Raw genomic sequence first — 142000 nt, 5'->3', positions numbered from 1 at the left:
CCATCAGCAAATGGACTTTCAGTTGGCATTAAAACCTCAAAAAGTAAAATTTTCATCTTTTCTGAGAAAATCACGATTTAGTAAAAATTATGTTTTTTTACATAGAATATCGCTAAAACCTCAAATATTCTCACCTAACCCCAACTTTGTGAACCTGTAATAGTGCCAATTTTTGACCGATTTTTTAAATTCATATATCAGTTTATCCATCAGCAAATAGACTTTACGTTGGCATTAAAACCTCAAAAAGTAAAGTTTTCACCTTTTCTGAGAAAATCACGATTTAGTAAAAATTATGTTTTTTTACGAGGAAAATCCCTAAAACCTCAAATATTCTCACCTAACCCCAACTTTGTGAACCTGTAATAGTGTCAATTTTTGACCGATTTTTTAAATTCATATATCAGTTTATCCATCAGCAAATGGACTTTCAGTTGGCATTAAAACCTCAAAAAGTAAAATTTTCATCTTTTCTGAGAAAATCACGATTTAGTAAAAATTATGTTTTTTTACAAGGAAAATCCCTAAAACCTCAAATATTCTCACCTAACCCCAACTTTGTGAACCCGTAATAGTGTCAATTTTTGACCGATTTTTGAAATTCATATATCAGTTTATCCATCAGTAAATTGACTTTCAGTTGGCATTAAAACCTCAAAAAGTAAAATTTTCATCTTTTCTGAGAAAATCACGATTTAGTAAAAATTATGTTTTTTTGCAAGCAAAATCCCTAAAACCTCAAATATTCTCACCTAACCCCAACTTTGTGAACCTGTAATAGTGTCAATTTTGGACCGATTTTTGAAATTCATATATCAGTTTATCCATCAGCAAATTGACTTTCAGTTGGCATTAAAACCTCAAAAAGTAAAATTTTCATCTTTTCTGAGAAAATCACGATTTAGTAAAAATTATGTTTTTTTACATAGAAAATCGCTAAAACCTCAAATATTCTCACCTAACCCCAACTTTGTGAACCTGTAATAGTGTCAATTTTGGACCGATTTTTGAAATTCATAATTCATAAAACTTTGTGAACCTGTAATAGTGTCAATTTTGGACCAATTTTTGAAATTCATATATCAATTTATCCATCAGCAAATTGACTTTCAGTTGGCATTAAAACCTCAAAAAGTAAAATTTTCATCTTTTCTGAGAAAATCACGATTTAGTAAAAATTATGTTTTTTTACATAGAAAATCCCTAAAACTTCAAATATTCTCACCTAACCCCAACTTTGTGAACCTGTAATAGTGCCAATTTTTGACCGATTTTTTAAATTCATATATTAGTTTATTCATCAGCAAATTGACGCTGACGACGGCCATTTTTACTACCAACTTTGACGCTGATGCTGATGTTGGCGCCAACGTCGACGTCAACGCCTGTTCTCTTCACACATTAAAAAAAATGTTAATTTAGCCGAGCAATTAGCACTTTAACCACTAAACGGATATAATTCTCGTTAACAGCAATTGTATGCTAATTAAATTATATTAGTTTGTAATAACTAAATTTATGCATTAATCGTTTTTTAAAAGCATATAAATTAAGTATAACCACAGTTAGATGAAAATATTTTGCTGTCAAAGCAAAAAAGCGAGAGAAGCAAAGGAGAAAGTGATTTCACTCACAAAAAGAGAGAACTCTTTTTAAGATGCACGTCAGAACGCAAAAATGCCAGCAGAAAGAATAAAATTTGGTTAATAAATAAATGTTTTATATTAGCGTTAAAAGCACATAAGTTTAAAACTTTCAGATTTTAACTTGTTTTAGAGATTTAACCGAATCAGGATATCGCATCTTTTTCATAGGTAGTTAGTAATAGACTATCTAGTTAAGCTTCTATTCAAAATCACCTGTTTTAACGTCGTAATATCGATATACTTATCAAGTTTTGACGTATAATTTCCCAACTTAAGCTTCCATTCGTAGACTTCATAGAAATCTATAAAAAAAAGCAGCAAACGATCTTGCTAATAGACAGCATATGTATAGAAGAAGCTAATACTTTTGTTGGAAACCCTTTGAATTATTAATATTACTATAGTAAACTAGGACCTTGGGATATTCAGCTCGTTTTATCTTTTCATGTACATATTCGAAACTTTTAATTAATGTACACAAAAGCATTTTTATGGCTATACCACAGAAATTTTCTAATAAATGCAAAGTACATTCCCACAAACACACACATACATACATAGACACTCACCAACTCCAACTTGTGCCTTTAAACTACTCTTTCACACATACACACACACACACACGTACAGTACCAAAAAACCAAAGCCATTTTGGAGCACATTTTAATAGCATTGTAGAAATTTTTTGCACTTAATTAAGTGTAATTAAATTTGCGCTGCTTACTCGCACATTTTTCGACACTATATAGTACATGTGGGTGCAAAAAGAGAGAGAGAGAGAAAGAAGTGGTGTGTGTTGGTAAAGTGCCTACAAAAATTCTCTACGCCGTGTTTTATGCAACGATTTTTCACTTGAAGTTTCCAAACGGGCCACAAACTCGAGTGCCATTTACATTTTACCCAACAAAAGTTTTTTACTTGTATATGAAATGAGGGAAGAGGAGTGGAAATATCAGATAGATGCCATCGGAGGAAGTGGTTAGCGATGACTCTGCCCTTTGATAGATCCTGAAAAGCCTTTGACTTGGGATAAAATATGTTTGTTCAGGTTAAAATTTGTTCTTTGTTTTGATCTAGTCTTGATCACTTTGAAACAACCAAAAACATCCGATGCACTTGTTTTCTTTTGTATATCCATATATCCAAACGTATAAAAAATTCACTCGTAAAATAGAGTTCAAATTATTGAATAAGCATATGTATAACTACTGTAATTCCTGAAAATAGAAAAATACATATTATTATCCAGCAATTGTAAGTTAATTAAAATGTTTTCCAGTAATATTGATTCATAGCTATTCCACTTTATGATTGGATGTATATACATATTTCCTACTTCTATTTGAAATCTTCACCCTATGTCCATAATTTGCTTAATGTCAATTTCTAAACCGAATCTAGCTGTAAGTCCACAAAAAGATTGCACAAAATTGTTGCACATCGAACGGGGTAATTTTGAAGCCAACGATTTTGATCCCATACCGATACACATATCCCAGGCATTGCCTGGTTTACTGTTTGCCCAAAACTGCAGCGTAGCCAGAGGAGAGAGAAAAGAAACGAAAAGGTTGGTAGGGTTAAGGGAAAGAGGGATAGGAAGGTAGTGAACAATATGACCTAGCGAACAAAAGGCGGCACGTCAATGCCTTGGGGGACTGTTGACTCGAGCGCAATGGCGTTAAGTATACGCCATGTATGGCCTCTGCGTCTGTGTGAAGAGCCTTTATGTGTGTGTGTGAGTGTGTGTGTATATGTCCCCGCCGGATGTCATATGGCAAAATTGAATTTTTCGGTGCACAGCACTTTTCTGCTCCTGCAGCTGTTTGCCTCGTCATCATTGCAATGATTTTGAATTGTTGACATGGAGACCAACATGGCCAATTCTCCATTCCTGACTCTGCCTCCCTCTCTCTCTCTCTCTTTCGCTTTATCCTCTCTATAAGTTTCTCAATATATCTATATGGATTGATATATCAAGAGAGAAAGAGGTATATATATTTATATATAACTTACGCTATCAGCTTTATTTGATGTTTAGCAATTTCCTGATTTATCCCTCATGTTATTTCCGTTTTGCATTTGTATGCGTTTTGACCAGCGAAAAGTTTTCCATTCCCCTCAATCTCTCTCTCTCTCTCTGTCTCTCTTTCTAGCAGAAATGATAAGCATTGAAATGAAATTTTCTATTTTACTGTCCAGGACTGAACAAACCAGCATACACAGAGAAGTCTATGAATTTCTATGGGTTTGTGTCGCTGTGTGTGTGTGTGCGCATTGTGTGTGTTGGTCTATGTGATTACGTGATTTTCAATGGCATTTCCTGCTTAGCCATTGAGCTATGTAGTAAAAACTCTTATCGCTTTTTTTTCGGCTATATATATTTGTGGGGGGAAAAATATTTCTATTCTATTATTGTAGTTGTCCGCTATGATTAGTTTAGAAAAGTAAATTCAATTGGCAGAGCTAATCGAACGAATTTTAAATACTCTCCAAGAAAAGAAGCGAATCAAAGGTATTTTGGGTATACTTTAATTTTAAAAAGAGGCCAACATTTATTGGTTTATCCACAGTAGTTTAATAATAAATTGTATTTAATCTTTATGTTTTTAGACTATATATGGAGTAACATATAAAAGAAGATGTAATCTTCTCCAGAATATCTTAAAGTTTAAATGGAATCAATACTATTTTCCAAAATTGAACTTATAGAACTTTTAGAAGGTAGTAGAGGCTTTTAATATAATGAGTCGAATATTCTTATATATGAAATCGTATTAATTAATCTCTGTTGTGATATATCTGCTATCAAATCTTTCATTTTTACCTTAGTGCCAATAACTTTAGGAGACAATCACACTATCTTTATCAAACAAAATGGGTCTGTTGGATGATGACTGAGATCAATGCAGTGATGTATTTAAAGGAACATGTTGCCAACCGTTGTACATCCTTTATGATATCAATTCATTAACTGTCCCTGATCGCTGTCCATTAAGGTCACCACATCGAACTTGTTTTACAATTATTTAAAGCAAAATATATCAGCCCAATGATAATGTGAACCTTGGTCCTATTTGTTCCTTATTTAAGAAGGTTTGAATGCAATTCATAATTACCATTAGGAAAGTCTTTTAAGTAATTGCCGATTGTATCCTCTTATACCCTTCACTTCTTATAGTTTTTGCCAAATACCTTATGAAGGATCATGATTTTTTAAGTAAATAAATATGGGATAGATTAATTTGATAAACATTACAAAATCCTGGCTTAAGAATTGAAAATATAATTATTCTGCCCTTGAATATATGATACGAGGAACACAAAAAACCGGCAACAAATATAATAAGGTCTTCTTCCCGTCCCAACCCATTGTATTCATTTTTGTGTAATGTTATTTAATTTAAGGCATTTAGCATATATCAATTTGTGGTTTCTAAATTCATGTTGAATACAATTTACACTTGATCAGCATCAGTTAGACCAATTTGAGAGCTAATTGTAATGTTCCTTAACCATCAGCACCACCCATACCAACCACTCACTGACACACCACTCACTTATCACATGGGAAAGACTAGAAAAAAAAAGTAGCTAAACATCATCACATTCTTTTCTACTTCGGTTGGGTTTTTTCCTCTCTCTCTCTCTTTTATTTTTCGAGTATTTTTATGCAAAACATGAACATTTAATAGAACGTTCTACGAATTTTTAATGAGCTTTTGCACCCAGCCATGGCCAACAGCTGCATGTGAGTCTGTGTGTGTGTGTGTGTGTGGGTGAGCCTTTTTTAGAATTTTACATGTTTTATGAGCTTTCCTTCTGCTTGTTTTTTTCGGGTTTTTTTCGTTTTATACATTTTTGTGTGTGTTTTCGGTCCAGGTAAGTTAAGCTTCCTCAGTGCTACAACAAGCTCAATTGGCCTTCTCTTGCTACATCTCCCACAAGGTGAACCAACCTCCTACCACATTCACATACATTTTTCGTTACACACACTCTCTCTCTCTCTCTCTCTCTCTCTCTCTCTTTCTCTGGAGTCCTTGCTACACGTACGGGTAATCAAATCAGTTGCGTGCGTCACATAAATTTGCCAACATTTAACAGATAATGAGCACAATTAGCTGCCAAACCAAAAAATAAATAAAAAAAACACTCACCCAAATGCGAAATGTATAAAGAAAGGCATGCATAAAGATTACTCTTGAAATTTTTTATATTTTTCTTAGCGAATTTAAAGTGGCCAAGTTTTTTAATGTGATGCACTTTAGGGACTTAAAGTGCTATAATTATTTGAGTTTTATTAATCAACTGGTACCTATTTATTAAATGTCGAATTCTTGATTTAAAGGCGATTTTGTTCAAATTGGATAATAGCCTACTTCCCGAACTGGCCTTATACCTTAAAAATAGTATAGTAGTAGTACAGTATTCGATTCCTTGAATCCTGTAGTCGCTCAAGCTGCAGGATGTGTTTTAATGCCGATGTCTTTGGTCGCTCAAGCTGCAGCTGTTTATTCTTGTTTCTTAACTATTCTCTCTAATCGCAGGGTTGAGTCAATAAAATGTAAAGCGTTTTAATAATAGTCAGAAAAAAGGGACATGTTTCAAGTATAGCACAGCTCTAGTTCAGTCAGATTTTCAGGCGACTGTTGTCTATCCAAACTTGGTACTCTAGCTCTACTTTGTTTTTGAGTCCAATTAGGCAATAGAAATCTTCAAAAGATAGTTTTGCCATTTTTGCAGGATGGAGCGAGAATCCACAGGATTAAAATATTCACTATTAATCGAATTAATACCCTCTAAGGGTCACAAGAAATGACTTACGCGATTTAAGTGAGTTTAGTGAAAAATCTTAGTGGGTCATCTACAAAATACATAAACGCATTAATTGTTTTACTTGAGAATTGGACATAGTTTTAGAATCAGTTAAACCTAGTTTAAGCTTTTATGCAAGTTGCTAATCTAAACGCAAATTGGCATATTAATTACAGTTTTGTTATTGATTTAAATAAAGAGTCTAACTCTTCCATCTAGCTATAAATCTTGGAGTTGAGATTGAAATTTTAAGAATTTAAGAGTTAAAAATTCTTTTTGGATTCTCTCATTTATTTCAGAAAATAATTCTTGCTTCAATTTGTAGTAAATTTTGTGGTAGAAATTAATGTAATAAAATTGAATTTCACTTTGTCTGCTACAATTTCTTTCAGGTTAGTAATTTTTTCTTCTCCTATTTACTTCTTTTGCTTTTCATTTAGGCTTGTGTTTTGCTGTGCTTGTTCTTGTTGATTTCGTTTAGACCAAGTTCAAAGTTCAAGTGTGTTGATATATCACTCGAAATTTTCCATTTGCCCTGCCCTTCTTTTGTATCTGTGTGTGTGTGTGTGTGTGTGTGTGTTTGTGTGTGTATGGCTAAAGGATCCTTGAGCAAAGCGACGGACTGTCTGCTTCTGTTCCTTTTTATGTGAGTATCCTTTTTGGCCGTCGTTAAGACAGCTTGTTCAGCGAGCTATATTTAAACTCGAGAGCTGTTTATGGCGTTGAAACAATTTTCGGTTGAATATTTTACAGGTATTCGGGTATTGGGTGCGTATACGTAATGTGCATGTTCATGCCAAATGATAATCGAGTTCCTTATGGCCATATACATGACATAAACCGCTCTCGTTTGCCGTAATTCTTTAGACGCATTATAAATCTTGAGTTGGCCAAGTTAATTGCAACATCAATTACCAAAAAAAAAAAGGAAAATGTTGCCACAAAATTCTCTCACTGTCGAGCATAAATTATGCAGTCAATGCTTCTTTCTGTTTCCCGTATATTTTTTTTTTTTGTCGGCGACTTTATTATAAAATGCGTGTTTATTATGCCATAAAAGTGGTAAGAGGAGATTGCTGGGGTGAAAAGTGTTGAAAAGTGCGCAAGGAGTGTCAGTGTTAAGCGTGAAATTAATTACAAACGTTTACTTAAGTTAAATATTTGAGAGAAGCCAGAAAAAAAAAACATAAAATTAAACATATATAAAAATGTTTGTGTGTGGGTGTATGTGTGTGTGTGTAGGTATACTTGGAGAAGGACTAAGTAAGAAGCTGACAACAAGGAAGTGGCAAAGTCACGCCCGTTGGCAGAGAGTAGCTTCATTTTACATTTCCTTCTCCACCACCCAAAACAAAAAAGAGAGCCAGCGAAGAGCTGCAGTAAGCCCAAGCACTTTGTCAAGTAACTTGGGCACCCAAAAGTATACTACACAATTTTTTGCCAACCGTTCCTTTTTTTTTTTTGTTTGCCCGTTCTTGCTTTTGTTGCCTGCCTTTAAGCGCAAGTTGAACATTTCATTTGTCATGCTTTTTGCCACTGTTCGTTTCGGTACCTGGACCAGGATACCAGAACATTTGCAGCCTCCCCTCCTACCCTCCCACCTGCCCACCTCTTCGGCACCCACGCATATGTTGCTCGACATTTTTTGACTGATTGCATGGGACAGGACAACGCGGAAACTGAAACGAAGTAACGACGTCAATGCAAGGCACAAGTGATGCTAAAAAATGAATGGCAACGCTGGAGCGTAACTGTAATGCTAACGGTAAAGTGTTGCAAATAGCTTTTTTGCGTTTTTGAATAATTTATAAGATGTGTTTACTCATGAAACCAAGTGACTAAGTGTTGTTCTTGGGTGGCAAAAAGAAAGAAACCTAAGCTGGTCAACTGGAGGCTGCTGCTCTTCCACTTGACTAAAGGACTGGGAAATGTGATGGGTGGCTTGAGTTGGGTTGAATGTTTTCTGTGGTGGTAAATGAAACACGATAATTTACTTAGGTGCAATGCGGTAATACGAACTAAGTTGAAAATCCTATAGATGTGGAATTCGCTCTCGTTCCCATTCTCTTTTTTTTCTTTTGGTCCTCTTGATCGTCTGTATTCACATTCGTGAACATGAAATATTAATGCAGACGATTTGACTGTTGCACAACTGTTGGCCATGAACAGAGGCAAAAAAGAAATACAAAAACATATCGAATTTTTGAAAACAAAGGACGAAAAGAAACGTCTTGCTTAACAGTTTTTCATTTCCATTAATGGCCAATTGACGGCTGCTGTAGACAAGCACAAAGTTAGTCGACAAATTTTTGAAATAAAATCTATCTTTTGTGGTGGTTTAATTGTCATTTTAAAAACAAAACTTTAGCCATAATATTTCAATAAATTTTAAAACAAAATTTTGATTGCCAATTGAGTTTCGTATAGAGTCCTAGGTTCATTTTTGTTAGAACTAAAACTTTAACCAATTCGTAGGTGAAAGAAGTAATAAGACAGAAATAATATGAATTCAATAAACAAAAAAAACTTATAAAATGTAGAATGTATGATAATAATGTTTTAAGATTCGTTGAGCAAATGAAATATGATTTTGTCAACTATAAAAATTCTTTTAATTTTTTAAACGATTTCTTAATTTGCATATTTAGCTAAATCTAGCTTTTTATGTCCAAATTAGTGTTGTGAAATCACGCAATAGTGTTGGAAATTCCGTAAATATAAAGTTACTGCTCAATTAAAGCAAAAAGTTTAAGGTTCAAACAAAATAATTGATAGTTGAGCATCGAATAAATAATATGAAATAATTTATTATTTATTTTATTTATGTCAATTTCTTCAATTGTTAACTTTCTTAGAAGGAACAATCAATTTAATAAAAGCCAATTGAAATTTAAACTTGTGTAACCAACGATTATAATATTATATAACTCAAAAAATACAACATCACATACAAATAATTTTACTAAGTAGCCCACTTGGTAGATTTTCACACTCATATTTCTGTACTTTCAATTTGTTTGCGCCTCAAGTTGCTCAAATATTTGCATTTTCTAGAGCCTTTTATCTCTACTCTTGGCTAAGTAACCTTATCATCATTGTCAGCATTAACAAAATGTGTTTAATTTTGAAACGAAATGAAAATACATTTCATTCAAGTTGGCAATTAAATACTAAATACATACGTGTAAATATATATTTATTTACTACAAAATTTGAAATGTTTCTTTTCGGCCAAGGACCAATTACTTGCAGTCACTCGAGGCGTCATATTTCACGGTCTCGCACTGCTACGAAACATTTGTTCGTTTCCATATACTATTTCATACAAGATACAAATTCATAAGCACAAAATGCAGAATGCAGATACAAATTCAATGAATATGTTAACAACATTTTGCCTCAAGAGGCAACAAGGCAGTCAGGCTGGCAAACAGGCAGGCAGAGAACTCAACTCAAATGCATGGCCTGCAGTGGCAAAATCTTTTAGTATATACATACATACATACATATGTATATACATACAAATTTTCAGATATTTGCATAGAGTATACTATATTTCATTATGAGATAAAGCAACCTGCACTAAATACAAAACAACAACAAATAAACAAACACAAATACAAACAACAACATGGCAACTTATTAGTTTAGACAAAAATAAATTGCATAAATATTTTAGGCCAAACTTAGACTCTGGCATGAGGCATTCGGGTAAGTCCATGGGGGTCAAGAGCTGACTGACTGACTGCATAAGATACATTTTACAATTTCACATTTTACAGATTTTAATTTGTCTTGGGTGGGCAGAAAGGTTATGGGGTAAGGGAATGATGATAAGGCAACAGCCTTGCCTGGCCGCACATCTTGCTAATTGTTTCATTTTGCCTTCCAGGCATACATATACTTACATACAAACAAACAACATACATACCTACCTACATAACTACAGACAGATAGATAAAATGGATAGATACATTTTGCATTCTAACAAAATTCAATTTGCTGTTGCTGACACTTGAAGGCTCGCTCTCTGTCTCTCTCTCTCTCTCTCTTTAGCATATCTCTCTCTGTGTATCGATGTATATCTCACTCTATGCTAATTGCCTTGGCCAGCAATTAATTAAACATGACATACTATACACAAAAAAACTAAAAAAGGAAATGAAAAAAATCAGTTAATAAACTCACAAAGACAAGTTAAAAAGAGTGAAACATTTTTTTTTTTTTTTGACTTTATGAGCTTTTTGTGTGGCCAACTCACATATTACTTTTGCCAAAGTTTATTGCAATAGCATTTCACAACCTCAAAGCCTCCACCCTTCCCCGCTACAGTATATATAGTATGTATGTAGATGGATTTTTCTCAATCGCACATCTGCCACGATTTATGCTTATAATACTGATCAATATGCGCTGTAAACATGCGAAGCATGTGAAATATGTGAAAATCATGCGAAATGAGATTGCCCTGTAGTGGTAGTGGGTGAGCAGGGGGGGTTAAGCGGGAGATTTTGGTGGTGGTTGAGAATGAGGTTTTGAAATCGAAAACCAATTGCTATGCGGCAAGAACAAAACAGCTGCCAATATCTATAACCAATACTAAAAAGATAACAAAGGAAAACAATATATGTTACATTGCAAAAAAAAAAAGGAAGAAGAGCTGTTGCCCATCTCTACATTTTGAATTTTAAACTAAACATCATCAAAAGTCTAAACTTTCCATTTCTATTACTACAAAATATTCGTCTCTAAATTTTTACAAATCAAAGTTAAATCTTAAATGCTTTTACATTTAGTCCATGGCTCTATTGGATTCAACAAGTTTCACAACAACAGTTTAAGAAATATTACAGGAAACTTTAAAAATAAATTAGTTATGTCGGATTGCTTCAAGCCAATTTGAATTTATTCAAAAGAGATGGTAAAAACATATGTTTATGTTGAGAATAATAACCTTAAGTTTGTTATTTAATCAGAATCAAAATTTATATGACACTGATAAATAAAGTGCGCTGAAGCAAAAGTGCAATACAATAAATTAAGTGGAGATGAAGGAACCTTTGAACCTTTTAAACCCTTCAGAATATATATATAAAAATGTTTTGACAGATGATAGATTCTAATCTTGATGATCCTCTTTATTTATTTAACTAATTTCCACGCATTTAAAAAATATACTTAAATTAAAGATAAATTTCGTCCATTTACTTCATACACATCGTTTGTTGTTTATCTAAAATCTTAACTTTAACAAATTCACACATTAAATGTCAAGTTTTGTGTGACATTTAATTGGAAATTGGCGTTCAAATATATCCTATTTTCTCTGAAAAAGGTTAAAGTTAAAGGTTAGCCATGCCCATTTTCTGTCACTACCTATCATGCTTTCACTCTCTCTCTCTCTGGTTCTCTTCCTGTTCGCTTGCTCCTTGTCATCTATCTCTGTCTTTGTGTTGGCATAGACTTTCACTTTGGGCCAAGGATTGTTTGTTATTCCCACTGACATTTAGGCTTATTTATGGTCTACATGGATATTTCGTATATTTTTAAGCCCCTTTACGGTAATTTATTGGCTTACTGTGTGCCGATTAGCCAAATATCAAGATTATGTCTGAAACGCAGCACAAAAACCCGAAAAATTCATCCAATTCAATTTCATTTCATAAGCAAAAGGCTTAGGGCGCAAAGCAATTCAATAATTGACACTGACAATTTCTGTCGATGATTGGAGGTCATTCAACTGAGCCACTTGTGTGGGCTCAAAGCCAAAAAGAGGGAAGGAATAAAAAAAACCGAAAAGCAAACAAACAAATTGAAATAACACCAAAGATAACTGTGACGCGGTGTTTGCCAAAAACGCTCTCTGTGTGTCTCTCTTTCTCTCTCTCTTTCGGTGTGTGTGTGGCAAGAGCCAAAAAAGTGTGAAAACCACAGCAAGCAGCAGCAGCAGCAGAGGCAACAGAGGCAACTGTGGCAGCAAATGACTGACTGACTCTTGTCTGCCAGTGTCGGTGTTGCGGTTAGTTGCCAGTTGATTTATTTAAACAAAACATACCAAAAAAAAAAGAAATCATGGAAACCCACTAAAATAAGGTAACTTATGAATCACATCAACGGCAGCAGCAGCAGCCACCACCGAAAAAACAAACAAAATGAAACTAAAATAAAAACTTCTACTGGAACATATAATAAATTGCAGCCATAGAAACCACAGAAAAAAACCCCCTTAAAATGCCAAAGAATAATAATTTAGAAAAAACCTGAACAAGTTTCGAATTTAAAAAATATGAATGATATATAAAGATATAGAATGTGGTGTATATAAACGAAATATTTTAAAATAATATTTTTGCACAAAAAAAAGTTCAAAATACTGAAAAACTTGGCAACCCTGCTTTCCAAAGAAAACTTTCGTATATAAAATTACAATCGAAAAGCGATTGAAAATAGAAAGAACGAAAATTTTGCAAAACTGTTGTATAATTGATTCACAAAAGAGTTTAAAAACGAAAAATTCTCATAATTTGACAATGTATTTAGGGAAGTACATATAAACAAATACGAACAGACGTGGTTAGAAAAGTGTTAGAAATAGATAGAAATCGTGGTAGGAAAGTGTTAGAAATCGCGTATTGAGCACAGTAACGATTAAAAATAAGCAAACATATTCAGAAACTACAAAAATTGTCTTTACTTAAATTTATTGTTTATTTAAATTTATATTTTTGTATTATTTAAAACGTGTAAACCTATCATATACCAAATAATGACTTCTTACGATGAACAATTAGTACTAAGAAATCTTCCATCAACTAATATTAAGTAATTTCTTTAACCATCCAAAGCTTATCTTAAAGTGTTTCTATTAATACACAACATTTTCAAGTAAATTAAGCTAAATTTAGAACACTTCTCATCTTAATTTATTTATTTTTGTTTTTTGACTAATGTTCAGTTCTTTGAATGCCACTCCAACCACCTAATAGTTGCTGCCAGCCCCAGGCTCCCACCTGGGCGTCAATCCAGTTCCGAAAGGCAGTCACATTCGCATAGACACCAGGATATTGAGGATTGGCACAGCCCAGACCCCAGCTAACAATGCCAAAGAGTTTACCTTGCCGTTGGCCTGGCTGATAACCGACAAGCGGACCACCCGAATCCCCCTGGCAGCTGTCATGACCCTCGCGGGCAGCACAAATCATGTGACGAGTGATGGGCAAGACTTGCCTATAGGCCAAGCGACACTCTTCCATGGCCACATGGTCGACATCCACATAGCGGAGCACAGGTGAGACACCTTCTTCACCCTCCTCGCTCTGAAAGCCCCAGCCGCTGACCATGAGACGTGTGTCAATGGTCAATTCATCGCCCAATGGCAAAGCCTGCAGCTCTTCGGTGTAATTGAGCTTGGCATTGAGTAGCAACAGGGCCAGATCATTGTCATGGGTTTGTGAATTGTAGCCACCATGGCGTATGATGCGCTTGAGGCTCAACAATTGTCCGCCATGAGCATGCTCCAAGGTGCCCAAACGCACACTGTAATCGATTTCGGTCCAGGGCTCCTCAAAGCAATGGGCAGCTGTCAATACGAAATGATCACCAATAATGGCTCCACCGCAAATATGTTGACCATTTAATTGCACCGACACCTGATAGGGAAAATCCTCCACAGAACTGACCACTTCTCCGCCCACTATACGCCCATCATAGGGATAAGCAATCGCCAAGGAGCACAAACTCAAAAGAAGACCCAAGCTAATGGAGGCAAGCAAAACCATTTTACCGAATTTTTCAACTATGAATGACTGAGAGTAGTTTCCTTTGATTCATTTTATATATAACTTTCCTCAAGGGCAACAACCAAAAATAAGGTAATGCAATCTGTTGCCAATTTGTGTGTTTGTTGTTATTATTCAAGTTCATCTTATCTTGAAGTCAGTCAACTATTTGCTATCTTTATCAGTTGTAAAATATTTGAATGTAATTTTTTAGTTTATTTGTTATCTGACTTTGACCCCAAAACCTTCATGAATGGCAAAAAAAAATGTGATATGATGAAAATATGGAAAATCATATATACTATCTAGAATAGAATTTGCACTAATCTCTGTCGGTTTCAGCTAAGAGACAATTTCTTTAAGTATTTTGAATAGCAATTTGCATTAAATTATGCAAATTCTTTATTAATAACTTGAAATCAAAAGAAACAGTTGTCATACTGAAGGAAGATTATGAAATGGGAACAAAAGAATTTATTTATTCATTAAATCAATTTCCGATGACTCAACTACCTTATATTGTATGTTCTACACATGATTAATATAATTGAACTATAGTTACAATTCGGAAACATCATCACTTCGCAACTCATTAAAGCAGTTTTTGATCATAAAAATTTAATACATTTGACTTAGAGAGCTGCATGAATAATAGAAAAATTAAGTTGAGCTAACAATATTTAAATGAATAAAAATTAATGAATTCAATGTCTTTGAAAATCGACTTCAAGAGAATAAGTGTGCTGATGTTAAACTCATTCGCACAATATTCAAACGAACCAAAAAAAAAATTGAATGAGTAAGAAAGTAAGACAATGAGTTGCTTTGATTCCAATGCATTCGAAGTTATATTAAAAGGTAGATCCATCGCATATATGGTAGAATGGCGAATAATATATTTTTTTCAGGGACTTCGGCAATTAGGAATTCCTTTTTAATTAGATTTCCCAATATTTGTCCCAAAATGTCCAATCCGAAATCGTGCACTAAAATTGTTGATGGATTAAATATTCCAATTTTAATAGCCTTACATTTTTGATAAAACTTTGTGTTGTTGTTGCTTAATTAGAGTGTTTTGGTACATTTCGATGCTTTGACACTCAATTCATTTTCTTTCATTAAACAGAGTTATTTTTTTATAGAGATTTGACAAGTACATACATTAACTTTCATATATTTCATTGTATAATTGTCACTTATTCATTTCAAATCAATTCGAATGGATTCATTCGACTATCATTTTTCTCTCATTTATGCAGCTCTCTAATTTGAATACATTAACAAGTGCTCAAAGTACAAATTGACTTTTCTAATGCTCTAATGCAGAGTTTTTAATTTGTAATTAAATTATTTTGTCGCTAGAAAATCCATTTGACATTGGTTTAACGCTAGTTATAGACTAGTAAATAATTAATCAGAAATTATATACATATGGTAACCTCTCTACACGGACCTTTGTTAATCGCATTTCTTATATAAAAAATGAGAGAAATTGTTATTTTTTTGCAAACTTGAATTTAATTGGGTTTTTAATATAATGCACCTTTTTTTTTTTTGCTGCAGTTGAATGCTAATTATTTGCAGTTTTTCCTTCACCGCAACAGCAAAAAGAAATAGAATGGGTTCGAGGTGGAGGGGAACTCTAGGAGCTGTCACTAATTTGAAAGCTTTTTCTTTGCCTTCGCCTTCAGCCCAGCCTGGCTCTTGCCTTCCCCACTCTCTTTAGCCCTCCTTCATTACCTGCTATGCGTGTTTGCCAGGACAAATGCAAATGTCAGCGCACTGCAGAATTGCAGGCGTTGCCAACTTTTCTTTCCACTGTTTTTTTTTTTTCTGTGCTTCTTTTGCTGGCGTTGCCCCTTCTCTCATTTTGCATTTTGGCTTGGGTTTGCAGTTGTCATTTTACGTTGTGCAAATGTCAAACTTATCGACGCTAAGCCACGTGCCAGAATCGAGGGAAGCCAGGGATCCAGTAGTTGGGGTGCCAGAGGGTACCCAAGGTAGTGCATGTACTTTGCCATTGTGTGGCCATCTCTCTGCCATCTTGCCCCCTTTTTGGCTTGTCTTCACCTTGTTGGCTTTGCCATTGCCTCCACATTCGGTGGCATGCCAATGTTGCACGTTCAAATTAACTTTAATGAACTCAGTTTAGTTGCAAATGAGTTACAAAACTCGAAAACACATCGAGACGTGTTTAGTAAAAGCAACGAATGCATTGCAGACCATGTGGGTACACACACACACAGACAGTCAGACAGACAGACTCGAGTGAGTGGGCCAGGAAAGGGCACACTGAGGTTGCCGTGTTTCGGTGTCTGCTTTAATTTGTTGTATTTTCGTATTTACACAATTGGTGGTGACTGTACTTGCAGCCAGAAGACGTCTATACACTATCCTTCTCCGTTTCTGTAAAGTTTTTCTTTGGCAGACCTTTTTGGTTTCCCCTTGGTGCTATCTTTCTTAATTATTTATTTATTCTTCACTCTTAACTTTTGTTTTATTACTCGTTTAAAAAGAATAAGGCGAAGCTTCTATAGTGACAAACAGCACGATCTGGCAGTTTGGCTAGACTGTTTAGGAAAAACTTAATCATGTCTATCATGTCTAACATGTTTTTCAATAAAATTGTTCTTTTTTCTGACTTTGGTTATAAAGAAGTAAGTCCTTAAGTTATTAAACATACTTTAAACGTTGCAAAAGTATCTACTAAAGCATCCCCTTATGAACTTTTCCACACTTCTTTCATGTAATTCACAACTAGTTTTTGGGAGGCTTTACTGGAGTCTTAAGCAGAGTCTGCTAATGATTCTTAATTCGACTTTGGTCGCTTGACTTAATTTCAAATCATTTAATATAAACCGATTTATAAGTAAAAACTAAGATCGAAAACGAGATCATGCTTCATGAAATCATCTCCTTCATACTTCTTTCTGGACTCATCTAACTCTATTCATAAATCTTCCTAACTTTGGTTAGTCTTAAACCATATTCATTTCCCCCAACATAAACATCCGTTACACATTTTTGAATTTCATTCATTTTATTTATAAACTATTTGCCTTATGTCATTGCTTTAATGCTGAGTAAGACAATGCAACCTAGTGATAGACATGTGATCGGTTCTTCAAAATTTTTATAGCCACAATCTTTCATATACTCCGATCCATAACTCGACAATAGGGTCAAGTATGCCATTAAAAAATAAGTCCAATTGCCCTCAACTCTTGTGAGATGAAGCAGTGAAATGATATTAATTCCTGTCATTAAATCCAACCAGATATTCTTCTTGGGCACAAGGGCCATGCAGTAAATTAATGGTCCCAGACATAAACCAAATAAGATGGAGCTTCGTTTACAACCACTTTGCTTATATATACCCCAATTGATAAGAGAAATTTGACCCACATGCAATATATTACGATACGTTGGATGTCTGCTTATCGTAACCAATTCTTTATCGCTGTTGTTGTAGGCTCTCACCAAACCAAGTAATCCCTGAGAGCAGGCAACGACACAGGAGGCAAAGCCGAAGGGCTGTGCCATGGGATCAATCTTATAGCAACCATACGAACTAATGCCGCAGAGTAATCCATTATAGAAACCACTGATTAAACGACTAGACATGTTCGAAATATTTAGGGGGAAAATTAATAAGAATTTTGTTAGATATAACTATTTGGATTGAGATTAAAAGTAAAGAATATCTGATTTCTTAAAATTTATTTGTTAACTCTGAACTGCAAAATGTTTTATTTTAGTTTCTTGTCAAGAAAAAAAGGCAAGGCTAAGTATGTGTTTTACAGAAAAGGAAGACCAGGTAACATAGATTCAAGATTCAATAAATTAGACTAGAGTTAAAGAAAACGGTTTTTATGAAAGGATTTGAAATTTCCTTGAATAAAACTAAAGGCAAATAATCATAATATGTATCAATAAACAACAACAGTTTTTGGATAAGAATTTTATGTGTTTTGATTGAAGCTTAAAAAACTTCTGTAGAAGGATAAAGACAGCTTAAAATGTATTTTAATGTATAGAAATGGTAAGGGAACTTAAAGATAACACGTCTTAATTGCATAGTCAGAAGTGTGCTCCCTAAAATATGCAAAAGGCAGCCAAGAAAAACTTTTTGAAAGAAAGAAAACAAATTTCGGAATGTCCCGAAGATAAAAATGATCCTCAAAGGCATACATTGTTTATAGACAACTTTTAAGTTACGAAAAGCATACATAAAGTTATAGTTGCATAATTCAAAGAGCAACAAACTCTAGAACCGCCTAGTACACATTATCAGATCGAATTTTCAAGCTTTCTGAGATAATTGTATAAGCCGAAATAACTAGACGATGACGTTTACTAAAAATGTTGTCTTTCTTAAGACGTAAGCAGGCATTGCTTGGCCATTAAGTATTTATATGCTGAAAATTGGCCAACTATTTGGACAAGGAAATTCTTGTGCAAAACCCAATTTCATGTTGCACACAACTGATGCCCTTAATGCCCCGCAGCTAAGCCATTGGTAGTGACACCAAGTCAGGTCTTGGATAGCCCTTAGCTAAGCCAAAGTTATGGCAATGCATTCAGTCGACAAGTTTCCACACAAACACACACACACACATACACAGGAACAGAGATAGAAAATCAGTTGGAAAATTGAATTCGAATTGCAGCAACTCACTTCGAACTTTCATCGAACTGTCTATCTGTCTCACTCTCTCAGTAACTCTATGTCTCTATCCCTGTCTCTGTCTCTGTCTTTCTGTCTGTTTCTCTGACTGGACACGAAGTGACTTTGTGCTTTGCCATTGACTAAAACAAATGCGACTTCACAACATCTTTTACTGTCAACTGCAACTAGTCCATTTCGCCCCTGCCCATCTCTCTCTCCCAGTCTTTTCCTTTCTCTTAGTGTTTGTGTGTGTGTGTTTAAATAAAATAAATATTTATATTGAAATGCAACGCAATCGAGCGCAACAGAATTGAATTTCAGAGCTTTTGCTCTTGGCTTTTCTTCAAATTCAATTTTCAAACTTTGTTCGGCATTTAATTGCATTGCAAAGAAATTCTAAAAAAAAGCAAATGAAATAAAACAAAAATACAAAAATAAATCAGATAAAATGTCATTGACGAATTTTAGGTACCCTATTGAGTTCCTTATTCCTTTCAGGCAAATCAAAAGTCACTTAGTGAATCAATGATGCTCTGAAAAATTCTCGAATTTATATTACTTACAATAATTTATAAAAGACCACATATAAGCCCCGAGTTTCAAAGACTTTGGACAATGAAAAGGTAGAAACATTGTTACTTTATTTCTCTGATCTCTATTCAAATATTTGATATTCTTAATTCACCTGCCGGCTACAGGGTATCAATAAAAACAAAAAAACGGAACTTGGGCAATTTCAATTGATAGCGAGTGATTTGGTGCACAGGTAAAGGAAATCTACAAAAATGCAACAAATAGCTAAACTTGATGATGACTTCTCTACCACCCTTTCATCCCCCCCTCTCTCTCTCTCTTTCTCTTTTTGTCTATTTCATGTCGATTGAATTGTCTCTGAATTATTTGGCTTGAACTTTATTTAGTCGCGAAATTCAAACAGAAAGAAGTCAAAAAGAAAAAAAAAAGTGGAGAAGTTTTTCCACAAAGAGGAAACGAACTCAAAGCGGAAATACGCATATTATGCATGCATGTTAAAGGATGATATTGCGTGTGTGGGGAGGGAGAGGAAGCGAGGTGGCCGTAGGGCTGCTAGAGGGAACGGTTAGTGCCTTTTGTCTACTTTTGTCTATGGTTTATGCATGCTTTTCTCTTTCTCCTTCTCTCTACTCAGCATAGGAAAATTACATTACTCAACAAACAACGCAACAAATTATCATTTAGATAATACTTTTTAGTGCTTTTCAGCATTCCATTCCCCATTCGCATTACCCCACCGTTTTTCCCTTCTCTCTCCGCTTTTTTTTGCTGTCAGCTTGCCACTTATGTATGTAAATATGCATGTGTGTGGGTATTTGAGTGTGTATGTATGTGTGTAGCACATTTTTCTATCTGAATATATTTTTTAAGATCCCTGCTAAGTGAACACTAGGAAGGGTATATTAGGGACCACATTAGGAAGTTTTCCCTAAGAATAAGATTGTTTAAGTTTGAGTCTCACGAATTTTATATTGGACATCGATGGAAGTCCCTAATCAGCTTTATTTCTCCATGAAGTTCTTATGATCCAAGCAGAAAGAGAGTATTTTTTCCCTAGGATATATTCAAGGTTCATCATTTGCTTGATCTCTTACTGAAATGGCTATAAAAATACGCGTATAAAGTAAAATTTAAGTGGCAGACTTCTCTTCCTACTCTTTCGCCCTCTCCACTGCTTGGTAGGGTAAAGGTAGTAAGGGAGCGGTAGGTGTTCTAAGAAGGAGCATACAAAAAGAGCTAACATAATACGCATAATAACAAAAGCGGAAAGTGTGTGAAAGCTGTCTAGCTGAAGGCAACGAATTTCGAATGGGAGTTGCTCGGTTATCCCCCTTCTCCCCCTCTCCCTTTGTCATCTTTTTGTTTTTTTGCGGCGTTTTTTCTATTCTACTCTCCTCAAAATGGCAATGCAAATGGCCTCATGTTTGGTTTATGTCTTTGTTTTTGCTTAGTTAAGCGGAAATTATATGGCTCATACTACATAAGTGTATACCTACCTACTTGCAGAAATATCGTTAAAATATATATATTTTAAACTTATTTTATAACTAAGATTTAGTAACAAAATTGGCAAAAAGTAAAAAGCGCCTGGATTCAAAAATCTAGTTTCAAGCTGAGTGAAATGTGAAATGGTTGAAGTAAATTCCAAAAGGACAATAGTTTTCTAGACCTGAAAGGCAACAAAAATGCAGATGTAGTTTTTATATTTCTTATTGGATAATACATATGTATATATATATATAGGTAGTTGATCGATCAAGAGCCTTAAAAATGAAATATTGGGTATTAACGTAGAATCGAAATAATCACCGATCCGTATAAGGATTTAGCTTTGTGAGTTATCTAACAATTTTTTGTCCACTAATAATAACTTCTATTCTTCTATAAAATATTGCTGGCCCGTTTTATATTTGTTCATTCTTTACAAAATACAATAAAATGGTGTCAACATTAAAATGAAGTTAAGTGGGAATAAATTATTATATTAAAACCAACATAAAAATCCAAATTTTTTTAGTTTCAAACCCAAAACCTAAAAGTGATTGACAGATAATACATTTTCAAGAATTATTTCATTCGAATTTTATTTATAATTTATTACTTAATCACTGAATCATTTTCCGTGTCCACTTAATTTTTTGGTTTTTTATTTGAATTTTCTTATTATAGATTTTTATAGTTTTTGTCTTTTCTATAAAATCCTGAGTCATATTTTTAAGCTAAGTCGAATAAGGCAAAAACGTTCGATGTGGAAATTAAATATTTTTCTGTCTTTCTATGGACTCTCGAGCATTTTATTACAGAAGTAATTTTTGGTTTATGGACCAAATACAATTTCGGCTGTTTCTGACCCTTTAATTGTTTTAGTTAGAAAACCAAAGTTATATTTCGTATAATTTAAACGCAATCTGAACACGTAGCTTAAGTCGCTTATCTTAAAAATCATTTACTTCTCTGAAAAAATGATGTTACATGAGTTTAATATATGGTAAATTTGTTTTTATTTATTTCATTTTGATAAATTTCGAAAACAACCAAATTTTTCTAGCCTTCCTAGATCAAAACTTGAATCATCATTTCAGTTGTCTAGTCTGAATGCATTTTTATAAATATTGTAAAATATCCATAGAATTCGCATGAGCTAAAACTGATTTCAATATAAATTATTTAAAACCTTATACACGCACCTGACTCCACACACACACACTCACACCAGATACACAGACAAACAGGCAGAAGCTTTTATGTATAGAAATAGGTAAATTCAAGGCGCATTAAGTTGATAATGCCGTGAGAGTGTAAGTGAGTGTGTGAGCACCTTTTATGTGTGTGGGTGTGTGTAATTATTCTTTGTTTAAATATTTTACAAAGATGCACTTAAAATGTCAGCGAGAAAAAGTGACAGAGAGAGAGAGAGGGGAAGTGGAAAGAGACAACTTTTGCCGCGAATATTTGTTTCTGCCCTTTTCACACATCCTTTTTATGATGATTTCTTTCTCTTTCGCGCACCATTTTGCACATTTGCATTTTTATGAACATTTTGCTGCTCATGTTGGCTGAATGTTGTTTTTGTTGTTACCCATCACCATCACCCCACCTCGCCTTTTGCCTAGTCTTGCTCTAGCTCAGCTCTCATAATGCATGTCTTTTATATGCGCATACACTAACTATGCATTATGTATGTATATGTGTGTGTGTGTGTGTGTGTGTGTGTGTGTGTGTGAGAGAGAAGGAAGGGAGCAAAAGAGTGAGGTAAGAATGAGCTGGCATTAAAGTATATTAAATTACTTAACTAAAAAAACAACAACAAGAACAACAAGCAAATGCTACAAAGACATATGCTGAACTTTTTAAAGCATAGTTTCAGTACCATAAATCTTTGTGGCAAAACAAAAATTAGTTGCACTCGCGCAAAATGCACAAGTAAGAGTAAATTATGCTAGGCTATATGTCAGTACACTACCCTACCCCACCCCCTCTCATACCACCCACAACTGAGGAGAACCCCCCTTTCCGGGCACCCCTTGCATTTGTCACACAGCATGAGGTAAAGAGTGGAAAAAGTAGTGGTTAGTAGTGGGAGTAGCAAAAAGAAAGAGCTTAATCAGAAATTATTTGAAAATGTATAGTCAACATGTCGTCGTTGTATTCGCACACACAAACACGCACACACAGCACGGTGAATGCAACGCCCCCTCCTTTTTTTTGCTCCTGCTTTTCTTGCAATTTGCACACACCACGACCCTGTGACCCACATCTACTACAAGAACAGCAGCAGCAACAAACAAAAGAAAACACAACACAACAGAATGAAGGAATAACCAAAGATGTAGCCAACTTTCATAGACTAATACAGAGAGACTTTAGTATACTTTGCTTTGGCTGGCTGACTGGCTTGTAGCCTCATGCTGTGAAGCAGCAGCTAAAGGCTCAGCAATGACGACGAAGACGACGACGACGATGTTGGTGGCAATGTCAGTGCTTGTGCTCCTCCTGTCCCGTTGCTGATGGAATCGTTGTGGCTCATTTGTTTTGCCGACGCTGAAAAGTATGCTAGGAAAAATGAAATGCACACAATGTCAGAAGAAAAAGAGCACCGACCAAATCTATACCCTTAATCAACCTGATATACGCATACACACAATCGAAATCCTTGAATATCGGTTTAACATAACTTTACCTAAGGTAAAGAGTAAGTGTAACATAACTACGATGTGAGAATTGGAAGGTACATAGAGTTTTCCTTAATTCTCTCCACCTTAGGTTATTAAATTAGCTAAACTTAGCTAAGGAGAGACAAAATGCATGAATTGATTAGAAATATATTCAAGATCTCTAAGCTATTCGTTTTTATTCTAAATTCCAGCAACCTTCACTTTACGCCTAATTTGAATGAGTTACAGACTGTTTAGGTCCTTCAAAACTGTTCTAATTGAAACTTACGTTTGCCAGAAAGTGATTAGTATCCTTTTTTAAGTAAATGACAACGATCACAAGCGATTATATCAATGAAAAAAAGGAGATACGAAAAAACCTAGGATTGAATGATCACCGTGAAAGGCTAAACTTATTGGACCATTTAGTCATGAAACGATGAATTGTTTTGTGTGTGAATAGGGTATGATGTTCAATCATTAGCCTAACCAAGATATGTAAGTTAAGCACCCCAAAGATCTTACTAAACCAAATTTGTAGTAAAAAATTTGGTATCCTAGACGCTTTAGGAGATAACGAAAAACAAAGATTATTTAAACTAAAACTTTAATACAAATTATTAGAAATATTTTCAAAATGAAAGTCATTTTCTATTTTTTAGGAATTAAAATACCAACCAAACTAAGCAACCTTTTGTTAAGAGTGTTGTTTGACATCTATCACAGAACCGACCCATGACAAAGGCAACAAAAAGAGTAACACTGGGCCCTACCCCATACCCTCCTTCTGCATTGAAACACACGTCCACCCACCTTACCATTCTCATATACTTATTTTGGCTTCACTTTGAACTACATGAAAAGATGTGGCATAGAGAAAGAGAGCAAGAGAGTGCGAGAGAGTCGGCAGTGGCAGTGTCTTTCTTTTCCAGTCATTCCTTTTCTTTTGCCACACTGTAATAATAACTCATGTTAACCGAAAACCGTGAGCTGTCTTCTTGGTTTCTTCTTTGGGGTTTTTCTTTTCATACAGTTGGAGTTGTGTTTTTTTCCCCCTCACCCTTCCTTACCCCCACTTGTTTCTTTCGACAACAAAAAACTTTTCGCGCACAATCAGTTGCATTTCAACATGATGCTGCTGCATTGTTGGCTTTTGCTTATAATTTACTTTTACTTGTGCGCTTTGGCTTTGTCTGTTGTTGCGCCACAATGTTGTGCGTATGTGTGTGTGTGCTTGGCGTGTAAAATATTTGCACAGCCAAACAAATGACGACGACAATGGCACAAGCATTAACCATAATAATTTCTCTTGAAGTTTTTCAGCATGAAAAACTTACCAAAAGTCATTCCTATGTAGCAATGTCTACAAATATGTATATATGTATGTAGATATAAATCTGCTGTCTGCCATTGTTAATCAGCCAACTAGAATTGCATTCCATAACATAAATAAAGTAATATTCCTTTATTTTTAAAGCTAGCAAAGAAAAAATTCTACTTTTGTTCTTATTTTGTCTTATGTCAATGTAAAATAACAAAAAATCATAAAGCCTTAAATGTGAAAACAAAATTTTAAAAATTTTTTTCTAGCTTTCGACCTTTTTGAAGTTGATCATCTCTTTTGTATCTTTATAAGGTTTGTTGACCTTTAGCCGGCTGTTCAGGCCCTTCCTGAATTATTTTTTTCAGAATTGAATTTAAACACCTTTTTCTTCTTTCGTAATAGAAACATATATTTTGGAATCAAATGGTTTGTATTTTTTAAGTGGATTAAAAAAAGCTATTGATAATTATACGTTAAAAATTAAAAATTATTTTAAAGAATATTTTCCTTCATTTTAAAAGGTAGTTACTGTATAAAAAGGGATTGGCTACACTAATGCTCTTCCAACATATACAAGACAGAAATGTAAATAACTCGACAATATATTACTCATACGCAATGTAATCCCATTGCTCTCGAAACTCAAACCTTCAATATTGTCTCACAATTTCATTTAATTTTAACCATCTGATGGCAAATAAATGTGTCTTAATGACACTTTTAAGGAACTCTGGAATGTATGATGTAAGCTACAAACTAGGATCTAATGCATCAAATATGAAATCATTCTAAAATCAAGATCACTTTCATGATAAAATTAAGCTTAGAACGAGATTTTCCCATACCCTTATAATATGAGCCCTTTTAAACTCGTTGACTTAAACTTTCTTTAAAAAGTTTCGTTTTTTCCCAATTTTTCTTTTATATTTTATAATTTTATATTATTAGAAATTTCCTCTAAGTCTACTTTCCAAATATTTTTTGATAATGTATCCTATCGCTAGTTTCTTTGGCATATATTTAGTATATAGTGTATATAGTTATAGTGGTTTCCCAATTGAGGACGTCAAGCTAACAAGTATAGACAGATGGACATCTCTCACAGTGATTAAGATTATGTATATAGTTTAATGAATAAAAAACGCCTATCAGAGTAGGCTGTGCTTTGTAGCAATTTTATAAAAAGTAAACAATTATTGGACCCCAAATATAAAGATGTTTAAAAAAAAATGTTCAACGAAAAACCCAGAAAAAAAACATTTTCATTTGATATACTTATATACTTATATAATATATAACCTAGCATATGCGTGTACTTATAGTAAGTTAAAGTCCATAAATCAATAGGTAACAGACATAATGGCGCAATCATCAGGTAAATTTGACCCCAGAGATATATTTTTGCGTTCAGAATTTTGTAAAACCGATAGAAAGTTATGCTCATCGTTCCCATACTTCCTGGTATCTGAAGGTAAATATATATATATATATATTTGGATCCGTATACTATATATAATCCCATGTGTGCATCTATGTTTTGCGGCATAGAGCAGCCAAGTCAAGTTTCTTAGCACTTTCCGATCGCTTCATCAGCCAAGAGCGTTTGCGTTGCAATCGAGTTCCCTTGTATTTTGTTGGATTTTGTCCATTTAATTGCGATTGTTGTTGCTTGGGATTTGTTGTTGTTGTTTTCCATTGATATGGAGACGCCGGCTTTACGTTGCTCTCATATAAGGCCAAATTGTTTCTACTGTAGACATAAGGATGTTTCCAACAGTTTGCCCTATGACTCGACCAACGATTTATGGGTGGAATTGATCGCATTAGCGAGCTACCAGGAAAATGTCGCAGAGGCATAACAAAAAAGAAAACACACACAAATTTTTAATAGAAGTTTTTTAGATTTTGTTTTTTTTTTCTTCAGAATTTCAAGAGTAGTTCGAAAAGAGAAATTAGTAGAGAGAGAGAAGGATAAGTAAGAGAATGAAAGAAAAAATCTAGGCACAATGATTGGAGAATATTTTAGCCAAAAATGAAGTGAAGGAAAAAGAAAGGAAACCGGAGAAAGAGAGAGAGATAGAGGAAGGGATGACTTGAAGTCATCAAAAAATGTTCATCTATATGCTGACTTGGCAACTCAATTAAGTTTTGTAAAACCAACACACACACACACACACACACACACACACAATCACGAGTAAAAGAGATTTTTCATTCAATTCAGAAAATTGAGACCCAAATCGACCCATTTTTATGACCTCGCGCCGAATGAAATGAAATTGCTTACAAGCCAGAAATGTTAACCAAGTCATAAATATGTGGTAAAGTTTTTCTAACTGCAATGTGAGCGCTTTGCAAGTTTTCCAACAAACCTCATTCTCTCTCCGCCCCAAACCAAAAAGAAGAGAAACCATTTCTCTCCCAACCTTTCCCAAGCCCAAGCCTCCTCTCTTTGCTTGACTAAAATAATTGATAACAGATTATGTTTTACAATCTAGGCAACGAGATATTATACGAAATTTTAATGGCCACACGTAGAGAGTCAGACCCCCTCCTCAGGAGTGACCAGGGAGGAGAGAGAGAACAAGAACATGAGATATACATACATATATACACAAGGATATATGCTGAGAGAGAAGGGTATCGGGAGGGGAACCTCGAGAGTAACAGAACACGATTACAGATTCCCGCAAAACGTTTGGAAAACTTAATTATTTCGTTTTGACCTTTTTGTGTGCAGCAGCAACACACACACGACTTTCGGCTTCTGGAATAGAGGTTAGACGGTGAAAAGGGAGGCAAGTTGGCTAGAGGTTAGATTGGAGGGGGCCATGGTCTATAGCGTAGAGATGGACAGTTAAAAAGTTATTTATTTTATGGTCAAAAGTTACTTTCGGCTGTTTTATGATAGCAGCAGAGCAAAAGGCGCATGGCTCACAGTTGGTGGTCGTCCCAGTGCTGGCAATTTTGGCCTTTTTCTGGCCAAACAATTAATGAATTTAGCTATGATACCTTTCGATACTTATGTATACTTATGTAACAATTTTTGACACATATGTGAACAACAGCAAGCTTAGTAAAAGCGATTCAATACTAAGTTTCAGTAAAAATAATCTCCATAATCCACGCTCAACCTATATCGCTCTGATTGACATTCTTGCAATTTCAAAATCAAGAGTAATAAAATTCGATTCATAAATAACCTCTATTAAAGACCTATCAATAAATATAGATAATTACATATAATGTTTATATCAATCTAAAAGGTTTATCAATGAATCCAATTCAATAGATAAGGCTCGATCACATATTGTTTTATTTGGATAAATCCTTGGTAGATAGAGACTGAAAGTTTTTTAGTCACTCTCTGTTACAATTTTATTATAATAAAACCTATTAAATTCAGTTCCTAGGAAATATATCATATATAATTTTAGGATATTGATCTCGAGCCGGCAAGTATTAGACTATAATAAGAAATTTATTAGCCAATATTCTTCACTGGAACTCTAAAACTATTAATCGTTAAGTGGAAATTTTTAAAATAAAGGCACATTTACGAATTCAATTTTTATTGTACAAAAACAAATTAAATTCAAAGAGTTTTTCGCTTTCAACAATTTAGTAAATAATTTGTCAAAACATATTATTTTACATTTCCTCTTTAAGCTTTTTATTGTATATATAGTTTTAGCTATTCTTTTGTCATCATTCTTAAATGCCAACATTTTTAGTGAAGGGTGGAAAGGGGGTTACGAGGTATGAGGCTAAATTTACTGGAGCATGGAGCATAAATCACAAAAGGAAACTATGTAAACGTGGCTCATGTGTGTGTGTGTGTCCGATCTTTGTGAAATTTTAATTGTGTGACCTCATGCCTCAGCAGGAGCTGAGTCTGAAGCAGCTTCGGGGACATGTTCAGCAGAAGCAGCCCCAACATCTAGAGCAGATACAGGAGGACTTACAACAATATTTTGCGAAGATTGAACCAATACTTGAAGGGGCGGAAGAGTTGGCTCCTTCGGCTTAGTTTCAGGAGTTCCAGCCTGGCCTGGTGACGGTGCCTGCTCTGGCAATTCATTGGGCTCGACAACTGTGACAAGATTTTTCGTTTTAGCAATTGCCTGATCAGAGTTACTTTCAAATACGCTCATGGTACTAGCCCGCTGAGGTATATCGTCCGACTTAATGGTATCTCTTTCGGCATTTTCTTGAGCAGCTAGAACGCTATCCAAAAAGAATTGTTTCTCGTCGAGTTTCTTGCGATACATGCCAGTCGGATGATCAGGATCGAATGTAATATCCGGACGTATATCACTATCGGTGACCAAAACTCTGGCCCCAGGAATGGGTAAAAATTTGAATAGACGCTTCCGTAACTTTGGCAAATATGTGACCTTTTGATGTTCTGGTACATGAAATAATTTGCTAATAATTCTCGAGCGACGCAATTGAATAGGATTATCGACTAGTCGTCTTTCTGGTGGCAAACTCTCCTTAATAGCCTCAATCTGGGTGGTCGTCAGCTGCAATGGACGATCGCCATCCTTCCAGCGCTCTTGTCCACTATTGAAGGCAATTTTCTTATTATTTCGCAATTGTTTGCGTGCCACCCGCTTGGCCACACAATTATACACGATTTTCGGTTCATATGTTGGCAGAGGGTAATCCCTAAAGGAAATCGGATGATGTGTGGGATTATTTAACATATTCAAATATTTGCCATCGGCAAAAAGATTCAAATGCTTCTCAGGTTGCTTCTTTGCGGCATCCAATTTCGTTTTGGGTGGCGGCAAATCATGTTTACCCATCCGGAAAATATGCTCATGTCCCGCCCCAGGAACATGTCGCCAATCTGGCTCACAATAGGTCTTCGGATTGATACGCTTAAAGGGTAAACGACGAAATTTCAAACGTTTCTGTGCATCAATTTTTAGCTGAAGCTCTGGCATATTAATCTTGCCCGATGGACAAGGACAAACATTGGCATAACGTGTCTCATAACGTCCGGGTCCAGGTTCAAATGATATATGCCGCTTAATCATAGTGCTTGGTTTGGTAGGCACACAAGAGTTGCGCAGAAAAAGATGAGGATTAGGTTTTTGACTCTTCTTAACAGGGGACACATTAGCCCACAGTTCATGTCGATAGGTATGAGTATCACAGGGTCCAGGATCGGTAGGATCACGCCAGCAACCATTCACACTCGATACCATGTTGCGGGATGTGGGACGTCGTTCTCGGGCATCTGTTAACGTTTAAGAAGCATTTTAAAAGCTGTATACATGAAAGGTTATATAAAACTCAGCGCACTTTAAAGCTCATCCGTATAAATAAATCTTTACTTTAACCGAAATGCATTAAAAGCTTTCACACTGAACCCTTCAAACCTAAAAAATTTTAAAGCATACAGATTAACCGTTTGGTGTACCACAACGAATTGGAAACCTTTAAAGTTAATAAATAGTGTTCCTAAAACGCTTAAAATATATTCTGAAAGCTGTCTAGTTAAACCGGTAAGTAACCGAAATGTATAAAATATATCAACCGTACAGATGATTCAACCGAAACTCATTTAAAACTTTACTTCATTGAATGGCATTTGAAAAGCTATTAAGATGACCCGTTTCGTAACCAAAAGGTTTTTGAAAAGGCATTTTAAAGAGTACCTTTATGTAAACCGAAACACATTTTAAAAGTTTAAAAAATGTTAAGACTCCTTTTTAGCCGTTTATTGTACCAAAACTCATTTTAAAGTCGTTACCTAAATCTTTAAAAGCCTATAGATGAACCGTTACGGGTACTAAGATATTAAACAAGCATTTCAAATCGTTAAATTCAAATTGTACCATAACCGAAAAGATAGAAAATCGGTATTTCGAACACATTAACATTAAGGAACAATTCTTTAAAGCTCTACAATCGAATCCTCACGTTTTCGAACCCCTAAATAAGTATTCAAGTTGGTCACATTGTAACTTTTACTAACTAATCGGTAAAAACCATTAGGTAAGGACTAATAACCACTTACTTGAAAGAAATACACCCTTATGCCTATTCTCACTGCGATGAATTTTCTCCAAATCCGATGGCAGCTCATAGAACGTATATTGAGGAGGTTTCGTAACAACACGTGAACGTTGGATATGTTGTTTGGGGAATAACGTTCCCTTGGAACCCATTCTACTCTGATAGGGTATTGGTGGTATGCCATAACGATTCGGTGCCATCTGCCAATCTCTGGTCGTGATCAAATCACGGTTTTGACGTAGAGTACGCTTCTCTGGGTTTAACTTGCAAAAGGATTTGTCATGGCCTGTAACATGGCGATAATGATCCAAAGTTGCAGCACTTGGACCCAGACCACGATTCTCATTCTGGCAATCTTTATTATAATGCTTGCCAGCCAAGTGAAATTGCTTTTTCACGCGATCCAAACTCTCGGCACGTATACGATTGCCTGCAAAAAGAAAATTTACCCACACAAATCAAACATTTTGGTTTCTATTCTTACGTGAGACCATAAAGAGGGGCAGACTCATGGGTGTCGAAACAAAATTCTGCCGATCCTCATGATCAAATTTTTTTGCCATCCTCTCAGCCATATTTCTTAAATTTTAAAACAAAAATGTAAGCAAATATATTTACAGTGAAGAAGCTTTAAAATCGAAGAAGTGAAATGTTTAAAATAAATTTCAAATTTGGGAAAATATTTGAAAAATATCTAAAAATACTTTAATGACAAAATATTCCAAGCCTTATTTTGTCGTGAAAGAATGTCGAAAATGTATTGGATGTTAACAAGGTTGAGCCAACTTTTTAGATCATCTCATTAAATTTGTAAATAAAGAATTTCAAAGCTAAAGCTTAATTTTTATATTAATCGTGAAGACAATTGAATGCCCTTTCAATTTTACAATTCATTTGACACAAAGAAAAAGCTTTTAACTGATGAATTAATGGTGTTTCCTTTATTGTTTTTTTGTTTTAAAATTACACTAATTGATTGATAAAATTAAATAAATATTTTAAATACTTGTTGATAATTCAATTTAAATATAATTAACTTTTGTTTTCCCTTTTGTTTTGTTCACCCACACAGAAGTCACATCACATTGGCAAATGCAATAAATAATTTGCCCCTATATCTCATCCAATATGTGCAGATATATGTATATATATGTATTTATGTATACACCTATAAATATGTACATATATATATTGGATAATCATTTTCCGATTCCCGTTGCCGAATGCTGATTACCATTTGGCCACATAATTAGCGTAACCAAGCGAACTGATTAACTTGCATTCAACGATTTTCAATTGAATTTTGCAGTTCGTTGATTTGTGCCAAATAAAAAAGAATACGAGAGGGGGGAAAAACGTTCGTATGTATGAATGGTTATATATATATTAAAATTGAAGAAAATACACGATTGCAATCAGCAATAGGGTGAACTTGGGGGGAAAACTTCAACGGGGAGACAAGAGGGAGAGCAAGTGGATACAGAGAAATGATGAATACGAAATGTGCCATTAATTAATTCAATTAAATGCAGCAATACAGGCAATCAGCCAAAAATATGTATATTCATTCAAATGATACACTGACCACAAAATACCCTACACGAAATAAGTCGTATCAATATGCATTTCTGTTCAGGCATTGAATATGGGCTAATATAATATAAAGTTTTTGATTAATTTATCTTCAATCGGGAAAGATTTCTATGACATTATGAGTAATAAAATGGATATTATATTTATATCCTACATATAGCTGGTAAAATTTCCCACATAATGCTCAGTGTCACAGAAAAAAAAAGTCTTACCAAAAGGCTTATTGTTAACTAACAATCTAAAAAGATAAAGTTCTATTTTCATTTTTAAATATTTATATTTTTCAATGGTATAATATTTTGCTAATTTGTTTCCTCTCATCGGTTTGGCTTTGTTATCAAGCTTCTTTCTTAATTATCTTAATAATTAAACTATTAAATATTAAATAGTTACGACTTAAAAATCCAATATAACTAAAAGAACATCACTTAAAGATTTGCAACCCCCTCGTAATAGAACGTTCTTCCTAAAAAGAAGAAAGTCTTGGAATATGTGTTGAGACTCGAAGAGGAAGAGATAAAATACCTAATCAAATGTAAGATTCAATATATTCAATTCTCAAAAAATCTAAATTAGTTTTTTAAAATAAAGTATAAACTAAAAATTATATTTTTTTTCTTAGGGATTTTGCTTATAAAATAATACTTAGAAGACAAATGGTTGCATGTATCACTTATTTTCATACTTTATTTAATAGGGTATAAAAGATACCAGAGGTATATGTGTTTGCGTATATTGTGTGTGTATTTGTGTGTGTGTGTGTGTGTGTGTGTGTGTGTGTGTGTGTGTGTGTGTGTATAGTTGGCGTTCACTGAAAGACGAACCCTTTTGTAAACGCAAAGTCAATTAGTAAACCATTTGATAGATTTTTAAATATGGTTAAAGTTTTCTCTTTTTATTTATCAACATTTTTATACGTGATGACTTTTGATTGGGTGCCACCCTGGCCACCCTTACCACCCTTGCCTTTACCCTTGTCCGTATTCTTTTTGGCTTTCTTGGCCTCCTTTTTGGCCTTTTTGGCTGCCTTCATTTCACGTTTGCGTTTCTTACGCAACTCAACTGCAAGAAAAAAGAAATATTCAATTGAAAAACCCAAATCTTTAATGGCAATACTTACCCTTAATTTGTCTTGCTTGGGCCAAATTCACTGGCAGCGGAGCACACTTGAAGCCGGAGGGTTCCGCCTGGGCTAAACGTATGAAACGATGTCCTGTGGCATAAAGCATACCGAGACAGGCTTGCGGACGTATGCGGTTCTTTGGCCAATTGGTAAAGTATAAATCCTTTCGTTTTACATCCGCCATTTTGGAACCCTCAATGTCGCGCCAGTACATCATCACCCGACTGCTCGATCTATCATAGAGTTTCCAATTGTGACTCTTTGGATACTTTTGATAGCTATTCATGCAGCTTGGCTTATCCACATAGAACCAAACATCTTCATCTGGATAGAATTTCATTTTGGGCTATGCAAGAATTTCGATAAAATAAACCAAAACAAAATCGGAAACAAAAATTTGGAAAAAATAAAATCTTAATTGAATGTTTTCGTTTGAGCTCACGAATTACGAATGAGTTAACATTTTTGACAGGAATCGAAAAGGGAACTAAATTATGTCTAAGACTCTAAAGAACTGGCAACTCAATTGAATGTTTTTTTCTACTATTTTAGGATCCATTAAACTCTGTCCTCTCATTAGCAACATTATCTATCGATTTATTGATTTTACTATTCCAAATCACTTTGGTGGCTTAACTGACTCCAGATTGTAAAACCTTATTGAATGCAGCAACCTACAGATTCAACTCAGCATAAAAAATATATCAAAATTTCACTTAAATGTCTTTTAAATGAAAATCGAAATGATCCTATGAATGTAAAATGGACGAAATGAAATTTACAGATAGCCCTAAAAGTAGGCAATGAAAATGTCTGTGTGCTTGTTTGTCTGTGTGTGTTTATTATACAATCATAACATTTATTATTATCTGCAGCAATTAAGCATACTTAAGTTGTTTTTAACAGCGTAAATTGTAAAATTTTCGTCAAGTGCTTTTACTCGTTTTCTTTCAATTGGTTTTTCTTTTTATGTCTACAACTCACTCGTTCTCTCTTTCTCTATCTCTCTGTGTCAGTCTTTCCCTTTTTTGATTATGGGAAACGATGCAAGTGACACCGATGCTCATCATGGTGTAAAACTGTAACTGAGCTACAGTAAAAACTAAGCATGACTAAAAAGTTAAGCTCATTAGAAGGCCAGGACAAAGGTGATGCCGAAAAAGTGTCAATTAAGTTTAATTATTTTAGGCAGAACCAGCAAACGGCAAAAGGGAAGAACGATGACGGGGTAAGAGACAGAGAGACTTTGTCACATGGAAAATCTAATACGATGATGAGAGGTGGGCAGAAGAGAGGCAGGTTTGGTATGGTGTTCGCTAAGCAAAGTCAATTATCCCAGCTGCTTTGATGCAAGTAATTGGCATAATGAAATTTTCTCTCCGACAAGCGACAAGGACAACCGCAAAAGAATAGAAACCACCAATGGCAGGCAGGCAATAGCAGGCAGTAGCAGGAGCTGAAACTGAAGCTGAAGCTGATGCAGTAACCATAACCGTATTAGCATATCAAGAGGACGACCAAGAGAGACAAGTATGTATATGGAGGATACACGCTCTATGCGAGACATTTTTTTTCTATCCTCTTCGTTTTTTTTCTTTTTCTTTTTTTTTTTGCGTATTGAGTAAATATTTAAGCAGTCCAACAGCTGTCGCATAATATTAATAGCATACGCCAGGGCGCAACTTTCAACTTCTACCAAAAAAAAAAAAAGAAAAAAGAAAATGGTAAAGGAAAAAAGAGAGTTCTTCTCTTGTACTTTTGCCCACTTTTGTTGCAAATATGTTGCGACCAAAAAAGCCACAAAACGTTTAAATATTTTATAAGCCAAAAGGCACTTGGCAAAAGGCAAAAACCAAAACCAGAAAACTGAAGACCAAGAGTTGCAACTCGAAAATGGTTAAGGAAGTCACTGGCAGGCTGGCAGAGAAGACAAAAGGGAGTAGCGAAGAGAATTCAGCTAACTGCTGCAGTTACCAAATCGTCAACAACTAAGAAAGACACACACACACACACAACAACAACAACAACAAACTGCTAGTCCATTGGGCATAGTGTTGAATTGTAAAGGGTATATGAGAGGGTAGTTCGATGAGGCAATAATTTGAGGATATAAGATTATAAATAAAGAGAGATATATACTAGTAAGATGTAATATTTATTCCTCAATCTGGTTTGTCAATAGATTGACCTCTTACAGCTAGAATGTAGTTTTTGAAACCTTTATGTGGAGTTATTAGTGACTTAAAGTATAGTGAGCGCATTCAGATGAATCACTGGACTAGCTGCCTAACATCTGCTGAGACGATCAATGGGGCCAGTTATAGTCCTTACTAAGTTCCGTACATATCAGGTTGAATTTGTAATGGAAGGTATGCATTTTTTACAGTCTGGTAGAGACAACGTGCTAGCTTTGAGTGTATCAATTAGTGATGGAAATTTTCAATAGTCATTGTGCTTAAAAAGTTGTAGTTGTAGTGCTGAACAAACTATCCTGCGCCTGGCATCAAAACCTTCAGAAACTTTTTCTCAGAAATACGTTTTTTCAGCTGGTTTTTTAAAAACGGTCACAAATCCGATCGTTTTAAAACTTTCAAGGGTTTTTTAAAAACGGTCTCAAATCCGATCGTTTTAAAACTTTTATGCCATGTTTAGCTGGTGAATGGCTATTAGCTGAACTAGGATATTTAGGGAGGATGCGGCGTTTGTTATGTCCTTAAAAAAGTCCGAAATCAGTGGGTTTCTCATACTATTCTGTCCTAACTCTTGTACAATTTGTATTTTTCACAGTCACACAAGTAAACACCCCTAAGAAGATTTTAAAATGATATTCTTTTTTGGAATTTAGGTTTCCAATGTTTTACTTACTCTGCAGTCATGATCTGACTTCTTCTTCTCTTTTCTTCAGCGTTGCCTTAATTGAAAAACTGTAGAATAAACAGCCCAGCTTAACTTGTAATCTAACTAGAAGCCCCTTTCACTTTAAAGGGTATCTTGCTAGTCGTCTTCGTATTAATTTAACTTCAATCATTGCTCCAGCTGTTTCTTTATTTTATTTTTGTGTTTTTGCCTTGTTGCCCAGCTCGTTTGGCATTCCCCTAATGCCATGAATTTTCGTTGGTTACATTCAGCCATTGTCTTTGGTGGCAACCGAAATCTCCCCCCCGCTAAACCCTTCGAACCCCGACAAAACCTTCTCTGCCATCTCTTCCTGCTGTTTGGCTTTGTGGTTTGTTGCATTGTTTCGCTTGCATATGAACGACAGCGTTCAACGCTTTTTATCGTTGCCATCGCTGTTGCCCCTCCTTCCTCCTCCTGCCCCTAAGCGTCCCTCTCAGCCCCTCGCTGGCCCTTTCTACTGTTGCTACTTATTATCATGCACATGCCATCTATTTTGTGTGTGGTATTTTTTGTTCTTCTCCTTCTTGTATGCTTTCTTTTTGAAGCGCGAAATTTCCATGGGGGATTTCCACTCTTTGGCTAAAGTTTTTCTTTAATTTTTCATATAAGGAAAAATTAAATTTTCACTTTCAATAACTGTAAAGATATGTATATATAGATGTATATTTAAATTGCATATGATTTCCATCAAGATAAGTTGATTTTAATTCAGTTTTTGTTCGCCTTTTTTTTTATATGGAAATGTAAAAATTTCGCCTCAGCATACTTAATTATAGAAGAATGGGTAAAGGGGAATCGGTGGGGCGGGGCGGGGCGATGGCTGCTTGATGGTTTTTACATATTTATCGATGCGCATTAAAAGGCTTTTAAAATTTATTGATATTACCGACTCTATTAAATTATGCCACGCCCATAATATCACCGCCTTAAACCCCACCCACACCTCGTTGCTGAGTGAGTGACGTGGCAATGGCAGCAAATTTTCCATGTCCTGCGATGACTGGCAGCAAAATTGGCAATGCCAAAAGCAGCAACAGCAGCAAGAGGAGTTGATGGAGGAAAAGCAGCAGCAGCAGCTCCCCTGATGATGACGAAAACAGCGACAACTTTTTCTCCTCCCTATCCCAGGAGAGAAGAGGTTGATTGTAGGAGGGTGAAGAGGAGGAGACGGCAAGGGGGATGGTGGGCTGTGGACGACAAACTCAATTTGTGTGAAAAATACTTTTAGTTGCTGTGCATATTTTTAAAATGTAATACAGCAGCAACCAAACAGCAGCAGCAACAACAACAACAACAACTACAAATAATAATAATAAAGAAAATCTGTAGGCAGATTATAATCGATTGAAGACTCTACCGATACCCTATAGAAAATGGAAAATCTAGACATTACTTTCCACTAAAAATCTTTGAAATCTTTATTTTTGACATCTTTTATCCTGATCTTCCTTACGTTATCATTAAAAACTAAGTAGTCGATAGATTTGTTCAATAATTTACGTAAAGAGATTTTTATCCTCGCAGCAGTTCTCATTTGCTTTAGATATAAACTTTTCCTATAATGAAGAACATTAAATACGACTTTTTTCCCGAGTATTCTAAGTGGCCCGGTCCTAAAGGCAACTAAACAACACCGATTCGAGTCAGAATCCCAGGCTATAGTGAATGAACGAAGTTTTTGTTCATAGATATATAATGTTTTGTCGGAATCGGATTTAATACATGTTCTCGCTTTCGATTCCAAGCTAAACTATTCGTTTTCAAATCGTTTGCTTTTTATTCAGTAGAATGAAAAAAAATTTCCAATTTTCGAATTAAACTCGCAAAATATTCAATATATGGTAAATCATTTTTCGAAATTAAATAATCAACCTTTATTAAATTCTTAAGACCACAAGCCTTAGAAACAATTAAGTATTCATATTTTGTAGGGAGCATTTATAACTTAAATATGTAAATATGTAAATGCTGTATTATTTGTGTCTACAAGAATTAAATTATTATGTGAATATAAGTTTGAGCAAATAATTGGATGTCAACAATAACATGTTAACTTTAATGTATCCTCCGTCCTTTGGATGCTAGTCATTCGTTGCCCTTCTAACAAGTCCTCATTCTCAGTTGTCTTCTGTGCTCAGCTTACCACCTCGTTAATCAGTTGCTTCGAGGTAAGACTGATCTAAATTCGTGACAATACCTTAAACATTTTCCTAAGGACGTCATTAGTATAACGAATCGATTGAGTGATCTCAATAAATCAAGTATACAATTGTCGATATCCCTTGTCTTCTTTGAACCGAATTTCAATTATAAATCTGTTGCACTAATAAACTCTTTGCATTCACAATTAGAGGGTATAAAATATTTAAAAATGTTTAACGTTGAGCTGCGTGCATATATCCTATATAATATAAGGGGTAAATTAATGCATAAAGACAGCCTCAGCAAGGGTGCATTGAAAGCAGTCTATTATGCACACATTAACATATACCCAAACGTATACAAACACACTCAAACACACACCAACACACTAACACATTTGCACATACTAAACATGGTTTCTTTGCCCTTTGGCATACGGGGCGTATGATTGATAAATTTGCTTTTTGAAAGCTTCCACAAATTATAAAGCATATTTTGCGGCTAAAAAATAAACAAACCCCAAAAAAATAAATAAATAGAACAAAATTCTTTAATATTCTTGCTCACATTGTGCTAACTCTTTGTTAATATTGAACGAATGATTGATGATTGAGTTGAACCTTGAAATTGATGGGTCAAAATTGCAATTTGCAGTTGAGAAAAAAGACTGAATGTGGGGATGACCTTGTTTTGGGTTGTCTAAAATCCATGTCTAGTTATTCCTAGGGTGTTGAGGTTAATGAAGTCTTTTCTACCATCTTCAATTTAGGATTTGTCTTTGGCTTTACCATTTAGTTAAGTCTATAACAGGTCTAGTGGTTTATCCAAATAGTAATATTTATGTTTGCTTATTATATACTTTGAAATTTTGAAAAAAATTGTTCGTGAATAAGCTTTAGCATATAACTAAATTTTGAAATGTCCTGTGGCTAAAAGAAATGCGGAGAGCCAAACATATTAAATGTTATGAATTTGTAGAATTTTCATATTGTCAGGCAAAATTTTATTAAAAGTATAGCAAAATTTTATTCAAGTCTTTATGATTTCAAATTGTAGAACAACTTGTGATCAAAAGTTTTGTGGCTTTTATGCAATTAGTCCAAATACATATGTAAGTCTAAATATTTTAGCAAAATTTTCATAATTTATAACAAGCTTTAAAAAGTTTTAAAATTAAATTCTGTGTATTTGTAGTTGACATTGCATTCAAGGAAACGCTCAAAAGTTTTATTTCCACGTAAAATTTCTCATTTTACATTTTATATATTATTAGAAAAGAAAAATTTAATTGCTCTTTAAAATGTTTTTTTTTTTGTTTTCCTTTCTCTTTTGGTTATTCATATTTTATCTTGTGTAGGTTTATATTTATAGGCACCTACAACTCACATATTATATTTGATGTCTTGTTGTTTTTGCGAAAAAAAAACATTTTATTTTTAGAATATGAATTTCTTTATATGGCCAACAAAGTTAACGATTCATCTTACACACACACGCATAAAATCCAAAAAGATGGAAAGATGAGAAAGAGAGCGAACGAAAATCATCTTTCCGCACAAAACATAATTTCATTATGACAAGCAGATGACTGTGCGGCCCATCCTCGTGCTCCTCCTTCTCCACTTGTCTGCCCGCGGCAGTAATTGTCAACACGGCACAAACTGACTCCCACCCACCGAATTTCATGGCCCACACTTTTGGCCCAAGGGCCACACACAGTCAGATAACGTTTTCTTTACTTTCTTAATCTTTGTACATAATTTTTTGTGAGCTCATGTTAAATGAGAGAGAGAGAGAGCGAGAGGAAGAGAGAGAGATAGAAAGGTCTTACTGTCTCTTTGTCGGTCTGTCTGTCTATCTTTTGGTTGTTTTACTGTTTGTGTCATTTCTCTCTCTGGGTTTTTGTATTTTTTTTCCTGGCCCTGAGGCACATTTACACACATGTTTGTGTGTGTATGTGTGTGTGTGATGGCCAGGTGTGTGTGTGTGTGGGTTTTTCTTTTACATTTCTTGCAGTTAACCCCACAAACAAAGTCAACCTCAAAATCATTTTTCTCAGGGCTTTCAATTACCAACTTAGCGCTGATTACTTATTCGTCTCAAGCCAACGCAACGCAACGCAACCCAACCCCATGAAGTGAATCCCACAGGCATATTAGTCAAAAGGAGTTTGCTTCTAGCCATCTTTCTCAATAGACACTTTCACTTCTTCGCCTCATCGTCGCAGCGTCCTGCTTAGCCTTTTGCACACTTAATCTCGCCTCTTTGGTATGCACGGACTGTATTCAAATGAATTCTGATTGAATTCATTGAAGCTCATCAGTAAGAAGCGATTTTTTTTGATCTAAGAGTCCTGTCGGTATCCTAATGCCCTCTCTCCCGCGCTCTCTCGCTTGGTGTTTCTCATCCTAAGGCACATCCTTCAGACATTTATTTTCAGTAATGGAAAAAATGTGTTCTGCAATTTCGCTCATTTTTATACATAAATTTGCGAAGCAGCGGAATGTGAAAAACGTAAAAGAAAAAACGTAAAGATAAAGAGACAGCGAGCGAAAGAGAGAAAAAAAAGAAAGTAAAGTAAATAAAGGATAATGCAGCAAGGATATAAATTACATAAAGCAGCATGAGATGACTAACTGTGGCAGGCCAGCTCCGCCATCATCTCCAGCTCCAGCTCCTCGTTTAGATCCTTTTGCTGGACGCCAAGGACGAGGTGAACGTGGCCAGCATTAGCTTTCAGCAAACAAGCCAACGAAAAAAAATATATATATTTGTATATATATATCGCGGCATATTAGAAAATGGCCCCGCACAGGAAACGGAAGTGGAAGTATTTTTTTAATGATTGGTAAATTTTTTGACAGCTCTCTCTCTCTGTCTCTCTCTCTTCTTCTCCCTTCGGTACGTACTTGTTCTTCCTTTCAATATATTCATTCCTCTTTTGTTATTGATGGCAAGGCAAATTGAATTTAGGAAAATTTATTTTCTTTGTTTGCTTTGGCAAAAGCATTGCGCCTTGGCAATGGAGTCCTTTTTCCTTTGGGTAATATTCTAAGCGACTTTCTGCCACGTTTTTTCTTTGTTTTTTCCCCGAAAATTATTAACGGCAACCAATTTTGGCATTTATCATTAACAATTTCGTGGCGAATATTGGCAAGAATTTCAAGCAACTGATACGATATTGCATAATTGAGATTCCTGAACTTTTTTATTTTCTGCTTAATGCTTTTTCAATAGACCAAACTTCGATAAGCTTAAGAGAAAACAAAGTCTTTCAATTTCATTTTAAAAAAATTAAGCAATCGTTTCAAGCGTTAAAATGATTTCGATAAAATTCCCAGGTGGCTAATATAGGAATGCAAAATGTGTGAATTTTACTCCTTGGGGTATGCAATGCGTAGTTCACAATTTCCATTTTTTAAATCAACAAAAATTTTGTAAATTATCGTATCAATAAAACAGAATATAGGATAGAAACACAATTTATAGCACTTAACCATTTGGCATTTAAATAATTGAACCAACAGAAGGTCTGAAATTAACCCCTTAACATATGCAATACTTATTTAAAGAATTACATTTTAAAAACAATCGAAAAACTTTCGGAGAGTTATGCTTATATAAACAATAGTGGTTAATGTAGATATTACGTTAAATTTTTTTAAATGTACGTATTTTAGGAAAGTAATGAATTATAGCATAGTTTTGGGGATAAATTACCGTATTGTTACTACTCTAGAACAACCTTTGAAAAACATCTGTCCCCTGACATTATGTTTAATCTAATCTATGCCCTAAAAAACTTTATAAATCAACTGTGTATACAGACCAATATTCCAGTTAGCTAATTTTTCATAGCATACATGAGGGAGCAACGAATTTAGTAACAAGCACCTAAAACTCGCAATGCCTTTAAAGCAGTTTTATAACTTTTCTATTTCCATTTATAAGCTTTGAGCGACGACCAACTCCTTTTAAACGCTTTAAGCATACATTTTGTAAAGATTTAAGTGCAAATTATAAAGAAAGAAAAAAATAAATGTGTTTTAAGCAACTAAAACCTTAAATCATTAATTTATGAAGTTTAAGAATATGAAATTTAACATGACCCAAAAGAAGACCAACTAAAACTACCTTTTGTTGAACTAATTAATATTATCCTATCAATTAATTTAGAACTTAACATTTTATGCTAAATATTTCAATGGCTTAGCCCGCCAAAGTATGCAACACAAATCGTTTTGATCTGCTGTCGCTTGGTGTCTTCAGTTGCTGTTGCTGCTGCTGTCGTTTTCTTAACTTTCCTAAGTTAATTAGCTCAAAATATGATAAAAATTAATATCAATTATCAAGGCGCTGGCTGTCAAGGACTCTCCAAGGATGATGATAATGATGACAACGACAAGAGAGAATAGAAGACGCACGAATAAGGACACAGATCAAGTGGAAGTGCAGGTCCCTGTGACTGTCATCAATGACGAAGTCCTTAATTATAATGCATATATATAGATTTTTTTTTTTTGCTGCTTGTCGAAGTGAAACTTGGATAGTGGAGAAAAGAAAACAAGGAGTTCATTAGCAGACTCTCTTTCTCTCTCTCTCACTCTCTCCTTCTATCGTTTACTCTTTCACTGTCTCTTTTCTCGGTTGGGCAAGGGCGACATCTTGCCAAGCAGCAGAAAGGAAACTAATAATTAACACTTTTTACTGCCAAGAGTCGATAATTGAATTACAGAGTGCAGTCAATGGCAGTTCAAACTCCCCTGCCACACCCCCCTCACACTCACAGTCTGAGAGGGGTGGAGGAGTCTTTCTCCTTCTTTTATTCTCTTCTTCTCTAAATTTTTTTTCTGCCAGAAAAATATTCGCAAATGCAATCGCTTTCAAGGCAACAGACGGAGAGACGACAGAGGGAGAGAGACAGAGAGCAGCTAACTAAAGCAGAAGGCAAAAATTCAAATGCAATAGCAACAACAACAAAAACTGACGAGCAACCAAAATGAATTTTTAGCAAAAGCAAAAAAAAATAATACGAAAACATACAGAAAATGCTAAGGAAAAGGCAAGAAAAATGAGAAATGCAAGCAAAAAGGGAAAGAAGCAGAAGAAGGAGGCGGCGACGGCTTCTTGGATCCTTGCATAAAAACGTTTAATTAAAATTCAAGAGGTTTTGTTTTCAAGCTGCAAGTTTACCCCCCTCTCTATCCACCGCCCTCTCGACACACACACACAGAGGGTCTCTGGGTTTAACTGTCTTGAGTAATAGTTTGTTCGCGGATGGAAGGAGGAGAGGTCGCCGTCGTCGTCAGAGGGGGGTGGCACCTAAAACGAGGGTCAGCTATGCAAATTGGCGTCTGTTTTGGATCGGCGTTAATTACTTTGAAGTAAAGGCAAATCCTTGGGGGATACAACAACAACAATGAGAGCAAACCAGAAAAGCAACAACAATGGCAACAATTGCATTGATGGATTTGAAATTTGATTAAAGTTTTTCTCTTTTTTTGCAACGCGCAACTGTAAAAAGTTTTACCAAATAGATTAAGATTTTTGAGGCAAAAATCTAGTCAACATTTCTTTGGGTGATGTAGAAGGATATTTTTGGAATAGAGTTCCGTTTTTAGCTTTACAGCAGACAAGCCATTTGAAAGAAGGAAAGCTTTAATCGCTTCGATTCGGGATGAAAATTCAAAATAGTCCTTTAAGAAAATATTTGTCTTTCCATAGTCTCTCTAGATATTCCAACCTATTTGGATCATGGTTGAAGAATAGCAATTTTAAACATTTCATGTAAATTTTGATCTAGTTTAACTAGTTTGAATCACTCACTATTAAATTGAATACTAGTTCTAGTTCTATTCTATCTTTTAGACTTCTTTATTATCCCAAAGGCATGCTAATATTGCCTCTATGAGTCTTTTTCTCCTCCTCCACCTTTTCTCCTCTTCTTAATTTGATCATAACTTTGGTTTGACAAGAGAACACACTTAATTCATTTTTCTTACTTATATGTGTTCATTCTTTTTTATGATTTTGTTTATCCTTTTTTCACATTTGATTACTAGGAACAGGAAAAAAAATTGTCATATTTTCCAATGCCAAATATCTTAACCTAATACCAAATCTATTAACATTTTGTTTTTGGTCTAAAAGTAGCATACTTTTCAGCGCACGCAGGGGAGAGAAAAAAAAGTAGCATCGGTATGTTGATGATTGAGTCCTTTAGGCCTGGCATGGCGAAAGATTTCACGGCTAAACCTTTGCTGCCGACCCAGAACTGCAAACAACAATGCGATTCATGGGCGGCAGTTGGAAAATTTCAGAGTGCGGGGGGCTAGGAAGGGCAGGGCAGGGGGTTGGTGAATGCTCTGTGGCTCAAATTGAATGCAGTCGAAAATTTTTTTTTTGGTTCCTGCCATCGAGGTTTTGAGATCGAAGGAAGAGCAGGGCATTTGGGCATCAGATTGCAGTTGCGACTACCGCGTGCTGCATAATTTATGGCGCCCAATGCCGAGGCATTCGTCCCCCTCTCTTCTCTCTCCGCCCTCTGCACTCTATTTGACTCTTGTTGGAAAATTTTTTGTTTGGTTTTTGCTTCCGATTTCGCATTTTGCCTTTGACACTGGCTAAAGGGGTTATGTGCTCCTCCGCCTCATCATTTGCCACTCTTCACATTGCTTCTTCTTCTTCGGCTTTCTCCTGTCTGTTCGTCTGTCTGCATGTGGAACTTTTTGCAGTTTTTCCGTGACTGGGATTTTGCGTCTTCCCGTTTGCCGTTTTTCAAATGTCTGCGCCATGTGCATGCTAAATGTTACCCCTCTCAACCAGAAAGTGGGCCTGAAGGAAGGAGGCTAAGATAACCTGCACTAATGAAGTGTGACTCTTGGCCAAAAAATGGGCGCCCTTTTTAAGCTGCTTCTCCCTTTTACTTTTTTTATTGCGTATGCGTAATGAATTTTAATTAGTAATCAAAAAAAACCTTTAAACAAATCTAAATATATTAAACCTTAAAACAGAGTTAAAAGATTAATATTAATATTTGCATCTATATAAACATTTTTATTTATTTCCTAAATTGTATTAGATTTATCTCGACTTTAGTTTGATAGAAAGATTTATCTTAACTTATCATTTTTTTAGTTTTTAAATCATTTTTTTTACGGTTTTTAAATGGAAAGTTTAGGAATTTTATTTTTCAAACAAATGGATTGCAATTTTAATAAGAAATCGTAAATAAAATGAGAAAGTAAATAAAATCAATGCCGAATAAGCCATATAGAAGGAATAGCAAATATTTTTAGACATTTCTTAATAACGAAATACACATTGATAAAACCAGAAAATTTAAAAATTTCTCAAAAACAATTAGCATGGTGTAACAATTTTATGACAATGCGAAAGACACTTATAGGATTGACTTCCTGACTGAAATAGCCTTTTATTGATAAATATTAAAAAGAAAATGTTTGGTCAAAAAAAGAATTGACAATCAATCCCTTAGTTTGTGTTTGAAAATAAATTTAAAATAATTTCTATAATCTGATTGAAGTACCATTAACAATTAATATTATTATTCGAAATGGTCTTTTGATGAAATTTTTATTACTATTATATGTATAGGATATAGTTGCAAACTATCAACTGTTTTACAAGCATTGGCAACTAAGGCCTTCGGCATAGACGAAAACTACATCATACATTAGCCTGGGTTTTGAACCCGTATCCTCGTTGTTCAGTTGTCTAAATTGATGAAATTTATACATGTAAAGTCATTTAGATTTACAACAAAAATTCAAGTATCGATTCCAGTCGAAAATATCGATGCCTCTAACCGATGCACTAAACCAAAATTCAAAATCTCTTTCCAAATTAGCAAAACAAAAATAAAAATTTGGACTTGAGTTTTGAGTTGGTTTTAAATGCGGCCCTCAAATTGATTTCATGCATTTTCTTTTCTTGCTTTGGATATCTGTGAAACTTGTGTAGGCCATGTAAAATGAAAGCAAAACATGAATTTTCAACTAGACGCTTCACTTTTCTATTTGGCCCACTTGAGAGAGATGATATTCCCACGTTCAATTCCAACCACTTTAGTTACCTATTCTCCTTTTGCTCTTGCCTTTGGAATCCTTGACTGCATTTTTGCTAACAAGAGGAGAATCATTTACCTGATATCCGATTGTGATTCTGATTACCCTCTCAATGTCTGTCTATGGCTCTTTGGGTGTGTGTGTTTGTGTGTGTGTTTGTGTGTATGTGTTGGTAAGTATATCCGTGTGTATGTTGTTTCCGTTTTGCTTCGTTTGATTTCGATTCTAATTGTTTTCCCTCCTTCCAAATCTCTATCCCTTTTCCACCCTCCCTTTTGGGCCCACCGATTGCTGTTGTCTGTGCAAATTACCTCTGAGCTGAGGGCCTGTTGTTAGACCAGAAAAAACAACAACAACAACAACAGCAACAGCAGCAACAACTTAGCCAACCCCAAATGGGCAAATAATTATTTGCCACTCCTCTTCAACCTCTCCCCCACATCATGGAGCTTGCCTGGAGGCAAAAATTAAGCAAATATCACGTCGTTCACATTCGAACTTTTTTGGACAAAAATCAGCCAATGGAGTGAATCAGAGGATGAGACCATGAGAATAGAATGGGAATCGAAGTTGGAAATGGATACAATGCCAGCCATGAAACTTAATCCAGGAGTAACCGAAATTCTTCAACAAAGTGCGTGTGAAAATTCTCTGGTTCAGTCTGTGTATCCACCCAAAAAAAGTTTTCCTAGGATTGAGTTGAAGGAATACGGACAAGTGAAGAGGGTGTGCGTCCCTTTCCCCCATTTGTATTTCTGATTTTGTTTTTTGAGGGAGTTTAATTACGAAAAGTGCTTGAATTCCGAAAAGAGATTGAGTTTTAATATTCATACAAAATGAATGCTATAATGAGTCCATTCTCTCCCACACAGGAACAATTTACTTTGATAGACAGACAGTCAATTTTAGATAGATTTTCAAGACGGTATTGAGTAAATTTATGCAAATTGAAAGGAGCCCAGACCTCTAGAGTATATTACACTTTTTTAAAGAATTTTGCTGCGCTGATTTCGAATCTGATAATGGCTTTTACATTTTGCTTGCCAAATCTCTAGATCCAAGGCATATCGGTCCATAGAATCATTTCGAAATAAAAGTGAGTATATTATGTGATCTCACTACAATAATATGACCATTCACAATGCCATCATTAGCTCGACTATTCTTTGCAAAGGTATCATAGGAATGAACTTTTATGTAAAAGTGCCTACAGATAAGATACTTAGAAGTAATTTGGGTGCTTTGAGACAGTAAATATGTACAGTTTAAAATTTAAAAACTGTTTCACAACTTTTACTATTTATAAATAAAAGCGTGTGCATATTTTCATGTGCGTTTACTCTCTCAAAGCATCTTAATTTCCCTCTAATGTAATTAAAGGTTAAGAAGAAATTTGGGAGTTTTGAAACACTAGTTGAACTTTAAAACTCAAAAAATATCTAACATTTCCCTTTTAACATAACTAATAAATTTTATAGATTGATATTTTGAAGACTATAAAGTGAACTTAACCCATATTTTTCTAAAATTTGAAATTTTGACGCTGTTGTTTGAATGTCTTAGATTATTTTAACAAATTGGACATAAACTATTTGGACTTTAAGAAGAACCTAGGGCTGTATTGTGTTACTGTGATGGGTTGATGTAGGACTATGTTGGAAATAAGCTCCTCTAAGTATGCAATAGGCTGGAAGTGTTTAATATTTCCAAAAAGTTTATAACTTTTCGTATGCCTTGTACCTTACAAATTGTGTATAAGCAATGCTTGATTTTAGAATTATATTTATATGTTTCAAAAATAGAATTGATTACTGTATTGCGAAAAGTTTACCCCCTAAAGTATGCAAACAGTACAGGAATTCGCTTGTTAAGACAAATATACTATTTTAGTTGTCCTGGGGGCTTAATACTGACATACATTAATGGGCTAAGTTCTTTGAAATCACGGTCCTATATCCATCTATGCTAAGGATGGTCCGATATGAGATTTCTTTTTCCTTGCCAATATGCCTTGTATAACGATATTGGTAACGTTTGATGTCGTTTGAGTTACGGTTATTGCGATTATTCCTCATAGAAATATAAATGTTGATCTACTGAGGATTTGATGCTATTGGAATGCTCTTATCTAAGGTAAGTGGAGAGTGCCTCCTGGGATAGTCAGATCAGCTTAGAGACTAAATGATAGTTTAGTCATTTACATCTGTTATATTCCATGTCATTAGTTGTCTCTTACCTCATTATGTACACTCAGTCTCTCTATCCATGTCTTCCTCGTCACTCTTCAAAAGCATTTCAGCCTCAATTTGAAGTCATCAAAGTTGATACTAGAGGGGATTGTTGGTGGTGTCATTATCACCATCGGCTGTGTCCTAGAACAATTAAGTTCTAAATAACAACACAGTGAAGAGGACTTTAAGGCACCAAGAAACGCCCTCTATGCCTAAACTCGTTCATGTCATATTGTCCCCCGCTCGCTTCACCCCTTTTTCTAACACAAAGAAAAACTTGAGGAAAAAGTCACGTCTAATTACACACACATCTTGAAGCTGCTTTTTGACCTGGTTGAGACATGGTTTTTAAGAGGGGGTTAGGGGAGGGGTTTGGGGGTGGGGGAATGATGTTGGTTTGGTCCTCGCTAAATTGGTTTTAAAAGCCACAGTAAGAACATTATGAGAGTGGGGCCCATAAGCGTGAGAACGTGAGCAATTATTATGTTTAAATGGAAGACTAATCCCTAAGCCATTTAAGAAATGGGACCAAGGACCGCCCCATCTACACCCACACACACACACGCAAACCATTAATGAAAATAAAGAAAATAATTCAATTTTTCTTGAAAATCAAAAATCGATGGAAAAAGAAGACAGAAATAACAGAGAGGTACAGTCACCACAAGGCAAAAAAAAAAACCAAATAGTTGAAATTCACCAATCACGCACAAAGAATTACACACAGAGTAAGAGATGGAGAGAGATAAAAGGGGAGATGAGTATGTGAGAGAAGAAGGGGCAATGGTTTTTGGCCCCAGTCTTGTGAATTAACAATTCCTTTCAATTAAGTGCGCAACCGACAAAAAGAAAAGGAAACACACACAAACCGACACGACGAGGAGGAGGAGGAGGAGGAGGACGAGAAAAAAATTGATAGGGTCGGCCAGCGATATTTTCGTTTCAATAAAAATCAGCAATAGCAGAGCAAATGAAAAGCGTTGCAACAGACCCCCCGCCCCAACCAACAGATTGGATAACTCCAACAGGGAAGAGGAGTACAGAGAGAGAGAGAGAGAGAGGGAAAGCAAGGTTGGTTAGGGTTGCCATCCGAAATCAGCAGCAACTGTAACAAGTTTCGTGTTTCCCCCTTTTTTTTACAGTTCTTCGTTACAGTCAATCAGTTTTGCATGAGCGATTTCTTTACTCGTTTGCGCCAAACTCTACAATTTACTTACTCCCCCTACTCCCTCTCTCTCATCTTCTCTCCCTCTGTTTGTGCCACTAAAAAGGGAAGAGGATAGTAGGGAACCTGGTATAACGTTACCTAAAAGGTTTACATCATTTTGTAGAGTTCTTTTCCCTTTTTAGCGACACAAAACTTGTTTGTTCTCTAGAAAACATTTCTCTGCCAAAGCCCAAAGTTTATCTAACAAATTTTTGCCAGTGATACAAGTCAACTGAGAATTCAAGCACCACATGAAACATATTTCGTTTTGGAAAAATTGCAAATGAAAAAAAGATATACATGAAGTAATATTTTTTAAAAATAAGTATTGAGTTAAATGAGTTAAAAGAAAACAATTTTTGTAATTATTCGAACATATCATAAATTTATCACCCTTATGAGCAGTGGCAAAGAAAGGAGGAAGCTGGAGATAATATAAAATATAGAAAGGGATCTGCGATATTTGCTTTCTAAACCTTAAGTTTTTCTTCCTTAGCTTACTTATATCCATAATACATTTTATCATAAGGTTCCTCGATCTACATTGAAGTAAGATACGTTCTAAGTCCGCCAATAGCTAGAGAAGTCGGTTCCCAGAACATTTTCTTTCTAAAACTTAAAAAATTAGAAAAGTTAGTCTTGACTTTTCTAATAAGTAAACTGCTAGAACTAGTTGCGAATTACATTCGCTTTATTTGCAAATGTCCATATTGGATTTTCACCTTAGCATAAATTTCACATTACATTTCATATATGTATTTATTAAAGACCAAATTGAAGCACCCCAATTGAATACTGTTCTCTTTGATGGCTTTTTCGGGAGGGGGGCACAATTCCCTGTACCAACTCCGAGTTCTAAGCTCATTAACGGGACTCCCACCAGCCGTTTTCTATAGCAATTAGAAATGATTTTGCTATAATCGAATTATCAATAACCTTCGAATATCTTTTCTTCACCCCCGCATTTTCCCTTTCCTGTTCCCACTCTGGACAATCTATTCCGTTAGCTAATTTGTGCAACGGAAATCACACCTAAGAAATTCACACACACACACACACCAAAGAACACGTACTGTGACGACCTTCCCCACTATCCCCATGATTACGTGTTCGTGGCAAGGGGAAGGGGCGTCTGCGTGTCACCTTCAGACACATTGAAGCCCCACTCCCCCCATCCCAAGCTCCACCCCTTTTCGATTCGTGCAAATTGAAAATATGCCATATAATTATACATTTTTATGGAAATTTTTCAATTTATATGCCGTCAAATGGAAATGGCTGCGTGTATAGATTTCATGTTTTTTTTGCGCTTCCATTATCGACATATTATTTATCTGAAATGCATAGTAATTTTATTATATACTACTACTTGTACCGTTAATAACACTTCACAACTAATCATGACAGGTAGATGAATTAGTACTTAAAGGGTTTCAATTTCCAATGTCAATTTTCATATCCAGTGGGAGAAATTTGTGCAGACAAGCAGGCTTCATCGACTGAATTGGTTTCAATTGGATGGCTCAGCTATTTTACGAACACTTAATGTTCTCTCAACGTCAAAATAAACATTGAATTACCCTCGAATTTTAATCTCTCTTACATTTTCTTAGCACATTCTTTAGCATTTCACTTGATTTAAATTATCTAAAACCTTCAAACTTCTTTTTTAAGTAATCAAGTGCCACAATTTAACAAAAAATATAGGGCACTAAAATAAGTATAGGGCACTATAATAATTTAAAATAAAATAATACATATATTGTTATTTCTAATCTTGTTTAACGGAAATTTATTTTCAAACCAGCATAGTGGCGCCATTCGACCAACTTATGCACTAAATCTGTAATAGGAGTGAAATGTCAAAATACTGGGTCATTTAATTTTAACATTACTGGCCGCTGTTAATTAACAGGTTTATTTACAGACTATGTTAAATACAGCGGCTAAATTTGAAAATGAGAGGCAAGTAAAGTTTCCAGATCGCTATAAATTTGTTAATAAGAAATTAATAAACAATAAAACATAATACTAATCCTATTTGCAACTCTTTAAGCTTTTAGATGTAAAACCTCACTCCGAAATTTTGTTAAAATAATCGCTCATTTGTTATATTGTACATACGTTAAATATATATTAAAAAATAATGCAAATAAAAAGCATTGAATGTAAAATGTTCCCTAATTCGTTTGAAACATTACATTACATTTCAAAAACTTTAAGTATAATTGATAAAGATCAAATTACAAAAACGAATTAGCAAAAAGTGATACAAATTTTTTACTTAGAAACTTTTAAGTCAATAAAAAATCTATTTGTAACATAAAGTAAGACACAAGGTAGTCAAGTTTTTTACTAATTTTGTATTTTATTTTCCATTTTTATTAGTGTAAATGTGCGGGGAGGATAATTGAAGCGTTTACAAAAATGTCTTTAATGAAACCCCCCCATTTTTACTTTTCTCTTCTCTTCGTTTCTCACCGATTACACAATAGATATATATGTATATATATATATATATAAACACTTTAGATCTTGTTTATCAAAAAATGGTTAGATACAAAAGCAAACAATGAAATGCAAAAAATTCCTTATTCATACATTTTCAATGTACAAAATGAAGGCCAAAAAGGGAGTAAAAGTGAATAATAATAGGGATAAGGCGAGGTAAAGGTGAAGATGATTAAATGAAGTTAAAACACAAAATGAAAGATAAAAAAATTAAAAACAAAAGTATGGGAATGAGTTGTTTAGTGGGAACAGATGAAAGTGGGAAGAAAAAAATATGTCCATTAGAATGATGCCACATAATTGCTAGCTATTCACTCCCTCTTCTTGTATGGGTGTGTTCAGTTCAAACGTTGAGTGACTGGCAGCTTCTTGCGACGCCGTCGCGATCGCAGATCCCAGTACTCATAATAACGTTCTTGTTTCAACCACTCTTGATATTTATACCACCATTCTTCCCATTTGATATAGTCCTAAAAGAGAAGAACAAGAAAATTACTTTTCAAAATGCTTGCGAGGGATTTTAAATTCATGGATCTCACCTTTAAATCCAGATCCCTTAGATAACCACGACTCTTGTAGTATTCATAACGAACGCGTACATCATCCCACGATAGCATACCCGACGGCGCTGTGGTTGCCAACTCTTCCGGGAAATGACCAGCCGGTGCTGGTGAATACGAATAACGACGCGGCGGCGATTCAAGACCCTCCTCGATCATCACTTTTAATGCCCCGCCGGCGGAATCTTTGGTGATGCGCATATTTTCCATATTACTGCGATCAGCCATTTTACTCCATTGGGCCATTTTGCCGAAACGTTCCGACAGTGTTAGACGCGTTGTTGCCGAAAATGTGGGCAATGAATTGGTTGCCACCTCACTATCGCTATCCGAGCCACCCGAATCATCTGAATCTGATGAGGAATTGGCCCCATTGCCGCCGGCATTTGTAGGCTTTTTGCGTTTCTCACCTTCAATTTTGATTCGCGGTCGCACCTAAGAAATAGAAATGGCTTAATAGAACTTTCCTTTGCTTCTTAGGGTTTTTTCCCGGACTCACCTCCTTTTCTTTTTTCTTTTTCTTGGCCTGTTGGGCAGCAGCTGCTGCTGCTGTTGTTGATGGTGGACCTGAACCACCCGTGGCCGGCTCTGGTGGCTCTGGGGGACGATGCTTAAGACGCGGATCCTCTGGCGGCGGTGAATGACGTGACGAACGGCCAATTTTCATATTATGACCATCATTCTCATGACCCAAATGGCGCATTTTGGCCTCGCGATATTTATCAACTGTTGGCGGAGTTGTTGGACGTCCATGGACACGGCCATGGGATTCCGGGGGCGGCAATGGCGGTGCCCCAGAACGATAATGGCCACGCGGTTTCGGCGGCGGTGAACGCGGACCGCGGGAACTGTAACAAAAATATACATTTAGTGTTGAAGTCCCAATTAGATGATCTTAATATTTCCACTTACCGAGATCTATGATGATGACTGGGCGAGCACAGAGAACAGGAATCATCCGAACTGCTGCTCATCGAGCTATTTGAACGCGAACGCATAGAATGCTGTTAAAAGAAAAATGGGTTGTTAATAATCATAAACGATAATCTTCTGGGCTTAACTTACCCTTGGTGGTGGCGAGGGTGGACGCTTAGAACGCGGTAATATATGTGCACCCGGTGGCAAACCGCGCTTGTCCGACGGCGGCAATGGCGGCGGTGATCGACGACGACCCAAGGGTGAACGCGACGGATTTGTTGGCTTACGGGCACCGCCACGACTATTTGGCTCTGGCGGCGAACGTGGACGTCCACCGTGGACGCCACCATGGCCATGCCCATTGCCCGGACGACGCATCATCTCGTTGGGTGATCGTGGTGAACGCGGTCCACGTCCTCCATGCATCGGCATGGGCATTTGTGGCGAACGACGACGCGGTGGCGGTGACAATGGCGGCGATTTACGCAAACGGGAGCGACTACGCGAGTGGGGGGAGCGTGAGCGTCCATAACGCGCCGATGAAACTGAACCCTGCGATGGTCCTCCAACGCCTCCCCCTCCACCTCCCGGCGGTGGTGGATAACGACTGGCACTGCCATAACTTGGTGCTCCCGCATCGCGTCCATCGCGTTCCGATTCGCCAGAACTGCTTTCGCCTTGTATATACATTTTCTTGTAGCCAGTGTGACGCCAACGATTTGGATCCTTTTCCTCGGCTTCAATAAGTTTCTTGTCCCAATAATCATTGGTGGTATTGGCTCGTGCCTTCTTCATGACGTTATCGATTTCACGACGCTTACCAGCTGGTAAAGATGGATCTGCAAGAGAGATATAAATCGAGTAATTAACATATTGATCCTCAAAGTGCTTCTCTGAGCCTAAAACTTAAAATTTCCTATATTCAGATAGGATTTGATATAATGAATATTCCATTATAGTGGACGCAAGTGCTTCAACAAGATTTCTGATAGCATTCATAATGAAATTCTCAATGCAATTACTATTATAGTTCGTTAAATTTTTGTCAAAATTCATTTTCTTTGGTTGAAATCTGTAAACGGACGATGAGAAATGTAAATAAAGTTCGTCTATGCTTCAGTAGCGCAACTTGGTTTGATTTCCAGAAGGAATTTCAACGAACGATTTAGTTTAAATTCGGTATAAACAATCTCCACATATAGAGTGATAAACTGACGTTGAATGTTTTTTTGGAAAGTGCATTCAAAAGTAGTAAAGTGGTATATTCTAATGTATTTCCACAAACGATTTGAATTTAATTTGATGTAAACAATTCACAGATTCAGACGGATGAACAAGCATTTAAAGTTTTTCGAACATTTTTTTTAAAGTTGTTTAATTGAAACACATATGTGTATAGATATATCCGTTGCCCTATCGATAGTAACTCACACATTTAACCGTTATTCGTTTTAGTAATTTTTAAAAAAATATCACTTTTTGGAACTTGAATTGTTGTTTTACTTGCTTATCGTCTTATCCCTATGGGAGTGATCTTGCAAATGAGTGCGAAATGTTTGAGTCTAGTTTAGGTTAAGTTCATGAAAGTAAAGCCCTCCTCAGTTGCGTCTTTTATTATCATCGGCTCAAACGCTTCTGTCTTAATCTTCTAGGTATTCAGGTAGCAAATTCTTCTTGATTGTTTTTGGGTTTTTCCTTTTGTCGTCCATGTTTCAGATAATATATATCTACCTGTTATGCGTGCAGCTGTGGGCTGCCTATCCATATGCAGCTTACGTGAAGCCATCGCTCGATGCGATGCCGATTTATATTATAGCACGCGTGATTTCGAGGAATATCGCGCGCACGATTTATAAACAATTTTGGATCTCTCTATATATTTTTGTATAGATAAAGATATCTACTTTGATTTAACACGACTCAGCACTTTAACCATTTCAAATGCAAATCATTGCAATTTTCATCTTTTTTTATTTTTATTTATTTCTCTTTTTTCTTTTTCTTTTTGCATTCAAAAAAACACAAACAAAAATAGCTGCAAATATATTTTACAATTATAAAACATGTGAGAGAGAAAAAGAGAGAGAGACATAGGCATTAGAAATGGCGTACAAAAACAACAATTAACAGCAATTAACAACAACAACAAGAGCAATAACAATGAGGTGGTACGAGAGAAGGGTCAGAGAGCGAGAGCAATAGAGAGAACATAGAAGAGTTATTATTGTGGCAAACGCAAACGCGAGGGCAGGTCAAAACGTATCGTAAAAGGGGATCAAACGAAAGCGGCAGCTGTCATATGTCATCGTCGAAGAGCGCGAGCAAGACAGAGATATTCCGTACGCGAACCGACCCGGCTGCGGCTGCCCAATGCTATTTTTCAATACGTTCTCCGAGGGGGACGCGGTGGGGCGAGACAGAGAAAGAGGGTATAACAGGCCACGGGGTCATGGAGCAAGGGGCTTGTGGTGGCGCGGCAGTTCGAGGGAGAGCGTTGACTGTTTTTGTATATAATGTTTTTTATCTCAGTTCATTTCGGAATCGCGACGCGTCTTTGAGACGATTTTTTTTTTTACAAGGAAAACCAATTTTCAACATTTTCATTTCCTACACTTCCATTTTCATTATATTTTCTTCGCTTTTGCTTCTAACTTACACACACACACACTCACATACACACACACAACGCAGCACACAGACGCACGACGTCCCGTATTTGCTTTGTCAGCAGAGTAAGAGCGAGAGAGAAGGAGAGATACATAGACAGGCAATTGAGACACCCGAGACCGACGTAAATTGTTTAATTTTTCATCCAAACAATTTTCGAAAACGCTTTGCGATAGTGCAACGATAAATTAAACGATAGTAACAATCACTAAACTAATTTGCTTACATTTTTTCACGTTTTGCTTGCACGCTTGTGTAATTTTGGTTATGATTTAACAAAATTTAAGACGCGTTGCGTTTCAATTTTCAGTCTATATACACACAAGTGTTGAAAAATCCGTCGATGTTGTTGCCAACAGTGTTGATCAATGAAAAACTGTGAGTGTAGTTAGATTTGGGATTTTTAAAAAAAAAACGTTAACCAACACCGCCAGCCAGCTGGGCGCTAATTTCAATTTAAGTACCTGTTTTATGTATATTCAAACTTGTTTTATAATTAATTCATCGTACTTATGGATTATGAACTTGTATCAGTTACATTTTAACAATATAGAATTTTGAAAGTTAGCATCATTTTCATTTTGAATTTTTAAATTGGTGCTTTCTGGCCATTTGCCTTGGCTGCAGTTACTCTCATTCAAAATAATTACAAAATTTCTACAATTAACAAAATTTTGCCAAAAAAAGAAAAAACTTAAAAAGGAAATCAAAAAGAAAAAAAAAAAATTAAATACTAAAGGGAAAAACGATCACAAAACGTTGAAATACGAATGAGATTGGAGAGGCAGATGCGTACTGCGCTCTACTTATTATCCGGGCAGGCCATTTGGTAGAGGAACTGGATTAGAGTACGCGTTGGACGTCCAGTCATGCGATCCTTGAGCAAATATGGCAAAGGATTATAACGCGTCAGCATGCCCACATTACGGATATCAATGTGAGCCCAATCCACACAGGGCACCAGCTCATGCAGCACAGCGGCAGCAATGCAACTTGATGCCGGACCACGACCACGATTAGAAATATCGTAAGTTATATTGGGAGTGATCAATTGCCTAAAGTATTGCCACAATGGCAGACGCCACACACGATCTCCTGTGAGTCCACCAGCCTTTTCGAATTGCTTATAAACGAAATTGGAATTACTAAATATGCCAGCCGCAGATCCACCCAAAGCAGCGCAGACACCATAGCCCACGGTGGCCAAATCGACCACAAGCCGTGGCTTGAACTCCGTCTGGGCATAGAGTAAAGGATCTGCCATGACGACAACTCCAGCCTTGCTGGCATCTTTAATGCCCAGAGTTTTGCCATTGAGCAGGGTGACCACATCACCGGGTTTGACGGCCATGCCGGATGGCATGTTCTCACACAGCGGCAGCACAGCGGATATATTCACAGGCAGCGATAGAGCAGCTGCAGCACGAATGGCAGCCACACAAACAGCTGCTCCGGCCATGCAACCACGATACATACTCAGGCAATCCTTGGGACGTAGGCACAGACCTCCACTGTTATAGGTCAGACCTTTGCCCACCAGCAAAATGGGCTTATCATCTGGGGCAGTGCCGCAGTAGTTGATCTCCAGAATAACGGGCGGCTCACAACTGCCCTTGGCCACCATCAAGAAGGAATTCAAATGATTTGCCTCAATCCAGTCCATGGAACGTATCTCCACGGATACACCACATGGACACAAAGCATCCACCGTCGATTGAGCGAATATGGTAGGAGTCATTTGATTTGCCGGTGCATCACTCAAACGACGAGCTAAATTTTGGGACTCCGCCTTGAAAAGACCCCTGGTCCAGGCATCAACATCGGGTGAGTCATACAAATCCAATTTGGGGATAAGTGTACGATCCTGTTTACGTTTATTACTATTATAACGCCAAATGGCCAAGGCACTTCCCTCGGCTGCCTGTTCCGGATACTCCATGGAGTCCACTAGGATATCGGTGCATCCTTGCATTTGTAGGGCTCTGGCTCCAACGCCAGCTGCCACACGAGCATTCTCCATGCCCTCATCGATCATTTCGAGATCATTGAAGCCGGCACCCTCTTGCCCCAAGCCAACCACAGCCACTGCCCGGAACTCAGCGTCGACATTCATGAATACTCGTCCCTTGCCCAGTTCACCCTTCATGGTCGTTTCGCGTACCAATTCCGAGATTTTGCCCTGCGAACGATCATCAAATTTCTCACCGCTCGACGTCAATTTGGCATCCTTTTCGCCTTCCTTCTTATAGACGCCCACAACGACGCCTTTGATCACGGATTGACTTTCGCCAACGACCAAATCCGAAGCATATAGACGGCGTTGCAGCTGCTTCTCCTCCACGCCCAACAATCTCATCCGCGAACTGGAACTCGAACGGGAATTTGGATTCGAGTTGGTCAGACGTTTATAGAGATTTATGTTCCTGTTGAACACATTCAACATGCGACTCGATGCCATCTTCCTGCTGCTGCTGCTTCGCCTAGTTCAAGAATAGAGTTTGGTTTAATTGCATTAGCTTAAAAGCAAACTTTCTAAATAATTTATTGTAATTTTTCACGTTGTTCCGAATAGAGATTTGTGTGAGAGAAATTCTTTATAATATAGCCAGTGTTTAAGGTTTTTTTTTTGTTTTGTTCTTGCTAAAGGGCTAAAAAGACTGATTTTAAAAAATATTGTGACAAAATCAAGTTAAACAATTCCCAGAGAGCCAACTAAGATGAATGAGTAGGGACAAAATATAGAAAACTAAATTCAGTTTGCTTCAAATGACATTAAAGTAACGGCCTCCTAATGGAGAGAGAATGCCTCTGAGAATTTGGATTGATTTTTTACAACTTCCAACCCTACAATGATTTAATTCCAAAATCGAGTATAGCTAAAATAAATATGCATAGATATAAAATGGTTTTCGGTAATGAATACTTTCCCCTCCAAGAGTTAATTATCAGATCAATTCCTATTTCGAATCGTTTTGTAAAATCTACGGCTTTTATTTCCAAATCTCTTTAAAATTAGAAAATAAAATTTCAATATTTAAGCCGCATTGACTACCAAATTTAAAACGAATTAGGCGGATAAATTAGTTAGGAAACATACGCGTAACGAAATTTCAATATCGAGTTGGACAAATTTATTTGGAAACAAAGACAAGAGTAAAAATAATCTGTGTCTAATTTATTTAATGATCACGATATTATGCGAAAATTTACAAAAAATGCAGTCCGCGAGATTTTAATGCAGATTGAAAAACATTATTCTGACTTGCATAAAATAAAGACATTTTATTTAAGAATTGAGAACATTGATTTCAGCTGCCGTTTGTTAATATTAAGAAAGATGTTTAAATCAAATAGTAATTACTATATTTTAATGATCGTGAACTTTTATTACTTCTTTAACTAATTGATAGACTATGGTAAACCCATTCCTTTTTGTTTTATTAGTTAGTACTCAGAAGCTTTCTTTGAATTCCTTTTGGAAGTCTTTGAATCCTCGTTTTCCATCTCATAATCTCAATTTCCTTAGTTTATAAATAACATTTTCTACTCAATATCAAATTCTCTAGTTTTTTTGCTCTTGATTTTAGTTAACATCAAAGGAAGGTTTTCCTTCTTTGTCGTATGTATATTTTACACATTTCAAACTTCTTTTTTTCGCTTAATCTAAACATTTGTTACAATTGGACATTTTTAGATTATTCCTCATCAGAATCGCCCTGTTGATTGGTGGGCTTCAGAGTGCCAAATACCTTGGCTGGTATGGCCTTTTGTTCGAAACGTAATTTCTTCATGACCAAACCTTCGTCATCGACTTTTGTAGAAGCTTCATTGGATTCCTGATTTGCCCCATTAGTGTTCTCCTCTTCATCCTCATCATCTTCCTCGTCACTGTCACCCAAATCGATTTCATCTGGATTAACCACCGTATTCTCCTTGTCTTTTTTGCCACCCTGAGTCTCGCCACGCACAAACATAATGTTCGATGGAGCAGTTGTGGGTTTCGTTTTATTGGCCGCTGCCTCGGCAGCAGCTTTGGCGGCTGCTTTCTCTTCCAGCTGCCGCATGGCATCGGTCCCGGCGCCTGTATCAGCGGCAGAGCCATTGTTATTGGTCTGCAGAAATTGGGCAGCCATCATATTGACTTGGGTATTGTAAGTGGCCTGGACAGAGCGTTTAATGCGCAGCATTTCTCTCATAGTATCCTCATTGCCATGACGCACTTCGAATTCCTTCCAAGTTTGCCAAAAGTCCGCAGTAATGCGAGGATCACAAACCTGTCAAAAGGAAAAGAAGGAATTAATTATAGACATCTAAAAGTCTCTCTCAAGCCACTTACCTGCGAGCAATGTGCATAGATGGCTCTGGCTCGATCGACTTCACCCAATTTGGTTTCCAATTCAGCAAATTTCACGCACATATGACGCATATTCTGTTCCGGCAAGGCTTCAATAGCCTTCTCATAGATCTCTCTAGTCCTAGGCAGACCATAGATTTCAGCTGCCTTCTTAACGAATATATTGTACATGTCATACATTTCTTCTTCTTTAACAGCTGAAGTTGCCCTATCGTAGACGGCCATGGCATGCCTGGCCAGACCATGTTCCTCCTCCAGTTTGGCATAGAGTAAGTAAAAGTATTTGGCATGCTCTGCCGGGCAATCGCTTAGACATTGCTCGAAAAGATCACGAGCTCGCTCCAATTTTGTGCCACCATAGCGTGCCAGAAACTTGGTTAAATACGAATTCCATATATCATATACATTTGGCCATTTGAAGAGAGCAATTCCCTTCTCATACGCTCTGTAGGCATCCTCATAGTAGTTGTGCTCCTCCAGGAATAAGCCATAATTAATGATAATCTGTGGTGTGCATATTTTCAAATCTATTATACGCTCATAGACCGCCTTGCAGGTCTTAAAGGTACCAAAAGATTCCTCCAGGTCGGCATACATGGACCAGACTTTCAATGACTTGAACAGACGCATTTGGACAGTCTCCGTTTCATCATGATAGGAGATTTTACGTTTGGGCATTACAGTTGCCTTTTGCATTAATTTGAGGGCAGCTTCAAATTGCTGTTGACGCAATTCCATTTCGGCCCATTCACACCACACGGAGGCCAGATCTTCAACCTTAATATAAGCCACTTCGGTGCCACGTTCAAAGACCACACGGGCATCTTCTATTTGACCATTTGTCTCATAGAATTTGGCAAATTCCACCCACAGAGTATGTAATTTACCCACTGCCAATTTAGGTTGCACTGTCTGCACAGCTTCCGTAAAGGTATTGATTATGTCCGTGGGTTTATCCTCATACAATTTTACACGTTTATGCCATTCATGGACATTGTGAGGATTCTGGCGTAGTAGAACACTATTTAGCAATAGCAGACGACGCTCCATTAGATACTCAAAGCGTGATAGACGCAATTCCACCTCAATATCATCCTCTTCGGTGGCATCTTCACCAGCAGCGGCCACTTGTTCCATGCGTTTGTTAAGCGACAATTCCTCAAATTGGGCATATTCATCAAAGACCTGAGTAAAATCTCTTACTGTGGTCACAGTTTGTATGGCTTCTTCGTATATATCCCTTGCCCGATCGAATAGACCAGAACGCACATAATAATCGGCTAGAGAATTCCACAAATGACCCAATTGATCGGTATATCTACGTAGACCACCTCGAATTATAGCATCCACATTTAGGGAATGAACTTTGTGGGGATTCTTTGATATTAAATCGCATAGCTCGTTCCACAATTGATGCTGGGATTTGCCATGTTTCGAACCAAAATGTTCATTATCCACTATGGAGGCCAATTGCTGAGCAGCTTCATCCAATTTGCCCACACTTTGTAGATACTCTACATATTCCTCGGCATCTTCCGGAAAAAGTTTTAGATATCTGCGATATACACGCAATGCCGTCTCGGGAATATGAAACTTTTGTACAAATTTCAAAAACAAAGGCCAAATCCTTCCATGCTGGGTAATAGGCAACGCTCTTAATGCTCTATCGAAGACGTGGCGCGTTCGGGTAATTTTACTCTGCGATGTCATAAAGACACCATAATCCATCCAAATGCGTGGCATTTTATGCATAAATACCAGAGCCCGTTCAAAAGTATTGTTCACCTCCTCCCACATGGGATCGGTGGGTATGCGGCCACGCACCTGCTTCCTGCGGGTCCGTAGATAATTGTACCATATTTTATAACTGCCCGGTAGCTCCTTTAATGCACGCTCGTATACCAGATTAACACCATTATTCGGAGCCTTTGCCTTGTGATCGATGTAGCGCAGCCAGTGCTTTACCGAATAGGCATTCCGTAGGATTTCCTCCTCATACGGCACATCCTCTTCTTCCTAAAAAAGAGAACAATTTCAATTTAGAATACATGGTGGGTCATCACGGGGTCATTACTCACAAAGTTAAGTTCCACGTCCAACGTTTGTTTTGCTGTTTTTGCCAGCATTTTTAATGCAAAATTGTTGGAAAAAAAATGCCGGAAAAACGTTTCGCGTCTTCCAAACAGCTGTTTGTTAGTGTGACCAGCTAGAACATAGCTAGAAATCAACATTAAAAAAGCTAAATATTTTTAGCGGGAAAAAGTATTTCAAGGTAATCGTTTATCGATATATATCGACATCGAATTATGTAGGCTGACATCGATTTATCGATTAGTGTTGTTTTTGTTTTCTTACTGAGCGGTACTGTAAAGATTTTCTTCGTGAAATAATTTAAACTAAAAAAGGGAATATTATTACGAAAAAAATATATATATTGCCAAATAGTTGTCAAGCACTTTTTTTTGCATAATCAAGTAAAGTTGATGTCTTTTGCTTTTGTCAAAGAGCGGAAACAGAGAGAGAGAAAGAAGTAAACAGCAGAGCAAGAGGAGTGATAGAAGGAGGCGGAGAGCAGGCCAGTTGGCAGCAACAATAATCTAAAAAAAGAAGGAAAAAACCACCAAAATCAAAGTTTGAAAAAATTAAAATTCTAAAATTAGCTGAAAATGACGCGGTTGAAACATTTTTAAAATAAAATAGCCAAGTAAAAAAACGAAAAAAAAACCGCAAATAATTTTGGTAAGAGAAATTAATCAGTCTCACGGATCTTCTTTCCTATGTGTTTGTGTGTAAGTGAGTGTGTGCGTTTGTATGTGCGTGTTTGTGTATGCGTGGGTGTGTGTCATAATACAAAAATATTTTCGCACTTGTTTCCCCCGTGCATTGATTTTTTTCTTGTGTTTGCCTTCTCACGTGCGGCATTCCAATTGGTCCACAAAATATCCAATTAGCTTTGTTGTTGTTGTTCCTTTTGCTTTTCCACCCTCTAAGATTAAATCAGCTGTTTCTTTGAGTTTTTGGACAAAATTTTCCATTCACTATTGTATATGGTCAAAAAGCGGAAATTTTCGGCTTAGAAGAGCAAAGTAATAAACAACTTGAAGAAAGAGAGTGATAGAGAGAAAGAAAAATTGGTGGAAGTGTGGTGGGTGTAAAAGAGGGGCCTGCCGGTACCTGACATACTAAGCCCCAAAATAAGGAACTTGCCAGGCCGTTGCAGCTTTTTCTGAGCTGCTCGTTGGCCATCATCATTATCGCATTTACCTTCAAGCTTTCTGCAGCAGTCAAGTGAAAAGCTTTCTTTTTTGCAGGGATTTATTCATTAAAATACCCATCAAGGCAGGGTACATTGATTTTTGACCCAAAAAAATGTTGCAAAACATAAAAGGAATAACAATATTCGTCGATTTCTTAACGGGAGCATTGATACCTTAATCGAAGCTAACAATTTGCTGACATATCTTAGGAAAAGTCCCTGTTTATAAAAATATCGAATTACTTTGGTTTATTTCCTCTTTTTAAGATATTGAATTCAAACTATATAATACCCGGATATGGCAGTTGGCTTGAATTACTGGAATTTCCCGCAAGTGTGTTCTCCAGAACTCACTCAATGGAGAAACTCTAAGCCATTGTTTGTTAAACGAAACTCCAGAAATTTCTAGATACATATTTGAGATATTGGAAAGCCAACCCTCTTCAGCGAGAAAACTCTTAATATATTCATTAAAATTTTACTTATTTTATAGCCCTCAGTTATTGAGAGGTCAGGTACTTCCTAATTTCCTAGTTAACTTAGGATTGTTTGTTCGAAAAAAAATTAAAATTAGGTTAGGATAATTCGAAACCGTCGATTCAAATGTTTTAGATCCTGAAATCCTAAAAATGTGTTAAGATTTGCAAATAACCAATTAATTGTGGCCATTAAAATGTCATTTCAATTTAACCTCAAAGAAAAGCACAAAATTAATGATCGTCTCTAGAAGAAGAGAGGAATCTCACAAGAAAGATCGTTAAAGAAGAAGAAGAAGCAGAGTAGAGATCGTCAGTAGCAGGACGAGAGAGCAGCAAAATCGCGAGAGAGTGGCAAATGAGTGGGAGAGCAGCTTCTGCACTTTCACTCTCTCACCACCTGCTTCGCGCATATAAAAGAAGCTCCATTTGCAGATCGCAAGGCAATTGCTGCGCGGGCGTTCTAGAGATCGGTCGTGCGGCTTGTTTTTATCCAGTAAACTTTAGTGTGAGATCAAAATAAATACAAATTTAAAATTAAAATTTATTTTTCTATATTTTCCAATAAAAATGTGACTTTAGTTTATAAATTCGTGTTAAAAAAATTGAATCAAAAAATAATAATAAAGGAAACCATATTATTGACTTTTGTGAAGTGCTTTTTAACCAATTTTTATTAAACAAATTTCTCAAATTAGTCAAATCTAGGAGTAGTTAAACTTAAGCTGAAATATAAATATTGAATTAAATTTTAATTATTAAAAAATCCGAATTCCTTCGTCAGAAATTAGTTTTAAATCTTTAGCTCATTTAAAAATATTAATAAAATAAATAAGTTGATTTTTTTTTTAACTTTAGATTGATTCTATATTTTTTTTTTTAAATTTGTATTCACTTTCCAACTTTTAAAAATAAATTTACTTTAAGTTCTCAGAAACGTCAAACAAATTTTAGTTCAGTCTTAACAGTTTTATTTTTCAAAATTGAAATTTCTGCAGTTTAGTGTAATAATTTCTCAATCAATCTCGCACAGTAGAAAGTGCTTGGAAATCGGGGACTACCCTTACTCCCACCAAGTGTGTCTGTGTATGTGTGTGTGTGGTGTTAAAAAGCTTTTCACAGAACTTTTCTTTATTGATTCTCCTCTTCTTCTATTTGCAGCGTTAACCAAAAGGAGCAGCAGCAGAGCAGAGCGAAAACCTAAAAATATAATTTTTCCTTTTATAGATAAAAAAAAATATTGTAAATTTTATTCAACATGTCGCGTTCAAGTATTTTGTTTAATAATTCCTCAGTGAATTTAGAGACTAAAAAGTTTAATTAACCCAAAAAGAACAAAAGCCGCTAAAAAATAATTTATAAAAAGTGTTAAGTAAAGTCTATCAAAAGACAATAATAAGTCGTTAAAACATCGCGTGTTTTGTAATTTTTCTTATTGTGTGGGGTTAATTAAAAAAATTAAAATAAAATAAAAGTGCAATCAGATAGAAAAATTAAACGGAAAAGTGCAATAAAAACAAGGAAGACACATACATTCCAGAGAGAGAGAGAGAGAGAGAGAGAGAGTAACCCCCTCAATCTCTTTTACGAATATATATTTATATATATCACAGTTTTCGACCATTCCATTCAGTTTTAATTCGAATTTATTTTTGACGGCTAAGTGCCTAATGGCAAGTTCGCTTAACAAGACGAGACACAGGCGCAGATTGGCTGCGATCTCGTTTCTATCGAATATCTCATTAGATGGCACACACAGGGATACAAAATTTGGCGCAACATTCGGTAGCAGCATCATCTGCGGCACGCAGCAGCATAAGCATCCCAATAACGCAGCGCAAACGTTGGGACAAAGTAACACAGGATTTGGAGCCGGTGGCTATCATCAGCATTATCAACAACATCATCAACAACGAAGGCCGCAGCAGCACCAGCAACAGCAGCAGCAGCAAAAGCAAAATCATCACCAGAAACAGCAGCAGCAGCAGCAACAATACCAACAACCGAATGGAGCCGCATCCATATTACTTTGCAATGCCGATATCCATATGGGAGGCAGCGGATCCACTGGCTCCACAATCTGTGGCACCTTTGGATTGGACGATGAAATCTCTGGCTCTCAGGCTACTGCCGCCAGTGATGGTGATGAGCATTTTAGTGAAACTGAAAATATGGGTCAATACTTGATGAATGTGCTAATGCCAGCCGGCGGTGTCATCAGCCAGATGCAGCCGGTTGAGAGACGCAACATAAAGCGACCCACATCGGGCAGTGGCAATAATAGTATGAGCATCAATAGGGGCAAGCAGCAAGAGCAGCCGCAACGCCCTTCGACAGCAGGCGGCAGCGGTGGATCGGGTGCCGAGAGTGGCAGCGATTCGGATAGCATAAAAATACCGCTCAAAATGTCCAATTTGGGCAGCGGCGGTGCAGCTAAGCTATTACCCCTAAGGGAACGGTAAGTTTTATATCAAGAATATATTTTTAAACTTAAAGTTTCTATACGAAAGTGTCTTATCTAGAGCAGAGGCGCATATAGAGATGTGAAATTTGGGTGAACTTTGACCCTTAAAGTATGCAAAACAAATAGTTTTTTTATGCTTGTAACTTAAAAACTGTCTATAAACCATATTTGTGTCATATTTTATCCAAAATTTCTTCACACGTTTCAAAAAACGGATTACTACACTGCTTATTGCATACTTTAAGGCGCAAAATTTATCCCAGATCCGCCTAGAGACTTATATCATTGGTATTATTGGGAATTTCTTTACTTCTATGTCATGAAATGTTAGTAATTACTTATAATTCTTATCTATCCGAATTATGTTTTCCATGCATTACTCATTCTATTTTCCATTTTCCTAGACAGTAAAGTCCAATTTATTTAAGGTGATTTCTTTGTTTCTATGTCATCGATTTGATATATTTTTCACGATTCTTACCTATCCCAATTATATTCCATGCATTACTCATTCCATTTGTATTCCAATTTACTTCCTTCCACCTGACGAACATATATTTCTGATGCATGGGGGCTCAATGTGGGGCATTTGATTGGCAACTGACGTCAAAATGGGCGAATATAAGTTCTTTGAAAAATTCTTTTTCCCCGTTTGTGTGGGCAATTTCCGCATAAAGTCAATTGACACCTGACAACTAATTTGTTTCTCGAAAACCTTTTTCTTTTTTTAAATTTAGAATCAATTGAGACAATACCAAACTGACTAAAACAGCTGTTTTAAAGGTTTTTGACATTTCGCACGCTGTTAAATTTAGGCTGGAGTGATGATGATGATGACAATGATAGTAGTGCCCCTCCCCCTTTTTACTCCTCCTCCTCCTCCTCCTCGTATTCGCCTGTCAACGTGTGTTCATTCAATTAACATTAAATTAAAAAGCGTGCCGTTCAAATTTGTTTAAACAAGACAACAATTGCATGTGAGCTATGTAGAAGGAGGGCAACGGGAGGCGCTCTCAGATAGGGTGTTGGTTTTGATGATTGAAGCTTTTGTGTATTTTTACAGCAAATTCATTTAGTTCGGCTCCTCCTAGTCACGCACTTTAAACGCTTGTCAACGTTAAATCATCTTAAAAATAGTCATCAAAAAAAAACCCCACAGCGTTAAATAATCGCACGCAACAATTTTGATGTGTCATTAAAACTTTCGGCGAATCCTTTTTGCTCTCACTATTTCCGCTTGTTGTAATAATAAAAGCTTGCCTCAAGGAGCACCAAAATAAAACAAAAAGCTCTCACTAACAATGCCAATGGTTACATTGAACTCTTGCTCTTGCTCGGTTTTTTGTTATTACAATGCAACTCGCCCGCTCGTTGCGCTTTGGCAAACTGACCTTGTTTCTTATATATGTATATATATGTGTATGTATATGTATATTCGCGCTCTGTTGAGAGCTTGGCATGTGTCAATACCCTGCATACTGCACATAAAATGCAAATGGCTACATTAAGATTATCAAAGTGTTCGCAAATGTTTTACAGGTTTTGTCATTCTCATTCGAATTGATTTTTCAGTCATTCATGCAATTTTCTATTGCACGACTAGGCAACCAGAAAGTGTCGTGACCTACCTTATTAAGGGAATTATATTCTCTTCCCAAAGCGATCTACATTCTATTTGAGTCTGACTTTAACATATTTTAACCATACATTTTTTTGGCAGTTTACGATCTTTCAAAACTAAAGCTTGGCCCCTTAAATTGACAAATCGCGCTTTATATAATCTTTATTTGATTGTATTAGATTTCAGCCAAACTTTGCGGTTTTATAACTTTTAATTTGGTATAGAGTGTTCACAATTCTTCATCTTCACGAAAAACTTTTCAAAATTTATTTATTTAAATTTGTGGTTTATTTATTAAATGAATAATATAACAATAAAAGTGAAAAATTTGTTTATCAAATTTGTCAAATTTCGTTTAATGTTTAAACAAAGAATGTGGGTTAAATTTATTCTTATTTTTGTTTTATTTTTTGTAAATTTATGAAAGTAAAAAATTTAGATACAGAATTTGTACAATTTTGTCTAATGTTTTTCAATTTTTTTTTACTTTTAATTAGGGATTACAATGTTTAGATTTTTTTCTAATATTTCAAAAATTTTCATTTACATGGTACATATTTTTTTGAAAGCAAAACAATCAAAATTTATTAGGTATAATTTAAAAGTTCAAAATGTCTGAAAATCTTTTCCCTTATTTTATTATTATAAAATATTTAATTTTGGCAATTAATACTCTGTTCATTTTAATAATTGTTCTTGAATGGCATTTAAAATATTAAAAGTAAAAGTATCAAAAGATGAACTTTAAAATGGTTTGCTATAACCTCAAATATGGGCATAAATTTCCTTTATTTGCACTTATGATTATCATAACCTCAAATATAGGCGAAATTCGTTATATTTACACTTTTTGATTAGCATATCTCCAATAAACCAGATGTTCAATCTGTACTTTTGGGCATAGGGTTTCGATTCAATGCGCCAAAGGTAATGGTTTCTTGATATAAAGTTTGACACTTTTTTTAGGATATATATTATAGAAATTCCGATTCATAATTCGCTGCTAGATGAAGTTTATGATGTCAAAATGGCAAATTTAGAACTTTTCCCATTATTAATATTTATTATAACCATGCCTAATTTACTCCTGTTCAATAAAGAGCATTTCCAAGTCGTTGTCCTGATAAAAGTTTTATAGTTTACTTCTCCCCCTTCCGTTGTTCATTATGCTGCCTCCTTCATCCTTCCATTTTAATTAATGTTTATCTATATGCTAAAAAGGCTCAATTTAATTTCATTTATTTAGATGAATTTTTGCAATTGTTTGCCAAAAATCTGATTAAATTTTGGCATAAATCCAATTGGCTTTTCATCGATCCGACGACGGGAACATTTGTTAATAAAATGTCACACATCGTATATAGTTTTCTTTTTGTTCTATAGTAATTTAATTTCAATTTACTATAAAGGAAGTTTATAAATATTTTCTTATCATCATTTTAAATGGCCTTATACATTTGGTTTGACATGGGCCAGATAAGATTAGTAGGCTTGATGTTCTTATTTTTTATTAGTCGGAGATGTATTATCTTTAGAACAATGACTGGAGTAATCTACGACTATATATATGTATTTGCTATATCTTATCTGATTTCTATTGTTTGCAAAATTAATTTACTGCAAGAAATAAAAGGAGATCATGATGACATGATCAGTAATATAAACAAGCAAATTATTGGAATTGACTTGATCTTTGAAAGTACTGAGAAATGATATTTGAGTGAATAATTATGGTTTGTTCCCATTAATTGACGACATTCGTATAGTTCTACGAGCTTCGATTGAGAACTGATTTCTTGATAGTCAACAAATTTGCAAAGGCTTCGATTTCTTTAATTAGTTCAAAGAATGCGTTTGCTCTTAGATCTTTTATACTGAATTGTTTGCATATTCTTCAAAGCAATAATATGATTTTGTTTTTAAAGAGATATTATATATTTTTAAGAAAACTCTGGGAATTCTTTGATTTTGTCTCAGATCAAAAAATTGTATTATGAATTTAGATCAATTTTTAAGGCTGGATACGGAAAATTAATATTCAACGACTAAAAGTTTGAAAGTTGAACAAATAATAATATAAATATGTACCTTTAGACACTCCGAGGCAATTAGAAATAGAATCGAAAATCGAATTAAAATTGGGCTCAAATATAATTGGTAACTTTTGGAAATCGTAGGAATCGGTCATAATCATTAAGTTGTAATTAAATATTTTCTAATCAGAGATCCTATTGACCCAAACAAGACTTACATACCTTTACATTATATGTGTATATATTTAAGGTCTATTTCTATCTAATTCTATTCTATTTTTGAGTCAGTTAGTACTCCATACTTAGAGTTTAGAAAGAATCTTACAATTAGAGTTACACTTTTGAAAAAAAAGGATAGTAGACCTCTTTTAGAGGTTTCATTCTATTCGTAAATTTCAAAATGTTTCACAGTTAGAATAATTAGTGGGTGTGACTTTCTTTTGTTTTATCGTTATCTAACTAATTGGTTAGTTCTTGCTTAAAGGCAAATCACTGTAATTAATGAAATCTTGTATAGGTATAAAATTTAATCGAGATATGTGTTTGTATTATAAAGTTCGGATTCTATTCTACTAGCTCTGTGGAATCTTATGAATGACCAAGAGCCTGTTTAGTCAAAAGATCGAAAAGTTATATATATTGTGTTAAATATAAAAGATCATGAAAGCTCACTTTGTTTATTTTTCACCGAAGTTAGTTAATCAATGGAATTACCATTAGTTGAAATAGATATCTATTTAGATCTAGATATTTAGTATTATATATCTAGATATTTTAGTATTATTCTTGTTAACATACTAAATGCAACTAATCGTTTTTAAATTTATTTCATAATTAAAATATGTAAATTTTTGTGACCTCAATTGCATTCAACCGCAGTTTGTCAATACTTCGCTTAGTCTTTATCAAAACTTAGCTGTCGACTAAACGACAATAGTCTTTGTGTGAATATTTTAAGTAATTAGTCATGCATTGAGTGTTGGAGAAATATACAAATATAAAAAAAATAGAAAATGTAGAATTTGCAGTTTTCAACTTGAAGTTATTTACATTCCTCAAACTCCTCAGCCGCCCTCTCGTTCCTCCAACTAAACTTGATCTTTGTTTGATTTGTTTTTTGTTGTTATTTTTTGTGTGTGTTGTTTTCCCCATTTCTGTTTTGCTTTAGTCTTCCATTTTGCTTTCGTATGAAACAAAACAAAAAGCTTTATACCGAAAAGCGCTTGGAACCACTTTGAACCGCTTTCAAAAAGACACAACAAAACACAAAAAAGAGAGCCAATGCGAAGTAAGGGAAACCAAGCCACTTCTACCACGACTCTTATCGTGGGCCATAAAGATATAAACAGAGGCTGAATGACTGGTCATATCAAAGTATATACATATATGCATATGTATGTACATTGCTTATATCGAGTTGTTATCTATGATGGTATTAGACTTTACTTAGGGTTTTAGAGACAATATTTCGTAAAGGGTTGCAAAAATTGCACTAGTGACACACATTTCGATGCCTTGTCATTATTGCAACCCTTTTTGTTTTTTTTTGTTAAGAATTTTCTATCTTATAAAAGAAAAAGAGAACCAAACTGGTTCTTATTACGTTGTTGTTACGTTGCTTCAAGGTTAACACAGTTTGTGGGCCAGGATATACATATGACATATGGTGGAAGAGAGTCGGGGGGTGGGTTAAGGCTTTTTTCAAAAGCTGCGTGTACAGGTTTCTCTGACGCGCCATTGACATTGACCTTGAACATGGACACAAGGCGAAGGCAAAAGGAAGCTTTAGCCGGTTGTCCTTGAATGAAACCATCGATGGTACATGCCTTCCTTCTACCCACTCCACTCCATGTTCCAGTATTCCAGCTGGCAAACGAGGCATTAAATCAAATTATTAAACCCATGACGCAATTTTTGCATGAATGGAAACTGAGAAGGAGATAGAGAGATGAACAGAGAGAGAGAGAGAGAGAGAGAGTACAGAGTTGTTTATGTTTTTGCGCTTCATTCAAAACTCCACCAAAAAGGAGAAGAAAAAAGACAAGATCATATTTCAAAACAACAAGAACTGGACATAAGTAGTTTGTTTTGGTTATTCCCGGCTTGTATCTCATCATCCTCAATTTACGATCATTTTGATTATCTCATGGATGAAGGCAGAGTTTTGGCATACGCAGCATATTCCCACAGGAAGTTGAGGGAGTTTCGCATTACAAAATATTTTTATTAGCAACAAACTTTGTTTTGTTTTGTTTTGGTTTTTATTCTTACTGGAATGCTGGCTTGCTGCTGCTGAATTGATGAATTTCTTGTTTATGTTTATGCGAATTGTAGAACGGAAATAACAGAAAAACAAAAACTCTATATGTAATTGAAGCTTTGTGGGTAAATTTGTAACACTTTGTAGAACTTAATAGAATGACATCTGCTGCTGCTTTTGCTGATGATGATGCCAAGAGAATTCTTTTTGAATAACTCAGGGGAAACTCTAACTGGGGAAATTAGAGACATTAATCGGATTCGTTTGAGTTTCTAAATTACATTTCCTTTAACTTGATGCCACTTAATGTCTCTAAGAAACAAAGTTTCATATTTTCATTAATTTGTTTTGATTTATGATGGAAGATCTTAGACTTCCTGTGAGCTGTTATTACGGCAGAGTACATTTTTGGAAAATGTATATGGAAGTTATACCAGATTAGGAGGTGATGAAGCTCTTGAAAATGCATTCCTTTCGATCTTCTTTAAACTCTGAACCATTGTTAATCTTCTAAGGGAAGTCTTAACTATTTAAGCGATATATTTAAGTGTTATAGACTATTAATAATAGTGTTTAATAAAACATAATACTCATTATTCTCATGATTTTTGTCCATCTTTCTTGGATTGATATAATACTTAGAAATATCTAAAGATTTGTCTTAAAACTTTGGTAAGAAGTTTACTTTACTATTTTATTATATATGTTTTAGATCCAGAGTATAATTTTTGACAAATACTAAATTCTTCAAAATAAATATAATATTTACGAGTATTTTATAGAAAAAAGTGTATAGTGTAGGATCTCTGTAAAAATTTCAAGGGATGAAATCAATAAATTTAAGGAAATAATTGTCCTTTGATATCACCGTTTTAGAAGTTTGAAAGTTGAAATATTCTTTATGTGGGAAGAAATTACCCTTATTTGATCCTCCGATGATTGAATATAAAAATATCTATATAATATTGAAGAGCTTTTGTAAGAGGTTCTGTTACTACTTAAGATATGTTATATGTATTTTAGATTCTGATATATCTTTAACAAGATGACAGTAAAATTGTAATTAATATATGTATACCTTAAAGATCTAATTCCTACGCCTTTCAGACACAAACTGGTAAAATATATCGTAGTGCCTTTTTCATATAGTGGAATTAATTAACATAATACTAAACCTTTCAAATGGTTTAGAAGGATTCTAAAGATTACCGATTACTGTATATGTTTCTTATGTCTATTTAAAATGAGTTTTTTAGAATCGCAGTTGTTGTCTTCTTTTATTTCCGATTCCATATCTATAGACATTCCGACCTTTCTCAACTAAATATACCCAACTATATGGTATATTAACTTTAACAACTTGCCCATTTCTCATAAAATATTGTTTATATGCACATAAATTTTAAAATAATATACAAAAACCCGCTTATACAGTATTTTTAGAAAAAAGAATTGCTCATTAATCACAATAATTGTAGCTATTTTTAATGCCTATTTCACCTTGATAGAAAACACACTTTTCTTTCATCTGAACACGATTCATTACACTAAAACGTGCCAATTGTTCGATTGAAATTCATGTAAAATGTCAGCCAGGTGAACTCAAAACTTTGAAGCCTAGTAAAATGTTAGATGAATGACTATTTTCCATTTCATTCATGAATTTTTACTATTGTTACGCTAAAAGACTAAGTGTAATAATGTGATTTGCTTCATATATATATTCTACGAAATGCAATTAGGCCAAGAACAAAGAAGTAGGCTCTCTCTCTCTATATATATATATATATACCTAAACCAATTGGATTGTTTATACAATTTTCTCCACTGTCCCAAGCCCAAAGCCAAACACAACTGTGGGGGATCTCCTGATATGAGTTTTTTTCCATTCCCTTTTTCTTATTCTTGTGCACATATTCAACAATATAAGCTACTAAATGTGTAAGCAAATATATATGTATATATATATACATATTTGTATGTATATAATTTTCACATCTAGACACGAAAGCAAAATATTGTACATACAATTTACTAAAATGAAATGAAAAATGAAATGTTTAATTGCCTCCACTGTAAATTGCCTTTGTGCCTTTGTGTCTGAGTCTGATGTGTGGCAATCAAATCAACTGAGTCAATTTGCGCTTTTTTATCAAAGTTGACTTTTGTTTTGTCATCATCATCGTTTACTTCGTTATCATTATTAACGTCATTATCATCATTATGAGGTCTGTCTGTTTAGACTTGTTATCAGCTTGTTTATGAAACAGAAATTCTATTTTCAAGCTCACCAAAATATACGGAAAAAATAAGTATTTCAATTTAATCACGTGTAGCCAGATGTGCAAACTTATGGACGGCCATCTAAAAGCAAATTTTGGTTAAAAGTTTAAACAAAACAAAAGGCAATAATAATAAATAACCGATATGCATGAACAAACAATTTTTGAATACACTACGTTAAGTTAAGAAGAAACTTATGAATTTTAAAGGCCTTTGTTCACTTTTTGGTTTTCTTTTGGGGAAAGAGCGCCACCTAGCGTTAGAAATACGAGATAGACTTCCATTTATTAGTTAATACATCTATTACTCTCAGTGTCTATACTTTTAAGCGATTTGATATAAAACTTGTAACTTTTTAACTCAAGATCTAATCTAATTTTAAGTCTCAAACTTAAGATCTAATCAAATTTGAAGTAATCTATTTCATATTTAATCAAATGTATGATTATTAGCACTATAAAATACGTCAATCTTTTGTCGGAGCTTAGTGACATTCACTTCTAAGCAAATTTAGGTTCAAGATTTCGACGTAGAATGGAATTAGATCTTATCTAAAGTTTCTAATTCAAGATCCAAACCAATTGGAAGTTCCTTACTCGAGATCTAAACATTTTCTGTTTCCCAAATTAAGACCTGATAGTACTCTAAGCGCCATGGTCAAGATCTGAAAGCATTGTAAGAAAAGCAATGTTAAATTATTGAAAGTTATTAGAACCAAATTGTATTCGAAACTTGCAAGATCTACAAGGTCTATCCTTACTTAAGAATAGTCGTCATGCCATTTATTATACGCTCTACACATTTCCAAATACATTAATGTACCCTATTTATGACTGTAGAGTATCTGGGATATGCAAATAATTTGTTTTTTGTTTGGTTTTAAACAAGTTTGGTAACCGGTGTGAGCCGATTATTTTATGGCTTGGCTCAGGTTGTTTTTTTTTTAAAGCAAGACTTGCAAAGGCATCGGAAAAACGCCAGAGAAATGCTCAAAATACGCTCATTATGACACTCAACTACATTTGAGTTAGTTTCTTGCATGAGTACCTATAATATATATATATTTTTTGGATGACGCAAATCTAGTGTACGTGTGTGACATTATCAAATCCTCAAACTAGAAAAATACAATACAAACAAAATTTGATTTTGAAAAGGCAAAAAAAAGCGACATGAAAAAAAAAACCGATAAGACAGCTAGCCAAAAGCAGTCAAAGCTGGTCAAAAGCAAAACGGCAAAAAAAAATTAATACCAAACACCATATAATCAGGTTAGGAATACACAAAAACAATAATTGCTTGTAAACAAATAACCAGCACAAAAGGTAAAGCAGAAAATTGCCAACAACAAACGAACGCAAAAGAAATAAAATTGTTTATATGAGCAAAAGAAAAAAAAAATTAAATAAAAGTTGCCATACATTTACATTTAATTGAAGGTTAATTTTTAAGAATAAAAACACAAGAAAAGCGCAAAGAGGATGGGAGAAAAAGAACATTATCATATAAGGAGAATATATTTATACAATCTTTCGATTTCGCTTACATGTCGTTGTTGCAAAAATATAAGAATTGGTAAACATTATGTACATACATCTTTACAGGTGAATAAATTATGCTTTATTGGCCATTCAAATGCATTTCAGTGATTACAAATTTGAAAATAGTCTAAATCATTAAACAAGTTTATCAGACATTGGCACTATGTCTTATATTATAAAAGATGAAAAGATATATAATATGTCTAAACTCCAAAATGTATATAAGTAGTTTGCATGAACTAAAAGCTATCTATATCTGTAGATCCTTCTTTACAGATTTGTGGCTCCTTCAGAATTGAAAATTTAATTGGCATCTTAAGTAGATGCGTTTTCAGAGATAAAAAATTTACAAATGTGGATTACAAGTAAATCAAATATGTTTTAATTAAAAAATTTATTTTATAAAAATTTGTCGTTAGCTTACTTGATACGACGTTAATTTTGATATTTGTAAGTCGATTTTAGGATTGGATTTCTCTTTAAGACAGATCTACGTTTTTAAAAACAATAGAGAGTCCTTAGTCTTTTTAATTTGTAAGGCTAATTTTGATGTCTTTTTGTGTTCTTAAGCGAAAAATCAAAGTTGATAGGACATCATTTTACATATGAGACATTTTTAGCTCGTGGCTTCGTTTAAATCGAATAAATCAATGACATTCTCTTGAAACGATTAATTTCAACTTAATAAAGTGGCTTTTTATGTTTAATTTAAAAGCATTTAATGTATTCAACAAATGACTTTATATGTATAAAATAATAAAATTATATCATCAACAGCTAGTTATTGTAGAATGCTTTACAGTCAAATCACTTTTTATCTAAGACCACAAATGTCTGTCAGATCTTTAAGATAATTTTTTTAGAATTTCTAATGGATCTCTTATACAAATAGTTTTTCCCCTCGTCAAAGATAAATAATATGTTGAATCATTATGATAAATGATTGTTGAAAATTTAAATATTGTTTGTTCAAAGACCAGGCGCCCAGCGTTGCAGAGGCGTAGACAGTTAGAGTTCCACAAACAATCAAAAAAAAAAAAAAACCAAACTATCAAAAAATGGCCGCACTCACACACTCTCACGCACCTGCACAAACACACCAACACTTACACACACACACGCACATAATCACAAACATATGGTGGCCTAACACTTGCATATGCAGTTATTGTTTGCCCTCTCTCACTCTCTCGCATAGACACACGCACGCTTGTCTAATCTGCCGTTATTAATAGAAGAAGAGAAGAGCATAGGGCCCCTATGCTTATCAGTGAGAGAGAGAGAGAAATACAGATAGACACGCACTCATTAGCGAGTCAATAAGTTACACAACGCAATGCGTCGAGGTTATGTTGGTGGGGCCCTTTGGATTCATCGCATAGCGCGTCTTCTTTTTTTCCATTTACTTTTCTTTGCCTCCCTTTGCTTGCTGTTCGCCTGTTAGAATACTCCAACTAATTAACGAGTTATGACAGGGCTTGGCGCCACCTTTATCATCATCGCCCCACAATTTTTCACTTTTCCAGATGGGGTTTAGCCTAATTAATGGTTTTTAGCTTGTAACCTCGACCTAGACCAATTATCTCAAGGTACTTGACCAGGCGTTCATCGTGCATTAGGAAGTCGTTGCCCTTACCAAAAAAAAAAAAACAAACTCAAAAACCTACCACGACGCACGATCGCAGGTCAGTTGGCCCTTCTCTGTGTGTGTCTGTGGATTTTTAGTTTTTCTGTTTGCCTGTGAAAATATCGATCATGCGCTGAGGGGTGTGAAAATTTAAGAAACCACATGCAACCAGTAGTGTGAAAGAGACCCAAACACATGGTTGTTTGTGTGTCTGTGTGTGTGTGTCCAATGTCACTGAATTTATAAATAACGCGATGTATTTATATCAATCTACAAAAACTGCCTCCAAGGTCCTCCAAGTCATAGTGTTTATGGTTTTATTTTTTTGTGTTCGACTTGTTTTACTTTGTTGAGCGCCTAATCATACTAAGATCTTTTTTCGGGGCCTTTGTGTTTTAATACACCACAAACTATTCTAACGCAATATCCTTCCTCTCTGTTTTCTTCTACTTGCAGCACTTTTAGCAATGGGGCCGCAAGTGAGAAAAATCTACAGCCCGAGAGACGGGCACGTTTGAATACCGCACCGGGAATGCGTGCAGGTGTCGCTTCTGTGGGTTCCTCCCAGAATCCCAACAGCATCAGCACCAATAGCATTCTAGTCGGTGGTGGAAACCTCAAACGTGGCTATATATTGAGTGGTTCCAGCGTTAGTCACATCACAGATGATAGCAGTACCGAGAGTTTGGCCCCCATTGGTGGCAGTTTTCGCAATAGCCTAAGTAAATCGGTCCAAATAAGCGATAGTCGACGGGGAACAACAACACTTCAAGGACTAAATGGTCAGCGGGATGAGCGTATGGTATTGGTATCGAGAAAAGTTCCATTTTTCATCTTTTCCGCTCTGCCCTATTACAAGGGTAAAAATGGAAGGTGAGTTCAAACAAAACTGAAATCTTTAAGAATGTTATTAAATTGAGTTTATTTTTTTTCAGAGCTGAATTCCGCAAGGAGGATCGTCGTCGTCGTAATCCATCAACATCACGTCCTTTGAGTTCAATTAATGATGCTCCCTTTGATCCTTTCGATTTGCTGGGCATACAAAAGGCCGAAAGTGGTCAGGTAAAGTATTGAAATTGTTTTTATTTGAAAACTTGAATTCATATCTTCGTTTTTCTCTGTTTTTAGGACATTTCTTATGGCCATTTATTGATACCCTCACGACAATATGAAAAGGAGCGCAAAAAGCATGGCAATGCCTCAACAAATCCATCTATTTTTGAAAATCAAATGGAAATTACCAGTACAGCAGCCCTTAAAAATCATGGCATAGCGAGGTTGGTTTGACCTTAAATTAAACCACACAGATATATTAGGATATATACATATATATAGAGAGAGAAAGAGTTTTAGGTTTACAAAACACACATTCGAGTCATTTAATATTGTCATTTTATACCATTTCTTCTTCATGTCATACATTTCAAACATTTCCATGTCATATTCTCATCATATATATACATACATGCATACAAATATGTGTATAAATCCAATTAACCAATCCCAAAAAGATTATAAGATGAATATATAGTTAGGAAATTAAGGATAATTTGAAGCTCAATTAAAGAAGAAGTTATGAGGCCTCTAAATATCTTGTAAATATGATAGAACTATATAATTTCTAACCAAAAGGTTTCAATTAACCAAACCTAAAAAGCTTATACATTATAAGATAAGGATCTAGGTAGGAAACTATGAAAGAATTAATGACTCTATTGAGGTCCCAAAATATCTTGTAAATATGTTAGAACTTTACAATTTTTCACCAAAAAATTCAAATTTAAATTACTCTGCATTCACTTCTTCCATATGGTCCACATTTAGTAATATTTAATAATAACTACATAGAATTTGTTATAGGAAAACCTAGTTAATAAATACACTTTAGGAAAAATCCTTTTTGTTAACAAGAATTAGGACTTCCGGTAATAGTTTTCCTTACATTGCAAACCTTTTTCAAATTTGTAAAATAAAAATCTATCAATCAGTCAAGTTTAATCAATATTTAATGATGAAGAACAATTTAGCTGAAGAATGTCCAAAAATAGATTTATATTTTATGATATTGACAAGAGTCATATAATGTTTATGTGAAATTTGATATTCATATAACTGGCTTCACCTTGTTGTTAACAATTTGAGCTGATTGTTGCAAGAAATTTGAGAATTTATTACGCATTAATTGCAATTTGCTGAATAAGCCCATTTGGAAAATTTACACCTGAGTCCATTTAGCACTTATTGCAACAATTTATATAATATTTACCTAATTAAAAACTTACTTCAGCGTTTTAGTTGTTTTTATTATTGGTCTTTTTTTTTTGCCTACACAGAGTAATCCTAGAACCCCAAAAGAAGAGAATTCTCCCCTCCAAACCCTAAATGAACAAAATTCCAACATTATTTGTAATTGTACTTACATTTTGTGCCATTAACTTGTATTGCTAATCATTTAACGCTTTGCACTACTTCGTTTCAGCACAAAAACCATAACCAAACGTCAAGGCAAATGGTAAATGTTTTTGAAACAGCAGCTAACCAAAAAAGTTACTTTTTCATACATATAAAAAAAAAAAACAATATACATATCAGCTATGGAAATTTTTAAACTAATTCCACCTCAAAGTCATATCAATTTCATCACGAATAAAATGATTTTCCAAAGCTGAAATGTAAATGTAACTCAAATTAATCCTTAAACATAAAAACATATTTTCACAAAAAACACTTCACATAGAGCACACACACATCCAAAAAAAGAAAAGAAAAAAAAACGCTTCAACTAACAACACTAAAAAAAACTTTGCTTTCTATCAAGCTTTACTTTCTTGAGTTTCAAGTTGTATTTGAAAAAAAAAAGAAGATAAATTTACCATTCAACTAAATGGTTTTTACATAAATTTCACAGGTGTTTCACATATGAGAATAACAATCGTAATAATGCGGCCAGTCCAACGCCTGATCTTAAATTGGATATGGATATGGAAAGCATTATATTAGCTGGAGATGCCAGAGGAGTAAGTCTACTTCAAAAACTAATATAAATTCAAAGAGGGAACTAATTTCTAAATATTTTGCTATGCAGTGTCAACAATATTCGGCCAGCATTTTGGATGATCCGGAGCTAATAGCTGGCAAACATCGTACATTGCTCACATTTACCTCATATATGACCTCGGTCATTGATTATGTTAGACCCTCGGATTTGAAGAAGGAGTTAAATGATAAATTTCGTGAGAAATTCCCACAAATTCAATTGACTTTAAGCAAACTAAGAAGGTAAGTTTTTGGTTTTAGTTTTTAAAGGATTATAAACTAATTGTGGTTAATTTTCTTGCAGTATCAAACGGGAAATGCGTCGGATTAACAAACTGGATACACGCATCGATTTGGTTACCATATCCCAGGCATATGTTTACTTTGAGAAATTGATTTTGGCCAATTTGATTAATAAGAGCAATCGCAAATTATGCGCCGGCGCCTGTTTGCTGCTCAGTGCCAAAATGAATGATGTTAAAGGCGATGCATTGAAATCGTTGATTGAGAAAACGGAAAGTGTATTCCGTTTGAATCGCAAAGAGTTAATATCATCGGAATTTGCCGTTTTGGTGGCTCTGGAGTTTAGTCTGCATGTGCCCATGCATGAGGTATTGCCGCATTATCAACGTTTGCTCTATGAATCCTAGAATTGGTCCACGCGCTGCGTCGAAAAAATGCGTTTAATGGCGGCAGCGCAGGCGGTGGGACATCATTTGCTCCGCAAGGGTAGTCGTAAATGAATTGATATGGGACAATGGCCGTGGCATACTTTACGGCTGAGATGTGTACTTAAGAAGGCGTTGCCTACTTTACGGGTGTTGGGTTTAATTCATTTTTTTTTGGTGGAAAACATAATATACAATACAATACAATAAAAACATATTTACCTATTACATATATCTATTATGATATTTAAGCTATTTAGATAAGTTTTGGTAAAAAGTCACAAGAAAACAAAAAGAAAAGAAAACAAAAAAAATTATAAAATATATTATAAATAATTGACAAACAATTTGTAATGCCCAAATAGTTTTCCCCGCCGTTTGAAACCTTCCAATTTTTACATAAGTGTTTAAGTTTTAGCCAAGTTGTGTTTATTTCATTCTTTATTTTTTCCGTTATAGACATTTCAAAAATGAATAAAAACTATATATATATAGAAATGAAATCATAGAACTATAAGCATAGAGCATTTTTACTCTCTCTTGACGTTAACGCTTTGTGGTCAGATAAGTTAAGGCTAGCGTTATCAAACGACAATTGTTAGCCCATAGCTTTAGCTTTACAAAAATGTTAATTTATTCAAATTTCCCTACTGACACATACAGAGAGAACAGAATAACCTACTGTGATCTTCTGAGAGCCGCATCATTAAAGCTAACTAATCCGTTAAAACCCAAAAGAAGATATTCATTTACTTTCGACTGTTTGTAATGTGTCAAGACGGAAGGCAGGAGTGTGTGTGTGTGTGTGTGTGTGTGTGTGTGAACAATCAATCAAAAATCAATAAATTACCAACGATCGATTATTTGTCAGGGCAACAGGCGCACAGCAAGCGGTCACAAGTGGTCCAAATGAAATAAGAACAACAACAATAACAAATGCGGGCGATAACCGAAAATACAAGCCCCCAACTGGATGGAGTATGTGTGTGAGAGTGTGTGTGTTTTTTTCGCTTAAACGTGAGTGGAAAAGGGATAGGAGAGAGGGTGAGAAGGGGGCGAATGAACGCCATGCCTATGCCCTACTACCTGCTGCACATTATGGCTCTCGAGTCTCTGAGTTTGTTTGTTTGTAGCGGCTGTTAACTCTTTTGTCTGATAAGCTATTTCGGGCTACCAGCAATTGGACAGAGGTGGCGGCTCTTCATATACAAGCATGAGGGCAAAGAGAGTGTGTGAGTGTGTGTGAAATGCAATGCCATCGTAATCAGTTTTTCATTTCTGTCTTATCAGCAGAATATTATTTTTCGTTGTCACACACAAGTAAATGGCAATTGACTAGGGAATACCCTTCGTTGCAGTGCCAATGTCATGGAGTTAATTTGTATATTAGGAGCAAGTCTAGAAATTACAATCTTCAAAGTGTTTAAAGGTCATTTGTTAAACATTTCTAGTTTTTCCCCTTAGATGAAAGCAAATAAATGTAAATCACCAATTTCGATCGGTTCTGGCTGAGTTTTTCCACATCGGAATTCCCAATTCCGCAGCATTTCGAAGCTCAGTGGCCTGAATAGGGACGAATTTAGGATTGTGATTGGCAGTCGGATATTATAGAAGTTTTCATGATTTTTACAAATAATTGTGCAAAATTGTATTATTGTAGACAGGTTTTCAATTCGGTATTTTACTCAATGTCATTTATTTTGTCAAAACAGGTTAAATTATGACTTTTTAAATATGCAAGCAACTTGTTTGAAATTTGTTGCATGCTTAAGGGGGCGAATGTCATCCTTTACGCATCCTTAGCCATTAATTTTTAAAAAATAATTGTTTTTTTTTGGGAAATTTTTTTAAAAAACTTATGGACTGCGGAACATCTTGTATGTTGCATACTTTATGGGGTGTATATTCTCGAACCTAAATTAACTTATTTTTACTGCAATACAGTAACAGGTACAGGAAAAGGCGGAGAAGGATACATGTGTATGTATTTGGAAAGCAGTATTTGTATATTTTGTAAATGATTATTATTTTTGAAGAGTGGATGGTTCTTACTCGAGATGTAGTATGAGATATATTAAAGAAAAAAGCTTGAATTGTGAAAAATTTAATAAGGGACAGATGGAAATTAAGGTGAAGACTAAGTTTCGAAATTCTTGGAATTTAGGCGGATAGGATCGTATTTAAAGAAGTACGAATCCAGGAAGAGATACTTTTGAAAATATTCGGAAAATTTCAAAGCTCTATCTTTATTTTCTGTTTTTCTTCTCAACTGGTTTCTGGTGCCGCTAGTATTAAATGTCGGTTTCGTTTTATGTAATTCGTATCTTAAGACGATTCAAATCGAGGAACGAGAGTACTTGCTTATATCTTTGTATATGCAACGTACTTACATCTACTATACATCTCACATGTCAGTAGAGATCTCACATACATTTTTTTTCGAATTTTAAGAACCGGATCTTAAATTGTGTGTTTGTCTTACTTACTCTAAATAGTGCGTCCTTCTACTGCATACATCAGTGCCGGACATAGCCGGTGCCTTTAGCAAATTAGAAAATCTAACAAAATTATGTCTTAAACATAAGTTTTTGGTCAATCTGCCTTTTTTTCAGACTGTATTTTATAATGAATAACAAACAAATTTTTTAAAACACTTAAAAAAATTTATCAAACTACAGCATTAAAAGAGCTTTATTGGTTTTCTTATCTTTGGCATTTTTTGTCTTGCTTAAAAAACAACAACTATAGAAAAGTGGCAGTAACGTTAAGCTAAGAATTTTTCAAATTAATTTTTTTGATTTAAACTTATCTATTTGTCTTAGGTCTTATTCATTTAGGAAATGAATAGTAATCAAAAATCAGTTAATAACGCTCTGGTATTAATATATTTGCTAATACTGCTATATGGTTAATCCTGCACAGTTTTATAGTTTTTTAGAAGCTAACTTATTCAGTCGCTTAGGCCATAAGCTCAGTATATGGACCACAAAATGGATGACAATGTCTTTTTAATTTGATTCCAATTAGTGGCACTTGAATGGAATAATCAGTTTTTGGGACAATTGCTAAACTCATTAGAGTGTCGACCCACCGACTCCTCTCACACCCCTACATACCTCGGTGGGCCATTAACAGCTGATTCTATCCACAATCTTCTTTTGCCATGCTTTTGCCCACATGGCTCTGCATAATGAAAGAGCTCAAAACTAATTAACGCAAAAGCAAAGCCGGAACAGAACAGAACAGAAGAGAGAATACTTTTCCCTCTGCCCGCCCCACCCAACACATTTCCACCCACTAAGCACTAGGCCATCTGCCATTACCCCTCCCCCTCCACACACACATTCGTCTCTCTTGCTCTCCGCCTCTCCCTCTCCTCTTATACCAGCATTTTGGGCCAAAAGTGAAAGAGATTGTTGCTCGCTTGGTCTGTTCGCCTGACATTCATGTCTGACGCTTGTCTAGGTTATTACAGGCCACCCCCACTAAGAGGAACGCCAAACGTTTATTACTCATTAGCACGCACCCAAAACAAGGCAAAGGGCCAAAATGGCAACTTTTGTGTTCTAACTTTTTGTTGGCCTCTCTGTTCATTCATTAAATGAAAGACTCCCGCACCCATAAAGAAAATAAAATAATAAAATGGGGAAAAAAAAACTTTCTCATTAAAATTTTCGTTTTTATTTATTAGACATGACACCTCCCGCCCTCTCTCTCTCCCTTCTCACGTTGCTGGAGCGGCCACCGTTGCTGCCCCTTGATCTTAGTTTGTGTGGTTTTTGTTGTTTTGGGTTCGTTAACAGTTTTTAGTTTGCTTCTGATTGGAAAGTTCTTTTCTGCATTTTCATGTAAGGCTTCCGACTGAAATACTTCGTCTCACCCCCTTCACCGTTTTCCCTCTTCCTATAGTTGGCATTGAACTGATGAGGGACTCTGGCAGCAATGGCCAAGCGAGCATTTTCTGCTGCTGCTGCTGACGCGTTTCTTTTGCTGTTGCTGCTGCTGCTGCTGCTGCGTCGTAGTTGCCGCCCGCCTTGTCCCTGTCGACTTTCTGCGGTTTTCTGTGCGCCTGATACTATGCGCCGAGTTAATTGGTTTGCAAACAAATTAACCAACGTGGGTGTGTACGTTTCCTAATTAGCAGCTTTTGTAATTAAATATGCCCGCAGCCATTCAAACTGTGCCAGAAGTGGTGGAGAGAGAGATAGACAGGGGGGAAGGAGACGAATCAGTAGCAGTAGTTGGGGGGTAAACCACATGCGTGGCATAACGGTTCATGTGACGCACAGCGGCGTCAGCTGAGCTAAAGCCAAAGTCCCCCATCCATCTCGTTTACCCCCCGCACACACACACATACACACACAAACATTTGACTTAGCTAATGAACGACAAGAATAATGGCATACAATTCGGTTGCCCCCTTTGCATGCTACGCCTCAGTCGGTCGGTCGTTTGGTCGTTCGGTCGCTCGGGTGGCTGACGTCGCAAATGAAAATGCATTTTAATTAGGGGTTTTTGTTTGGGGCTTTTGTTTTAAGTTCTCTTTTTGTGTGTGAGTGCCAGTGAGTGAGTGTGTGTGTGTGGGTGTGCTTGGGAGTCTCTCAGTCAGTCTGCAATCAGAATCAGGCAAGCTTCTCCCGTTAGAGTTGTCGAGTTATGAATGTGCATTGAGTAATTTAATTAGTCAGCAGTAAAGGGAAATAATTATTTTTATTTGGTTATTATAAATCTTAATTAGCGAAATTGCTACAATTCCTAAAATGAGGAATATAATTTTATTTACATAAATTTACTCTTAAATATTATTCATATTATATAAAACATTTATGTTTATGTCTGCAATGTGGTTACAATAGTTATATCTAAAAGAAATTCCAATTAATCCGTACCTATATCGGAATACAAAGTATATGAAAAAACAAACCGTTTTCTTTTTATATTTATTCGCAAAAGATTTCATCTCCAGCAGGCAAAGCGAATTACATTACGATTCTCCTGTCAATGCTTAAATTAATTACAGAATTCCTAATGCGAATCCCGTTATAAATGTCCTTTTTTTGGATTTTTATTTTCTCGATCTAACAGTATGTTTTCGTTCCTGCATTATTTATATAAAATATAAATTTCGTCATTTCTTTTAATTGCAAAATTATTAATATTTAAAAAGGTTTCGGTATTTTTTTTCCATACATAATAAAATAGTGAAAGTGATAATACATTTTTAGTTTTGTTGTAGGCTAGTTTTAAATATTTCTATACATAACTCCAAAAAGAAAATCGAGTATAGGTTTCTATAAAATAAAATTCTAATGAAATCAAAGGTAGAAATTAAGCATTTTATCTTGATTGTTGATCATTTTATTTCAGTCACTCGACAACCCTAAAGCAAGCCCAACGCTAAGCGTATCCAATGGGACATGCCATGCAGTCGTGGGGAAGGGGGGAGTCAAAATATATATGGAAAAAAAACTTGGTCAATGGGCGAGCACAGGAGCTTTCGGCATCTCAAGAGACCGCTGTCAAATGAGGGGCAAGAGGAGGGCGGAGGAAAAGGTTTGGTAGTTTGGTATGGGTTTTAAATGCTGGTTGGAGCACCCACATTTTTTTTCTCTCTCTTCTCTTATTCCTTTTTTTCTTCCATTCATTATGATTGCTATTGGTGTAGTTGTTGTTGCTGTTGTTGTTGCTCAATTGAATTCGAGCAAAAAAAGGGTCCAATTAAAAAACCACAACAATTAACGAGCCAAGTGAGTTAACTTGGCATAAGTGGAATTTTAATTGGCAACACGAGAGCTCTGGTCCAACAACAACAACAACAACAAGAACAGGAGCCGAGCCGCGAGTGACTAGCCGAGTGCCGATAAGTGCAACAACGACAACGAGTAGCAGAAGTAGTAGTAGTCGTAGGAGGTGGGGGAGGCGAAGTGAAAGAGAGAAAGAGTAGTGTAAGAGACGAGGAGGAGGAGAGAAAGAGATGATGGTGATGGTGGTGGTTGATAGGGGGGAAAGAGCAGCTCGTTATGGGTGCCCGGGAGTAGTTAAGTAAATGAGCATTTTGTTTCACTAATGAACACTAATGAATGCCGGAGACAGCACTTCTCTCTCTCTCCCTCTCTTTCTCTCTCTGCATGGGTGTGTGTGTGTGTGTGTGTGTGTGTCAGCCTTTTGTTGGTTTGGGGTTTTTGTGTTGTTAATTAATAAACACGACCAGTGCCAGAGAGTTTCAGCAGTTCTCATTGTGTGTGTCTGTGTGTGTGTTTCTCTGTGTGTGTGTATTTTTGAAGGGGTTAAAATAAGCAATTAGTTGGATTTTCGACTAGGCGCACAGCAAATGTGCAGACGTTGAAACACATTGGCCAGAAAGTTTCAAACTGTTGCCCCGTCATCATCATCATCATCGTCGCCGTCGCCGTCGTCGTCGTCGTTTGCCGTTGTCGACGTAGTCGTCGTCTTCTTCTTCTTCTTCTAACGAGCAGCAGCGGCGCAGGAGTTGAGTCTGGCGCCCTCCAATAGGAGGTAATCTCATGCCACACACAAAACACATTCAGTTGCCAGTTGGTAGGTAAGCCTGCCACGCATCGGAGGTCGTGTCTGGGAAACAACACCAACAAAAAAAAAAAAAAAACACAAAACCCGGGAGAAGAAAACTTTGTTGCTCTTCGGAGGCCTTCTTGTGCCCCGACTGTCTCTGTGCCAGGGCTTAATTAGTGACTGGCATTTAGCAATTAGCATAGACTTGAACCACAGACAAGATGGGCAAGCTTCAAAAGGGGGTTGGGCTGATGGGGCGGATGAGGAATGTGAGGGGCTAACCAATGTCAGTAGGTCACTCACCGAGACAATTGCATTGATGTAGGTTATGGTGCCCATATTCGATGATCTCCAAAGTTGGCTAAGAGAGTAAGGTATAAACTGGGCTAATGCATTGTGAGAAAATACAAGGTAAAGGGCTTTGAAGATCGGTCGTTAATAGGTATCAGATTAATATCATTCAAAACGAAATCCTTCCTTTAATTGCAGCTCAATATAAATGTGTGATGTATGTAGGAAACCAGAAAGGAAGTCCGAGAGGTCTGCAAATCCCCCAAAAATGTCATTAATTTTTATACCTCTTTATACCCCCAATCAAAGCAAAAAATCTGTCCAGATTTTTCAGGACTATTGGTGTAAGGACTCATGTGAGTAATGGTGTAAGTAATAGTTAAATAATGGTTTAAGTATTCCCAATAATAAAATACACTAAATGCTCGATTTAATCGAAATTTTTACCGATAAATACCATATAAATTTCAAAATTTGTATTTGTGTATACTCTAAAAAATATATCCTCCTACAATTTTGGAGTAAGTAATACCAATAATTACATAAATTAAACGCTATCAAATTAGATTTGGTAAATATTCTAAGGCAAATGTGATCTCCTTCATTCCATCTCTTAAATTAAGGGAATCACAATTAAAAATATTTACAGAAATTTGAATATTTTACCCAAAACGCCATTGTGGTTCCAATTTAAGAGCGTTTACTGTATCTTATCAGCTTGATAAATTAAATAACCCTTTCATTTATATTACAGAAATACTATCCCAAACAAAAAAAGGCTTTTGTGGCAGATACTTAGTAAAAGGACGATTTATCACCCGAAAACTAACTGAATGAAGGAAGAAGGTAGAGGAAACAGATAGATCATCTTAAAAATTCAGCTAATTTGTATGTTCCTTAGCAGTTAAAAGCAGTGATCTGATCAGTGTCAAATTTGTTTTTGAAAAATTCTGATAACTTGCCATTTTTTAATCGCTCGAATGTGAAATATCTTTTTAATCCTTTTAAGTATCAAAACCAATATAACAGTTTAAGCCAAACTGAGCGCATACTATTAGACTGTTTATGATCCGTCTTCAAAATATTATATTAACTCTATGATTCCAAAGTGCAAATAGTCAAAAACGTATCTTGTATGAGGACGAAGTTATTCGAGCGAATCTAAGGTGATAAGATTGCCATTCGACTAAATTCTTTTTTGTGTCATTATTGAATAAATCATATTAATTGCTATACATTTAATGTGAAGATAAGTTAAGGCCATCGATCAAATTGAGATTCACTTTATTACCAAACGACTGATCGCCCAACGAATCTAGAAACCATATTCAAACGATTGTTGATTAATAGCCTTCTGGTTCATCCTATCTTTCCCAAAAGGCTTCAGTCTTAACTATAATTTCTCAGAGTTTAGTCAAATGCAAAATCATTTTTTGGCGCTGTTTTTACTTGGACTACAAATTGATGATTCTTAGTTTGACATTGAAATCAACAATTAATATTAAAACAATAAAGTCTGAACAATGAGATAAGTAAAGAAAAAGAGAAAAGAATAAGGATGTAGATTTATCTAAGATTCATTCAAAACGTTTTTTTTAATGCGAAGAAAAAAGAAAACAATTTCTATCCATTAACAAATATTTTACCTTGCAATTTTTTGAAAGACTTTGCCTTTATACTGATTTCTATGGGGAATATAGAAACCTATAGAACCCTTTTCCAAAGGTTAGAGTCTTCTGACGTCCGCCAACTAGCTTCTTAGCGATCTCATTGCCTAACAATTTAATAGCCATATAGGCAAATTATTTCGATCAGGCAGGCCTATAGTTTGATTAATGAACATATCTCAATTTGTTATGCCTTCTAAGCACAACCTTCTCATTCGAGTTAAAGCCTTTATTTTAAAGTCATTGAGGTGTAGGTACATCTAATTAAAATGTCAGCTCCTTATAAGTCTAACAACTTTCGTTTATATAGACACATAATAAACCATCTAAGGTGTTGTTTTCTCATTTCAAAACAATACCTACATCAATTAAAAAGTATACCAAAAAAATAAATTAAAATAAAAATAATTCTAAACCGAATGAATCATGTTAATCGTTTGGCAAATCAAGATAAATATAGATATATAAACTGTATACGCCTTGGCGGTAATGGGTAGCTGGCATAATCAAAGCCAAGGAGGTGTTTTGTTTGACTGTTTTTCTTGACTTTATATGGCGCGTCATCTTTCTAGCCGTCTAGGCTGCCATCAACAAACACAAAAATTGTGGAGGTGTTTTCTGTGTCTGACGACGACGACGACGACGACGATGCCGCGCCAAAAACCCGTTCAACCAACTGACGGAAGAAAAAGCAGCTCAGCAAAAGCTTAAAAACACAAATGAGTATTGACGTCACCGTGTTTAAAATACAATCACAATTTACATGAATGGAAATGAAATCATATTTTAGAATATCACCAGCTTGAACTTGGCTCAAACGTGTTTTGGAACGCCAAGTGATCAGTTCGATCCTCCTAAAGATCGTGTGTGTGCGTGATTTTGTGTGAAAGACAGTAAAATAGATCAAAATATGCCAGTACATCGCAAAGATGATTATATACCCATCAAGGTAGAGGGTTGGAATGGCAAATTCGTCTATCCCGATGGTGCAGTCAATAATGTCTCCAAAATACGACGACAAAATCAATTGGTTACCAATACATCGAATTTCTATGGCTTCAATACGGAACCCATTGTCCTGCCGACCACCTGGGATGGAACATTTGTAAAGAGCGGCGAAACACGCATTAAACCCGAACGTAATCGTTCGGATGATCAGGATTATTATGATTTTAGTACCGAACCAACCATTTTGCCTCCAACTTGGAGTGGTGAATTTGTTACCGATCCGAATGATGTGCGCATTAAGCCGGAACGTAATTTCTCCGATCCCCGTGACTATGCCGAGGCAAATCGTTTCAAATTGGTCCAAAAGTAGTGAGATCTAATTCCCCCTCTATATGGATGTTAATTTCTTAAACTAATATTGTGCAATTACTTTCAAATGTTTTTGTGTTTCTCCATGTACCTAACCTAAGCGTTTACGTTTTATTTTTTGTATTATTACGTTTATTTATTTTTTCTCTACACTTAATAAAAACAAAAAACAAAAATGTACAATTGCTAGAAAGTTCGTTTTTGTTCAAATCACCTTGAAAGTTGAGATAAATAATAATATTGGCGTAGGCGTTTCACTATGACCGTTAAAGGTCATCATTGTCATCGATCGAGTTTGCAAATTGACTTTTCGTTTGAGTGATCATTATCATAAATATATGTAGAGAAATTACAAAAGTAGACAATGAATGATTTTTGATCTTTGTGACTATAAATGATATTATACAAATGTTTTCTATTAGTTTCTATGTTTTTTATTAGAAATCTACAAACAAAATTTTGGTTTATTTTTAGGTTTTCGACTTTGAATTTAGTGAAAGTCATTCACATTTTTCCAGATTTAAATTTTATACACTTCCTTGCATACTTTATTTTCAGTACTATATAAATTTCTATAAAGCCAATGATTAACTAAGTTAAGACGCTTAACAACTTTTCAATGGTATAAATAGAATTTGAATGGAAGGAAAAAATGTATTTTTGAAATATTTAGTCAATATACTGACACTTTTCCAATTTTGTAGTTGATTCACTTTCTTTTGAAATTAATTTCTTATTTTGTGATCAAAATTCAAAAGTAATTAATTTGGTTAAAGATCTTTTTCTCTAATCTCAAACTTAGTGAATTTTTTTAGAAAAGGTTTAGCCCAGTTTTTTAATGATGATTAGTTTTCATGTTTGGTTTTTGGTTCGGGAAATATTAACAATAATTTCTCTAGTAATTAAATAACTACTTATTGAGTAAAAAGTAGCTTAAAAATCATTCTAATTGATTCTTGTTTTTAGGAATTTGATTACATTTACAATTAAAAGCTGCAAATAATCTTTGAAAAATTGAGTAAAGTAAATTAAGATAGAGAATTCAAAAAACTCGGAAAAAATAACAAAAACTTCGGAAACATCTTGAATTTGTGAAAACTTTAAAAAAAATGTTACAAATGTATAGAAAACTTCAATGAAAAATGAGAAAAACTAAGAACTAATTGTAAGAACTTATCAACAAAATACTTATTATTTCCACTCCTATTAATTGAACAAGTGAACTTACAAATCTTGTTTATTTGTAGAAACGTAATTACAAATTAAAGAAAATTCAATTATTTGATTCCCGCTTTGCTGGCAGCATTGACAATCTTTTGAAGATTAGCATGCAATACTTTGATTTCTTTCAGTTTGTTCTCATCCAAAGATTTCAGCAAATCCTTGTTAACTTCACCTTCAACAAGCTTCTTGGAGGTCAAACACAGGACACCATCTTGTATGGGTATATTGACATTGGCAAATGAATCGGTCATGACTTGTGTCAAAATGGGACTACCGAATTTGGATAGAGCTATCTCCCCGGGCTTGGGATAGCGCAGAAAGGCCAACGGTGATGTGGTGGGTGAATCATTGCGATCGGCACTCAAAGACTTCAATTTGCTGGCCATGGGAGTGCGTGTTTTCTGGCGTGCCACATGACTGGAGGACCTGGCTGTAACTTCATTTGAGTGGACAGCAATGCGGGGAGAGCGACCAATATCATTCCTGCGTAAAGCCCGAGCCGAGTGTAAGGGTCCTCGAAGGGAACCAACAACTGCTGCTTCCTGCTGGTGTGAAATGCTTTCACCCAAACCACTATCATTTTGTCGTCCAGTTTTCCTTAATCTCCGGTCACAGGATGCTTTGGGCGGTGGTGCCTTCATCTTTGTGAGTTCACTCATTTTAAAGTCAGAGAAACGCGAAAGGTCACCGATTACTTTCTTAAATTCACCCATTTTCATCTCTTTCAGATCCTTTGAAATCATCAATTTCAAACTGTTGACCTGAGTATCTACAGAAGCTTTGAATTGTTCCTCCAAATCGTCTGCAGCATTAAAAGTGTCTTCCATTTTCCTATAGAAACTATGACTAATCTCCTCGAATTCGTCTCGTTTGCGTTTTTGCCTGGACTTTTTGGCAGACCTTGGCATTTTAATTTGGTTTTTTTTTCAATTTTGTATTAGTTTAAGATTTTGTATATTACTTTTCCTGCTCTTGTGCTAACTTCAACTGAAATAATTTCATTTGTTTAAGGTTTCAAGCGAGCCAATACCATTTTGACATTCCAATCATAAAGTATTTGATCCAAGAGAATTTTAGTCACCCTTTAGTAAAAATCTCACGTCAACTTTCAAAAAGTGTAAAATACTTACAGATTACTATAAAGTGGATGGATTTCACTGGGAATTTCAATACATTTATCAAAGCACGAAATTATAGTCATAGTTCGTTTAAGGAGAAAAATCTTACGAAAACCTTAAGCACGAATGGAATTCTGTTCACAGAATGTATGGTCCCTTAACTTTAATAAAAAATTTATTAAACTGTCAAAACCAAAAGCCGGATCTAATTTTAACGAAGATAGTTTCTAATCTTTAATAAGCGTTTTCCTTTTTTTCAAAAAATTTCTATAAGGCATACACTAGGTGGTAGTAAAGTGTTGTGTGTAGCATACTTTAAGGAGTAGGAAAAATGCTTTCATCTTTTGAACTCATTGATCAACTGAAATCGAAATCCTTTTGTTAAAGTTTTTCTTAGTAAATTGAAATACTTCTTAGTCCAATTTTTTTCTTTTCTAATTTACCTTAGATCAACAATTTGTTGACATTCAAAGTAAATAAAAGATAATTTAACAACAACAACAGCTCTAAAAAAGGGTTTATTGTCTGAAATTATTAGGTTGGGCAAGAAAATAAATTAAAAGCAAAGTAAATCGAAAATCGATAATGAAGTAGGAAGAGAATCACGTACAGTTTGTGAGTCATTATTAAATTTTTAAAGGTGTACAATTTTACACTTGAAAAATCAATCAGTAATTATTAAAATCGTAGAAAACCTGTATGAAGAAAATGTACCCAAAGTGAAAAAAGTTTTAAAATCATTATGAAATTTTTTAATTTCATAAACATTTGAGTTCAGTTTTTAATGGTTTTCAATTGTTTTTTTGTTCGAGTGTATGGCAATAAGATAAAATGGAATAAAATGGCTTTGTCTAAGACCCTAGACTCTTAACTTTTAGATAGCCCCCCACAGCAAAACAATAAATGCAAAGATAGATAGAATTTTCTTCAGAAAAATTCACATATTTGCACTAATAAAATATATTATTATTTACCCAATTGTTTTTTGTTTTTAATTTAGGAACTTAATTTCTTTTTTTTAAGTAAACATTTGAAATGAAAGCAAAAGATAAAGTTAAGTTAAATTCAGAGAAATATATGGGAGAGTGTTCCGTGTAAATAATTAAGCGATAATATTATATTGAATGAGATTTTAATAAGCGGACATATGTTTTATAGAGGTCGCTGATTGCCAGATAGTGAAAGAGAGAAAGAGAGAGTCTCAAAATGGGAAGCACATTGTGATAAGAAAAAATGCGAATTTTTTTTTTGCAATTTCTTATAAAAGTGGCTACACTCTGAATCAGAGCCCATTAAAGTCAAGATGTTAAAGAATATCAGTGTGTTTTTTGTGATTCTCTATCTTAGCCTTAACCTGAACACAATTCAGGCTGCTATTGAACCTCTGGACGAATATGTTACTCAAAATATTCGTCAATACAATGCCAAGCTCAAGCAATACGAAGTGGAAATGGCAAACTTTAAAACGACTCATGCCAAACAATTGAGTCCCATTAATGTTCAGGCTGATCAACTGGAATTGAAGATAGAGGAAGCAAATTCTCTACTTATTCCGATTGAGTTGATTGATCAGTGGCATCGTCAATGTGTATTGAACTATAGTTCCAGTATTCCAGCCATAGCAACTTTACGTTCCAGCCTAAGTGCTTGTGCCTCAAATACTGCCGATTCTCTAATGTCATCTCCGAAGTCTACTTTCAACACATTGAAATCCTACTACGACAAGTTGCCAAATTCAGTGGCCAATTGTGAGAAGACACATTCGAACTCTCAAACGAATTATACAACCTGTGTGACAAAATTGGTGAGTTAAAAACATTAAGGAGTCGAATAGTCCAATGAGTCTTAACAAAATCTCTCTCTCTCTTGTAGATAACCGATGCCAATACATATACTGTGAATAATCAAAAGACATTTACAAGCTATATGGAATCATCTCAGTGTACAGCCGACAGTCGCATTGTCGCTGCCTGGCAGTGCTCTTTCAATATTGTCTTTAATACGGCTTCCATTTTGTCCACTGCATTGCGGAAAATTGAAGATTGTGTGGATAATAGAGTCTGGTGTGGTTCATTGGCCGCTTGTAAATCTCCTAATTGCAATACAGTCTATTTTAATAATGCTGTTAGGCAGAATGAGACAATACGGAATCCATTATATAATCCCAATAGTACAGTCAGTTGTATGGAAATACACTTTCTCAAGTGAGTACCTTATAGGTACATGGCATTCAAATGCTGTTAAGCAAATAAAATCAGATTAAAACCAGCAAATCAAAGATTTTTTTTCGTGTGTATTTGATTAAAAACTCAAAGTTCAGACTACGCTAAAACTATTTGGGAATTACAATTGGATAAAGCGTAAAATGTAATGCACAGTTTTCAACTTCAATGTTTAACTCAAAGCATCAGAATATTGTGCTTAATTAACTACCATCACACTATAATAATAATATATAAAATATAAATTGTAAATACTTAATTGTCATTCATTTTGTAAGCTTTTTGCAAGTGTACAGTTAGAATTAAAAAACATAATGCTATGTAAAAAGTAATTGAATATTTAAAGAACGTTCTGTCAAAAGTTTAAATTAGATTTATACAAAGTAAGCCTTAAGTAAGCGATTACTTTATAAACACAGTTCCGGCTAGAATATTAAATCAAACATCAAGAAGGATCACCATGTGGTTCAAATTACAAATATTCAGATTTTGACAAAATCTACTCAAAATTTACTCCATTTGACAAAACTTTGAATACATTAAGAGAATCTTAGCTCACCCTCCTAAAGACTTTTTAGTTTTGTTTATATAAATTTCTTTGGTACTTTTAGCAGTCCATCAAAATTCAAGTAAGAGTTTTTCAAAAAATCAAATAGGAAAGTTTTCTTAACACGGTTCCTTACTGTTTTCTGCTGTATGCCTTTCAAATGACAAAATCCAATTAAATCTCAATATTTTATTTGCTATAAACTTAAACAAATACCCGGACAAACCATTCATTCGAGATATTGGACAGTGAATATAAAATCGGTAAATCCTTTCGATTGGTTTATCACTTACATATGTATGTTGATCTGGGCTTAGCACCTTGGATACTTTACTTCTGATTTGGTCATTCAAATATTTAAGCCTTAGGTTTTTAAAGAGTTCGTAGACTAGACTAGACCCAAATGCTACAGTCCCCACGCACTTTGGTTCAAAGGATAGATATTCCATTAACAAAATGAGAGGACTTTTAATTTAAGCCGGCCACAAATTTTATAAACTTCTTTTTGGTTTTTCGTTAAAACTCGCTTTAACTACTTGTCCAGTTTCCAATCTGTTATTTATCAGTTATCCTCACTCTTGCATATGCACTTTTTGAGGGTTACAGGATATTGATTTCCCAAATGTCTGAGCTTTTAATATATATTAAATGAAAACTGAATTAAATTAGCAACTAAAAACATTTATATTATATTATTAACCACTTTAATAAACATTTTAATTGCATTTATAAAAAGTCTTTTAAACCCACTTAAGACCCATCCGAGTAGACTTTGAAGCTTCCATCGTATGCATGAAGAATTTGTTTTTGGATTAAATAATAAACCAAAATGTGTGGATCTTGGTAAAACAGTTAGTCAGGTGATAATAAGTCTTTCCACTTATTTAACTATCTTTTGTTTGTTCAAAGCTTTCTGAGTGTAATTAACAGCACCTGTTGATTTTAGTCGCAATCTGACTTTTTCTTTTGGAGCACCTGTTGCTTTATTTAATGTGCCCAATTTAAGATTCCTTGGTGATCCGCAATAGATATGCTTGATGAAGTAAATATCAGGAGAGCAGAATTACTAGAACAAGATTTTTCAACAGATTTTGCTTTCAAAAGTCTTAAGCTGCTCAAAGGGACCGCTTTTCAAAAAAATCCAAAGAAAATTCCAGGAATTCCTAAGATGAAAACATAGAGATCATAATGTATTTTCCTTTGAAATCCATATGGGCAGATGTTATCGGCACAGGCTACAAAGTGGTGTGTGTGTGGGAAATGCTTCCAGGAACCCGATTATTTTGTTGGGTTTCATTTTCAAGAGTTGACACGAGATCGTGTGAAAAATTTTCCAAATGCTTGAAATTATTTTGAAAATTGTACTAGGCAAACAGCCAAAAATGTAGGAAAATGAAATCAGGTAGAACATATTTTTTACGGCACAGACCAACAAAAAGATTTTGTGAAAGAAGAATTCTAAAAAAACGAACTCAGTCTACCTGTTGCTTTGTGGGATTTTCAATAAAAAAAAAGAAAAGGATCCTCTACCCATCCCAAAAAAAGAATCCCAAGCAGCTGTGGGAAAAACTCTGAGCATGTGCCTCGCTCAGATCGTGAGAATTTTCCGCATTGGTTGTGTATTTTGAAGACTCCATGGCACGGCCAACAGAAATTTTAGAAGTTAATTGTTGAGAAAAATCAAAGAATATAAAATATCTACCTGTTGATGCACCTGGGAAAATTGAATTCTTCATTGATTCTAATCTTCTTCTTTTATGGGCTAAGGATCATGGCTGTTGAATAGAATTTAATTGAGCAGCCGGCGCAGCTGTGGGAAAATCTTTTCCAGCTGCCTGATTTTTTTTCCTTTGGCTCGATCCTCGAGAGCGGTCGTGTGGGAATTTTTCCGGAAAATTGTGTAAATGGAAAATCTATGGAACAGGCCAACAGCATTTTTAGACAAATAACCTTAAGAATTTTCCAAACTATTCTACCTGATCATGGAAAAATGCAGCTGACAATGGGCAGAGCACACGTTTTCTTTCTTTTCTTTTGGTTTTTGGGATTGAGGATTGCAACCTGTTGATGAGCCGCCTGGGAAAATTGCAGCTGCAGCAGATGTGGGAAAATAAAAAATGGTTCTCATGCACATTTGCTTGTCCTGTTGATCCTGCCGCAACGATCGTGTGAATATTTTGGTCAATGTGAGAATTTTGTACAATTTTCAACTAGGCCAACAGAAGTTCTAGCAGGACACTCTACCAAAAGATGGTCTGGGAAAATTCTTTACAGATTTTCATGGGAAAATGCATTAGATGCACGTGGGAATGCAACTCAAGTGGTTGTGCGGGTCACCAGGCACTTAACCCTTTCATCATAGTTCAAGTACATATTTCATCAGTCGAACAGAATTTATAGAAACATGATACTAGAAATTTTCCATCGGCCCAACAGGTAGATGAAAATTCGTATCAGTTGCAGGCTCAGCATGTGGGAAAATCGTTCTAGTGGTTGTAAATACTTCTGATTAGTTAATAGGCTAACAGAATATTTGGCAAGAGTTTGGAAGAAAAACGAATCTTCGGCTTCTTAAGGAAGCGGAAGCAGGATCTTCCCTTTTGGCACCCAACAGGAAATGCATTTCCGAACAGGAAATTGTTTAAAAAACGCAACAGGAAATTGTTGTTCAATCCCAAATCAATTTCCTGTACAAATCAATTTCCTGTACAATTTCCCGTTTTTTATGTTTCTCTTTTTTTTTATTATTTATCTTTGCTCTGTTTCATTTAAGAGGAACATGTGGGCGTGATTCTTAAAAAAAAGAACATTCTTTCTGGACCACATGCTGTGATTTCTTTTTTGGGGTTTCTTTAAGCGTGTGAATCTTTTTGGCTTAATTAGGCATCTTTTACTAGGCGAACAGAAATGTTGATAGGATGTCAGAAAACTAGAAGAAATCTTATAATCGAGCGTGTGAATTGAAGCTGTAGAAGTGTTTGGTTTGATCTTAAAGGTTAACAGTCTAGCAGGATCTTTAAAGGACATCTCTTTGAAGAAATTTACATATTTGTGAGATATGCAAATTGAATAAAATGGTCAGGCTAACAGCATTAAATTGTTTAAATTTGCTAACAGGCAAACAGTTTTTGCCAGCAAGCAGAAATAAATCAAAATATTTATTTACCTGAAAAATTGTAAAGGTAAACAACCACCAAAATACAAGGTAAGGTTTCCTTTCATTGGCAGAGAAACTATACTCACTCCATCTTATCCTGCTTTTTTATCTCTTTTGAAACTAAAAACGTCTTGAGGACTAACAGGATAACATAAGATGGTAGGTAGAGGCAAGATTTTTGACTTACTAAGGTTTTTTTTACCTGGCAGGAAACTAACCTCACACCATCTTACGCTCTTTCTCTCTCTTCTTCACGATCGAAAACGTCTTGAGGATGAACAGGATAACAGCGTTTGATAAATGGTGGTGAGTTTTTTTACTTCTTACGTCATATCTTCCTTTCTCGACAGGAATCTATTGCTCCTTTTCACTCTTCCTCGCAACTATAAATGTCTTGAGGACTAACAGGATAACAGCACGTGACAGCTAGAGGCAAGAAGTTTCGGTTTCTTACTCTTGAGGGTTGGATTGATTTTCTTGTATGTTGATTTCAATTTAAGGAGTTGAAAGCAACAAGTAAAAGAAGGGTTGAAACTGTCATCTTAAGTAAGCGGCACACAGCATTAACCAAAGGCAAATTCTTTTTCAATAGATTGTCTTGATCTTTCGATCTTTCTCTCACGATCTTTTTTTCTTCTGTTTGTGGTGGGCGTTTCTCTTAATCCTTTCGACCGAGGCAGGTAGATCTGTCGGTGGAATTCCTTTAAAAAAGCGTGAGAATTTCAATCAATTTTTGTTGATCTTTCAACAGGCGAACAGCAAAAACTGTTACATAACGCAGGCCCGAAAACCAAAAAAACAACAACAAAAATATAAACGGCTCTGTCACAAAGCGTGTGAAAAAAATTGAAACCGAGGATCGCGTGGGAATTGGGAAAAAAGCAACCAAATGGATAAAAAAAAATTTAAAAAAAAATGAGAGAGAGAAAAAGTAACGTATTTTCCCACAGCTCCTTCTCATGGGCTGTTATCTGCATAGGCTTAAATTAGTTTGTTAATTGTTTGGCATGTGCTTGCGTGAGAACTTTCCATTGATTCACTGGAAACGGTAACAGGCGATCAGCCGAAGCAAACCAGTTGCTTGGGATACACTCATAAGGCAAACAGACAAGAGAGAGAGAGAGAGAAAACAGGAGGGAATTTCGTGTGTGTGTATGTGTGCAAAAGGGAACGACACAGACAGAGACTGATGCGCACACAGAGGGATAGAGACACAGAGAGAGTGAGAGAGAGGCAGAGTGAGAGAGGGAGGGAGATCCTCATCCGGCAAAACGGATGTGAAGGGTTTCATTGCGTTCTGCATGTGTGTAAGAGGGAGAGTGAGAGCAAGACCAAGAGCCAGTCTGTGGGAATTTCTGGGTCAACTGCCGTTACAAGAAATAAATAACTGAAATTCTTTTACATTATAAATATATATTTTCAGCGTGAGAATTTTTTAGTCTTACGCAGTCGTCTCGATCAGGTCATCAGCATAAAATGTAAGCAAAAAGCCAAAAAAAAAATAAAAAGAATTTCATTTCATTTTATTTCTTGTAACAAGTTGAACAGGTCTATTGTAAGATTCCATGGCGATTGGTAAAACATAAATTTGAATAAACCAAATCAAGCATTATGCAAATGTAAAGGTCAAATGCAGACAGAGAATGCTGAGGGCAACTTTATCTCCAAGTTGAGATAACAAAAAAAACTAAAAACCCAACACAAATTACAAAACCAAAAAAACAAAGGGAATTAATAAATAAAATTTTATTCATATGAGGAAATATTTGTTTAAAAAGGATGTCAATCTTTTTGTTTTTATATGATATAAATGTTTGCTAAGCAATGATACACATAATATGATAAATGCAGTTTTAAACAAAATGTCATATCAACATTAAAAGTAACTAATAAAAGAAAATAAAAATTCTTAAATTTCAATAAATGGGGCTATAATTTAAATATCATTAAATAATAATAAAATCACAAAAATAATAAAAAATTAAGAAATAAAAACAAGGTATAAATTTAAATGAATATAAATATTGCAAATAAATATCCAAAACATGATTGTTTTAGTTCCTAATTTACCTTTACTGTTTAATTGATTAACCCAAATTTTATAACAAAAAATTATATAATGCAATTTTCAACAAAATAACTAAAAAAACGCACTATATTAGCAAATTTCATTAAAAAAAATAATCATAAATAATTTAAAATGTACTCCATTAATATGATGAATAATGAATACTCTAATATTAATATTATATTGGGAAAATATAAAACGTTTAGTAATACCAATTAATAATAATATTAATTAATTTAAATTTGCAAACTTAAGAAATGTAATAGAACATTTCATATACCCAAAACATTACATGGCAAACTGCATAACAAAATCAATGTATTACATTCTGCAAGGGTATACAAAAAATCCCTTTGTGCAGTAAGTGTGCACACATAAACTTGAAGTTCTTAACGAAACGTCTTCGAGTTGGTTGCCTTCTTCAGATTTCTGTCAGCCTGTTGCCACTCAAGACATTTACAAGCATCAAATTACAGAACAACAAGTCTCAAGAAATTCAGGCACGTGCCACAAGAAAAAGTCGATTAAGGGGCCCCAGAACAACCCCTGAAAAACGAAATTGAAAAGAAATTCAAGGCAGGGGCCTGTCTAAGAAGTCTTCGCTCCCATTCCTTTGACAGCCAATTAGTGATCATCAGCAAGAGATTATCAACTTTAATTATATGGTTGAGTAAGCACATTTAATGATCGCATGACATTTTTATTTGATGGGTCTTCTTGATATTTTTGTCACGATAATTTCATGTTTCCTCCTAGGCCAACAGGATTGAAAGTAGGCAAAAAAGAAAAAGAAACAAACAAACGATCTTCAACCACCGAAAGATAGATCTTCTCATAGGAAGAAATACCAACTCGTCCCTCTGAATGCCTGTTAGGACTTCACGCCATATTAAAATGAACATGAAACGTTTCACAGCCTTTTTTAAAATATGCTAATTAGGGGCACAAAAAAGAGTTGAAAAACTGTAGCAAACGAACAGGTGAACAGCATTTGTGGCAACTTCAAAGTCCTTTCTTTCCTTCTTAGTTATGACTTTCCTTTTTTTGATCCTCTACCTCTTGGTTTATGCTGTTAACCTGTTCGAAATCAATTAGCAAAACAAACACAAAAACTCACTAAACAAACATGAGTTCACTTTGGCTATTGTTAGAATGAAGTGAGAGAGAGTGAGGGAGAATTCCAAGAATATCATATAACCAAATGCCTTGAGGGGCCACCACCTGCGGTTTAAAGTGCAATCAAGCCGAACAAAACGATTAGGTGAGCAGCCTAAAAGAGATGTTGCTGTCAGTTAAGAAACAAAGACCTGAGATTGAAGAGACAGTCAGTCAAACAGACAGACAGGCAGACTCACACACACAAAAAAAAGGGATCATCATCATCTACCTGAAAATGTGTAAGGGTCTCATTATGTGAGCTACCTGCCCAAAAAAAGAATCTTCATCATTCCATCTCTAAGGATGCTGTGTGTGATTGATTCTGTTCTCCTATTCGTTTGATACAGTTTTAAGCCTTTAAGGCTTTTGTGTGAAAGTGATTTGAGACCATTAGAGTTAAAAGAACAAAAGATTGAAAGAGTTAAAGAGTTAAAGGTCACAAAACTAAAGCAAATGCCTAGGTAAACAGAAAATTCAACAAGCAATCTCATTTCAATAATGTCTTCTTAATCCCTAAGATCAACTATCATAAATCAAACTAATGATGCATAATTTGAAAACAGGTTCACAGTTTTCTCAGAACATATTTTTAAAAGTACTTTTCCTTTCAAAATCATTCAAGCATTTAATTATATGTATCAAAGGAACAGGCTAGCAAAGAAAAAAGACTGTAAAAAGGATCATTAAAAAAAAATCTCTCTCAAAAGGTTCATTAAATTGATTTTCAAAAAATCAATGAAGCGTGACCAAGTACAATAATTTGAACAAGTGAACAGCAAACTAAGCACGAAAATATTCTTAAGATTATCTCTAAACCGATGACACAGCAGGGGATCAATTTTTCCAGAAAATGTGCAGCCAGCAGCATCTTTTCCAAGAATAAGAAAATTGGAAAACTAGAAATGCTGTTAGCCCAGTAAAATGCTATAGTTTTTCTAATTTTCCAACAAAAATTGTTTTTCTATTTTCAAACTAAACTTTTTCTTTGTCTTGCAAGAGATGCTGTTGGCCTATTCGAATGCTACAATTTTCATAATTTTCAACTCTTTCGGTTCATTAAATTTGCATATTTATGCCGCTTGGAGTTTAAAGTAAAGAGTTAAAGGTCACAAAAGCGTAGCATTCGAACAGGTTAGCAGAGAATATAGATAGTAAATCTGAGTTTTGAAACGATCTATTCAGTCTTGACTACCTGCTAATCCCCGAGAGTAGAGAAAATTCTTGGAAAATCAAAAAAAGGTTCAAATTACCTGCTAATCCCAAATAGGAGTGGGAAAACAAATTCTAGGAAAGTTTCAAAAATCATTGAAGCGTGACCAAAATGGATTAAACGAACAGGCCAACAAGATTTGAAGCGTGTGTAAAGTAAATATTTATTCAATAAAAATGCATCTTGTGGGACCCTAATGTAAGTGCATCATCATCATCCGACAGATGCATCTCGTGTAAAAGTAAGCAGTCAGTTGGCAATTTTTACTGAACGCCTGTTCCAATGTTACACTTGGTTGCATTTCGACAATGATCCACAACCAAACCGCATTGTGATCGTGGGATGCTGATGAGGATGATGATGATGATGACTGCAGAATAAGATCACGCAATGCCAAACAATCAACAGAAAAGAGTTAAATGATGCAAATGTGTAGCATTTCAATAGGCGGCCAGCATAGCCAAAGACAACGATGTGTTTTCCAAAAATAATTCCCAAAAAAAAGGCATTTTCCAAAAAAACATGCAAATGTGTAGCATTTCAATAGGTCAGCAGCTAAAGCAGAAGGTGTTTAAACCTAAAAGTAAGTACTACAAATCTAGGCAGGTAGCCTAGGTCTCGAACCCAAAAGACAGGGCCCTCTTTCTCCCACACTTTCACTTGTCGCACAGTGGTTCGTTCGCTTAAAATTCTCGACATAAATCATTTTAATTGTGGCATTTAACAGTTGAGTTTGAAAATCGTTGAAATTAACATGTTAAAATATAAATTATATTCTTCTAATTTTTTTTACCTTTTTTAACATTTAAATTTAATATGTTTGGCTGAAGTAATTTTTCGTTTATGAGGAATAAATTGGGAATTAAAATTTGTAATTCAAACGCAAATAAATATATATTTCTGACTTTTAGGTAATTGGTTTATCTAAGGCTCAATTAAATTTCTAAACCAAACATCATAAACATTTTTCTAAAGGCAATAAATAATAAATGTGACATCTATTTTTCGAAACTAAATTTCATAAACTTTAAAGCCTATAAAAAAACATCTACAATCTTTACTCCGATTATAGCTCAGATTTTTTAAAATTTTAAGCCCAACTGATATTATATTATGTTAAATCCAATCCTTGGCTAGATTAAAATTTTGACTAGATCAAAAGTTATTATATTTTCCACTCATAATGAGCAAAACGAACCACTGTGCATTGTCTAATACCAAAGAAATTTTACTTTCTTCTTTTACTGTTTGCCTAGTGAAATTTCAAAAACCAAAACAAACAAAAAAAAGTATATAACAATATTACATAAGGGCTCCACTTATCGTGGGGGGCGAAATCCAAGACATTCGCTCTCTTCTTCTCTTTAAGGATAAATGTGGGGGAAAAACTGTAGCATTTCACTAGGAGAACAGCACAATGGAAGTAGAGAAAAAAATGATCTATCTATGATGAGATTTTCTTGTATTCTGGTTCACACAACTGTGCGCCTAATGAATTTCAATTAGTTAAACAAACAACAAAATGTTAATAAACATTTTTCCCAAGAATTTGTTGTTAAACAAATAGAAGTTTTTCTTAAAAGAAAATCCTCTTGGATTGCTGTTCACCTAGTTGGCAGTTGTTACAGTTGGTTACACTTGTGGAACAATGAGAAGAAAAAAATGATTTGCTTGATGGATGCTGAGAGGGTCGGGTCGGTCTATGATGTGACCCTATATTGAGGTCAAGTGTCGAGAGTGACGCCACGCTTCGTTGACTGCATGAGAAAACGCCAGAAAGAGAGAGAGCAAGAGTGAAAAGTGCGTGGGTGAAAGAAACAACAACAACATGTGTGTCTTGCGTGTGCATTTAAGGTGTTTAGTAGCGTTTTCTTTTTGCTGATCGCCTGTTATATTTCAAGATCTTGGGCTCCAAGTTGTGTGCACCTTAACAAAAAACTTTCTTAAGGGGCTCCCCCATAAAAATAAAACTCTCTCAAGATGCCTCATTCTTTACCTACTCATAGCTCTGCAAGCCCCATTCAAACCTTATTCTTTCACTTTCGATTTCGTTTTCATATTTTGGGGTAACCTAGACCCTGACCTAGGTCAATATGTTGTATGAAAATCTCATATTTTTTTTGGTGGGGACACCTAAAAATAATGTAATTAATCATAATTTGTAGAGAAAATTACAAAAATTACACATGTCTGGTAACAGGGCAGCATAATAAACTGTAAAATATCATAGTGATCGCGTGTTCTCTTTCTCTTGGCACTTTCATTTCAGATAAGTAGGTGTGTATCTGTGTGTGTGTGAAAGTGCCTCTATGACCGTCCCACTCACTCTCTTAGTGTTTACAATGTAAAATGTGAAGGGCCCCCCTATATGGTTCGACACGTGATTTATGTTTCAAGTGTGTTTTTCGTTTAAAAAAAAAGCGTTTATTAAAACGATTCACTACAGATTTTGTTCACAATTCCAGCGAGCATTGAGCCTTCATTAGAACTTCAGCAGATTTATGAAGTTTCTCTTGTTCCAGAGCAGTGAGCGGCAATTGAAGTACATGACTTATACCTGTGGAGGTAACCTTACAAGGTAACGAGAGGACCACTTGTTGACCTATGGAATTCATGCCCTGCATATCGGTGCCCAAACAAAGTATACGACCTGAGTTCTCCAACATTGCTTCCACGACATTAACTGCGGATAATGCTATTGCCCAATTCGTATAACCTTTGATATTACCCACACTTGCACCTGCTTGGGTAACATCTTTAAATAGGTTATTCCAATTTTCTGTATCCATGGAAGTGCCTAAATCTCTGACCACTTTGACCAATGGCACTCCACCTACTGTAACACTTGACCACACGGGAACTGCACTATTCCCATGCTCCCCAATTACATAACCTTCAACTTCTGTTGTTGGGACTTTCAGTCGTTGAGCTATAAGAAAACGAAATCGAGCCGAGTCCAAACTGCAGCCTGTGGTAAAACAACGATGTTTCTCCAATTTGCAAATACGTTGTATTGCATAAGTCATAACATCTGCTGGATTGCTGACAATCACGAACACTGCCTTAGGACTTAGTTCGATCAGTTTGGGCATAGCCAATTTTAGAATCTCAACGGTTTTCTTCATAACGAGTAAACGTGAACGATCTTTACCAACCGGACGGGCTCCGGCTGTTACAATTACAATGTCTGAATCTTTGGTATGAGAACCATCGCCACATGCCTCTATGTGAGGATTCTTTAGCCAACACGACGCATGAAGTAAATCCAAGGCTTCGGCTTTGGCCCAATCGTAACGTATATCATGGATAACCAAATGCCTGGCAAGATTACGTTGTATTAGAAATGCACAAATCGAAATTCCCACCTGTCCCGCTCCAACAACGGAAATTTTTGGACTAATTTTCTGATTGGGTGGAGTATCCCTCAGTTGTTTCAATAGGCACAAATATGAACTTGGCTGTCGATTGAGTGCTGTATTTGTGATATTCCTCACAAATGGTCCAAGCAAAGACATTTTATGCAGGAGGTCGTACATCCACCCAAAAGAAAGTAAATAAAATTAAATTGTTTAAATGTTGTAATTTTGACAGTTAGGCTGGAGTTTGAATTTTTTAGTGTTAAAACAGTGTCGATAGATTGGTCATCGCTTGCTTCATCGCTACTACTCAGGGCTGCCATTATTTTTCTAACAAGAAAAGCCAGATTGATGCAAAAAAAAAGCTGAATAACTCTAAATCAAAGGAAAAATAAGCTGAAAAAAGATAGTTATGAAAACAATATTTTCATAAAAATTTAGGTAAATATTTACTAAAGCTACTCGAGTTTTCAGTGCTGTAAAATGAAAAACGGCTTTTAAGAACCCGATATATCGCAGTTTAGTGTTGGCAAACGAAATTGCGATAGCCATTGAAGTCGATCGAAATAAAGCCGATAGATTGCTATCGAACCACTTGCTCATCTCCAAAGCAAGCACGTTTTTTTTTTCATTTGAATTTAAAATCTTGAAACTTGCTAACATTCTCGCTCGCAATAACTGATACATTTACTGTCCCATGCACGCCCGTCTGTTCATTTTAACCAGAGCTAACGGGTGCTATAATAACAAGGACAAAGAGAAAATATACTCGTCAATATTACCAAAGTGTCCTGCCTTATTCAATAGGCTTGGCATTTTTTTAAATTGTCGAACAAACGTATTAATGCCACATTTTTGGGAACTTTCTTTTAGAGGCGTTCAACATTTAACTTTAGCCGTTCTTTTAAACTAAGCTATTTGTTATGCAAGTAACGCTAGAATATAATTTCTGCAACATTTAATAATGCTTTGGTCGTATACTAACAAAAATCTCAGCATTTTGAGGTGTCTGCTACAATTGCGCATAAGAATTTAAGTAAGGTTATGTAGGTTAAGAAAATTTCATTTATTGCTAAATTAAAACTAATTTAAAGTCTGAGCGGCACTAAGCAAACGCTTTAGATCATCGTTCTGGGCCAGGGCTCTTTTGACGGCCACAAAAACTTGGGAATCAATGGTACGACTATGCTCCTCACTGAAGGGCAGATTGCTGACACGTTTTGCCAATTCCGCCAGCTTGGGTTGCTGCTGCAGGAAGCGATCTAGCACCAGAGGCGAGATATTGGCCAATTGTGCCAACTGGCGTACATGTGGGGGAAACTGCATTGCAGGAATCTCGGAAATCTCACGCTCCACATGCTTGGGTGTGTTTAAATGAGGTGATGCGCTGGGTCTGGGAGTTGTGGTCGATGTAGTTGTTGTTGGGATGGTGGATGTCGTAGTGGGTATCTTTGCCGGACGCAGTGGTATGGGATAATGATAGGGTAGAGGCTGTCGCACCAGCATAGGACGCATGCGAGGATGAGGAGCCAAAAACACTGGCTTAAATGCCACAGCGGGCGGCGGCGAGGGCTTCTGTGTGGTAGGAGCAGGTGTGGTAGTCTCTGACCAGAGATTATAATGCTTCATAAAGTCACCAAAACGTTGCATTAGACTGCCTTCCACATGGCTAACTGATGGAGCAGCTGTTGTTGTCGTAGTAGTCGTTGTGGTAGTGGTGCTACTGCTGCTGCTGCTCTTAATCTCCATTTTGGGTTGATCCTCATCATAATCAGCTTCTATATCAGCATTGTCCATGTTATTGCCATCATCATCTGCTGCATCATCATCATCATCCCCGTCATCATTTGTATCATTTCTTGCTTCCTCTGCCTCGCTATAATCCAACGATTCCAAATACTGCTTCATCAGGGCAATGCCCTGCTCATTGGAAGTCAGCGAACGTATATAATCAATAGTTTCTTGGGCACTAGAAGTTCCCAGCATTTCACCCAAATCACTGAGACTGGGCAATTCCTTCATGCCCAACTTATGGCGGGCAATATAAAGCAAATCACTGGGATACTCCAAAACAGAGACCACTGGAGCCTTCGTGGTTGTCGTTGTCGTCGTGGTCGTTGGTCCAATCACTGGCTTGATCAATTTGTAGACTGGAATATTATAGTATAGAGCATTCTGTAGCTTTGTATCCATACGCATTGGCAACTTTCTATCCGTATCTACTATAATTGCACTATCCTGGCCATAGAATTTGGGTATTGGTGCCACTCTGGCATTGATCAACTGCAGCAGGGCCAATGACCATATAAATTTAAGCCACATTTTGTAAAAATACTTCACGCCACCAAGACCTAAGGACAACTGATCATTCGCAAGAGACTTGAACAAACCACAAAGACTTTGTGGAAATTCCTTCTTGATTTTCCTTGAATTCTCCATGACCTCTCTCGACTGTAGCTACCTGTTGAGCTAAAGAAAATCTCGAATTTCCATTGAATTAGCTACCTACACAAATACATACACAAAGAGGACGTGATTGGAGTATTTGAGTTGGTGTTTTTTGGGACTACCTGCTGTGTATACATGAAATGGTTTTCAATTTCACGCTGAAAACCCTAAAGGGAACTCACAAGAAGATCGAATTCCTTAATTTAGTTATATGGAAGATGAAAGATGGCATCTTAAATGGTTTGGCCTAGAAATATATCATGTTGAATTAGCATATTTCGGTTTTATGAGTTTTTAAAATAGAGTACATATTATAGGAAAAAATCGAAATATATTAAGAGTATTTCTCTTGGATTTAGGATTCTAGTGAAAAAGTGTTACTTAAGAAGTAGAATTAATCAAAATGAAAGTCTAATAGAGTTATTTTCTACTAAAAATTAAAAATGTCTTATAATAAGTATTATTATTAAGCCTTTTCTCATTCTCTATATAGATTTGCCCAAACAATGTTAATATAAAACCTCACAAATATTTAAAATTTACTTTCAAATTTTGAAAGGAGACGATTATTAAATTTATATTAGTTTTAAAACGATTTAAAAACTAAAGCAAGCTCTTAAAATAACTAAAATTTTTCTAATAGCTGGAAAATCTCTGATATCCCCCTCCTAGTTATATGACGTATCAAATCAAAACAGACATTACAAATTTCCATAGATTTCAAATATTAACAATTCAAATAATCTGACACACATTGACACTGTCTTTAAATTTTCGACCGATAACTGATTTCTTTTCTTCAGTTTTCAATACAATACAAAAAAAAACATGAACACAGTAGCTTTGAAATTGTAGACTTAATTTCAAATCACCTAAAAAGGTATAGCCAAAGGCATTACAAAATTTGTTCAGTTAAAGTAGTCAACGATTTTCAAAACAAACTAAAAACATTTTTTCGTTTTTATTAATGTATTCTTAAGATACAATCTCTAAACTGGAACACATAATGGGGACACAATCGGTAATAGAAAACTTTGTGGCCATTATATCCAGTCCAGAGAGTTTTACTTATTTTATATTTTTGTAATTAAGCTTAAGTAAGGAATTTTTAAATTCGCAAGCGAACTTGGTATTTACATAGGTTTGATCATTTTAACTTTTCTAATTTTTTTTGCAGCATAGGACAAATTTGCAAACAATTTTATTATAGAACTATGTAAACGAAGTCAAGCATGAGGAAGAGAGAAAATACAATGGACACAACAACAAAAATGGATGCAATATTTCTCACATACACTTTAAGCTAGTCCTTAGCATCTTATCATTTGGACACTCCAACCAAGGCTGGACGTATGCAACGCTCATGTAATGTGTAACCCAATTTGGTGACTTCCACAACGGTGTTGGCATCAACTGTCTTGTCCTCTTTTTGGAATAGAGCCTCATGGAGATTGGGATTAAATTTCTGATTTATGGGATCCAAGGGTTCCAGACCATGACGCTTGAAGACCTGCAGCAGAGACGCTTTTGTCATCGAGAGTCCTTCAAAGAGGTTCTTCAGATCAGGATTATCAGCGAGCTAGAAAATTATACAGATTAGACGTGTTCAAGATTTGAACATGGCAATTTGTTTACCTTTTCTTTGGGCACTGCCTGAGTGGCATGTCCCAGGGTATCGGCCACCTCAAGAAGATCCTTGCAGAAACTTTGTATGCCAAATATTTTGGCATCGGCTATCTGTTTGTTAAGGCGAGTTCGCATATTCTCGCTGTCGGCCAAGGATCTCTTGTACTTGTCCAGAAGTTCGCTATGTTGTTCCTTCGCCTCGGCCAATTCTTTCGTCAGCCGCTCGATTTCAGGAGAGGATGTGGGTGCTGCCGTCGTCGCCGTTTCCTCAGGTTGCTTTTCTGTGCTATAGAGTCTTGGGATAACAGCAACTCGCCTACATTGGGGGCTGGTGTGGAAGCATATGTACATAATTACATGATTGATAACAAGCTACGAGATTGCCGACAAACGTGCGTTTATTACGTCACGTATCAGCCGAAACAAGACATCAAGACGTACCTCAGATTCTGGGCCTCGGCCAGGTTCCTGAGTTGGGATAAATGACGACCAAACATTTTCACTGTTACTGCTGTTTTCGTTGCCATTAAAATATTATTCAACTCCTTGCCAAAAAACAACAAATGTTATTTAACTTCTTTTTCCAGAAAACACTAAAAAAGGCCGCCTATTAGTGTTAGTAAACGTAGCACCAAAATCGATTACTTATTATCGATAGAATTGGAGAATCGACTGATGCAACGGTTTTGCGGTATTTTTCTATCAAGTAGGCAACAAGTAAGTTCTGCAATTTAAAATCTAATTAATTATTATTTAATATATTTTAAGTAGAATTCAGTTTCATGTTCCGATTGCATTGCAATAAGTGCGGCCAGTTAAAGGCTTCTGAGCCTAATCGTCCCTTTTATATAACGCGCTGCCAGCACATTGCCTGCGGCGTTTGCCTTGCTGCTCAAAAGACCCTTTGTCCCATCTGTCAACGGCCGTTTCAGGGCACTGAAATCAATGCTAGCCTCCCGAGTCCCGTGGCAAGCTATTTTCAGGATCCACATCATCTGCTGGAATTATGGAAAAGGATTAGCAAATTTCAACATGAACAAGTAGCATCGGACAATTTACATTTTTGGCATCGCCAACAGAAAGCGAAAGACGTTAAACGGGATCTCGAAGGCCTAACCAAATTGTCAGCTACTCTTTCCAGTAAAAATGAGAGGGAGAAACAAAAAATTAATAAAATTCGCGATTATATCAACCATTATGAAAGGGCTTTGGAGTCAGATAGAGATATATCGGGTGAGATTTCAAACAGCTCCCACGGACTCGGATCAAATACATCATCGTCGCTTGCTACGGACAATACAATGTCAGATGAACATTTGCGTTCCCTAATGAACATGAGTTTGAGTTCGAGTGGATCGGGATCCGATGGCCAACCAAAAACTAAACGTCGTCGCTCTGCCGCTGATGTAAATTCTGTATCATTTTTTCACTTGTAAATTACATAATTACTTCACCATTAATTTCCCGATATGGGTGAATTTAAAACACTAATTACATTACTTTGTAAATAATATCATAAGTTGAAATAAATATATATTTTCGTTGAGTATTTAGGTTAGTTCAAATATTGCGGCGATCAAGTGGTCTATCGATTGGCAATTTGATTATCTGGCAACACTGACAATAAAAGGTTGACATTGAGTGGCGTCTAGATGACGCCACCTTGGTAAATATTCAAATGGAGCCGTTTTAATTTATGTAAAAACCTTCAGTTAAACACACCTACTAAGATATTCGAGGAGCCTCTATCTAGCCTTATTGACAGCCTAAGGGGTGAAAGCAATTAAAAATTGAGCACGCCCAACAGTTTTATTGTCTGTAAAAGTTGCTCTACAATATGTTAATCACTATTTTTTGTGTGTGGTTAATGAATTCAAAGTACTCGCAGCATCTCAAACTCATGCATTTTTCTGTATATATAATTTCGAAAACCAGGTGTGCAAAGGTATTTAGTTGAAATTCGGTTGCCAAACCGTGTGGTTGTTTGTTCCTGTCTAAAGCAAAAACGCAGGATATTGTTGCAAGGAATATGCGTGATGAGGATCTTCAATTGGCTCGGCAAATGGTGGCCGCAGCTCAAACAAATTCCCATTCCATTTCAGTGGAGGATGATATTGATGAGGCAACAGGGGGCATTTCATCGCCAGGTAACTCACCGCGACCATTGAGAAGGCATCGTGTGCTGGATCTCAATGAGAGGCGTAAACAATTTCGGTGAGTTTCATTTGGGAGAAATTTTCTAAAAATAAAACAAAGCTAACGGGCGAAAAAAAAACCAGCAGACGAAGGGAGTTAAAAATAAAACAAAAAATCCGAATCACGTGCCTCTGGAAATTTGCATATTTGTTGAGCATATATTTGCGTAGTCTTTTGTTTAGAAAAGCAAACATACGTATGCAATTAGGTTTTTTATACGCGAATGAGTTTGCATTTGCTGAAATATTCCATTCAAAAAATTGCGCTTCAATTTGTTAGAAATTATCCAACACTATAGTACATTTGTGACAGCTGACCGTTAGTGCTGCGAAACGTAGTATTTACGTGCAAATTCAGAAGAAACAAAAATTTAAGTTTAGTTTTTTTTAAAGATATCTTTAATGTAGTTATAGTGTAAATCACTAATTACTCAACTGCTGCTGCTGAGAAAGTTGTTTGTGCCTCGGGCACATATCTTGGCCACGCCTCGTTCATTCAGTTTTACGTCAAACAATCAAAGAAATGTCTGCAGCATCCCAGGCAACGGACGAGCCCATTGGGGAAAAGCTTCCCGATGCTGGAGATGCAACTGGTAGCCTCAGTTGGTGGTGGTAAGAGCACAATCCTACATTTTTATTTCTTATCAGTTAACTTCTTATTATTCTTGCTGTTGCCTTATCTTAGGTTGAGTGAACTCGCTTGAACATCGTAAATTGATTCAATTAGTTTGTTGTGCCAATGCCAATTCACTTTCAATTTCTATCTTATTGTTGTCTACTATACCAATCAATTCGAATTCAAACGATGTCAAAATTAAAGCTACTCTTTCCTCATCCTGGCGGCTGTTCTGTTATCAATTAAAGTTTTCTTTCTCATTCACTTCTATGCCACTCTCTTCCGTCTTCAGGGAGACAAACACGCAAGATGGATCAAAATATACCGTTACTGCTTACCTTCTACGTCATAAATGATACGGCAGCAACAGTTAAAACTGCAGATTTATTGAGTATCACTGGAACTGATAACTGAATCGATCTCGACGGATCTTTTTAACGTCTATCTATAGTCTTTTGCATAATTTAACCGATCCATTGACAGAAAATATCGTTATAAAGATCGTTCTAACAAGTTAGACAATCTCTTGTAGTAATAATACTATTATATTATTATTTCTGTCGTCATAGGAAATTCTTTTTTACCCTATATTTTGTCTTTTCTGTCTCGACTTGCCTGCACATCGATTTTTGACGTCACAGGACTCATTCCCTTGGCGTATCTTCTGGCTGCTGTGCCTTGCTACGCCCTCACCCTCTACGATCAGCTGTTTATTTTGGAATTGAAATCACATATTTCTTTTTGGTTTAGTGGTTTTGTTGATTTCTTTTTGTTTGCCAGTTGTTGTTGACACACGCGATCGTCAAGTTGACAGTTTTTTTCGCCTTTAATTTAGTTGTGTGTTTGGTTAATTTTTTTGTTCGTCGTAAAAGAAAACTATCTTAGCCACAGCAGCAGCAAAAAGCCATCGCCTTTACGTCCCTCGCAGTTGTTTTAGTAATTAGCAGTTGCAGTTGAGAAAAAAAAGGGAAAACTAAAAAAGGTTTCTATCTTGGCCATGTCGCACCGTTTATACCCTCGCATTCAGCCCTGTAAGAACTATTTAGTCCTAAATAGTTGAACTTGAAGGAGGTTTAGTTAGGTTTGTCTATATAAATGTTGAGAAAATAAATATGTTATTGTTGACTTTCTTTGATTCAAATTATTAAAAAACCGTTCATTAGTTTGGTTCGGTTGTATTGATCCTTCAAGAAATACATAATATTCAGATTAGTTTACTGTAGTAAGAATTAATAGATAACAAACAAATATTGTTAAAAAAAAGTCCCGCATGTCAAAACTAAATTTTGCATCAATTATTTTATTGATACTGAAAATCAATTTCTTTTTTTTTTTAAAAAGGTATATTTTCAAAAAAAAATTTACTAATATACAAAGGTCATATAACTTTAAAAAACAATTTTTGTAAATACATTTATATTTTATTGTTTTTTTTCTAGAGTTATCCCAAACTAGATAGAAGTATTTTTGTTTTAATTTCAAAGAAAAGCCTCTTTTAACTCAAAGAGTCATAGATTCTTATTCAAGAAATTCTTTACTGTTGACAATCCTCCTAACAAAGTGCATAGACTCTTTTTAGTTTGGGTATAAATATTACTTTCTCTTCAAGACATTTTGTTGTTGCAGTTTGCTTAGCTCATTAATTTTGCGTGGGCGTTTAACATTTTACTGACAAAAAAAAAATACAAAATGAAAACAAAAATAACCTTGGTCCCTTTTTTTCTGTTTCTTTAAACAAAAATGCCGTCAGACAGCATTCCAAAAAAAAAAGAAACAAAAAAAAAATGTCCGCTTTTTGTGTGCGTTCGGTGACTTGGCAAATTTAGCATGTTTTCCTTTTTTTTAAACAATTTTAGTTTAAGTTATTAAAGCCATGGCCTGTCTGTCGGACATTGATTTGGCCACTTTACATCAGCATCGTTTGGATCAGCGATGGCATTATGGTTTCCACAATCATCATCATCAACATCATCATCATCATTATCATGAAGGCGATATGGCACGTTTTTGCCTAGAACGTAATCTGCTTAAAAAACTCCATGACGATGAGAATGGAAATTGCTTAAATCCAGTTGAAGAGGAAATTAGAAAATCCTCAAGTCTCGACAATTGTCTGAGACAACGTTCTGGCACTTGGCCGTAAGTTTTATAACTAACTTTAAGATTTTCATTTCTCTTTTCCAAAATTTATAAAGAATCTTCATAATCATCGTTTAATTAGATGAGTCAAGATCAGATTGCAATGTTTGATGAACTGTTAAAACATACATATATATTATTCGATTGTCCTTTTCTAGTCCAGATGTTACAAATACCTTTAATACAAATGTCAATACCTCTATGGTAAAAAAATTAGGAATCCCGATTTTTTTATAAATATATATCTCAAAAAATATCTTATTTAGAATACATAGGTAGATAATAGGCCTAAGACGATCTGTTCAATCTTTGTTAAGATTTGTTTAGATTATCTGGAATAGTGGTGATTCCTCTGACATCCAATGGAATATTCTTCCTGTTCTTAATAGATCTAATCCAGAATCTCTCGTCCTATACTTTGCGAGTTTATCAAATCTAAACCGTTCTGGCTGATCTACAAGTTTGATATGTGCAATTTTGTGGTCATATTCATATTATATTGCATTCCTCATAATATTGTTCTTAGTTTTAATGAGTAATTTTTAGGTAAAAACAATAAATTCTTGGATTTATATGGGCCTTAAAAGTAAATATATAGCCACGTGCCGCGATCGTAATCCCACACAATGAACATACATACATACAGAACATATAGTTCTAAATTCAATTGCCTTTTTTTTTTTGTATATACAAAACTTGATAAAATGTAAATATTTAGTTTATTTTATCTGGAACATATTTCTTTAATTAAGTTTTCAAAGTATATTTAAATGGGTTTGTTTAAGAATTATTATAATTTCTTAAAATTAATATTATTGTCCATTGTTCAATTTAGTGAAGTTTTCCTGTAATGGTTTTTATTTTTTTTTGAACCGAAAGGGCAGCAGAACCGTTATTGATTTTCGGTTATTGTCGCCGGACTGTAAATTGAATTGATTTGCGACTTGCGACTTACGACTTTCTGTAATGAATTTTGCATGCCAATTTCCAATTTTTGTTGTTTTTTATGTTAAATAAATTCAGATTATCCACGCCGCAGGAAACTTTTTTGTTGTTTTTGCTTTTTGTTGATTATACACATATGTACATATGTAGCCGGGAAACGGGTGGCCATTCCCTTAATGCCAATGTGTTCCCTTTCACTCACATGCTGATGACCTGCCCACTAGTTGCGCGCACTCTTTCTCTCTCTCGGTCGCGCTCTCACCTTCGCTTTACACCCACAATATTTACATTTACCGTTGTCTTGCCACAGTGTGTTGCCGACAAGCCAAGGGAACAGTCTAACTAGGGAGAGGAAAAGAGAGATAGAGATAGGGAGAGAGCGAGAGACAGTCACTTATGTGGAAATATTTTCTATAAATAATGTTGGCTTGTGAATTAAAAAGATATTAAAGGGAATAGACTCTTATAATGGAAATGGAGCTACTTAACGATGGCAATAATAATACACCCAAGTCTCCTACTCTAGACAGGAAACGCCTCTTGAGGTGGAGTCCTCCGCAAAAAGCTTTCCATTTTCATTTCTAATTTTAGACTTTCCTTTCTGTTTTGTCTTTGCTAGGCGTACACGCAGTTTGAATGCCCCATCGCCGGTACAACAATTTGGACCATGTGGACGCATAATGACCAATTCCGCCATGGTGATGCAAATCCAAGATCCGGCAAGTCAACGTCTCACCTGGTATAAGCCGCCACTCACAGTGCTGGTCATTAAGAAAGTGAGTGATGCCTCGGTGTTGGCACCATTTGTTCAATTGGTGGAATGGTTGCTCCAAGAGAAGAATATGGTCGTCTGGGTCGAGTCGGCAGTTCTAGAGGATTCCCTGCTCAATGAAGATGTGAAATTTAAGGCCATCAGGGATAAGCTGGTGACATTTAAGTCAGTATAAATATAGAATCTCTCTTGTTTTTGTATAAAGTGAATATTTCTCTTGCAGAGATGGACGTGATGACCTAACTGATCGCATAGACTTCATAGTTTGCCTTGGAGGCGATGGGACTCTACTCTATGCTTCGTTGCTCTTCCAGCAATCTGTGCCTCCTGTGATGGCCTTTCATTTGGGTTCACTTGGCTTTCTAACACCCTTCCGTTTCGATAATTTCCAAGAGCAATTGACCAGTGTTCTGGAGGGACATGCTGCTCTAACTTTACGCAGTCGTCTACGTTGCGTTATGCATCGCAAGAGCGAGAAGCGGCAATTGATTCATACGGAGGCGCCACCCAATAGTATCCTAGTGCTTAACGAAGTTGTCATCGATCGCGGTCCATCGCCGTATCTGAGTAATATTGATTTATTCCTGGATGGCAAATATATAACCTCAGTGCAGGGTGATGGTTTGATTGTCTCAACGCCCACCGGGAGTACAGCTTATGCTGTGGCAGCTGGTGCTTCCATGATACATCCCTCGGTGCCAGCCATTATGGTTACGCCGATTTGTCCACATTCGCTGAGTTTTAGGCCCATTGTGGTTCCCGCTGGTGTGGAATTAAAAGTGAGACTCCTATCACCAAACCTTGAAATACATTTTAAGCACATCTAATTCCTTTTAGATATCTGTTTCGCCGGAGAGTCGTAATACTTCCTGGGTCAGTTTTGATGGCCGTAATCGTCAAGAGCTCTTCCACGGTGATAGCTTGCGGGTGACCACGTCGATATATCCAGTACCCAGCATTAGTGCTCAAGATCAAATCTCTGATTGGTTTGCCTCCCTTGCTGATGGTCTGCATTGGAATGTCCGGAAACGACAGAAATGCCTAGATGAGTTATCAGATTTGACAGCATCTGGTTCCGAGGATACAATCGATGAAATTGAGAATATGAAATTGTACGATAATTAGTACGTAAGTCTAAATGGTTAGATTATTATCTTATAAGTTATCCTAGATGTTAGTCTTTTTCTACTACTATTAGTGATTTCCCCTGTCCCGCCCCGAAAAAAAAAATTGTTGTTTATTAGTTAGTTTAGTAATTCAATTATCGCTTAGAATGGAAATGTTTAAGCTCCATTTATAGTTGCCAAAAAGCAATTAAACAAAACCATTTTTATCTTAATAAGCTGAACAGCAGTGTAAACTATTAATCTATACTATATAAATAGTCTATACTCATCGATATATATTAGTATATGTTTATGTGTGAGTGTGTGTGTTGGTGTGTCTACCACTTGTTGTTGTTGCTCACCTCGTAATTGTCTGTAGCTATTGATGCCTTAGTTTCAATTTTTATTGAACAATTTGCGATCTCACGCACTTGGGCTTGTCAAGAAGAAAAAAAATATATACATAGATATGTATATATTTTTAAATATTGAAAGTGAGCCAAGCCGACACGACGATGTCGCACCCTCAGGCCAGCCCAGATCATGCCATTACTAGTTTAAGATTTGCTTTGTGTGTGCCCCATTGTGTGACTTTTTTTTTGCACTGCTGGTGTGTTTTTGCCTTTTTTGCTGCGTTGTTATAACGAATTCAAGGTGGTGCGTGCTTATCTAGTCATATGGCTAAAATGCATTCAAAAATCTAGCAATAGTTCAGTTTGAGCATTGCCCGTGTTCGGTTTATACTCAAAATATTTTTGCTGTGCGTGGGTTAATTTTCTGTTCTGTGTGCGTGTGAGGTGTCAATAGCAAAATGAATGTGGAAGATATGCAGAAAGCCCAAGAGTTGGTCAATTCCTCACCGGGCGGCTCACCAGCGCCCTTGAGGAAACTAATGCCTAGGGATTTGATGGATAAGAGGAATCAATTTCGGTAAGTTCAGTACAGAATGCCACATAAAAAGAGTCTAGAAAGGGTTTTAATAATATACGCTAATTGTTAGCTGTTTTTAATTCTTCTTAAATCTATTAAATGTTTTAATGGAAGCTTAACAAATTGTATTCACAATTTAATATTATAGTAACGACGTTTGACTCATTTCTTTCATTGCTTAGACAAGTATCGCAATATTAAAAAATAGTAAACAATCTCCCAATGGCAACAACAACTATATTTCATTCATTATGGTTTATTTATCCAAGAGTACATTTTTTTAAATTTGCCCGCCCAGTCAGGTTTGCTCCGATAATGTCGATTTTTTAGCCCTTAGGACTTTTTACTCAGACCTTGGCACTTTTTACAAAGACCTTAGCACTTTTGAAAAGTGATATCGATATCTATTTATCGAACTATCTGCTAACCAGCTGTTTATGTGTGTCTGTTTTTGTTCGGTTGTGCGTGTGTGTATATTTGTGTGTGCATAAATTAAACAACAATTTAAAAGAATTAACATGTCCAACTGGAGTCAAGTGCAATAACAACAATAGAACACAAAAGAAATTAAAAAAGCAGCAGCGACACTCAGAGTTGAAAGCTTTTTTTTGTGTCATGTGGTACCAAGAATATAAAGAGGAAAAAGAAACCCAGTGAAACTTTTATAGGTCAAATTTGTGTAAGGATATTCTGCGCAGGACATCAGCATATAGCTAAATAACCACACAATGTCCTCGTCGAATTTAATTGCCGCAACACCTGCTCAAACTGTGCCAAAGGCCAGTGCGAATTCCAATTCCACTATTAATGCCAATGGCGGCGGTGGCTGTGGAGGTAGCTGCTCCTATAATGACCACGAGAATCAGCTGCTGAATGTAAACAGTGCAAGGGTCAATAGCTCATCGTCAGCGGCATCATCGGCACCTGGTCCTGGCCCTGGTGGCGACATGGAAATGCGTTGGTGGTGGTAAGTTCCCAAAAAGGGGAGGAGTTAACAGTGCTAACAGTGGAATGTAAGCCCATGTTTTGGCGCTCGTCCATTAATATGGCCTTGTTAATTAATTTATAACTTGGCTTTATGTCTCTATATGGGCCATAAATCAATACATGTATTCGACTCTGACCAGCTCTGCATGAGACGGCGTTAAAATTCATTAGAAATTAATGAGAGTATCTTGAAGCTCTTGTTCCCACTGTAATTATCATTACAGCGTTTATATAACAGAGCCATAGCTTACAGAGGCACCTGTTCGCTTCGCTCTCGCGCTTACTCCAGTGCATTGATCATACGACGCGTGGCCAGTGATGCGTGGTGGAGAAAAGGCTGAAAAGCTTAAAGTTTTCCAAGTGTCTCTTTAAATTTAATTATTGGAACTGAGTTGGGGTACCCAAATTGAAACATCAGGAAATGTTTCAAAACTTGGAGTGAAAAGAAGTAGTGAAATAGCCTTTCCAAGAAATACATTTTACCTCTTGAACTGTTGAAATTGCGATATCCAAGACCGATTTACCCCATTAAAAGAAGAGAATTCACCCTCTAAAATTAATGCCAAGATCAGCTACTACAGAACAGATGATGTGGGTCCATTTGTGAGCTGCACTTATAATTTACTTCGGTCGTAGGATCGTTTTGAAGGAACGGCTTAAAGTTTAAACTAGGCTATAGTTAGCTCCTGCAAGAGGTCAATGTTGTTTAAAAAAGATATTCAAAACTTTTACATTATCTATATCTACATTACTTCTTATAATTACACCCAATTTTTACAAAATGTAGGTCGATATTCGCAGAAACATTCTCTATGAATGATTAAAACAAAACAGTTTTCACACATATTTTACACCGTACTTGAAAGCTGTTAATCTGGCTTAATTTTAAATGTTTAAATTTAGCTATTTTAAAGCTAAATTGTCCAGCATTTTTATTTGTTTACATATGCTCACGCTCTGTCTCGGATCGCTGTTCGCGTCTGCTGACTGCAATATACTTTTATTTTCGAAATTTACAATTTAATCACCTTTTTAACGTTTTCCGTTCAGTTATCGCTCGTTCACTAGACAGCGCGGTTGTGGTTAGCTCTCTCTCGCACACACACAGCTTACTCTCTCCCTCGTCGCCCCTCGTTGGGCCTGACTCTGAACTGCTCTGCTTTGCTTTGCTCTCGGCGTGATCAGTTTTTTTTTCGGTCGTTTACCTGGTCAAGCTTTTTGGCAAGCTGTTGGTGTGTGTGTGAGTGTATGTATTAGCTCCATTTCGAAGTTTCGCGGCTTGTGCTAAAATAATAATCAATATTATATAATCGTGTAATTAGTGTGCGTTTGTGTGATTATTTTTTTCTAGCTAAATACATGACTTGGCATTTCTTGGCATCAGCAAGCCATCTAACCCACTTTCAATTTCTTTTATGGAACTGCATTTTCTTCCCCCCCTCGCAGCCAGGCCATAGACTCTCGGCTAATCAATCGTTTGCACTTTGACGAACAAAAACCTGTCTCACTTCACGTGTCATTTGAATTATTTATACGATTTTGACCACGTCAAATTGCATGCCGGCACGTTAGTTTCTCCTTCCGCGTCACTCCCTTGACCACGATCAAATGGAATGATTATCATTTTAGTATACTGCGCAGTCTGTTTCTATACTGCTATGCTTCTTTTTTCTGGTTGCAGTTAATTGATTAATTAATTTGTTGTCTAGCGTTTGTTTGCTTTGTAAGTTATTTAAAAATTCGTTGCATCTATTGTGTTTGAGAGGCCAGGGGATGGCGGCTGCTTGAGGTTGGGTGTTGGAGGTGGGAACAGTGTCGGCCTTCTTTGTTTCTATGCTTCCTGGTACACAAAAGTAAATGGAGAATTGCCGCCACCTTTGTGGGTCTTTTTCTTTATATATACTTTGCTTGTTGATTGTTGTGTAATTTATGATAGATTACAAAAATGAGAAAAAAAAAGAAACGAACGGCAACCTAAGTTTGTCGTTTACATCAACAGAATACGTAGTCCTTATATAGAGAAAACAACTATTGTCAGATAAGAATAGGTCTCTTGACACTATAAAGGTGGTCCATATAGTTTTGATTACTTCAGTTAGGCTTATCGCCTCAAGTCCTCAAGGGATTAGTAGAAACTATTTGTGTTTTAGGCTAAGTTTGAGTATAGAAGTACAGTCATGCTAAATGCTTAGATTGTTGTGAGCAAGATTCAACTCAAAAAATAGGAATTTTCATCGAATTCATCGAATTTTTTCTATAATTTTAGTCTTTGCTCATCTGAGACGTTCTACTTAAACTTTTTAGTACAACCACTTTAAAAGAGTGGTTAATCCAATAACTTCAGAGTCAGAGTTAATCAATAAACTTGATTATATTTTAGTTTAGGATATCCATTAGGTTTGGGAAACTGTTTAAATTTCTTGTACTTATTGCATGGTATTGGAATTTATATGAAATTTATACAAAAAGCTATCAAAAATTATCCCTAATATCTCGTCCTCATGCTTGTTTCAAACCATTGCATACAAACAACTAATTCATTATATTTCTGAACCGCTCCTTACTAAAAAGAGTTAGATCTAAATAGTTTCTGAATTGACGTAAAGTGTCTATAATTGAGTCTCTAAATAGTATTTGACGTAATAGGTTTGGTAATTATTTCTACAGAAATTTGTCACAATTTTCAAATAAGTTTGTTGCTAGTTCATGATCTTTGAAAACTGTCGTCAGACATATTTAGAGAAATAGTTTCTGAAAGTTTGAAACCGTTGCAATAGCTGTCATAAAAATTTCTTACGGTTGTCATTTGTGAAACCTTCTTCATAATTTCCATATAATTGACCTTTCTCTCTAATGAACTGTTAATGACCCATCCGCATTGACGCAAACATTTTTCGTGTGTCTCTGTGTTTGGAAAACACTTTTGTCGAGCTGTCGCATTTACGATTGCAGGTCACGTCACGAATTCTAGATTAATAGCCGACTGATACAGTTAGTCTGTCCGCTTAATGGACATCAGATCGAGCTTATATATATGTATATAATTGTGGCCTAAGTGGCGTACATATTAAAAGGTTGTTGACCAAAAAAAAGAAACAAAATAAAATTAAATATTTTTTCGTTAGTTTCGCTTATGCAAGCAGCAAGCAGACTTTTTTTTTGCAAATTGATTTATACTTGACATGGTTTTTGTGTGTTTTTTGCCTCGTTCGGTTTTTGGGCTTAAACACGAAAAAATAAAAACAAAGTTGGTCAACCCTCGGAAGCTTGGCTAATGACGCATTGAGCCTTGGTTTTGCAGTGTTTTCAATCTTTAGTAGTAGATATCTTCCCACTCTGTTGACGTCAATGCCGGAACTAAGTATCTCGATATGTATATTGCCCGTTAGTCTGGCCAAAAACAAACAATAAAATCAAAAAAACAATCCGCAAAACAGTTTATGGTTAATACAAAATTTGCCATTAAACCGGTTAAAAGTTGTTTCTTTCTTTCTTGTCTTTTTTTTTTCTTGTCGGCTTTCTGTTGTTATTATTACCTGCACACATACATGAAAATTTATTGAACTGTCTTTCGTGGTTAACACCTTTTTTTTTCATTACAAAATCAGGGCAAGGTTAATTTTGTTTACCCCCCATCTTTTGTGAAGAAGAAGAAATGCCAAGTTCATCGTTAAGTGTGAAAAAAATGTAATATTTTATAAATGAATTTTCCAAAACAAATTTAGTTATTAAAAATGACCTGCTTATCGGACATTGATTTGGCCACATTGCATCAGCATAGGCTAGAGGAACGTTTTAGCTATAAACTGGCCTGGAGTGGTGGCAGTCCAACAACAATCAATAATCATTATAATGACTTACTAATACGCCACAATCAATCATCAACGCCACGCCATCGTGGTCTGTCAAGGACAAGTGAAACAATTAGAAGGGATACTACGAATAATACAACAACCAAAGGAAAATGTACAGTCTCAACGCCAGACAAAACACAAACTCACATTAGTAGAGAGAGATCAGCTCATCAGGCCTCTGATAATGATGATGATGATGGCTATTTCACATCAACAACTCGACGCAGACGTAGCGGCACCTGGCCGTAAGTAAAATAAAATATTCCAACAGCTGATTGAGACCCCATTATAATACTATATATGGTGTAAATATATATATATAGAGAAAGAGAGAGAGACACAAAATCGTCTGTGCTTATCAAAATCAATTTTGTTAAACATTGCCTCTGGGCGTGCTCTGTGATAAGATTAATTTGACTTGAGCGCGCCGCTCCTATTTGTTGTCGACCTTATCGCAACATGGTCAAGTCACTTGTTGTGTAAAAGTAAAGTGTGCACTTAGGCGCCTTTGCTTATCACCTAAGATTTGTATACAGAAAACAAAACAGTAAATTGATTTACAAAATATGAGTAATTTGGCATATAATAGAAGGCAGGTTTAATTTCACAACTGCGTATCAGCATGACACGTAAATTGGGCAAATGATTTGACAGTTTTTTTTTTGTTTTTGCTTTTGTTATCTTTAAAGATATTATTAAATTTCGAGTCTTTTCTAACTTAACCCCTGTTAACAAAAAGTAAACTTATACGAAGTACTAATACCCTTTTGGTGAATGATATGTAGTAATGGAATGCTACTAAAACACCTTACCTAACAGAGTTGTAAAAATTTTTAAAATATTTGAAACCTCATTTTCAATTATAGATTTTTTTGTTTGTTTTTGGATTACTTATTAATGTTACTTAACCTGACACATTTGTGCTAAATATAGTGTAGTCTATTTAGGTATGGGAAAATTCGCAAGTTAATAATATGAAGTGCTAACATTGAGATTGACCTCGAATGTTTAGAGTTGGCTGGAAAAAAGTGCTGTCTCACTACTCCCAAATTTGAGATAGAATCTTTTGTTATCAAACTTACTCGCCAAATAGCATAATCTTACATTAGCAGATTTAATGTCTTTCAAGTCTTTAACATTATTTATTATATTTCGATTGTTTTAAGGACATTTCAAGTTGTTGTTGTTGATTTCATCAAAATCAAAGCCGCAGTTTCCAGTTTTACTTTACTTTTCTTTAAGGTTATGTATTTCCGCTCCGTTTGACTTAAAGTTATGTACTATTTATAATATTTTTATGGAATTTAATCTCCAAATGGTATAACTGACTCACATCACTGTTATATTTATCCCAAAAACAGATACAATCCCTAAGTTTCAGTTACAATCCTTTTTAGTTTTAAAAACAATCTTTGAAAATGCATAAAGTGGCTAAATATTTGCTGTCTCACAATTTGCCTCCAAAATTTAACTTGGCGGATTCTCTAATTGAACAAATCTTTAAAATCAAAGAATAAGCCATAAAGTGAACTCAATTCTTAATAATTTAATAATTTTTTTAATTCTAAACCAGTCTTTAAAAGTTAAGAATATGAAGAAAAGCATACTGTCTCACAACTCCCAATTTTTTTCGCCATTTGCATAAAAGTGGGCTATACTTGTTACTCTTCCACAGATCTTTTATGTGTTAGTCTAGTATGCTCATTTCGCAAGGGTATTAGTAACCAAATATTTGAGTTATTTTTTAAACATTTCTTACACACTTCAGTCCTTGACCTTTCTGCTCAGTTCGTCGCATTCATTGAATATTTTGGAGTGTTGTTGATGTTTCTTTTCATTTTTATTTTGGTCATTTGAAAAACGAGTTTATTAACACCTTTGATTGGGTGTACTACGATGGCGCCGTGTGTTAATTTATAGCTAAACCATAAATATTATGTGTGTAGGTTTTTTTTTTTAGTTTTTTTCTGAAATTCCTTTTTTTTTTTTTTGTTTTTTTGCTTATTTTTATAATTAATTTAATGATTTGTTTTGAAGAACTTGACGTTGATGCCGTTGACGGTGCCAGTTTGTGCTAGGCGCCATTCATAAAGTGTTTCTACCACCTGGCTAGTGGCTGGCTCGATGGCTGGCTAAGTGTCTGTCTGTCTGGCTTTGGCTCACTTGAAATTTAAAGTACCAAAGTTGGTTTCCAGGTCAGATTTTTTGTGTTTTTTTTTTTTTTTTTAATAAATAATTTGCATTAAGTCTAGTCTAGGTATGCTAGACTTAATTTTGTCACTTGTCTGTCGCGTGTTCACATGCATTTAGTTACGGTATTAATTAATGCGAGAGTGAAATGGTAATTGGTAGGTACTTTACTCGATAGGTTTGGGCACAAAAGTCAATGATGCGAATATTTTTCGCATTGCTTTTGCTTTGACTTCGCTTGACGTCGTTGTCGTAGTAGTCGTTGTCGTCTCTGGCGTCATCATTATCATTGCCACCAGTTCAGTCCAGTTGGTAGTCGGTGTCCCTATCATTTGGTAGCAAGTCTTAGCCCCCTCTAGATCCATTTCAGTTTAGTCTGTCATTGTTTATTGAAGCGCATTGTTCTGCGAAAAGAACATTTAGTACAGTTGACACTTGTTGTGTTCACAAAACTGTATCTATATACATGAATATATATTAAAATGTTGTTGTTTCTGTGGCGTTGTAAGTACATAAATACATATATATTGATTAATGCAAATTCCTTCAATCAAAATTCCTTGTTCCATTGTGTGATTCGTGGAAATAAGAACATGTTTAATTGTCGCATGAACTGTTTATGCGTCATTTGTGTTGCACTTGTTAATGAATTTCTTACCACATTCATGAATCAGCTGTTTACAGTGGATCGAACGTTGTTAACAAGCAAAGAAGGCAAAAACCGAAACCAGAATGTGCCAGAATAAAATTTGAACGTGCAATTTGGTGTAATTTGTGTTTAATCCTTTTATTCGACAAGTGAACTGTGCAAACAATGTTTTTCTGGAAAACAAAGACCATATTTTAAAGTTTAAAATTCTTGTAAATTAAATTTGCTTGAAATTTACATCTTACCAGGAATATGTTTTTAATGCCAACAAATTAATGAGTAAGAATGTTCCCAAAAGAAAATTTAGGGCACAATTATTTTTGTGAAATGCCAAAAAGTTTTATTTTTCGAAACCAGTTTAAACACGCTTTTTAAACTACTTTATGGCCTATTATTTAAACTCTTTTAGCATGAGTTCTACACATAAAGGCTAAATAAATTTAATATGCTGACTATGAAGTTTAATAGATCCATGTTTCATACTCGTGTTATTTAAATTAATTACCGTCATTAATATTCTTTTTAATTCTAATCTGAAAGTCAAATTTTCTGGTTAATTGACTAGCATAAACTATATTTTAAATATGTTTCACAAACACTTTACTGGCTATCTATTTAGAATAATTCTCATACAATTATTATCAAATGCTTTTAATTATTTTGAACAATTATGTTATTAAGTAAAAATTTAGTTGAGTGAAGGATTTGGCATTTCGTTGTTATAAAGTGCACTAAAAGGCTAAAAGTTGGGCCACATTTTAATATTTAAATTTAAATTATTACTTGTAAGTCAATATTTCATAAATTCATTTATTTTAGATTTTATTTAACTGTTGGCTCCTGCTATTCCTCTTCGCCAAGTTCCTACACTTTAAATAGTTTGTCAAGAAATAATGCAATGTTTTTATTGTAGTTAATCGCTGTATAGTTTTATAATAAAATAGATTAACATAGTTTCAATATGTAGCTAAAAAAAAAGTACAAGACTATATATTTTTTGTTAGACTTAATGAAAATCCATTTCAAGTGCTTTTATCTAATCTTGCTTATCATGAAATCGAAAAAAACAGCAAAAACAAAAAACAAACATGTAAATAAGTAATAAATATATATTTAATGAAATGTTGGCTAATCGAAACATCCATCAATCTGTCCAACAGATGGTTATAAATTAGAAATTGTTGCTCCATTTTGTGTATTATTATGATGGTTTTAGTGCATTTTATGGCTCATTTAATTAGTTTTCAATTTTCAGTTTTGATATCGTGACTTTTGCTGAGTCATTGCCAAGTCATTAGCATCAATCAATCAAAAAAAAAATTACTGAATTTAATAGATAAAGCTATGTCTAAAGCTTTGATTCCACCCACAAACGTTTAAACTTAACCTCTCTTTACTTCTCTCTCTTTCTCTCTCTCCGTTTCTCTGTCTCTCTGACTGACTCTCTGTCTCTCACCCTCTCAGTCTTCCTCATTGGCACTCTCAGCATGTGCAATTCCTGTTTGTTTGCGCTTTTCGAGAGGTGGGCGGGGGAGAGATTCAACAAGTTTTTGTTGTAAATGAAAACAAAAATAAATATACGTTATATACCTTTTATTCGAACAACCCAAAAACAACGAAAAGCAACAACAAAAAAAAAATAACAAAGTCCGCGCACTTTGCTTGCCAGTGATTCTGTAACCTTCGAGCGAGCCACAACATATTATATTGTGGTATCTGAGAGATATATTTCCAACAAGTTTTCAAAAAAAAAAAACTACGCGTGATTTTTTTGTTTTGTTTTTGGGTGTGGTATCAAAAATGCTGCAACATCAGAAATTGCAAAGAAAATCTTCACTTCAAGTGGTTGAAGATGAGTCCTTGCAGCAACAGCAACAGGATAAGAGTCTGCCAGCCGTAAATGAAAATCGTATTTTGAGGTCTCACTAAGAATGACGAAAGTTTAATCAAAAATTTGATTATACAAATTTTGTTTTTCTTTTTGTTTCTTTTTAGGCGCACTCGCAGCTTGAATGCTCCATCACCTTTCCAGCAATTTGGACCATGTGGACGTATTATGAAAAATTCCGCCATGGTTATGCAAATACAAGATCCGGCAAGTCAACGTTTGACCTGGTATAAGCCACCACTCACAGTGCTGGTCATTAAGAAGAAAGATTCTCAAGTTTTGTTGCCTTTTGTGCAATTGGTTGAATGGTTGGTCCAAGAGAAACATATGGTCGTTTGGGTAGAATCAGCTGTTCTCGAAGACAAACTGTTGCGCAATGATGTCAAATTGGATCAAGAGAGCGCCAAATTTCGTCAAGTTCATGGCGATTATGCGGGAGTACGTGAAAGATTCTTGGCTTTGCGTGAGAAACTGGTGACATTCAAGTAAGTAAAAAAAGACAAAGAGCTGTGCAATATTGAAACTTTGCCCCCAAAGTAGGGATGCGATATGCAGTCCAGGAATGTGCCTATTAAAACATTGAATGAAGTTTTTGAAATGTGCTTAAAAAATAAATCCCCGAAGTAAACGTTGCTTATAGACATTTCTGAAATAACAAGGCATAGGAAGAGTTTGAATATGAATACATTTCTAAGCTATTGCATACTAAAAGGGGCAAAGTTCTTCTATTTCACAGCTCTAGATTCTTCGCCTCTATTTTTACTTTTACTAAAATTGAATTCTTTTCTCACTTTTTGCAGAGATGGCCGCGATGATCTGACCGATCGCATTGATTTCATTGTCTGCCTTGGAGGCGATGGCACTCTGTTGTATGCCTCACAATTATTCCAGCAATCGGTGCCGCCTGTGATGGCTTTCTATTTGGGTTCTTTGGGTTTTCTAACACCCTTTCAGTGTGATAATTTCCAAGAGCAAGTGACCAATGTGCTGGAAGGTCATGCGGCTCTAACTTTACGCAGTCGATTGCGTTGCTCCATTCACCGCAAGGGTGAACGACGTCGAGAGTCGCTGCAACAGGCTAGCAATAATTTGCTAAAGCCAAGTCTGCAACGGCAACTCAACTATGTGGAGCTTAACAATGGACCAAGCCAGTTTAATAGCAGTAGCAACAATAAATTCAATAACAATTCAACACAGCTGACCTCAAATAATAGCATTCTGGTGCTAAATGAGGTGGTCATTAATCGAGGACCATCGCCATATCTGAGTAATATAGATATATTCTTGGATGGCAAATATATCACCTCAGTGCAGGGTGATGGTTTGATTGTCTCAACGCCCACCGGGAGTACAGCCTATGCAGCAGCTGCTGGTGCCTCGATGATACATCCCTCGGTGCCTGCCATATTGGTAACGCCCATTTGTCCGCATTCGTTGAGCTTTAGGCCCATTGTGGTGCCAGCTGGTGTGGAACTTAAGGTGCGCTTTTTTAAACCCTTATTAGATTATTTTGTATACTAATTAAAGTTTTTATTTGTAGATATCCATTTCCCCTGATAGCCGCAACACCTCACGTGTCTCATTCGATGGCCGTAATGATCAGGAGCTCAATCATGGTGATAGCCTGCGTGTCACAACATCCATTTATCCGGTGCCCAGCATCTGTTCTCAAGATCAAATCTCTGATTGGTTTGATTCCCTTGCCGAGGGATTGCATTGGAATGTACGAAAGCGTCAAAAGTGCCTGGATGAGCTATCAGATTTGACGGCATCTGGTTCTGAGGATGCACTTGATGAATTTGACAATCTAAAGTTATACGATGTCTAGATACGAAGTTCCCTCCATCCCTCCCTCTACCCCGAAATATATAGTGCGGCCAATATATATAGCAATTAGTTGTTTAGGGTTTCTTCGCTTCTATGTGCAATTTACAAAATACTTAACACAACACAAAAAACATAAAAAAAAACAAAACCTATAATACTCTATTGTAAATTAAAGTTAATTAACTTCTTTTGGTTGAGTTTAAAATGTTTTAATGGCATTGTTTTTGTTTTTAAGCTAGACAAATTTGTTTGTTTGTTATTCGCTTGTCAAACAAATGTTTAGATCTTAAGTTTTTATTATGGCTAATTGAAAACTCTGTACTTAAGCAAATTTATATAAAACAAAACAAAAAAGAAATACAAGAAAAGTGTAATAAAAAGAAGAAATTAAGGCAAGGAGCATACGAATAGAAATGTAATTAATTAAGTCAAGTCAGCAGGAAGAAGGCAATCAAACATGGACACTTAACAGCCAAAGGCACTTAACGAGAACAAAAGGGATAAGCCAAGGATAAATGGAGGGAAGCTCAAAAGCACAAACTAAAAAGGAAATGGAATAGAAATAGTTAAATGGTAACAAATGGTGGGCTATATGCATTTTTTTTATCTAAGATTGGGTAGGTATACGTAGATATATGGAAATTGTGGTGATCCTTTAAAGCCATATACTTCTTGTTTTATCTTTTGGAATGTCTTTAACTGTATAAATGGGGGAATTTTAAAATAATATCTTGCTGAGATGTCTAGTCGATATACTATGAGGATTTATAAGGGCTTTGTAAAGTCCGTGGATTCCATTATCCACTTAAACTCCTTTACGTAACTGACAACTTGAGTTGCAGATTTCATTTAGTTGCCTCATTTTTCTAATCACTTTACTACACTAAAGAGCTTAGTCAAACTGTAACTGTAAATTAAAAGGTGATAAGTTATGATGTTTCCAAAATTGTATAACAGATTTATAGAGGATTTATCGCAACATTTCAAAATTAAACAACATATGCCCAAAAAAGGTACATGATCAATTAGTTGACTCTAGATAAAATCGTAAGGCAATGATGTTTTGTAAAATGAGTAAATAACCTCTATTCTGTTCGTTGGAAAGATTTTAAATCATATATTAAGAGCACTGAGGTTTTGTTTTTAGAAATATTCAGAAAATCCTTCAAAACTCTTAACCTTGCGAATCTGTAGAATGTGAGTGGAAAATGTTATGAAGTTATCCTTTTAATAGTGACCAACAATTTGTAATAAAAAGCAAAGTATTCCAATATAGCCTAGTACAAGGTGGCGCAAAAGAAGTCATCCGGGCCAAAGAAAGTCATCCGATGTTGTTTGGCTCTCATTTTTTTCTAAATTAAAAATACCTATGTTTATTTGACCAATAAATTTCTCAATGCTTAAATAAGCAAAATTTAAAAACAGAATCAAAGTTTTTTTATAAAAAAAAAATGAAAGCCAAACAACATCGGGTGACTTCTTTTGGCCAGGATGACTTCTTTTGGCCCACCCTGTACTATGAAGCTCTAAGTTAGACAATTTTTTCAGTATTAGAAACGAATATTTATAATTTTGTCACTTGTTGAAAAATATTATTTAATTGATGCTTAAATTTTAAAATCGGTTAGAAATAGGCAAAAATGCAGTACAAAAGAAAAAAGACAGATTAACCAAAAATTTATGTTAAAAATTTTAATACAAAAAACATCTGTGCGAATCATTTTTGAACGTGTTTCATTGATGTACTAATATTTACTTAGAGTGATCTTTTTATTTGTATTATGACTCCAAAATCTAATATTTTTATCTGGCATAATATTTTACATTTCAAGGAGGTCTAAATCTACATAGGTAAGATTTTGGACTTACAGGTCTTGGTATAGTAGAAAAATATCCAAAAAATTTCATTGAAAATAATACAAGATGTTGTGTTTTTCGCGATATTACGGCATTATAAATCGGTGAAACCGAAAGGATACTTTCCACGCCTCGAAAAAAGAGTAAGCCATGAATATTTTTGTAAGGTATAGGCATAACATTATATCGGGGGTTTGGATATGGAAAAAGTATAACCAGAAGTATATAATTTTTAGTTACTCAAATTCTTTGAGAACGAAGACGAAGCCAGTCCAGCGAATTTCACGGAGACCTGCCAATAATCAATAAGTTAAATATTTTGTTTTTAACTTATTTTTATAGATTGTCTTCAGAAATGGAGTTGAAATAAGTCATATTAATCAATATGAGCAATATTTCTTTATTTCGATACTTCTAACTGTCTTACCTAGCCAGCATCGCATTTGTTTGCAACTTTTCGCTCCACAGTTCCTTGTAATCCGCTCCTGTCTGCACCTAATTAACATTTGCTGCCTTTTAAAGACTTCAGCCTAAAAGTATGCCACAATTTGCCGAGCCTAACTGAGCTAGTCAAGTGTGAATGATTATGATGATTATTGCTTGCCGGCCGCGCGCGCCATAAATCAAAAGCATGAAATAAAAAGCTTGACTGCTATAAATGTGGCTAGAAGTGTTCTCTTCCTTTCAAGCCTTCCCTCACCCCTTCCCACCGTCTTTACCCCCTCCTGTGTACGTGCCAAGTGCGTTTATTATCAATTTTCACACTTCTGCGTCTAGTTCTAGGCGATTTTTGCCACTTTTGATACCGAGCAACAAGTGGAACGATTGTTCGGTCTGCACAGCATCCTTCCGCTACGGGTATTTTTTTCGTTCATCCTTTTATCTTACTGGCGGATAACAGCAATGCGTACTATCCGTTTACGTTGATTGGTGGACGAAGAAACCTCTGGCCACACCCCCTTGTCTGTGGTTCAGGCAATGCGCAGGCCTCATCGGAGGACAACGTCTCCTGGCTCATACATATTTATGAGATGTCAGTTCTTGCGTGTGGCAAATAAAATAAATGGCATAGAAACATATTCAATTAATTTTTTTCTTTTTTTTTCTTTAGTTCACTTTTTGTTCTTTTTATCATGTATGCGTATATATGCATGTACATATATAATATGTTCTATATGCATAGATTTAATCCCACTTAATCGGGTCAACTATAAGGCTAAGCATGTTTTGTGCTTAATGGCAAGTGGAAGTTGACATGGTTTTCCTGTTTCTATGGCTACTGCTACATTTATTCGACTTGTGGAAAAGATTTAGAGGCCATCATTATAAATTATGGTGCCATTAAACAATATTTCCAGAATTTTGTGGGTCTGGGAACATAAAAAGCATTCAAAACTTAAAACTTCTATAGCCTCGATAGCCTGGAAATAAATTTCTAGATTGGATTACTATTTGCTCTGTTCTTGAAAATCAGTTTTCTATCATATCAGGAATTGCGAACTATCTTTAGATAAATTCTCGATAAGTTTAAAATATTCTATAAAACTGATATAGTAGGCGAAAGTCCCAAGTACAGGAGAGTGTTAGGATTTATATTTAAAGTATGTAGGTATCAATTCTCTTAACGTGATCAGTAGTAATTATAATTAATATAATATTAAAACAAGTACCTTAAGTATAAAATTATATTTTTCTATTTCTGAAATACTTTTAAAAATTTACATCAAATTTTAGAAAATTCCTTAGACAAATATTTATGGGCACGATTGGTCAGAATGTTGTGATAAAGATGATGATAATTTTAAATTTGAATAGTCTAAAAAATAACAACAAATTTAATAGTTGGTTTCAAAAATTTTAACATCTTATCAGTTTCTTGTTCCATAAAAATTGAAATAAAGAAATATATGTACATTATTCATTCGAAAACTTTTAATATGTAGAATCTTATAAGTTGCTTAATATATTGAAATTTTTTAAATAATATATTAAACATATTATTATAATAAAAAAAATATTGTATGTTTAATTACTTGTTTAGCTAGTTATTTGTTTATTTAATTATTTGTTTAATTTTCCTAAATTATCTTTTTAATCATGCCTTTCTTATTTGAAATTTATTCTCTTATACCATCAAATGTTATTTACATATGGCAGAAAGTTGGCCAAAGCAACAAAATTTGTGATGCCAATAAACAGACAAGTTAATAAGCCCATAACCAACTAACTGCTAGCCTTCATATATCTACGTAGTTTATTTTTCCCATATCAGTATATTTATCTTTCTTAACCTTTTTTTTAAAGTATATTTGTTTAAGATAGATTTTTAGAAACCATGAATTGCTTAAGATTGCAAAAAATATACGTACATGTTATAATTATTTAATTTGATGACCAATTATGTTAGTTTAGATTGTTTTATTAATAGAACTGAGTAAAGTTAACCCCATCTAGATGCGTTTGAAAACACTTTAACCTATCGATCCAAGCACATACCAAGCACCCAACCACAAACACTTTCACTGGACCACACCCGAGAAACCTCATTTTGGCTTTTAATTTTGCGGTCTAACAGAGGAAAATAGATGCGAAATAAAAAGGCAATAATAATTCGAAATATTCGAAGAATTTCTTAATGAAGTTGGAAGTGCTGCTACCAATACAGGCAACAACCCACGCCAAGTCAGACGCTTAAGACAAATGCCAAATTGTTGGCAGGGATAAGCAAAAAAAAATAAAAAGGGAACTCAACTATGCCAGATGGAAAGGCAAAGGCAAGGAGTCTTGGCACGTGTTGATATTTCAATTGAATGCCAGAAAATATGCAATACTCTCACACACACACACCCTTAACCACACACACACACACACTAACAGAGATAATATCATCATCGTCATCGTTTTTAGCTTGGTATAAATGAGAAATATTTCCATTGCATACGTTTAGGAACTGACATTTGAACTTAAAATGCTGTTGATGACAGGCTTTTCAGTTGAGTTTCAAACAAAAGGAAATTAAACATTTGCGCCCCAATGAATTTTTTGTTTCTCTCTACTTTTCTCTGCCTTTCTCTCTCTCTCTCTGACTCTTGACCAAGATAATCTGAAATGACCCGCATTAGTGCAAAAATGTTGGTATTTTTCTTCTCAACCCTCAACCCCATTTGTCATACTTTTGACTCACGATTAGGTTAAGTTATCATATGTAACGAATTGAATTTTTTGTGGTTCGTTCTCTTTTCTTTTTACTACCCATTCTTCCCTTTTACCCACTTGCAAATAGATTTCCACTTAAAGTTTTCCATTTTCCTCAAATTCTATTGTGTATGATTTAATGCCATCAGTCTAGGTCGATTTCTAGTCCATTAGGCTTGAAGTTTATTTTTTTAATGCTACTTTAACACACACAGAAACACTCACACACACGTACGTATGCCCCCTTAATGGAGTCATCCAAACATTTTTTCTACTTACTTTATATTTTTATTGTATTGATTGGTATTTTTGTATTTTTGTTTTGAGATTCTAAAAAAAAATTTCATGAGAATTCTGTTGTTTGATGACTAGACAGAAATTTGATGGCAATTTATATTAATTTAATTATTAAAAATGCAAAAAATTGATAAATTATGCTAATACTTTAATAAGTTTAGCTGTTAATGTATAAGTATGAAAGGGTATATGGAAGAAGAAGAATTATTTAATCTAATATTATTCATTTTACTAAGTGACAGAATTTTATTACACGGGTCAAGTATTTTGAAGTATCCTTCAAGGAGCCAATTTGCAAATGGGGTTAATATAAATACCATATCCTAGAAATCCCCAATGTAGCCCAACAAACCATATAACATTCATTTTTCTAAAACTAAAACTAACGAAAGGTTAGCTAAAAGATATTCAAGTTTTAGGTTTATAGTTCAAATTTTTACCTTCAATAATATTTACAACACTAAATCATATTGGCGACCGTTTTTAAATAAGATATTTTGAGTATTTAACTCTAATAAATACAAAAATTTTATTAAAACATTTGTGTTAAGAATGAACGATAATGTCGGTCGTCAAAAAAAAGCTCTTAAAATTCTTCAAAAAATTTTTTTAGTAAAGAGTATCTACTAGTCTAAAGTCCCAACTTTAAGTAATAATAAATTCCAGTTTTAACTTTTTGTATATTCCAAAAATCAAGGTCCTTTTGCCCAGTTGGTTCAGTTTAACTACCTCTTTCTTCTATATGCAAATAAGTAACTTAAAACGTGATTCGACGATCACATTGGACAGAAAACAAAAACAAGTAGATATAAACTATAAATAGGTAGATAAAAAAATGTATCTTACCCTCGTTCCTCTTCTTCTTCTCGGTGTCATCTCTGCCTTTATCGCTCAGTCTCAATTTTATGCTACTCATTCTCAGTCCCCACTCTGCTCAGTCTTTGTCTTAATCTTCAATTCATTGGCAGTCGCGTGTCGCTGCCGTCCGGTTTCAGTTGTTCGTTTTGTGGTTCTAGTCAAAAGTCGCTCTTTTCAGTCGGCTAATTGCTAAAGATTTTTATTAAATCTTGAGTGTAAGCATTTAAATTATAACCATAATATATTATACAAAAACAAAAAAAAAAAGAGAGAAATAAATCTAAAGTGAGTGGAAGTGTGCCACATACAATGGATATCAACTAAAAAAACAAAAAAAAATAATGTAGATTGCCCTAATCTTCAATAAAAACACGCCTCAGATTTAATCGGAAAGGGGCTATTGCCCTAAAAGTATGCTAGAAAATCACACACCTGTTACATTTGTGGGGAAACCTTTTGCCATGAGGGGAAAAAAAGGTATCAGACTATCAGAATTTCTTTTTGTTGACTTCATTAAATGGAGCAGAACAAAATATAAGTGAAAATGTGTTTATATTAAGAGTGTTTATCACACAATTTGAGTGCCCCTTAAAGTGATTTAAGTTTGAAAAGAAAAGAAGACGAAAACGCTTTTAAATAAAACGTATTAAAAATATCATAATAATATGCTTTAAAGTGATTTTACTATAAATTTAGAGTGATTTTCTTATGAACATTAACAAGTTGGGGTTCTAGGGTTAAAAGGAGGAAAATTCAACCCTAAAGTATGGGATAGGTATAGAATTTTAATACGTTAAGTTGTTAAAAATACATTACAGCATCTACCAAACGTTATTCATTGACATAATTTAAGGATACGACATTCCAAATAATTCTATAGTTCTTATGATACAAAATTTTTGACAATTTTTTAAATATGTAATTTAGGGGGCAAATTTATTTCCATCCCTCCTTCAATCAAACAATGACATACTCCTACATAGTTATACTCAGTTGAGAAGAAAAGCTGCCTTTACTTAAGGAATAAAATTAATATAATTATAGGTAAAACGTCATCAGTTTTTTGATGATGTCCGGGGCTAAAAAAATCTTGACTAAAATGTTTAGACTCGTATTACGCGGCAGTGGCGGATTAAGCCACCGCGGGAAATGTGATACAGACCTAACTATAAATTCCCAAGAAAATGATTCATTTCTTTGAATTTTTAAATATAAACTAAATATATTATAGTTGTCTAATCCTGCCATATAGTGAATTCGGCACTGACTACCCGTTACTAGATTTGTATTCTAAATGTGTGTGTGTTTCTATATGCGTATGAGTAAGAAAACCCTAAATAAGGAACGCCGTTAAAAAACTTAACTTTAAGGCGAGTTGTATAAAAAAATGTCTAACAGTTTTCAATATAAAAGTTGTTCTATTTGTTAGAGTATTTCATTGTTTGTTAAATTTGAAATTTGCTTTGAATAATTAAGAACAAATTTTTTGGCCAAATTTTATTTCTAGTATCAGACCCCCACAACCAAAAAAAATTATGTATATACATAGAAGCTTGACATGCCACTTAACATGAAAATCAATTAAGTGTTATATGTGTGTGTGTGTGTTGATTTACTCACACTTTTAAGGTCCATCCCTATGTGCTATGCCTAGCATGCGTTACCGTTACATTGCATACTTACAGGCGTAAACGCAATTGACAGTGAAAATAAAATCAAACAGCACTCACACTCACACATACTCTCGCACCACACACACACATAGACACACATATACACAGACAATGAAGGCAATTGAGCAGAATCATTGCCGCTGGCAGTTTTCATCAAAATACTATCAGAAGAGGGTAGAAAGCTAAAGAGAAAGAGAGAGAGAGAGAAAGTGGGAGGAAAGGCTAGCACGGATAAGGGCGTATTGCAACAGGCAGGCGACAACAACAAGTGGCAGTTGCTGCGCTGCCACTTGATGCTGCTGCTATTGCTGCTGCTGCGGCTGCGGCTGCTGCTTCCTGCCACATCCTGTGGCTCAGAGTCGCTCTGTTGAATTGAGTCTCGTCTCGCTGGTTGGCTTAGTCAGTGCGAGATGAGATCTCGTGGCTGATGGACGTGCTCGTTTCCACGTTTCCTCATTACCACCGATTGGAGGCACTCACTGTGGTTATACTTCCTCCCAACGAAAAACCAAAAAACAAAATAAACCACACAAAATACAATGTAGTTTCAAGTTTTAGTTTAAATTAAAAAAAAAAAAAACCAACAACAACAGCAGCAGCAAACAAATGCAACTAAATAAAATCACCAAACAAATGTAAAGCAAATGTGCTCTAGAAATTGTGTTAAATTCTGTAACCTGTAAAAAAAAAAAAACAAAAAAATAAAAATCCAAAAATATGTGAATAATTCAGATCCAAATTCAAAAGCAAAGAGTGTAAGTTGACAAATTCTTTCTCATTTAGCTATAAACCAGTTTGAATCATTTGCATATTTAAGCAGCAAATCGAAAACTTAAATCGTACATATGCATATTGATTGCCTACCTATTTGTTAATCGATTTGAGTTAAGCCTAGCAGCAGGGAAACCAAAAACAAACAAAATAAACAAATAAAATATAAAAAATGTAAAAAAAACCCTCTTGCCGGGTTTACCTACCTTTTTTTTTACTTTTATTTACTCTGCTTAAATAGCCTGCAAAGCGAAACGAATTCATACATACATAGATTGTCGATTTAATCACAAGAAATCACAAAAGTCTAGCTTAACCTTAACCAGAGCCGGTAAATATAATACAAAAAGCTTGTCGAATCTCTTTTATTAAGTCGTAATCTTTATACACTTACCTATAAGTGTTTTTATTTAGAAGTTTGTCTTCTAATAGATTCTAATAGAACATCTATAACAACTTTGAGTATTTGCACATCAAAATGTATCTATTATTTTCTTATTAACCTATTTGAAATGATAACTTATATTTTCAAATGATAAATTATATTTTGATGATACATTTTTTTATCTGAAATGTAAATTTGGTATTTACAAAATAAAACCATTTTATATAAACTATGTCTTTCAAATTTTAAAAAGAAAAAACTTTAGTAAAAAGCAGTACATAAATGGAAAGATGAAAAGACAAGCACATGAGATATATCTTCTTTTATCTTTTGCCAAAATATAATATATATCAAAATTTTTAAACACTTGTCATATAGTTTCAGGAAAGAACAGTAACAGTATTTGGAAAAGGTTAGAAGTTA

At 35.2% G+C, this 142000-nt stretch overlaps 15 protein-coding genes and 2 long non-coding RNA genes across 28 annotated transcripts; 7 read left to right on the top strand and 10 right to left on the bottom strand.

The window, feature by feature from the left end:
• Nucleotides 1-13368: 13368 nt before the first annotated feature.
• LOC6640707 (trypsin alpha-3) lies at nucleotides 13369-14245 on the bottom strand. Its single transcript, XM_002063975.2, has one exon. The coding sequence runs from the start codon at nucleotides 14234-14236 to the stop codon at nucleotides 13403-13405; it is 834 nt and encodes a 277-aa protein (XP_002064011.1). The 5' UTR covers nucleotides 14237-14245; the 3' UTR covers nucleotides 13369-13402.
• A 14321-nt stretch (nucleotides 14246-28566) lies between these two features.
• Nucleotides 28567-31620, bottom strand: LOC6640706. The gene is made up of 3 exons (XM_002063974.4): nucleotides 31432-31620; nucleotides 30949-31377; nucleotides 28567-30165 (listed from the first exon to the last, which is right to left on the bottom strand). Exons 1-3 carry the CDS (start codon nucleotides 31520-31522, stop codon nucleotides 28790-28792), a joined length of 1896 nt encoding a protein of 631 aa, XP_002064010.4. The 5' UTR covers nucleotides 31523-31620; the 3' UTR covers nucleotides 28567-28789.
• A 1794-nt stretch (nucleotides 31621-33414) lies between these two features.
• LOC124459858 lies at nucleotides 33415-34144 on the bottom strand. Its single transcript, XM_047009630.1, has 2 exons — nucleotides 33661-34144; nucleotides 33415-33602 (listed from the first exon to the last, which is right to left on the bottom strand). Exons 1-2 carry the CDS (start codon nucleotides 34001-34003, stop codon nucleotides 33436-33438), a joined length of 510 nt encoding a protein of 169 aa, XP_046865586.1. The 5' UTR covers nucleotides 34004-34144; the 3' UTR covers nucleotides 33415-33435.
• Nucleotides 34145-52571: 18427 nt separating this feature from the next.
• LOC124459940 (basic salivary proline-rich protein 1-like) lies at nucleotides 52572-57200 on the bottom strand. 3 transcript variants are annotated; one of them, XM_047009810.1, is made up of 6 exons: nucleotides 57111-57200; nucleotides 54365-55056; nucleotides 54212-54303; nucleotides 53799-54147; nucleotides 53279-53734; nucleotides 52572-53209 (listed from the first exon to the last, which is right to left on the bottom strand). In XM_047009810.1, exons 2-6 carry the CDS (start codon nucleotides 55010-55012, stop codon nucleotides 53078-53080), a joined length of 1677 nt encoding a protein of 558 aa, XP_046865766.1. In that variant the 5' UTR covers nucleotides 55013-55056; nucleotides 57111-57200; the 3' UTR covers nucleotides 52572-53077. The 3 variants fall into 3 exon arrangements, with proteins under 3 accessions (XP_046865766.1, XP_046865764.1, XP_046865765.1); XM_047009808.1 differs by lacking the exon at nucleotides 57111-57200 and adding an exon at nucleotides 55949-56187; XM_047009809.1 differs by lacking the exon at nucleotides 57111-57200 and adding an exon at nucleotides 55649-55768.
• Nucleotides 57201-57478: 278 nt separating this feature from the next.
• LOC124459941 (cytosol aminopeptidase) lies at nucleotides 57479-59603 on the bottom strand. Its single transcript, XM_047009811.1, has one exon. It carries the CDS (start codon nucleotides 59340-59342, stop codon nucleotides 57687-57689), a length of 1656 nt encoding a protein of 551 aa, XP_046865767.1. The 5' UTR covers nucleotides 59343-59603; the 3' UTR covers nucleotides 57479-57686.
• An 858-nt stretch (nucleotides 59604-60461) lies between these two features.
• On the bottom strand, nucleotides 60462-63445 carry LOC6640830 (pre-mRNA-splicing factor syf1 homolog). Its single transcript, XM_002063970.3, has 3 exons — nucleotides 63317-63445; nucleotides 61221-63254; nucleotides 60462-61158 (listed from the first exon to the last, which is right to left on the bottom strand). The coding sequence occupies exons 1-3, from the start codon at nucleotides 63362-63364 to the stop codon at nucleotides 60580-60582; spliced, it is 2661 nt and encodes an 886-aa protein (XP_002064006.1). The 5' UTR covers nucleotides 63365-63445; the 3' UTR covers nucleotides 60462-60579.
• Nucleotides 63446-66183: 2738 nt separating this feature from the next.
• LOC6640829 (CDK5 and ABL1 enzyme substrate 2) lies at nucleotides 66184-82735 on the top strand. Of its 2 annotated transcripts, XM_002063969.4 has the most exons (8): nucleotides 66184-67428; nucleotides 79256-79672; nucleotides 79735-79861; nucleotides 79928-80076; nucleotides 81279-81311; nucleotides 81708-81816; nucleotides 81885-82078; nucleotides 82140-82735. In XM_002063969.4, the coding sequence occupies exons 1-8, from the start codon at nucleotides 66641-66643 to the stop codon at nucleotides 82483-82485; spliced, it is 2163 nt and encodes a 720-aa protein (XP_002064005.2). In that variant the 5' UTR covers nucleotides 66184-66640; the 3' UTR covers nucleotides 82486-82735. The 2 variants fall into 2 exon arrangements, with proteins under 2 accessions (XP_002064005.2, XP_023030904.1); XM_023175136.2 differs by lacking the exon at nucleotides 81279-81311.
• Nucleotides 82736-88922: 6187 nt separating this feature from the next.
• LOC111518426 lies at nucleotides 88923-90774 on the top strand. Of its 2 annotated transcripts, none has more exons than XR_002723968.2 (3): nucleotides 88923-89019; nucleotides 89524-89693; nucleotides 90080-90774. It is a non-coding gene; the product is annotated as an uncharacterized LOC111518426 (long non-coding RNA). The 2 variants fall into 2 exon arrangements; XR_002723967.2 differs by having other exon boundaries at nucleotides 88923-89445.
• Nucleotides 90775-91823: 1049 nt separating this feature from the next.
• Nucleotides 91824-92459, top strand: LOC6640828. Its single transcript, XM_002063968.4, has one exon. It carries the CDS (start codon nucleotides 91903-91905, stop codon nucleotides 92308-92310), a length of 408 nt encoding a protein of 135 aa, XP_002064004.1. The 5' UTR covers nucleotides 91824-91902; the 3' UTR covers nucleotides 92311-92459.
• Nucleotides 92460-93528: 1069 nt separating this feature from the next.
• LOC6640827 (borealin) lies at nucleotides 93529-94580 on the bottom strand. The gene has a single exon (XM_002063967.3). It carries the CDS (start codon nucleotides 94439-94441, stop codon nucleotides 93587-93589), a length of 855 nt encoding a protein of 284 aa, XP_002064003.2. The 5' UTR covers nucleotides 94442-94580; the 3' UTR covers nucleotides 93529-93586.
• A 1374-nt stretch (nucleotides 94581-95954) lies between these two features.
• LOC6640744 lies at nucleotides 95955-97205 on the top strand. The gene is made up of 2 exons (XM_002063966.3): nucleotides 95955-96455; nucleotides 96524-97205. Exons 1-2 carry the CDS (start codon nucleotides 95955-95957, stop codon nucleotides 96857-96859), a joined length of 837 nt encoding a protein of 278 aa, XP_002064002.1. The 3' UTR covers nucleotides 96860-97205.
• A 10209-nt stretch (nucleotides 97206-107414) lies between these two features.
• Nucleotides 107415-108656, bottom strand: LOC6640743 (L-lactate dehydrogenase B chain). Its single transcript, XM_002063965.3, has one exon. The coding sequence runs from the start codon at nucleotides 108547-108549 to the stop codon at nucleotides 107467-107469; it is 1083 nt and encodes a 360-aa protein (XP_002064001.2). The 5' UTR covers nucleotides 108550-108656; the 3' UTR covers nucleotides 107415-107466.
• Nucleotides 108657-109422: 766 nt separating this feature from the next.
• On the bottom strand, nucleotides 109423-110823 carry LOC6640741 (mucin-2). The gene has a single exon (XM_002063964.2). It carries the CDS (start codon nucleotides 110806-110808, stop codon nucleotides 109453-109455), a length of 1356 nt encoding a protein of 451 aa, XP_002064000.2. The 5' UTR covers nucleotides 110809-110823; the 3' UTR covers nucleotides 109423-109452.
• Nucleotides 110824-111482: 659 nt separating this feature from the next.
• On the top strand, nucleotides 111483-112089 carry LOC124459939. Its single transcript, XR_006953897.1, has 2 exons — nucleotides 111483-111914; nucleotides 111995-112089. It is a non-coding gene; the product is annotated as an uncharacterized LOC124459939 (long non-coding RNA).
• LOC6640740 (grpE protein homolog, mitochondrial) lies at nucleotides 111746-113064 on the bottom strand. Its single transcript, XM_002063963.4, has 3 exons — nucleotides 112885-113064; nucleotides 112453-112771; nucleotides 111746-112396 (listed from the first exon to the last, which is right to left on the bottom strand). The coding sequence occupies exons 1-3, from the start codon at nucleotides 112968-112970 to the stop codon at nucleotides 112139-112141; spliced, it is 663 nt and encodes a 220-aa protein (XP_002063999.2). The 5' UTR covers nucleotides 112971-113064; the 3' UTR covers nucleotides 111746-112138.
• Nucleotides 113065-113220: 156 nt separating this feature from the next.
• Nucleotides 113221-113926, top strand: LOC6640739 (RING finger protein nenya). Its single transcript, XM_002063962.3, has one exon. It carries the CDS (start codon nucleotides 113226-113228, stop codon nucleotides 113877-113879), a length of 654 nt encoding a protein of 217 aa, XP_002063998.1. The 5' UTR covers nucleotides 113221-113225; the 3' UTR covers nucleotides 113880-113926.
• Nucleotides 113927-114457: 531 nt separating this feature from the next.
• Nucleotides 114458-132941, top strand: LOC6640738 (NAD kinase). Of its 8 annotated transcripts, XM_023175122.2 has the most exons (8): nucleotides 116043-116236; nucleotides 117111-117393; nucleotides 118958-119275; nucleotides 119334-119889; nucleotides 119948-120222; nucleotides 130822-131199; nucleotides 131515-132193; nucleotides 132255-132941. In XM_023175122.2, the coding sequence occupies exons 2-8, from the start codon at nucleotides 117128-117130 to the stop codon at nucleotides 132540-132542; spliced, it is 2760 nt and encodes a 919-aa protein (XP_023030890.1). In that variant the 5' UTR covers nucleotides 116043-116236; nucleotides 117111-117127; the 3' UTR covers nucleotides 132543-132941. The 8 variants fall into 8 exon arrangements, with proteins under 8 accessions (XP_002063997.3, XP_023030891.1, XP_023030895.1 ...); XM_002063961.4 differs by lacking the exons at nucleotides 116043-116236; nucleotides 117111-117393 and adding an exon at nucleotides 114458-114657; XM_023175123.2 differs by lacking the exons at nucleotides 116043-116236; nucleotides 117111-117393 and adding an exon at nucleotides 115025-115250.
• Nucleotides 132942-142000: the final 9059 nt, after the last annotated feature.

This window comes from Drosophila willistoni, assembly GCF_018902025.1.
Source record: "Drosophila willistoni isolate 14030-0811.24 chromosome 2L unlocalized genomic scaffold, UCI_dwil_1.1 Seg168, whole genome shotgun sequence".
NCBI classification, from domain to species: Eukaryota; Metazoa; Arthropoda; class Insecta; order Diptera; family Drosophilidae; genus Drosophila; species Drosophila willistoni.
Note: the sequence above shows the minus strand (reverse complement) of the source record. Positions and strands in the feature narration are given on the sequence as shown.

Bases quoted from the DNA above. Each gene is read 5' to 3' on its own strand.
- LOC6640707 (XM_002063975.2), bottom strand. From the start codon at position 14,236: ATGGTTTTGCTTGCCTCCATTAGCTTGGGTCTTCTTTTGAGTTTGTGC.
- LOC6640706 (XM_002063974.4), bottom strand. From the start codon at position 31,522: ATGGCTGAGAGGATGGCAAAAAAATTTGATCATGAGGATCGGCAGAAT. The intron at 31,378-31,431 runs GTAAGAATAGAA...TTCTTTTTGCAG, and splicing joins GCCCCTCTTTATGGTCTCAC to GCAATCGTATACGTGCCGAG. The intron at 30,166-30,948 runs GTAAGTGGTTAT...AAACGTTAACAG, and splicing joins TAAGGGTGTATTTCTTTCAA to ATGCCCGAGAACGACGTCCC.
- LOC124459858 (XM_047009630.1), bottom strand. From the start codon at position 34,003: ATGAAATTCTATCCAGATGAAGATGTTTGGTTCTATGTGGATAAGCCA. The intron at 33,603-33,660 runs GTAAGTATTGCC...TTTTTCTTGCAG, and splicing joins CCAAGCAAGACAAATTAAGG to TTGAGTTGCGTAAGAAACGC.
- LOC124459940 (XM_047009808.1), bottom strand. From the start codon at position 56,003: ATGGCTTCACGTAAGCTGCATATGGATAGGCAGCCCACAGCTGCACGC. The intron at 54,148-54,211 runs GTAAGTGGAAAT...TTTTTGTTACAG, and splicing joins AGTCATCATCATAGATCTCG to TTCCCGCGGTCCGCGTTCAC. The intron at 53,210-53,278 runs GTGAGATCCATG...CTTCTCTTTTAG, and splicing joins TAAGGGATCTGGATTTAAAG to GACTATATCAAATGGGAAGA.
- LOC124459941 (XM_047009811.1), bottom strand. From the start codon at position 59,342: ATGGCATCGAGTCGCATGTTGAATGTGTTCAACAGGAACATAAATCTC.
- LOC6640830 (XM_002063970.3), bottom strand. From the start codon at position 63,364: ATGCTGGCAAAAACAGCAAAACAAACGTTGGACGTGGAACTTAACTTT. The intron at 63,255-63,316 runs GTGAGTAATGAC...TCTCTTTTTTAG, and splicing joins TGGACGTGGAACTTAACTTT to GAAGAAGAGGATGTGCCGTA. The intron at 61,159-61,220 runs GTAAGTGGCTTG...TCCTTTTGACAG, and splicing joins TCTATGCACATTGCTCGCAG to GTTTGTGATCCTCGCATTAC.
- LOC6640829 (XM_002063969.4), top strand. From the start codon at position 66,641: ATGGCAAGTTCGCTTAACAAGACGAGACACAGGCGCAGATTGGCTGCG. The intron at 67,429-79,255 runs GTAAGTTTTATA...TTCTACTTGCAG, and splicing joins CTATTACCCCTAAGGGAACG to CACTTTTAGCAATGGGGCCG. The intron at 81,312-81,707 runs GTAAATGTTTTT...TAAATTTCACAG, and splicing joins ACCAAACGTCAAGGCAAATG to GTGTTTCACATATGAGAATA.
- LOC6640828 (XM_002063968.4), top strand. From the start codon at position 91,903: ATGCCAGTACATCGCAAAGATGATTATATACCCATCAAGGTAGAGGGT.
- LOC6640827 (XM_002063967.3), bottom strand. From the start codon at position 94,441: ATGCCAAGGTCTGCCAAAAAGTCCAGGCAAAAACGCAAACGAGACGAA.
- LOC6640744 (XM_002063966.3), top strand. From the start codon at position 95,955: ATGTTAAAGAATATCAGTGTGTTTTTTGTGATTCTCTATCTTAGCCTT. The intron at 96,456-96,523 runs GTGAGTTAAAAA...TCTCTCTTGTAG, and splicing joins CAACCTGTGTGACAAAATTG to ATAACCGATGCCAATACATA.
- LOC6640743 (XM_002063965.3), bottom strand. From the start codon at position 108,549: ATGTACGACCTCCTGCATAAAATGTCTTTGCTTGGACCATTTGTGAGG.
- LOC6640741 (XM_002063964.2), bottom strand. From the start codon at position 110,808: ATGGAGAATTCAAGGAAAATCAAGAAGGAATTTCCACAAAGTCTTTGT.
- LOC6640740 (XM_002063963.4), bottom strand. From the start codon at position 112,970: ATGGCAACGAAAACAGCAGTAACAGTGAAAATGTTTGGTCGTCATTTA. The intron at 112,772-112,884 runs GTACGTCTTGAT...CTTCCACACCAG, and splicing joins GCCGAGGCCCAGAATCTGAG to CCCCCAATGTAGGCGAGTTG. The intron at 112,397-112,452 runs GTAAACAAATTG...ATAATTTTCTAG, and splicing joins AGGCAGTGCCCAAAGAAAAG to CTCGCTGATAATCCTGATCT.
- LOC6640739 (XM_002063962.3), top strand. From the start codon at position 113,226: ATGTTCCGATTGCATTGCAATAAGTGCGGCCAGTTAAAGGCTTCTGAG.
- LOC6640738 (XM_023175122.2), top strand. From the start codon at position 117,128: ATGGCCTGTCTGTCGGACATTGATTTGGCCACTTTACATCAGCATCGT. The intron at 119,276-119,333 runs GTCAGTATAAAT...TTTCTCTTGCAG, and splicing joins GATAAGCTGGTGACATTTAA to AGATGGACGTGATGACCTAA. The intron at 119,890-119,947 runs GTGAGACTCCTA...AATTCCTTTTAG, and splicing joins CCGCTGGTGTGGAATTAAAA to ATATCTGTTTCGCCGGAGAG.